Source organism: Podarcis liolepis (assembly GCF_965112155.1).
Source record: "Podarcis liolepis genome assembly, chromosome: 3".
NCBI classification, from domain to species: Eukaryota; Metazoa; Chordata; class Lepidosauria; order Squamata; family Lacertidae; genus Podarcis; species Podarcis liolepis.
The window spans coordinates 28,731,840-28,876,018 of record NC_139557.1 but is presented as its reverse complement, the minus strand read 5'-3'; the positions used below and the strand labels follow the sequence as shown (position 1 = coordinate 28,876,018).

Sequence of the window (144,179 nt, the reverse complement as noted above, 5' to 3'; positions counted from 1 at the left end):
ACTGATTTACTGCTGGCTTGTTCCTGTCAAATGGAATCGGCAGATCAATCCTGGACACCAAGAGGATCCTTTTCGAAGCCTAAGTGTCACCTTGTGTTGTAGAAATACAACTGGAGCTCACTCTGTTACAGGGTTCTTGATTAGTTTCCCCATTGTCTGTTTATTTTTATACTCTCCTCCTTTCTTTGTGTAGCTCTGTTCCCCTCCTTCTAGTAAAAAGAGACTAAAGACAACATTCATATGCCGTGCTACTTGTTGAGCAAATGCTATACTGATTACATGGTACGTAAGAAGCAGGATGAAGGCATGAATATCTTTGTCAGCGTCTGTGTGAAAAAGTGTCTCTCTTAAATGAAAGAAAGGTTATAATATTCTCTTCAATTACTGCTCACTGGAAAATTACTGGTTTTCTGGAACCCCAAGTCAACTGGGACTAATATTCCCCTCATTACCCCCCACCCTGACATCTCCAACATGCCATACACATCTTCTTTTCTTCTGGTTCATTCCAGGTTTTGACAAATTTGCTTCGCTTCTAATTTTCAATGGGGGCAGCATCTCTTAGCTACAAGTAACTGGCTGACAGCACATCGTGCATGCATTTTGTATCAATTGCAAGCAAAAGTGTATTAGAAACAAGTACTGTATTTTTCTGTGTATAAGATGATGCTTTTTGCGATAAAAAAATTAGGCAAAAATTGGGTGTCTTATACACGGATAGTAAATGCAGAGGAGGGGGGATATGCAATTAATGGCAGCAGCAAGCAGGAGATTGGCAGTGGCAATTGGGCGGGTGATTGGTGGCTGCGGCAAGGCCTGCTGGTGATTGGCTGTGGCTGTGGCCATTGGGCAGGCAATTGGTGGCTGTGGCGAGGCAGGCAGTCCATTGGTGGCTGCGGCAAGTGGGCGGGTGGCCTGTTGGTGGCCAGGCAGCAGGCAGACAATTGGCGGCTGTGGCGAGGTATGCGATCAGTAGTGGCTGTGGCAAGCGATCGACAGTGGTGGGCAGGCGGGTGAGCAATTGGCAGAAGTGACCTCCTCACCCCACCCCGCAAAAGCTAAGCAACTTAATTTCTTAATTTTGGGTTTTAAAAAAGTAAAGGTAAAGGTACCCCTGACCATTCGGTCCAGTCATGGACGACTCTGGGGTTGTGCGCTCATCTCGCTCTATAGGCCGAGGGAGCTGGCGTTTGTCCGCAGACAGTTTCTGTGTCATGTGGCCAGCATGACTAAGCCGCAGTGCACAGAAACGCCGTTTACCTTCCCGCCGGAGCGGTACCTATTTATCTACTTGCACTTTGATGTGCTTTCGAACTGCTAGGTTGGCAGGAGCAGGGAACCGAGCAACAGGAGTTCACCCCGTCGCGGTGATTCAAACCGCCGACCTTCTGATCGGCAAGTCCTAGGCTCTGTGATTTAGACCACAGCGCCACCCGCATCCTTTAAAAAAGTAGGGGTCGTCTTATACATGGGGGCACCTTATACACATAAAAATACAGCAGTTAAAAAGTTGGCACATTGACACATGTAGCTTGGTATCTGTGGCAGCTCTATGAGCAAGTTAAAAATTGCACACAGCTGTTTCCCATGCGTGCAGGTCAAAGCAGCGTAGGATGCTGCCCTATACAGAGTCAGCTCATTGGTCCTCTTAGTTCGGTATTGTCTACCTGACTGATATGGTTCTCCAGGGTATCAGATAGTGATCTTTCCCAGTACTTACCTGGAGACCCCGGGATTGAATCTAGGACCTTCTGCATACAAAGCAGATGCTCGGCTCTGTGATCTATGACCTGTCCCAAAGTATTTCACACAAGTATGCAGGAACAATGCATACGCCCCTGCCAGGCCAATTCTCTAGCTAGTCCTGTAAGAACTTCAGCTGCATCCCATCTCATCCAAATGCAATGCACACCCTGGGGGAAATTTCCTACATCAAATCCCCAAAGTAGAAACTCCAACAGATATACTGCCCTGCATCCCCAAACGCTTTGGGAGACCCCCCAGATCAGTGTGGGATGTGGGACTGGGGGCTGCAGAGGGGAAGGAACTGGCAAAAATAGTCGCCTCTTCTTTCACCAGTGGAAGCTTCCCACCTGCAAAGCTTATGAAAATTCACGTTTCCAAATACAAAAATAACTTTCCATTTGTGTGTATTCCATGTTATATTTCTATGAAATGGCAAGGCAGTGACATCAGGACAGCTAAAACTTCATATCTGGCAAACTGATTTATAGATGGTGCATGTTAAAAACAACTTGGCTAAAGAACAAATCTATTAGCAAGTATTTTTCAGGATGCCATCGCTGTCAAGCTCAACAGCAGAATTGTCAGTATTTCTAGGAAAAAAAATATTGAAATGCTTCATGAAGATGCTTATTGGTATCTGAAGCAGCACTGGAGAATTTTGAACACTTTTCTGCATAGTGTGCTTCCTGTGACTTCCAAAAGGCTTTGCCTTGATGGTACCGCATCAGATTCTGCTTGATTTAATATTTCTCTTTGTGCCCTTTTTGAAAAGTGAGCATTGGAAGGAAAAATAAATCTAACTTACCAAATGATAAATAAAAGGGTGTATTATGTTCTCATGGAGGATAAATGCCTAAATGCTTTGTTCAGGTGAAAGATGAATAATGCTGCTATCTTGCTGTGTACTTCTGATGCGAGGAGGAGGGTATTTGCTAACTTATAGGGGGGAAAATGTATCTCCAATTGTGTGAGCATCTTACCAGGGCAACTGCTTCCTCAAGATCACACCCCAAAAGCTCCCCTTAAGCATGATGTGTGAGACTTATACTTACGGGTAGTGGTAAAAGGTAAAGGTAAAGGGACCCCTGACCCCTTTACCTTTTAAGGTAAAGTAAGACATTCCAGGATCAAATCAGAAACTGGCATGGCTTCTGTAAATCCAGGCTGTCCCAGGAAAAATAGGGACACTTGGAGGGTCTGTGATTAGCATCATTGCTGCACCCAAACAGCACTTCCAGGTTTGACTGAGAAGCCTATACTCTCTAAGGCAGATGAACCCACAAAGCTCTGGAGGAAATGGCTTTCTCCCAGATGTCTCTGAAGTTACTACCGCCTTGCCAAGGACTTAACTGATCAGAAGCAGTATCATTAACTTTTATTCTTCCGTTTTCATATTTGATTTATTACACACCTTTCACTATAAGATCCCGTGTATGGCTAATAGCAAATTAGACAGCCAACTTATGGAGGTGGAAGGATAGACGACTGTGTGCTTCTCTAGGAATTTCTGGGGCAGATTGAAGTAAAATTACAACCATGGTTCATTTTCCTTTGCTCAGGTATGTAGTGCATACTTCAATGCAGCTGAACGAAGAGTTAAAGGATGACAGGATGAAAGTAAGAGATCAGGTGGCAGAGTTCAGCTCTGCAGCCAAGGAGGAGACCAAAGCGGAATCACTATTCTGAGAAAGTGAAACTACTGGAGGCCCAGTTCCAGGAAAAGATGAAAGAGATAGATGGGGAAACGCTGTTCTGCAGAGTATCTTCTATAGGAGTAGAATCATTTCGAAGGAGATTTTAAGGCTACTGGCCAGTTAGAGGCAACCCCCAGCAAAAGACTGCATTTTAGCAGCATGGCTTATCAGATTGAAAGTGGGGTCAAAAAGGAATAGAGGGAGGCAAAAGTCATATAAAAGGTATAATCAAGGCAACTTTATCCTGGACTCAATCTGAGGAGTTATCTGAAGATGAAAAGCAACCTTAAGAATACAAAGCCATATTTTGAGAACCTATCAATGGGGAAGGGGGCGGGGAGTGCAACTGAACTCTTAGAATTAACAACAGTTACAAGAACACCAAAAGATACCCCATGGCTTCTTAATTAGAACAAAAAAAACACCCAAACCCCTGTTTCCCTCACAAGAGTCTGACTTTGGCCTAAAGCATGAAGCCATCCTTTTTTTAAAAAAAAAAAGCTATTCCAATCTATCCTTACAGGACTACAGTATAATAATATGCACATTTGGGTGCAGTTTACTTAAGTGACAGACAGGTCACAGATGGTGTCTTATTTCAACATAGTTGTAAGAGAGAAACAGCAGAAAGTGGGAAATAAGATGCATGTCAAGGCAAGGAAAATTACAACAATACAACAGATGCCATTTATGTCGTTTATAAAGACATGATGATGAACCACAAGTGAGCACTCTTTGACTATCTGAACCCAAACAGTGATCACTAATGGTTCTTCATCATCCTAGAAAAAATGTGACAAGTAGGGCGCCACAGGGTTCTGTCCTGGGCCCGTTGTTGTTCAACGTTTTTATAAATGACTTGGATGAAGGAATTAAGGGGATGTTCATCAAATTTGCAGAGGACACCAATCTGGAAGGGGTAACACATTCCACACAAGATAGAATTGGGATTCAGTTTCAAGATGGCCTTGAACAGATTGGAGAAGTGCACCAAAACTAATAAAATAAATTTCAGTAGGCAAAAATGTAAGGCTCTGCACTTAGGCAGGAAGAACCAGCTGCACAAATATAAAATAAGGGACACCTGGCTTGCCAATAGTACATATGAAAATGATCTAGGGTTCTTGGTAGACCACAAGCATAACATGAGTCAACAGGGTAATGCAGCAGCTGCATTAACAGAAGTATAGTGTCTCGATCAAGAGAATTAATATTCTGCCTTGGTGAGACCACACCTGGAGTACTGTGTCCAGTTCTGGGCACCACAATTTAAGAAGGATGTTAACTAGCTGGAATGTGTGCAGAGGAGGGCAACCACAATGATCAAGGGTATGGAAACTAAGCCTTGTGAGGAAGACATTAAAATTCAATTTAAGAGGACTGGATTCAGCTTAAATAGAAGTACATTGGCTTGACTATTGGATTAATTTGGTCAATTACTTCTGGGAAGACATGCTTAGATGATCTCTTACTGGAAAATTCTCACAGAAACCCTAATTTTCCCAGCATCCCCAAACATGGCACAAACAGTATGCATAGAGCAATAATAAAAGCAGGATATGTGTGCACTAAAAATGGTAAAATGCTCCTATGATTCTCCTCCCCCCCCCCATTCTATAATTAGCAATAAAAAACAGCCATTTCCTAAACATTATGCATGTCATAAATTATGAAGCCTGCAGATTGGTGATTAAGAAAACAATTCTGAGCCCCGCAAAGAATATATTTAACTCTTATTTTAAAAATGTATGGGTAAACTCTTTAAAAGATTTACACCTCAAAGCAAGCTTTCCTTTGTTCCTTCCCTTTTGTATGAATCATAGATCAAGGCGTTGAATGGATTTCTACAGGATAACATGACTGTTTTATGTATAAGGGCTCAGAGAACATCTTGAGTTTTTGTATCCTGTGAGCCAGATTCCCAAATGGGTTTTCTCTTCTGCCACCACTAAAATAAATAGGAATTGCAACTACTAATGTTACACAGTTTGAACTAGCCATTTTTAAACTTTTCAGATCTAAGGACCATCTTTAATGCTAGTTGGAAACACAGGACCTGGTTTATATTTTTCATCAGATATATCCCTATCTTCTCCCTCTCTTTTCCCCTCCCCCCCCCCATCTTGTTCATGGAATGTCTACATTGGAGACATACAGGTTTAAGTATTCTTCCTATGAAACGTTAAAAGTGAATAAGGGGGGTCATCGCTACAGGAATTATCAACATCTTTTAAAGCCACATCTTTCAGGATATAGAGTGGGTATTAGCAGCTATACAGTGGTGGCCATACTTGGCCCTCCAGCTGTTTTTGGACTACAACTCCCATCATCCCTAGCTAAAAGGACCAGTGGTCAGGGATGATGGGAATTGTAGTCCCAAAACAGCTGGAGGGCCATGTTTGACCACCACTGAGCTATGGCAATGAAAATTAGTTCAGAAGTGGTATAAGTTTGTAGCACAGACCTACACTCTTTCTTTCTTCTGTTCTTGCCCACTTTCATGTGAGCGTGTGTGAGTTACAGTGCCTCTAGTGGGATCCATCTTAAGTCAAGTCATGGCCCACTTGTGGTTCCTGACCCACTTGTAGATGAAAAAAATATGTAAGCCACCTGAAAGCCAGCTCCATTTTATTTATTGACAGGGTACAGGCACACAAACTGTTAAACAGCTCCAACAATTTGGAGGCAGCCCTGTTCAACGAAGTTTTTAATGTCTGACAGATGGGCAAGGTATAAACAATAAAGTTGTTGTTGTTGTCCTCTTCCCTTACTAGCAGGCTATTATTGCATTAGTTTTGCCTAAAATATTATATTCAACTTATGTCTTTAATGGACACTTATGAAGAACAGTCAATAACAAAAAAAAAACCTTTTAATGATCCCTTCATTTTAATGGTCATCCCATAGTCTCAAATGCCATGCTATTTTTGCTATTGGTGGAGCAAATGAGACAAGTCACTTCCAGATGACTTGTTTATTGAACATACTGATTTATTTGCACAAAGTTTGCAGGGAAGTTAGAGGACACTGGCTATTTATTGAACATTCATTCTGATTTGTTTGTGGGGATATGATGCATTGTTGCATCAAACAATTGTTATCTCACACTTTCAAGTGCATTTTTCTGTTAATTCCTTTATTAGGAAAAGTCCAGTTATGGGGAAATGAGGTATGCTGCACAGAAGTGCCAAAATTGTGCAACCTGAATTTCCTGGTATGTGATTGAATCCCATCTAAAAATAGTGACAGTCTGGAAGTGGCCAAAGTGTTAGAAGTTTAGATAATGAAAAGGCAGGGGAATAACAGTGACACACTTGTGAATCTTTATGTGATGAGCTCTCCTTGATAAAAGTTATGCCTTATATCTTTTTGAAGTGTGCTGGAGTAGACATTGAAGTAGTAAGTTGGGCATCCCAGTCATATTCAAGCATAGAAAATTGTCAGCAGATTCCCATCATATAGGGAATCTTGAGTTCATGTATTTTCACAAATTGCAACATTTCTTGGTTTTCTATTCCCTGGGAGCAATGGTGACCAGTCCTCTTCCTCTGAGACATCCTCCAATGTGGTTGCTTTGAAAATATTCAGTCTTGATTCCTGGTGCAATTAGTGCTGCAGTCTAAAATGCTGACCTCTTAATCTGAGCCTTCTGAAAAACAGAAGCTGGATGGACTGAACCAGGCTAAAACTGGTCACAATTCACTATGATTTTCTTCTATACCAACAACATTCGGCAGTGGAATGTGCTTAACCTTGTTTGCTTGCAGACACAGGACCAATGAGAAACAGCAAAGGTGCCATTTTCATATCCTCAGAAGCTAATTCAGAAGCTGTATATTATGTTTTCAGGAGCAGAGGAGATTTCTGACCAAGTCTAGGCATTGGGAGAGTGTATTCCAGTCAGAGCTGGCAGTACTTCTTGCGATCCCCAAATCCAACAGGGATGCCAAATCACAGACTTCAGGGCCACTGGCTAAGGAGGTGGACCAGCTGCCAAGCTCTGAGACTGATCAGTATTCCATTGAACCCAAGGCCTGCAGGCAGGAGCCCACAAACCAAATTCTGCAGCACCACAGACCATAAAATCATAGCCAGGATCCTCATGGGCTCCTTCCCCAAGGGCCTGTGGAATGTAATGCCTCCCACATTACCTTGTCAACTGGTGCAGGTAGCATACCATGTGGAAGGCTATGAAAAGAAAGAAGTGCCTCTGTTCAAGAGAGAAGGTTGGCCCTTTAAGTGTCTGCAGTTATCCAACATTGAGGTGAGGCAGAGGCTCAAAGGTCACCCTTATTGGAGCAAGTTGTTCACTAGGAGCTCTCTATGGTGCTGAAAAAACCAACCTGCTTTTCTTTGCCCAGTGGGATCTCCTTTGAAACAAGAAGGGTATAGTACTACTTTGTCTATATAGGTCCATAGTACAATTCTACGAAAGCTAATGGATTGACTTCGTATATAAGGCAGTTTCACATATGTGTGCTTCGAAGCCATTTTGCACCTGGCACAGATGTCCCAATCATCTCCCCGCACCCTAGTAATGCTGATAACCCAAGAGCTGAAACGTTTGACACTGCCCTTCTTGGATAAGGCAAAATGCTCACCCCATTCATATTTTATATATGCAATACCAGATAAGTAGGTGGCATTATGGAAGTTGCATAATTTGCTGATAAACTCTGTGGTGCATGTTCGACTTAACACTGCAATTTTTAACATCTTGCCCAAGAATAGCTCTGTTTATCTGGTTTCACCTTCACTGCCACCCTGTCTCAATATCCCAACCCAATATCAGTATCAAAATGGACATCAAGCAGTAGACCTTAAAAAACAGTCCTTAAGATGCCAGAGGGATGGGGGGGGGAGAGAAGGAGAGAGGGGGAAGTAAAGCTAAACTATGACATATGAAGTATGCTACATTTAGGAAGGCTAATGAAAGTAGAGGCTCAACCATTAACCTTCAAAGGAAGAAAATTCAGCCTGGTGCTTTAAACATGACCAGAGCCAATATTTCACTATGACAAGCGTTAGTAATGAATAATTAAGCATTTAATATAACGTTGTTTGGTGGAAAATGATTATTTTGCCATTGACGGCTTTTAAACCTATTTGGCGTTATTATACTGCATTAAGAGGGCGGGGGGAGAAGTTGATGAAATAAATGTTTTTTTGATAGCCGGGCTGAAAACCATTAAGGATATTAGGCTCCCCTTCTTTCCAGAGCTTAAAGAGAGCCCCTGCTGAGAGAACTTCATGAAAAATTTAAAAAGGAACATTCAACCTGGAACAGGCTCGTGTCTCACACTCGCTTGCCTGAGGTCAAACAGTGTTTCCCCCTCTATAATACTCACTTAATGTCTTGGAAATAAATCATTCAGCAGATGCAGATGCCAGAACCTCCAAAATGAAACTTTTAACAGTTTCTCTCAGGAACCGATTTGGATTAAGTGGATGCTATTGTGTATGGAAATATAAGGCGCTCTTCTCCTGAGCTCACTGTATAAAATGGGTTCAATCCACTGGCATTTTTCTCCTGTTTAAAGTCTCACCGAAATGAACAGGAGCTGCATGAAAGCCGTTGCTATTTTTCTTTTACTGGGTGCCTCTCTATTCCTATTTCAACTGGAAGCACACCCACACCATACATATAAAGGACACTACTTCTCCTAAGAAATACAAGGGACTCTAGTTTACTCCTTGCAGAGCTACAGATCCTAGTAAGGTAAAGGTAAAGGGACCCCTGACCGTTAGGTCCAGTCATGACTGACTCTGGGGTTGCGGCGCTCATCTCGCTTTATTGGCCAAGGGAGCCAGAGTACAGCTTCCAGGTCATGTGGCCAGCATGACTAAGCCACTTCTGGCGAACCAGAGCAGCGCACGGAAACGCCATTTACCTTCCCGCCGGAGCGGTACCTATTTATCTACTTGCACTTTGATGTGCTTTCGAACTGCTAGGTTGGCAGGAGCAGGGACTGAACAACAGGAGCTCACCCCGTCGTGGGGATTCGAACCGCTGACCTTCTGATCAGCAAGTCCTAGGCTCTGTGGTTTAACCCACAGTGCCACCCACGTCCCACAGATCCCAGTAACCTCCCTATTAAGAAAACAACACATCCCAATGTGGACTGAATATGCCGAGTGGACACAGAATGCTGACTGGTTGCTTGTGAGGGGAATCAGAAAACCAGAAAATATGGGATGGAGTATGCTGGGAAGGAGCATAGCCGGTTGGCTGGAACACTGAATAGAAGGCCACCATTGGATAGCGATTTGCTGCAGCCCCCAATTGTACAAAATTATTTCTTGGAAAGTCTTGAACGCCAAATGAACAACTATAAATGAGGACAGAAGCAAATGGTACAAGGGAGGTGGTTACAACCTGGTTGTTTACACAACGCTTTCTTCTTAAGGGGGTTATCATCATCACCTCAGGCTAGAATATTTTTCATGACATTGCTCTGTAAGCCAAGACACTAAAATTACAGGAAGATTCACTCTTTACTTGTTACAGATAATGAGATGGATTCAGATTTAAGCCATTCATCAACATCTGTCTTTTCACCCATATATCTCTTAACTAGCTTGGTACAAGAAGTGTAGAAACACATTGTTGAACAGGAATGTAATACTTTAAAGGGGAACAAACCGGATTAGTATTATCTGGAGCGCAATTTGTTAAAGCCGTCAGTTTTATTTTTTTGTAAAAGTTTTTTATGTACTACAAAATGCTCTCGATGCATAAAGATGTAATCCAAAATGAATGACATGGCATAATGAAGGATTGCTCAACAGTGGAGCATCACATTTGAAAAAGGCTTCATGAATTAATCCTCTAACATAGATCTCTCTCCACCCTCTCTCTAGCACACACACACACACACAACACTTTTCATTTGTCTCAATTCCCTGCTTTAAACACTTGCATATTTTAGGATGATTCTTAAGAACCGGTACAAATTAGGAGGTAAACACTCATTGTCAGTCATGAAACTTACTCTTTCATTTTATTTTAGAAGCAGGAGAAGGTTCTATTTTATTGATGATTCTCTCTCTCTCTCTCTCTCTCTATATATATATACACACACAAACAAAACAACAACAACAACAACAACAACAACAATTCTGGAAGAGTGGATCTGATTTAGGGAATCACAATCACATACCCCCCACACACTCATATACACTCATTTAGGCAGTTTGCACAGTAGATTGATGGAATCCCCATGGAATGGATGGATCAGTCAAAGCTAGTCTCAAATCTGTAAAAAATTAAGTTGTTTTTTTAATTACTAATGAGGTGAGGTGAGCAAGGGCTTCCTTTATTTTAATTTTATTTTTTTTCCTTTAAAGAGGCAATGACCTCTTGGAGTGGTTAAAAAAGTGGGCAGCAGCTAGCCACACATGATACAAATAGGGCTGCAAATGCCCCTTTGGAAGTGATTGGACATGTTAAGTTCCTTGCATGAACACTGTATGGTTTATGTCACAGGTAGAAGGCCACACTCCAAGTTTGCATTCTGGGAAAGAAGCATACAGAGGCACCTTTGTCGAACAACTTTTATTGTAAGTGAGAGGATGAGTACTCTCTAGCATATACCGGTAATACCCTTACAAGGCTGTATCCTTTCTTAAACGGTGAACCAACACTGCAGTCATTTCCCCCAGTTGAATCCTATATAATGCCATGGTTTTTTTGCTGTGGGATGATGTTCTCATGCTTCTCCCATGGCTGGCATTGCACCTCTTACGCCTTACAGCAGTTCCTTCCCCCATTGCTTTTATGTTCTGTCGTTATCCTCCCCCAGCACTTGATCACAGCCTCCGAACACCAGATATACGTACTCTGCAAATTCATAATGCTTTCTTCTCATTCACTAGGCACCCATTCCTTCTTTTCCTTCCATCAGGCTTAACTCCCCCCTCTGCTGTGACTGCCACCACAATTGTCCTTTTCCCTGTCCTTACCCTGAAGGAGCGTCTCCACCTCCATTGTTCTGCCCAGACACTGAGGTCCAGCGCCGAGGGCCTTCTGGCGGATCCCTCGCTGCAAGAAGCCAAGTTACAGGGAACCAGGCAGAGGGCCTTCTTGGTAGTGGCGCCCGCCCTGTGGAACGCCCTCCCACCAGATGTCGAAGAGAATAATAACTACCAGACTTTTAGAAGACATCTGAAGGCAGCCCTGTTTAGGGAAGCTTTTAATGTTTAATAGGTTATTGTATTTTAGTGTTTTTTTGGAAGCGGCCCAGAGTGGCTGGGGAAACCCAGCCAGATGGGTGGGGTATTAATAATAATGATAACAACAACAACAACAACAACAACAACAGTAATAATAATTTATTCCCAACATTCTAAATTCCTTGGCAATAGATGCCAAGATGGCCCAGAACTATCTCACACTTAAATACTTGTATTTACATATCCCATGCTTTCCCCAGGCAAGAAACTTCATGAAACTGATCAAATCCTACACAGAAATGTTAAACAAGTTTCTTATCAGAAGCCTACATGGATAGATATGAATCATATGCCGCTAAAAAGACAGACCTGTGGTAGCAGCCTTTCGTTTTGTACAGAGTCCCTGAGAGTCTTGCAGGGACAGTGCATGAGGGGGGAAATGGCAGGCTATAGGCACTGGCAGAGGGATGGGGGTGCGGGGGGAGTGCACCGCCCCTGCACCATCAGAGATGTGGCCACTGGCTGTAGGTCAACTTTTATGCTTCCGCTCACAGAAAAAGTTGCATAATCTCTTGTATAACTGGAATAATTGCTCCAGGGTCCTTTGGGAGGAAGGATGGGGTCTATATTTAAATAATAATAGCTGTCCGTTCTTTCTGGGTGACCTCTAGTCCAAGTCTGACTACCTCACCACAAGACTCTGGTTATTAAGAGAGGAATCTTAGTTTAATGGTCGAGAAAACTAATGCAGTCTATGCAGAAGACTGCAGGTTTAATCCTGACACCTCCAGGTTTCAGAGACGAAGGAAAAGACCCCTGCCTAAAAAACTCGGAAAGCCACTTCCAGTCAGTATAGACAACAGACTTTGTTAGTCTGACCATATATATAGACTGGTTTGTTCTGCTTTGTTTATGTGAAAGGGCTGTTTCCAACAGAGGTTGTGTTATTTCACTTATACTATTCATACTGATCCAACCTGAACGTTTCCCTTCCATATTTCCACTTCTAAATTTCATATAAGGTTGTATCACATTTTCTAACACTTATGGCCAAACACACAAACAGAACAGATTTTCTAACCCACTCTTCCAGGGCATTTTCATATTAGTGTGTATGGAATGTGTTCTGTTCCAACAACAATACATTCTTACCTGAACACATCAACGTGGTACAATAAAAATAATAATGAAGGAATGGGTTTTTCATATATAAAGGACTCAAGAATGGTAACAAGACAGGCTGGCTTTAAGAACAAGCCCTTGAGAAAGAAAAGGAGCTCATATACAGAAGGCTTGTGGAAAAATGCACACTTGGCTTTTCAGGACAAAGGGTTCCTTCCTGCCTCAATACAAGCACTACCCAGCTCTGAGACCCCAATGGATGAATCAATACCTTGGAAGCGTAGCCATGACAACCATATGGAACAACTAATCTAAACATACATGGTGTACACACAATTGATTTTTTCAGTGTCGGACAATACAGCCCCCTTGGTGTCCAAACATGGACAAAGAGCATCTTATTGAAGGGCAATCCTGGAAACAGTGGGGTGATATTGGTGGTGATGGAGAAACACAAAAGAACTCGCCCCCACAACAGAACCACCCTCCAGCCACAGTTTGCACTCAGATAATTAAGACAATTGATAGCTGAATCCTTGTTCATTAGGACTCCTCGTTACTTTCCGACAGCCAATTAGCCATGGTCGGGAGAAATGCCTATTCCCTACCTTTGTATAGTTAGCATCCGATACAAGGTAGATGTAGTTGTGAGGCAGGTAACTGACTGTTATAATGAAGAAGAAGAGTTTGGATTTGATATCCCGCCTTTCACTCCCTTTAAGGAGTCTCAAAGCGGCTAACATTCTCCTTTCCCTTCCTCCCCCACAACAAACACTCTGTGAGGTGAGTGGGGCTAAGAGACTTCAAAGAAGTGTGACTGGCCCAAGGTCACCCAGCAGCTGCAGGTGGAGGAGCGGAGACACGAACCCGGTTCACCAGATTACAAGACTACCGCTCTTAACCACTACACCATCACTGCTTGGTGACCTCCAAGCCTCACTACTGTCTGAACCTCTGAGGGATGAAATTGCTTGATATACACCATGACAAGCTGAAGCAGGGGGTACCTGATCACCCGAGAACAGGTGTGGAGAACATGAGGAATCAACAATGGCTGGGGAAAGCACTTATTATTACACAGTTGCCCCCATAGCCTCAAAAACCTGGCTGCACAAGGCATGAAGCAAAGCAGAATGGTAGCAGCCAGGGCATCAGAGCAGCTCCTGGCTTGGTGGCATGGTGAACCTCAACAACCTAGGTCCAAGAGCAACAAACCAACACTAGGCTGGAACAAAGAGGTGGAACTCCATATGCTCAAAGTTATGGTAGCGGTCACCTGCTCAGAAATGCAGACCACCAAAAATCTTATCAAAGGAGATAAAGGCCTGTAGCTCAGCGGCAGAACATGTGGATTACATGCGGAAGGTCTCAGGTTAAATCCCCAGCATCTCTGGAGAGACAGATTCTTGTTAGAAATGGTAGAGAGCTCCTTGGAAAATACTGAGCTAGATGGACGAAAAGTCTGACTTGCTATAAAGCATCTTTTTGTGTTCCTCTATCCAGTTTGTTCATAAAAATGTAGGCATGTTTTAAACATATAATTCCAACTAGCTTTGAGGAAGTCAGGAAAACATGAGTCACCTTTTTGCAATTAGGGTTCTACACAGTTTTGCTGTTCTGTGGTCAGATCCTGTTTTAAAATGAAAGGTTCAGGGGGGGGGAATAATGTCAGAAAAACCCCGGGGGTTGAAATTCATCACAAGGAAGACTGGTCCCAGCACACTGTACAACATTGCACCTGCCAAACAAAAGAAACTGAAGTGCAAGACAGATGAAATTAAGAGAAATACACAACAGCGGAAAAAGTTGAAACAGTAGAAGTGTGTTTTTGTTGCTGCTGAACCAATGTTTGGTATTCTGTTGAAGAAACAGGGATGTAATTGTCTCGGAGGAAAAGGTGAGGGGTGAAAGAAGGAAAGGAAAAGTACCTGGAAAGCTTTTGAACATGAAGGCTCATTCACACTTCCACTTGTCCTCTGCCTAGAAATCTAGGCATGGCTTCAAGTGGTTTTGCCTTTGTCTCACTGCTTTCCCATGGAAAACCCACTCTTTAGTGATAAATTGGAATAAATAGCAATCCAATGAAAACCCAGGTGCTGTTTGCTCTGATTCAGCGCTAAAACACGGAAGTGTGGATATCATGGAAGAGGTCCAATGGTACCCTCTCTGCTGCTGGTCTCTCTCCCCCATGCTGGCCACAACTTTATGCAGCCACAGTGGTGTGAGAGTGCATTAGACTACAAATCAACACAGCACTTGCAGCCTGCCCATGTTCATTTCTGATCAGCCTGGCCATGGTGGAGCATGAAGGCGCAGCTTCCAATTCAGATGTAAATGAAAAGTATTATTTAAAGTAATTAGGATAGAAGTGCCATTGCTATCACACAGGCAGGCCCGTTGCTCATTCTCAGCCAAATAAACCATAGTTTATTAAGCAAAGTCATTACTTCAGAACAGACCCTCTGTAAATTTCTAATGAAAGCTACAGAACAAAATCTATATTTTATATCAAATCTATAATGGTTCTACCAGGCAGACTGAAAGTTTGTACAGCATGCAAGTGTGAGAAACATCAATGTTCATTTTCACCTTGCCATTGTCTGACTGCTGCAGGAACCACTGTGTAGCTATAGTGCCATTATGTGGTTTATCAACAAGTGGGTACATGCCGAGTAGCCTTGCCCTCAATGTCATACACTGAAGAGGTAACGCTCCGTGCAACAGTATGTCCAGGAGTGTTACTCCTGCTTTCCCTGACCTTTTGCCTTCTTGGCTTGAATATAGGGTTTTCCCCCCTGACCTTTTGTCCTTTCACAATTTGTTTGCTAGACATACAGCTTGGCTGGAGCATGACAGGGAACACAGACATGATCAAGTATCAGGGGAAACATTCGAGGGAAGCATCTGCTGACACCTGTATTTGCTAACGCTGGAAATGTGCGTAGATGAAAACACATTAAGTTCAGGGTGGTCTCACTACTGTTTCCAATTGTTGACTTCAGCTAATAAAAGGAGCCTTGGCAGAGCTAGCCGGCAGCTTGCTTGGAGCATGCTTGCCAGCGTGCTTCTGCACAGCTCACCTGCATTACCAACTCCTGTCTCATGCCATCACTTCAATACACTCCTTTCCCGACATCTGCACATACAGCTAGAACACATGTATAGCTGCACCCTCAATGTCATTCCTGGAATCTAGAACCCTAATCAGTAAGTGTTTCAGATAGTGGAGAATCCTTCACACCTACAGATATGCACAAATGTCGCCTCCACACAGGCATTCACAGTGTACAGCATGCACAGACTCCAGGGGAGGAGCATGTGTCATCAGGGGTGAGGCTACTCAATTCAGCCCTGCTCCTTGCTCCCAAGGGGAGGAAATAACACCCCCAAAAAGACTTACGTTGTATCTGGAGGGAGATGGGAGTTTTTTGCTGTTCTGCTCTTGTTTGAGAAAGGCAATCCTAGTTCTTTTCCCATTTCCTAACCAATGTGTCCTCTAAGCCTTCCATGACAACCATCATATGATTACACAACTATTAACAGCAAAAGCTAAGCTTGGATCCAGGTGGTATATATAGAATCCGTGAAGCTACGGCTGTTCAGTACTTTGTGACTATTTTCTCATGCTGACATAATGAGCCATAATTACTGTTACTGGTGAATGAACTCATCCAACTTTGCCACATGCTTCATAATGCACTGAAGATTAATGTTAATGACCCATGACACCTGGGCACCTGTTCTTCACTCTGTTCTGCTGTGAGTTGTGGTTGTTTTTTAGTTTAAAATGATGTGGTCTGTTTGTATAACACATTTATCTGCCCAAAGCAAAGAATCCATTCCCACACCCAAAAAATAACTGCAGGTGCAAACAGGGAAGATATTTTTACATGGTTTCTTCTTCCTTAGATAATTAAAAGTTTAATGGCTAAGATTTATATACTTGATCTTGATAATCCTACAGGATGCCTGCTAACAAGAGAAAATAACTTATTCTTGCAGTGCAATCCTTGAACCCATCAAATCCTGCACCCATTTTTCAAGCAGGACAGGAAAGATAAAAACACGCCTCAATTTCCTCTCTCCCCAGGATCTTTGTTAAATCTGGTGCATATATTCTCTACTTGAAGTTTGAACACTGCCTCCTTGAACCACTGTACCCATTGTTACTGTAATTTTGTTAGTATTATATTATTGGAAATATATTATTATCCTTCAAATTTTAATTACATCAGGCAGAAGTCTGATGTTCAGATATGTTAATGTCATGTCTAAGTTTCCCCTAAAACCTTATATGTCTTCAATTCAATTGATACATAACTCCCAAACCTTAAATGGGGGGTTTCTTCAAACCATAACACCCTTCCTAAGAATCACTCCTCCCATTGATATAGAGAGCTATCAATCTGATGGTCCTCCAAAATTTCTTTACATAAATGGGTATTTGATATGAGTAAAAAAAAAAAAAAAATCTGACACAGATATGTGTTCTGGTTGGCATCTTTCACAATCCTATGAGTGATGACCATTAGTGGCCATTAGCGGCCATTACTGATTCTGTATCTAATTAGTGATGTTTCCAGCTGTGTAGTGAAGTTTATTCACCTTTTTTAATTTGAAAAAAGGGGACAATACATGCTAATAACACTTTTCAGCTTCTGGGGCTTTCAAACCCAAGACTGCAATTAACTGAAGAGGATACAAGCAGAAACAAGTTAATAGTGAGAGAACTCAAAACTGTACTGCAATTACCAATTACAACAATTTCCTATATAAATTTTGCATAAATAGCAGTGTGTGTGTGTGTGTGTGTGTGTGTGTGAGAGAGAGAGAGAGAGAGAGAGAGAGAAGGAACCACAAAGAGGGACTATGGCCGTATAGCAACTTCTTTCTTTTCAAGAGCCCCCCGGTTGCATTTGGCCAATAATATCACAAATAAAAACCTGGCACACAGCCCAATCTTATGCACAGTTACTCCAAAACAAGCTGCACTCAGTTCAGTAGTGTTTTCTCTCAGGTACGTGTGCTGCCTAGAACTGCAGCCCAATAGTATTTCTGCATTGAAGTATTTTTGACCAAATGAAGAAATAAACTGGTGTCTGTGCAGACACACATATGGGGTAGCTAACCTGTCGTTCTTTAGATACTGATGGAGCTCAGCTCTGATCAGTCTCTACCCATATGGCCAACAGGATAATAGGAATTGTAGTCCAACAACATCTAGAGGGCCACAATTTAGCAATTCCTCATAAACACAGAGAGACATAGGGAGGGGTGAGTTTAAAACAAAGTTGCAGGGAGGGCACTGTGTCATTACAAATGTAATAATACAATGGACCCTCTGGTTACGAATTTAATTAATTTCGGGGGTCTGTGCACACACCAAAATATCCGTAACCAGAGGCACCGCTTCTGCGCATATGTGCCACGCGATAGAGCGCTTCTGTGCATGTGGAAGCGGCAAAACCTGGAAGAATACGCCTTCCAGGTTTGCTGCTTTCAGAACCTGAAGATTATGTATCCAAAGCGGTACATAACCCGAGGGTCCACTGTACAGTTAACTGGTGATTCAATTAATCCTAATCAAAATCCTTTTGGCATCTAGAAAGTTATCTTAACCATTGAAAGCATAACCATGGAAACCATTCAGTGTACCTTTAATTAACTAGCTGCTTCCAGATGTGTACACATTGCTACTGCAGAAAGCTCACCAGGAGAAGACAGATAAATAATATTGGGGAATGGAACACATATGAAGACGCTTTCTTCCAGATAACAACAACAACAAAATGCTGTATTTAATGTTGTATTGTGTTTTTAACATGGAAGCCGCTCAGAGTGGCTGGGAAACCCAGCCAGATGGGTAGGGTATAAATTATTATTATTATTACTACTACTACTACTACTACAACTTTATTATTTATACCCCTCCCATTTGACTGGGTTTCCCCACATTCCCCGGATCAGAATATTTGTAGATCTAGCCCCAGTACTCCTTGGCAGCAGCTCTCTAAAGTGTCAAGCAAAGATCTTCCCATATCTTGCTCCTTTGACCTTTCTGAAAGAATTCAACCTGGAATGTTCTGCTTTCCGCACACGTGCTCTGCCTCTTTCTCTCCTTCAACAATGCAATTGAAAACTGCTTCTTTCTGTTGGAATGAATGGGAAAGCACATTGCTGGATCAGAAATGTGTCATACTGTGGCATGAGTGACCCCCTAACACAAATTAATGTAGGGAATGATTTCTGAAAAACTTTTCCAAACACACATTCCGTCCAAATACAGTCAGCAAGGTTGTCGTATATATGCAAGACCCTTAAATGCAACCAGATACTCTAATTACAAAACTCAGACATGCTACATTAACATCCCTAATTTGTGTAATTTCCAGCAGGTACTTCATCTCTGCTCCTGCCAAGTACCAGAGGAAGGTCATCACACCTCACTGTTTTTCACTGTCAAAAGATGGAATGGTTGGGAGGAGGGGAAGAGTTTGTTACATCTGTCCTGCTTCACTTTTCCAAGAGTACAGAAATGCAACCTGAGGACTGGGCAAATTACACTGTCCCACCTTTTCTTTTCCAGTTCTTTCAACAGTGATGGGATTTTAGATCCCTTTCCAAATAATGTAAAAGTAGGAGTTTTGAGCATGAAGGAAGAAGCGGTTCAGTTTAATGTCTTGAGGTCTAAGAGTGTGAAAAAAGAATCACCTTAATTTAACACTGGTTGTTCTGATAGGTTAGGGACACAAGACTATTAGATGTCCAGTAACTGCTGCAATACCCTGTTTATGGCCCATTTATGCTTTTGTCTGTCATGAGCCTGACCTCTCAAACACATAAACACCCCAAGAAATCATTTCCCCTTATGACGCAAATAAAATTTTAGGGCCAAAGTCTGGTTTATAAATAAGAACTGGCTAACACTGCTTTCGGAAAGGATGCTTAAAAAAGTACTTTGCACTTATTTTTGAGTACTTTTCTATGACAGGAGAGAAGTCATAGTCTTCAGACACACAAAGATAGTTCTTCTTAATGTGGGAAGCTCCAGTTCCCAATTAATTGGTTTCCATATTTATATATCTAATTGAGTGCTTTGTTTGATAAGGGTTATACTTGAAGATCATGCATTAGACATTAGTATGTTGGTTATTGAAGGCTGGTTATCCCACACTGTAAACCTCACTCACTCACTCACAGAGCTTATACTACTGCATAGCTTCTTGCCACCTCTTTTGTGAGCTCTGATACTCTGGGAGGCAGTGACTTTAGGAAGCCTTAGCTAGCAACATAGCGCTTTTGAACTGTTTGCAGCAGCTCTGTGAATGGTAAAACATTATTTAATTACCTGGCTCTAAGTTTATTAATCATCCAGAAATCTGAATTTATTTTTAAAAAAAAGAGGTGGGAATGAACAAATGTCAATTTAATCCGGGAATAACTTTCTCAGCCAGTAATTAATCATATTTCTGTAGTTGTCAGATGAGGGCAGAGTTGTGGATTTTTGACTGCATTCTGACAGGACCGATCTGGGATTTTAACTACACACACACACACACACACACTCATCCAAAGCATAACATTTACTTTAAACAGTTGTGCTGGTCTATCTTTTTTTGATAGCAGGGATGAGGTGAGTTACATGTAGAAATCATGTTTCATGGAAGTCTTGTCTTTTTTAATCTAACAAAGCATCTGGGTTTCTCCTGCTGTCCTAAAATACAGCTCTCCATTGCAACGAAGACACTTCTAAACGAAGAAAATAAAGAGGTGTGATTACCTTGGGGATAGCTCTAAATCTGGCCCCTGCTCTGAGTGATGACAGTGTCTTGGGTGGTTGTGCAAAACTGCTATGCTACCTTAATGTCATAAACAGGGTACCACATTTATTATTTCAAACAGGGAACAGGTTCTGCAGTCTTGCTAAGCGTTGGCCATTAACTTTGCCCCATAGAACTTAATGGATTCATTGGAAATCCGCCCCCCCCCCCCGTTTAATCAACCTATCCCTTCCCTTCATTTTACTTCCTGTGCACATTAGAACGCAATGCTAGAGCAGGGGTTGGCAGCCTACAGCGCCAGGGACACATGTGGCCTTCAGCTTAATTCAATGTCTTCCTTGGCCTGGTTTTATGAGGCTCGCATGAGAGGCAAGAAAGGGTGAATGAGAATGGCAAGGAGAGAGCGGGGGGGGGGTGCCCTACCTACATCCACCTTTTTTGCAATGCCTTCACTCTCCACTGGCTTAAGTCTCCCCCACCGCTGGTAGGCAGCCCCAAACAGAGAAATCAGCCCTCAACGGAGGCCAGGAGGGAAAGGTTCACCACATCTGCACTAGAGTTACAATGCATTTTATTTATGTATCTATATTTATAAGGTCTCCTTTTTAATTTCCTCCTGGGTATGGGAAGAGACAGCATGTATTTATTTGCTAGCTATAAAATTAAATGAAATATGAGTTGTTCCAACAGAAGAAAATTCCTGTTTACTTGCAGGTCTGTTTACTGAGATCTGCTATGTCGTATGTGTGGGCTGGCCAACAGCTGAGTGTGCATACCCCTGCGAAATAATGCATTAATCTGGAAGCGGTGCACTTATTTTCCAACAGAGCTACCCAGGAGTAAAGTGTTCTTCTATGCAAGAAACAGTATCAGATTTGATTCTGGCATTTCAAAGCAAGCCAGTAACTAGGAACTGTGTCGGCAATCTTTTTTTCTTTCCTTTTTAAGGAATTGTGTCAAAAGAATAGGTGCACGTGGATACAAATATTTGCTTCTTCCAAGTGCGTTGCAAGCCAGTTTAATTAAAGGAAGAGGAGCCATGTGGGTATATTAAGAAGCCTTGTGCTGCATAGATTAACACTGTTTGAGAAACCTGCTGGGATTTTCCCGCTCTTAAATTTAGAAAAATATTCCTGTTCATGTATTTAACCCTCCAACTATACAACATTGCCAATGCTTCTAAGAAACGTGCTAAATAATCTACTAGAGCCAAGCCTCTGCTGTTGGGCTCCCAGGACAGCTGGTTTCCCAAGACACTTGGCTTACAAAACTGGGCACTTGGAGAAAACAAACTCTTTTGCCCATGCTTCAAAAACAAATACATTTTTCCTCTACACCGAGATTACCTTTATTCAGAAAAACAACAACCACTTATAGCTCTTGGTTAGAAAGGGGTTGGGGAATCACTGAAGCACATTTGTGGACTCAGAGTTACTATTCTGCATGCAAAAAGGAATAATCAGAAGTCACTCCAAAAAGTACCATAATGTTGGGGGATTTATATACGAAGCAGCCCTTGGGAGATCTACAGTTCCTGCTGGCTTTTGCACCCCAACACATTCAGGTGATGTCCCTGCTGCTGCTCACACTATCAACAATTGAAGAAAAAGGAGTTTGGGAGAGGGGGCCGGTGGGTAGGGCCTGTGGGGACTATGAACTCTGGGCAGCATGGGCAAGAAGGGTTTCTGAGTCCTTGGCTTGGTTCAGAAAAAATGATCCAAGGTATCCCGATTTCTTCACTACCCCTCAAAGATATTGGAACAAAAACATAAGATGCCCTTTTATATTAAGGCAAAACCAATGCTCCATCTAGCTCAGTATTGTCTACACGGACTGGCAGCAGCTCTCCAGGGTTTCCGGCCCTACCTGGAGACACTGGGGATGGAACCAGAGACCTTCTGAACGCAACTTAAATTTCTAATTTAACCTGTGATGTGCTTGCCAAGGTTTTACCCAGCTCTGATTACTTCCATCATAAGGGTGTCTCAAAAATGCATCCATATGAAGAGCACCCAGCACCCAGTATTTATTTGCACTCACTCGTTGGATCATCACCTTGTCGTGGTGAGTGGGCTTGCGTGTTCCTATGACCCTTGTGAGCGAAGCCATCGGGAGTCTCGTACTCCCAGCAGGGTCACCCAAGGCGGTAAGGTCAATGGGGAGGAGCTAGACAAATAATGATCCAAGAAGTCCTCAACAACAGAACAGGTGGAAGATAACAAGTGGTATGTTAGGTAAAGGTAAAGGTAAAGGGACCATTAGGGTCCAGTTGTGGCCAACTCTGGGGTTGTGGTCTCATCTCCCTTTATTGGCCTAGGGAGCCGGCGTACAGCTTCCGGGTCATGTGGCCAGCATGACTAAGCCGTTTCTGGCGAACCAGAGCAGCGCACGGAAATGCCGTTTACCTTCCCGCCGGAGCGGCACCTATTTATCTACTTGCACTTTGACGTGCTTTCGAACTGCTAGGTGGGCAGGAGAAGTGGTATGTTACAACGGCTGTGAAGGCAGATGAAGGCTGCACCAGATAAGAAACTACCGGTCATCGTGATACTCATACCATTGCAACAGAGCTTTACTGCAAAGACTGTGTGTTGGTCAGTGTGCACTGATCTACACACATAAAACAAATTCACGCACAGGCATCTTCCAAAAACCCATCCCAAACCTAAAAGCGTCCCATGGTGTTCGACAAATGATAATGGGGGCAGGACCGTGAAATCTGGAAGCCCCTAGTCATAAACTGGCACATGGGTGGTAGATACAGATTCAGTCGTTCTGTATGCCTGATTATCGTTTTCCAAAGCAAGTACTCTATTTCAAACTTAGAAATGGAAAGCAAAATGCTGGTGGTCAACAAAAGAGGTTTAAAGACTCTCTCAAGGCAAATCTTAAAAAAAAAATGTAGTATAAATTGGGGAAACACTAGCCTGCAAGCACTCCAATTGGAGAACAGCCTTTACCAAAGGTGTCATGGACTTTGAAGACGTTTGAACTCAGGATGAAGGGAGTTGGAAGAATTCAACTACACCTGTGGAGGTAATGTTCCTCTATCTATCTACTGATAGATCATAGAATCATAGAGTTGGAAGAGACCACAAGGGCCATCGAGTCCAACCCCCCGCCAAGCAGGAAACACCATCAGAGCACTCCTGACATATGGTTGTCAAGCCTCTGCTTAAAGACCTCCAAAGAAGGAGACTCCACCACACTCCTTGGCAGCAAATGCCACTGTCAAACAGCTCTTACTGTCAGGAAGTTCTTCCTAATGTTTAGGTGGAATCTTCTTTCTTGTAGTTTGGATCCATTGCTCCGTGTCCGCTTCTCTGGAGCAGCAGAAAACAACCTTTGTCCCTCCTCTATGTGACATCCTTTTATATATTTGAACATGGCTATCATATCACCCCTTAACCTCCTCTTCTCCAGGCTAAACATGCCCAGCTCCCTTAGCCGTTCCTCATAAGGCATCGTTTCCAGGCCTTTGACCATTTTGGTTGCCCTCCTCTGGACACGTTCCAGTTTGTCAGTGTCCTTCTTGAATTGTGGTGCCCAGAACTGGACACAGTACTCCAGGTGAGGTCTGACCACAGCAGAATACAGTGGCACTATTACTTCCCTTGATCTAGATGCTATACTCCTATTGATGCAGCCCAGAATTGCATTGGCTTTTTTAGCTGCCGCGTCACACTGTTGGCTCATGTCAAGTTTGTGGTCAACCAAGACTCCTAGATCCTTTTCACATGTACTGCTCTCAAGCCAGGTGTCACCCATCTTGTATTTGTGCCTCTCATTTTTTTTTTGCCCAAGTGCAATACTTTACATTTCTCCCTGTTAAAGTTCATCTTGTTTGTTTTGGCCCAGTTCTCTAATCTGTCAAGGTCGTTTTGAAGTGTGATCCTGTCCTCTGGGGTGTTAGCCACCCCTCCCAGTTTGGTGTCATCTGCAAATTTGATCAGGATGCCCTTGAGTCCATCATCCAAGTCGTTGATAAAGATGTTGAATAAGACCGGGCCCAAGACAGAACCCTGTGGCACCCCACTAGTCACTCTTCTCCAGGATGAAGAGGAACCATTGATGAGCACCCTTTGGGTTCGGTCAGTCAGCCAGTTACAAATCCACTGAGTGGTAGCACAGTCAAGACCGCATTTTACCAGCTTCTTTACAAGAATATCATGGGGCACCTTGTCAAATGCCTTGCTGAAATCAAGGTAGGCTACATCCACTGTGTTCCCTTCATCTACCAGGCTTGTAATTCTGTCAAAAAATGAGATCAGGTTAGTCTGACATGACTTATTTTTCAGAAATCCATGCTGACTATTGGTGATCACAGCATTCCTTTCTAGGTGCTCACAGACTGTTTGCTTAATGATCTGCTCCAGAATCTTCCCTGGTATTGATGTCAGACTGACTGGGCGGTAATTATTTGGGTCCTCTCTTTTCCCTTTTTTGAAAATAGGGACAACATTTGCCCTCCTCCAGTCTGCCGGGACTTCGCCTGTTCTCCAGGAATTCTCAAAGATGACTGCCAGTGGTTCTGAGATCACATCTGCCAGTTCTTTTAATACTCTTGGATGCAGTTCATCTGGCCCTGGAGACTTGAATACATCTAAACTAGCCAAGTATTCTTGTACTATCTCCTTAGTTATTCTGGGCTGTGTTTCCTTTGCTGAATCATTAGATGCTGGCCTTTTCAAAGTCTCGGAAAATATAGAAGCTCCACAGGGAAAATAGAAGATAACAATGACTGGGTTATGATGCCACATAGATGTGTGCAACTCACAAATGGTAACTGCACACTAAACACCTAGTGGTTAGGTGTTTAGACAGAGGGCCTTCTTGGTAGTGGTGCCCACCCTGTGAAACACCCTCCCATCAGATGTCAAGGAGATAAGTAACTATATAACCTTTGAAAGACATCTGAAGGCAGCCCTGCATAGGGAAGCTTTTTAACGTGTAACGTTTTACTATGTTTTTATATGTTGGAAACCACCCAGTGGCTAGGGCAGCCTAGTCTGATGAGCGGGGTACAAATAATAAAATTATTATATTATTATTATTTAGAAGCACCCTATAATGCATTTAATAAAGCAAACAGTTGCCAAAGGAATCTCAATCTGCAACCATTTTGTTCATCTTTTATAGTACCACAAGATTTTTTGTTGTTTGTGTTCTGGCTATGAAGTTGCATACTACAAAATATTTCAAAACAATGCGTCTGTAGTTTTATAGCACCAATTCTAAATCTGATTCAGCTATTACATCTTATGGATTCAGATTCAGAAAAATGTCAACCAATCAGCTTGAGCAGAATCTATAGCAAAGAATAACCACATGTCTTACTAGTAAAGAACACATTTTTAACATCTCATTTAAAAAAAAATTAAATAACAGTGTTGCCCTTGTATTATAGCCAGTGGGTACTGGTCTTGGAATATTTATGATGATTTATGGCTGAAAATTCGGTTTGGAGCTATACAACTTTGTCTGCCTCGGCAGAACTATAATTCAACTACCACTGGCTACTTTGCAAGCAAAACCCTATTATAAAATCCCTCAGGTGTCTGGCCCAAGAATGTAAACAAATAAAGCTGGAAGGAAGGAGGGTTTACGCCAATGCCCACTTCAAAGGTCAGCTGATCGGAGTATAACATCTAACCTTTGAGGCTACATGGCCACATTTTGGGGGAAATCTCAATGAAATGTGGCTTTTGCAACTCCTGGCTCTGTCACTTTCTCATCCAGTGAATGCTATCTACAATGGCTCCCTGTTTGGCTCTGTAACTTTGAATATTATCTTAGTGCTTACATTTCATACACTACAATATTTTGGGGGTTTCCTGGAAAGGTAAGGTAAAGGTAAAGGTACCCCTGACAGATAGGTCCAGTCGCAGACGACTCTGGGGTTGCACGCTCATCTTGCTCTATAGGCCGAGGGAGCTGGCGTTTGTCCACAGGCAGCTTCTGGGTCATGTGGCCAGCATGACTAAGCTGCTTCTGGCGAACCAGAGCAGTGCACGGAAATGCCGTTTACCTTCCCACCAGAGCGGTACCTATTTATCTACTTGCACTTTGATGTGCTTTCGAATGGCTAGGTGGGCAGGAGCTGGGACCGAAGAACGGGAGCTCACCCCGTCACGGGGATTCGAACCGCCGACCTTCTGATCAGCAAGCCTTAGGCTCTGTGGTTTAACCCACAGAGCCACCCGCGTCCACTGGAAAGGTACACCCCCTTTTTAATACAATGCTCCACTGTCAATTTAACATGGCAAGAACAGCTGCGGCAATCTATGCTTGGTCCCATGCAGCATCTCTAATTAAGGTTCCACTTCCATACTGCAGCCCAGAATGCTTGTACAAGTAGATCCTACTGAGTTGCCATCTGCCATTTCAAAGAACTTCCATCCACAACAAGATAATAGAATCATATGATTCTATAGAATTGTAGAGTTGGAAGAGACCCCAAGGGTAATCTAGTCCAATCTTCTACAATGCAGGGATCTCAACTTAAGCATCCATGATAAATGGATATTGAACCTCTGCTTAAAAGCCTCCAAGGAAGGAGAGTCCACAACCTTCTGTAGGTTCACTCACTGCAAGAAATAAAGTTACAGGGAACCAGGTAGGGGGCCTTCTCGGTAGTGGCACCTGCCCTGTGGAATGCCCTCCCATCAGTTGTCAAGGAAATAAACAACGATTTCACTTTTAGAAGATATCTGAAGGCAGCCCTGTATAGGGAAATTTTAATGTTTGGTGTTTTATTGTATTTTTAGTATTTTGTTGTGAGTCAGATGGGCAGCATGTGAATAAAACGGTCATTGATATTCAGTTATTTTTGGAAATTCCCCAAATATCTCAAGTTTGTTTTATATATTCCTTCATACAACCAGCAACGGACTGGCTCTACATTAGCCCAATTCAAGACCCCAAAAGAACCCACAAGAGCTTAAACTGGAGAGGGCAATTGGATGTGCCCACCCTGTCTTATCAGGGTTCCTGATAAGGAGATTTGTGTGTTCACTTTCAAGCTCCCTTCAGATATTCTAGGAAGGGTAAGATGGGGATGTGTCTGGCACACAAGGGGACACTAGGGTGGGTTCAGCAGTTTAAGCTCTCAGGCATCATTTTGAACACTTGAACAATTTTGCCATTTCTCCACAATGTACATTCATTAACTTTGAAACATGCTTGTGAACACCCTGAGATGTTCGGCTGAAGGGTGGTATATGAATTTCATAAATAAGGGCACATGCACACATATTAAAGCTCAGTGTCTATATACCTAGACTTGGTTGGTGTTAGGGTTGGAGGGAATTCAATTCCGTTTGCCTTTAAGGTGAACCTTCCTAACCTGCATTTTCTGAAACTATAAGAGAACCAAACCTTAGAAATTCACATTTCCCCGAATTTTGCAATGCAGTTCTCCAGCCAAGTAATGTGGCTTGAATTACTTGCCAACCTCAGAAAACCCCAGCCATCCCTCATTAACCCCACCCACCCCCTAGACCTTGCACCCCCAAACCCCCACTAACTGATTACACTTGGGGTGGGAAATCTTTCTGGCTTCCATTCCATGGGCCAACTCTGACAGGTGGGCATTGCAAACCATTGGTCAATCACATGACATAACTCTGATGCCACATGATTGACAGGTTGGCTTCACTGCCCACATGTCCAAATCTGGACAACAGTGTTGGAAATTTGGAGCTTGGGAAAGGTAGCAAAACCCGTCCCGTGCTCATCCTTTCAACCCTTCGCAATCCGCCCTGTGTCAGAGGTGCAAAGGAGTGTTGGAGAAGGAATCAGACACTTTGTCTAGAAGGTACTGAGTTGAAAGGAGGGGAAAATGTCCTTCTCAACTGAAGAAATTTGCACCAGAATTCTGATGAGCTTTTTTGCTTGTTAAACTGCGAAATGATACGGAAATGTGGGAATGTACTGAACTTCAGACTGGAAAAAGAAACAGAGAGAAGCCTAAATTGCCTGATTTTGCGCTTCCCTTGTTGGTGTGGGGGGTTTTCTCGCTTCAGTTTAGAAGAAAGGGATCATGATGTCTTTCTACACCCTGGCCACATCTCCCCTTCCGATAGTTGTGTAGGAGGAAAGAGCCGTCTATTTTTATGAAACACATAAGCTTCATATTTTTGTTGCAGTTGGCTTCGGCCTAACGCACTTTCAGCTTCACCTAGACATCATTGGTGCATATTAGCTGCTCCCATTTCGAAGACACCCTTGTTTAGAAGCCCCACCTTCATCACGCAAGCTGCCAAGGAAGAGAATTAAATGTAACCAGAGCCACCTTCCATTTGCAGCCACAGGGAGAAGTGATTAAATTTAATGGAAACTGCGGCTTCTAAATAAAGGCACCAAGAACTTCCACTCCTACACAGCAGGGAGGGAGGCTGCATACAGGGAGCTAAATTAATCCCTGGTATAACCACATTGCTATTGCAGGGCTTACACTACGGAAGCTTCTTGGCCTGTCGTATTCTTTCCTCCGGCTCTAATGAAACGGAAGAGCCACACACTCGCATTCAGTCACACACAAAATGGAATCCGGGGCAAAACGTCGCCAAGCAGCCTAATGATGGGCCCTGCAAAAGGTTGCATTTCCTTGCTGGTAGATTCTACCATGTCACCTGCTTAGGGTGGACAAATGAGGGGGCCAAGGAATTCACAGCTAGATTTCCTGACTAAGCTTAATGAGAGGAGAGAGAGAAAGCTGCTACCAGAGGAATTAAATCTTCTCATTTCCTAGCCGATACAATCAGGCAGAAGACATTTTCCATATGCTGGGAGAGCTGGGATGTGTTCCTCCAGGAAATTAAAACCTCCTATTTGGTTGGATCTCCAGCAGAAGATGCAATTAAAATTAGATTAAAACAAAACAAAACCCAAGGCATTCTCACCTCAGTAAGAGTACATGTCTGACTGCCAGAATAAAGCTGAAGGGGGAAACAGGCCCTCAGCTCCCACAAAAGATTATCTGCACCATGATTATTACTTAGCTATCTTTAGTAACACTGTACAAATAAAAAACTCCTTTGTACATGACATGGGAGTTGAGGAGGGGGTCAGGGAGAAATGGGTAAACTCTAAATAATTCTAGTGAATACTGACATATTGTACTGCTTTTAAAAAAATCCCCAGCTATCCAATGGAATTCCCCCATAAAGACTGCGTGTTTTTTAGGGGGGGGGGGCTATATACAGCTTCAAAATGTGAAATTTCAGCTTTTGGTAGCATTTTAGAATAAGGGGCACCTCTAATAATACACAATATCTGGCAATCCTAAATGACAGTGTGGTGATGCAGAGTCTTCGACAGCCTTTTCAGTCTCTAAATAATAAATAATAAATAATAAATAATAATAATAATAATAATAATAATAATATTTATACCCCGCACATGTGGCTGGGTTTCCCCAGCTACTCTGGGTGGCTTCCAGCACATATAAAAACATAAAACATTAAAAACATCCTGATACAGGGCTGCCTTCATAGGACTGATGTGCTAATAACTGCAGGAATCAGCAGATTATTCCCATGTGTATGTTGAGGGAGATTCAGCTGCAGCTTCCATGCAGAATTACCAGCCAGTGTTCTGTTAGGTAAAGGTAAAGGGACCCCTGACCATTAGGACCAGTTGTGGCCGACTCTGGGGTTGCGGCGCTCATCTCGCTTTATTGGCCAAGGGAGCCGGCGTACAGCTTCCGGGTCATGTGGCCAGCATGACTAAGCCGCTTCTGACAAACCACAGCAGCGGACGGAAACACCGTTTACCTTCCTGCCGGAGCGGTACCTATTTATCTACTTGCACTTTGATGTGCTTTCGAACTGCTAGGTTGGCAGGAGCTGCGACTGAGCAATGGGAGCTCACCCCGTTGTGGGGATTCGAACCGCCGACCTTCTGATTGGCAAGTCCTAGGCTCTGTGGTTTAACCCACAGCGCCACCCACGTCCCATGAGTGTTCTGTTAGGTAACCAATCTTCGTAGTGCTGATGCCAGGGGTTCAGCACTGCAGAGCTGGAGTCAAGATCCATACCCTGGTAGGAGCCCATTCCAGAACTCTCTTCTCCCACTGCCGCCACCATTTGTTCACTTGCCCCTTCTGAGCAAGTGACAAGAACAAGCAGTGACAGGAGCAAGGAAAATGAGTGTCGGTCTCTCACTGTATCTCTCTGGCTGTGCAGTAGTGCGGCTTGGCCCCAGTAGGAAAGGGCAAGCAATGAGCTGCTATGAGTTGATGGGACTCCTCAGAGAGGAAGACCCACCAAGGGCCAAATGATCCCCCAAACCTAGAGCTGGCACTTACTGCGGTCTGGAAAGCTAATTAAACCCAGATCCTGACACATTCCACCCATGACGCAACAGATCTAGCCCTGGCTTTTGCTGCTGTTTTTCCAAATTAAAATCTGCTCCTGCCTAGCTAGATTCCTCTAAGTTGTGCTCTCTGTCATGATTCTGCCCATAAGCCACCAGGCACTGCCCTTGTTCTGGCTTCCCTGACTATAACCACTGGAAATATTTTTGAAATTCAAATTTGGCAACCACTTGTACATCTGCAATCTGGGACTTACACTTCCTCATTGCACCCTCTACAGCTTCCTTAAATACGCTTCTCCAACATTAATACAATGGGTGATGGACTCACATGAGCAGAGATTGGCACATGTCAGAGGCGATTCATAACATTCGAACCAGGAGGGATGTCAGATAAAAAGTTCAAAATTATGTCTAACCTTCTCTCACTCTCTCCTGAAATCACAATCCTGAAATCTTCCTCTTGGTCTCTGTTAGTAAACACAGAATGTTTGAGATGCTGATGGTCAGGTAAGGCTTTCTTCCAGTCGGAACTCGCTTCTGGAACCTCTCAGGTGGGCACCATTGCCATTATAAGAGAACAAGAGGTGTTCATTGTGAGTTCCAGCACCTCTTTTTCTAGAAAAATAGCACCACTGATAATGTTGAAAGCACTCAGTGTAAGTACAGCATGCTGTAGAAGAGGGATAGGCAGACTTGTGAGAGCTTTTTATAAAACAAATAAATAAAAATAAAATAGAACTCTTGAGATACACCAACCAGAGCCTTCTGCAAAACATACATACATAGCAAATAATTATGAGCCCAGGAATTTGAGTACCAGAACTGGAAGGAGCCCATACTCCTTTTACACAATTTCTTCATTTCAGCACAATTATTTAGGGCAATAGGGGAGACATTTCATTGAGAGTTAGAAATCTTTGCCACTCAATTTTAAATCACCCAGTAGATCCAGATCTACCTTCTGCCCACCCCTGCAACAAAGATCAAATGAAAACCTTTTATTTTTGTACAAGATGATCTTTTTCTCTGAAGCATTCATATGCAAATTAATGGAATCTGGTTTTGATTTCACTTTCCCCCCTGCCTTTTAAGCTCCCCCACCCCACCCCCTACCTCATTACCATATATTTTCACAATTGCTGTAATTAGGTCTAATTACACAATTAGTGGAACCCATGCGTGATCATGTCACCAAAATGTGTAATGATGTGCAATTACATAATTACCACGCTTAACAGCACTAGGGTGCAAAGCTCCTAAAATATTACAAGAGAATGTTGTGTGGGTTCAGAAAAAGGGGTATTATTTTTTCCTGGTACGAATAAAATAAATCAGTCTGCAATGTCAACAAACTTTATTAAAGAGATGATGGGCCAACTCTCCTACAGGTAGAAATGGACTTCAAAGTGCCTAATTAACTCTCCATTAAATCAATCATTTGTGCAGTAAGAGGAGTAATGACCAGTGGCTCCTTACTGTTGTGCAGCTCTGTTTGTCCCGCTTCAAGGTTACATTTTTGTCGGTGGGATACTGAATGGCTCCAGCCTCCAAAGTGCTGTTCTATGAAAAATGTACTATTCCCACCCAATAAGCACGTTCTTTATTGTTGTGAATGTTGGGAAATTGGTTTGCATGTGTTTCACAGGCTAATGGGTGTCATCCTTGATGTACCGTATTTTTCGCTCCATAGGACACACCCGACCATAGGATGCACCTTGTTTTGGAGAGGGAGAACAAGAAGAAAAAAATCTCCCCCTCTCTGCTCAGCGCCCCTTCAGCGAAGCGGCAGGAGAAACGGAGCCCCTTCCATTTCTCCTCCCGCTTCGCTAAAGGGGCGCTGTGCAGCTCTCCCTCTCTGCTGAAGTCTTGCTCTCCCGGCTTCAGCAAAAGAACCCGAAGCCTTCGGAGTGCAGCGCAAGGTCCCGCTGCGCTCCAGAGGCTTCAGGCGGCTATCCTTGAAGCCTGGAGAGCAAGAGGGGTCAGTGCGCACCGACCCCTCTCGCTCTCCAGGCTTCAGCAAAAGCAACGCGAAGCCTCCAGAGCGCGGAGGGAGCGCTCCCTCTGCGCTTTGGAGGCTTCACATTGCTATCGCTGAAGCCAAGGGGCCTGTATTCGCTCCATAGGACGCACAGACATTTCCCCTTAATTTTTGGAGGGGGAAAAGTGCATCATATAGAGCGAAAAATACGGTAATTAGTGATTTTGTGAAGCCTTCACTTTAACACTGGATCAGAGACAGTCAAAAGTGAAGTGGGCCAGTTTCAAGGTGTTGACACCTCTTCGGTGCTGCAGAAAAGTTTCTAAGGTTTGTTTTCACGAGTTTGATGTTATTTTCATAACTTCCCTCAACTTCTCCATAAATGAAAAATGTCAGGCAGACAGCAGGTGGAGTTCAGGGCAGCAAACAACAAGTGATAAAACAATAGCTCAGTTGGCAATAGTTTAGTTGGTAGAGCATGAGAATCTCAGGGTCGAGGGTTCAATCCCCATGTTGGGTGAAAGATTCCTGTATTGCAGGGGGTTGGACTATTTTCATAGTCCCTTCCAACACTACAATTCTGTGATTCTGTAATAATTTTTTAAAAAAAAAAAACCATTGGGAAAGAACTCAAGTTAAAAGGCTACTTGAAAGAGGAAGGTCTTCAGCAGGTGCTGAAAAGAGAATAGATACCTGTCTTATAGTCAAGGGAAGGGAATTGCAAAGGGTAATCACCCCAACCTTAAAGTCCTGATTCCTATATGCAGTGGAAAAGACCTCCTGATAAGATGGTATGTGCAGGAGACCTGCAGAACACAGCTATTGATTGGGTATATAAGAGGTGATGTCTCCTGCTCCCAAGCTGTGTAGTGCTCTATACAACAAAACCAGCACTTTGTACTTAGTCTGCTGTTGTGCAAGTCAATTAAAAACCTTATCTTTTTTGGGGAGGCATGCATTATTTGTCTGACATTTGGCAGGCTTCATCATCACAGAGAGGGACACGGGTGGTGCTGTGGCCTAAACCACTGAGCCTCTTGGGCTTGCCAATCATAAGGTCAGTAGTTCGAATCCCCATGACAAGGTGAGCTCCCATTGCTCAGTCCCAGCTCCTACCAACCTAGCAGTCTGAAAGCACATCAACGTGCAAGGAGATAGGTACCACTCCGGCAGGAAGGTAAACAGCGTTTTCGTGTGCTGCTCTGGTTTTGCCAGAAGCGGCTTAGTCATGCTGGCCACATGACCCGGAAAAACTGTCTGTGGACAAATGTCAGCTCCCTCGGCCAGTAAAGTGAGATGAGCACCGCAACCCCAGAGTCGTTTGCGACTGGACTTAACTCTCAGGGGTCCTTTACCTTTTTTATCATCACAGAAGGAGCAGCTATGTCCGTAAATTTCATTCAACTCTGCCAATATATGAAGAAGTTATATGCAGCCCTCTGCCTCAATCCAAGCCACTGAGCCACACAACCCCTCTGCAAGCCAACAAAGTCAGTTCCACTGTGAGTATTTTGTTTCTGTGGACAGCCCTACAGAATGCTACCATCAGACAGGGAGGTTCCAGTTACCTGCCATAACTGTTGATAAACCTATTCACCATTAATTTGTCCAATTGCCTGATCATAATGAGTCTTGGATGAATTTATTGTCCAGAACTGCTACTTGCAGCTCCTTTTATCAGTGATGCCACAAATTGAACATGTGATCTATGGTACTGTTTTTGTTTGTTTGTTTTGTTTTATTAGACTTCGCCTTTTTGGCCTTTATAACACCTCAGCAACTAAGTTTAAATACAGCAATGCTTGAAGACATTCTCACCTTAAGCCCCTGAGAATAAGTGTCCTCCCGATTTAGAAACAATTGTTCTTTAAACAATATGCAATTACATCCCACTTCAAATTCATAGGTTAAAAAAAAGTCAGAGTGTAATATATAACCACTTTTCATGGTTGGAATTACATTTCAAAGGTAATTAGAGATCTTGAAGTGTACAAAGCAATTCGCAAATGCTTCATTTTCTCTCCCAACTTTCTTAAATATATGTATATTTAGAGGAAATGTTTACCTCCCTTCAATAACTTGAATGAAAAACCACGGAACTTCCTACATCTCATGACCCTGAAAAGGCCCAAATGACTTTTATTGTATATCATTTTAGTGGTAATTTTTTATGGGGGGTGGTGGTTTTCATTTTTATGTTATCTTAGATCATTCTGACAAGCCAGTCTCTCATTTAGGGAGGGGGAGGAAAGTGCCATTTATAACAACATTTGTTATAAAATGATGTGAACATTACAAATGATGCTTGCCCAGGAAATTTATTGGCAAATATAATTATGAGCTCAAATGCGATAGAGCCTTATAAATCACCAGCCTCAAACTCCAGTGCCGTAATCCTCAAATAGGCTATTGTGGACCTTTAGTGCACCTTTTCCATAAAACTGTATGATATTTCATCTCAGGTGATGTTTGTGGGATTTTAAAAGTATACAGTCATGAGAACACTTCGGGTGTGATGAGCTAAACGAAACAGTGTATAATATTGTTGCACACCATTCCAATATCTGAGCTGTGTGAGATGCCAGGAATTCACTCAGAGTTTGCATTTCCTTTTGGGAATGCACCACAGTAGAAACTGTGGTGTCTTTATGGTATATGGTTTATTTACACACATATAAAACCTGAGCCTACAATGGAGAGGTTCACAGCATTAACATCCCAAGAAGGTTCTGCTTCTCCCATGGCCACAGCCTTGGATTCAATCAGAGATCTGGCATGGTGCTCCCTCACTCCTCCTCTCTCTGCTTTGCTTCAAGTTCACATCAGAACCCCAAAACTCTGCCTTAAAACTCAGGCTTTGTCCTTCTAACTATCTAAGAATTGAAGGGGGTGCCCTTTTCCTTTGTTCTCATAATGGCCCATCACCCAGGTGATTACCTCATCAGGAAGCTAGCTTGATTTATATTTTAGCCTTTGTCATATCCAGGGATTAAGGCTCCTGGCACCCACAAACTCATAATATATCCAGTGTTACCTTAAATTCCTCATTGGGCTACCAGGAAGCCTTGAGGAAGAAACAGAAGAGGTGTGTTGCAAGTTTGTGTCACAGTCCGGTTCACGGGCGATCGAAGTCCCAGCAGGGGAAGTCAGTAACCAGGGCAAGATGGTGGGGTGGGAGCAGGAATGAGGGTCCATAAGCCAGAAGTCAGAAGCCAAGAGCCCAAGGGTCAGAGAACCAGGAGTCAAGAAGCTGAGGGTCCAAGGGTCAGGAAGCAAGAAGCCGAACACAGCAAGCGTGTTGCTGTGGCAAAGAGCCAAAGGGAATTGCTGACCTTATATCCCTTTCCAGCTCATGCCACCAAGTGCTGTGAGTTACCAATCGGCCTCACCTGTGCAGCTATGCCTTGCCTCTTCAGAACAAACTTAAGAAGGCCCCAGTCCTGCAAAGTCCTATTGGTCACCGGGCCTGGCTCCTGCGCGCACACCTGACAGATTGTAAACTCCTTTGTTAAAATAAGCACAAATTGGAGCAGAATTAAGCCCTGGTAGAGGAATCCAAACCCCTTTGCACTGGGCAGCAGAGGGTTGATTAGCAGGGGGAGCCTCCCTCCACTCAACCCGGCCAAACTCTGCTGGACTTTGCCTATCAGTGAGCTACAGTTTCCCCCTTCCTCTCTTAGTTATACAGAAAATGTCTAATCTAGCAATTAAAAATTCGTAGGTAGTTTCCTATGGATGTCAATGCAGTACAGATTGTTTTCAACATTTCTGGCAACGACAGCAATAAACCTGAAGGATTCCAAGCTGAGAGGCTCAAAGAAAACATTAAGTACCGTATCTGTTTAGGGATCTGGACAGCAGTAGTAATAAACAGGGTTATAACTACACATTTGCAACTTCTGCCTTTGCCAATAGCTAAAATTCATACAAAATCAAAGCTTGCAGTTAACTTAGTGAGCTTGTGTCCCCTTTTGCAAGTGGGATGTAGTGTGTATATTACAGGGATGTTTCTGTTATTTTAAGAGACAATTGGATAAAGTAATTGTTTTGCTTTGTTTTTTTGTAGAAACTTTTCCAGTGTGGCACCTCTGTGGCATATTAATTAAAGTCTTTGAAGTCTCGTTTTTTGGGGAGTGTTTAAAGATATTATTTCCTTCTTGTCAATAAAACTGACATTTAGTGGTGCCGTCTTCCTCTAGCTCCCCCTGTGCGAATGCCTGCTGGCATTCTAAAACCATTAACACAGCTGCATATTTTCTGCATTTTTATAGAAGGCTTGAGACCTGAACAATCAAGATTATCATTTTACACTCCTGTTTGTTTTACCACTGGGGTGATAACATGATTAAAACAGTAAATGTCAATTTGTTCCTCCAATATATTATGCCTATATTCTACAGGTCAATTCGTCACAGAGATGCTTAATTTTTATAGCTTGTGTTTTTGGGTTTCTTTCTTTCTTTTCGAAAAAAAAAGATTTAAATTACTACTCCTACAAACAGCAGAGAAAGCATTAAGGGACAAGACAAGCCGAGTTCTTCAGCATTTATTTCAAGTGGGTGGGGGTCTAGGAAGGCGATTCATATGGTACCAGTTGCTGTAATAACTAGTCACCTCATAAATTAATATTTATCCTCATGGGATTCCTGTAAGCTAAACACAGCAATCCTTATAACCCCACGCCAGACTTGGGTAAGTTATGTCCCATTCCAAGCCATCTAGGAAGGCCAACTAGTGGCTGAAAACTAGGGTGAATGTGTGTCCTACTTTACAGAGGACACTCCATTGTCTGAAGGTATATCAGAGGACAGTCTTCTGTTTGAAGGTGTCCTCCCTGTGAAAGGTTGTCTGGTCAAAGGATGAAGCAAGGATGGGGAACTGAGAGCCAGTGTGGTGTAGTGGTTAAGAGCGGTAGTCTCGTAATCTGGGGAACCGGGTTCGCATCTCCGCTCCTCCACATGCAGCTGCTGGGTGACCTTGGGCCAGTCATACTTCTTTGAAGTCTCTCAGCCCCACTCACCTCACAGAGTGTTTGTTGTGGGGGAGGAAGGGAAAGGAGAATGTTAGCCGCTTTGAGACTCCTTAAAGGGAGTGAAAGGTGGGATATCAAATCCAAACTCCTCCTCCTCCTCCTTTTCTTCTTTTTCAAAGATAACTTTCCAGGGGCCCATTGCCAGGCTATTTTGCACCACAGTCAAGGCTAACTACTTGTACACACACACACACACACACACACACACACACACACACTTCAATTTTCAAGAATAGATGTCATGTAGAAAAAAATGAAAAGAACGAAACTTGAAACTGCTAAATTTATTTTAAATTGCAAGAATAAGTAATACAACAATTTTTGATTGTTTTTCTCAAATGCAAAAGAAAATGTTTTAGTGCCCAAATCATGTGATATTAAATCAATTGTGATATTAAAATTTAAGTCTCTTAAAAGTTTCAATTTAATTTGCCCTTTGGTGCACTGAAACCAAATATACAACTCTTCCAAACATATGATATATGGAGTGAAGAAAATCCAAAAGATTTCAGTTTTATATTTCATTCAAGATTATATGGCCCCCAATCTGGATTTTAATTTTTACTGCTCACTCCACAGTTAATTCCCATCATAAAATTAGTGAAAATTGTTGAATGTTACCTGTTAATTTTGTTCTATCCTGTTTTTCCTTTTGTTTTGTTTTATTCAATTCATGAACCCAGAACCTATACAATGACCTCTAATGATGAACCATATGCTGTAGATATTATTGCAAATTTGGTATGCCATTTTCGGGACATGAGAAGACTTGGAATGTTTGTAGTATTTATTATTCAAATGATATTTGTTTATAAGACCCCAAAAAAGTTATTTAAAAAACCCAAATAGTAGAGAAACGTTTTCCAGAAAAATAAATATCTCTAGAATATGGGCTATGCCCAAAAGCTTTTTCTAAAAAGTCTTGTTACTGCTACTATATGTTCAAGCAAATAAAAAAATTTCTCAAAATCCTTCATGGCTGGCTTTACATTAATGAACCTAATAATTATTAAAAAGTATAGTCAGGCAAAAGAATAAAGAAAACCAAGCTACCACGTCTTGGGCTACTGTTCCCAGAGGCTAAAACCCCTGACAGTTATTTTTAATGAAGTTTTTATATATATATTACTGATTCATACTAACCATAGAATTTATGGAATTTCTTTTCTGTTGGGAATATAATGGCTTCAAAGCATCTGGAGATGCCAAGGATTTCTTAGTCCAAGCAAGTATAATTAAAAATAAGGCTCCTACACTGAAGAAAACATTGATGGACTGCAGTAAAAATCATATTTGATGAAGCAACCACTTCAGAATTTAAATTATTAAATCTCTTTCCACAAAGCTTTGATACAGGAAAACTGTATTGTTGTAATAGTATTCCATTGGTCATTTTTTCCCTCAAAGAAAAAGTAACCTTTGAGGAAGGGAAAAGCAGACGGGGTAGAATTTATAACTAGAAACTTTTTGAAGACCCTTCAGGGGGGCAAAGTAGCAGACAAGAAGAGAGATTAAACATAGCTTCATACCTAAGATCCAAACTAGACATGATATGGGTAAGGCAATGCTCAATCATCTGGTGTTTCCCCACACATTTATCTTAAAACAGCTGTGTTTCTACATGTGAAGGTCTATCTTATCACCATCCATCTTGTTCAGATATCCATTTGAACATATTTTTATCAGCATCGTTGTTGATAATTTGTTGTCAATACAGTGATGATTTCATTATAGGTGCCACTTATTATATTTGCTGGCCACGTTTCTCACATACTGACCCAAAGCAACTTACAATGAAAGCAGTTAAGAAAAACAATAGAAAGCTAAAAGCACAGCTATATAAATAAAAGGCAGGAGGACTACTGGTCCCACCTCACTGGAAGAGGCCACAATACCACCCTTCAGATTAAGAGCCAAAAGCCCAGGTCAGCCTATTCTCACTGATTATATTAATATGTACAGTGGTACCGATGGTTACGAACGCTTCAGGTTATGAGCTCCGCTAACCCGGAAGTAGCTGCTCCTGGTTGTGAACTTTGCCACAGGATGCAAATAGAAATCCACAGCGGGAAGCCCCATTAGCGAAAGCATGCCACAGGATAAGAATGGTTTCAGCTTAAGAACGGACCTCTGGAACGAATTCAGTTCGTAACCAGAGGTACCACTGTATGTTTAAATTAGGACTGATGGGTTATTCTTATTGCTGATGTGAGCCACTGTTTGTTTCTTTTTTCTTTCTATTTGCAGTTTTAAAAAGAAAACAGCGACGGGGGGAGCAACCTGCAGGGGGAGACCACATAGTAGTGGATTTTTTTTACTCCATACCTTTCAGGGAACTGACATCGGAGCCAGAGGCGGAGGGAAGGCTCTCAAGTGATGCTGGAAAGGGACCCAGCAGGGAGAGAGGCAGCTCAGCGGGGGAAGGAAATCAGCGCAACACCAGGGATAAAGGGGGGCAGATGGGGGAATCGGCGAGAGGGCTCCAGGACTCTTCGCCGGACACCAGCGGGGAGAGCACGGGTCCTTCGCTACCCACACCCTCCCTGCGCAGAAGACTTCCGCGAAGGGAGAGTAGGAGGAGACTTGGCGTCAAACAGCTTTTATGCTGGAAAAGGTTTAAGAAACACCCACTGACGGATTCTGCTAGCGACTGAGGCAGCCACGAAGTGAAGGGCTGTCCAGACAGAAAAGGTTTAACAAGGCAACATAGCCAGGATTGGCGGCAACTTACGCACGAGCAACCCCTATATTCATTATAATACCATTCCCCAATTATTAGCCACAGAGGAGAAAAGGACAGATATAATAATACAAGTAGCCTTTATGCTTCCCCTTTAGGAACGAATAACAGTCCGAGGAAGATTTTCATTGGGGAAATGGTACAGGGGGAAAGGGTTAAGCCTCACCTCCTCCCCACTGTGCTCCTGGTCCACTCCCCACACCACGGCTGCTTTTAAGCAAAGAAAAGATCTCAAGGGATTTGATTGTGGATTTCCCAGGTTACATCTAATTTGGTCCTAAAGCAAAAGGCATCAAAGGGAGCTTGGGAGGACTGGGATTTCTCTGCATCACACTGTGCTTTGGAAGGTTTTCCAAGCACTGCGGAAAGTGCAACAGCAGAAAGATAAATACCAGTCCTCCTCCAGAGCTCTGGAACTGGAAAGTGAGATTATCTCTGAACCATACTCTGAGCACCTTCAGTTGTTCAGCAGGGTGCCTTTACTCCTGTCTGTGTCTGTACTGGATTTGGAATTGCTTTTACATATGAAATTGTTTTTAATTGTTTCTACACGTGGGAGCAGTTTTCATTGTTTTCATTGCTATAATTGTTTTTATATGTGAAATCGTGTAATTCTGCTTGTTAAAAATTTGCAGATGACACAAAACTGGGAGTGGTCCCTAACGCCGCAGAAGACAGAACTGGGATTCAAAATGACCTTAACAGATTGGAGAACTGGGCTCAAACTAACAAAATGAATTTCAATGGGCACAAATGTAAGGTTCTGCACTTAGGCAGGAAAAACCACGTACACAAATATAAGACACCTGGCTTACTAGTCGTACCTATGAAAAGGTTCTAGGGAACTTAGTGGACCACAAGTTTAACATGAGTCAACAGTGTGGTGCAGCAGCAGAAATGCTAATTCTACTCCAGGCTGCATCAACAGAAGTATAATGTCCCAATTAAGGGAAGGAATAGTACAGTGGTACCTTGGGTTACATACGCTTCAGGTTACAGACGCTTCAGGCTACAGACTCCGCTAACCCAGAAATAGTACCTCGAGGTAAGAACTTTGCTTCAGGATGAGAACAGAAATTGTGCAGCAGCAGCAGGAGGCCCCATTAGCTAAAGTGGTGCTTCAGGTTAAGAACTGTTTCAGGTTAAGAACGGACCTCCAGAGCAAATTAAGTTCTTAACCCGAGGTACCACTGTATGCCACTCTGTTCTGCCATGGTCAGACCACACCTGGAGTGCTGTGTCCAGTTCTGGGCACCACAATTTAAGAAGGATATCGACAAGCTGGAATGTGTGCAGAGAAGGGCAACCAAGATGATCAAGGGTCTGGAAACCAAGCCTTATGAGGAACAGTTGAGGGAATTGGGTATGTTTGGCCTGGAAAAAAGGAGACAGAGAGGAGCTATGATAGGCATCTTCAAATATCTAAAAGGCTGTCACATGGGAAATGCAGCAAGCTTGTTTTCTCCTGCTCCAGAGGATAGGACTCAAACCACTGGCTTCCAGTTACAAGAAAGGAGATTCTGACTAAACATCAGGAAGAACTTTCTGACAGTAAGAGCTGTTTGACAGTGGAGTGGATTCCCCTGGGAGGTTGTGGACTCTGCTTCACTGGAGTTTTTAAAGCAGAGGCTGGACCACCATCTGTCATGGATGTAGTAGTTGAGTTTCCTGTATTGCAGGGGGTTGGACTAAATGACCGTTGGGGTCCCTTCCAACTCTATGATTATGATTGTCGCTACAGCCACAGCAGGCACTGTAACCTTCTAACAGTTTGACTTCACCCCCCAAGGCACACCCCTCTATTGTCTCCTGAGACAGACAGGTGCCAAAATTGCATTTATTGGTTATATATTTGTTGTCAAATCACTTTGAGAGTGAATTAGACATAGGGTTTAATTAAGGCAGGGGTAGCGCTGAACAAATCTGCTCTCAAAATGAAACTTATTGTTTAGTCGTTTAGTCATGTCCGCCTCTTCGTGACCCCATGGACCAGAGCACGCCAGGCACTCCTGTCTTCCACTACCTCCCACAATTTGGTCAAACTCATGCTGGTAGCTTTGAGAACACTATCCAACCATCTCGTCCTCTGTTGTCCCCTTCTCCTTGTGCCCTCCATCTTTCCCAACATCAGGGTCTTTTCCAGGGAGTCTTCTCTTCTCATGAGGTGGCCAAAGTACTGGAGTCTCAGCTTCAGGATCTGTCCTTCCAGTGAGCACTCAGGGCTGATTTCCTTCAGAATGGAGAGGTTTGATCTTCTTGCAGTCCATGGGACTCTCAAGAGTCTCCTCCAGCACCATAATTCAAAAGCACCAATTCTTCGGCGATCAGCCTTCTTTATGGTCCAGCTCTCATGAAACTAGTTTGTGAAAAAGCACTTTCCAGGAGCATAAAATATGCAGTGGGTCCTGGTTGCGAGCAGATTAGTAAGAAAAAACTACGGCTTCAATGTGCACCCAGCTCTGCATTTAGAACTGTTTTAATTTCCCCTTTGTAGATCCGTTAGCAACTCCTTAAGTCTTAATATCTGTTATCATGGTTGTTCCTACATAGAATATCTAATCCTGTTTAGACCAATCTTCCTCAGAAGAAAAGGCTTCTCCTCGCTGTGTTCTCTGCCAATCTGAGTCACAGCCTGGAGGGTCTGGTCTTTTTCTTTCCACCTCATCTATAACCATCTCTTTTATCTCAGTCAGATTCAGCCATCCGTTTATCCTCCTTCTCCAGCTAAGCATTTGATCATCTGCATTAATAAGTTGTTTACCGTTCAAGTTGTGTTCACATTTTTTTTTAAAAAAATGGGAGATTGGTTTGTACAAAAGTGCAGCTTGGATGTGAGTTTAGCTGACTGGAGAGGCACATGCCTTAATGTGTGACAGAGAGGCTAGAGGGGTTTTGGTGCAAGATTTCTTGCTATAAAACAGCATCAAAGTGAAATATAAACCAGCATGGATGTCATCAGAACATAAGAAGAACCTGCTGAATATGGCCAATGGCCCATCTAGTCCGCCATTTTGCTCCTACAATGGCCAAAGTGGTCACAGAAGTTTCTTATGTCTCCATAACTGAAGAGCCAGAATCAACAGCAGCTGTAAAGGGCAATATAGTGAAAGAAACAGGCAGAAAAGGCCTGGGATTCTGAACCAGCTATACCTAAGCTCAAGGCTGCCTTATTTACTAACCACTCACTTTCCCTTTCCCTGCTTTAAAAGAGCTCGCCCCCCCCCCATGGTTTCAATTCTCGTGAAGGACTACAGCGACAGTCGAGACACAGAGACTATCAGTGTTTGGCAGGTGCAAAACATTTCCATTAGTAGCTGATTGCCTCTCTTAACTGTAGAGAGATGGAGTCGTTTTCGTTTTTAATTTGCAATATAAAAATCAAAAGACCAAGAACCTAACATTGGTTTCCTGCCAAAGAGCTTCATGAAGCAATATGAGCTCCATGGGTGAAGTCTAAGCAGAATAATTATTGAAAAACCAGAAACAACAGCATATTCACATATCTGTATATGACATTTGTGTCTACACAAGCCATTGGACAGGAAAGCTGGATTTCCTGGTATACATTAACCAGTTGCAATGGAAGGGTCACATGTGATTGGTGCAGCAGCATGGGGGTGTGGCTTTAAACTCCTCCCCCTTTCCCATTTCCCTAATCTAAATCACACACGTGCATACACACTTCACGCTGTAGAAGAAAAGGTATTTCCACACCTGTACCCCCAAGAATCAGGAAAATGGAACCAATCGTATGTGGGAGACACACCCCAGCTGTTTAAAACAAACATCAACATTCAAGAAAAAACTATCACATATCTGCCACATAGGATGTAATTTAGTCTCAAGACTAGCATATGCCAGAGGTCTTCACAGGTACCTAGCTGGAAAGTAGACCAGAGTGTTATTGTTGCTAAAAATAATAATAGTAAATTATAACCAGCTGTTCTGGAAACGTTCAGTACACAAAGAAATAGTAGCTTTTAGAATAGGTGTATTTGGGTCCATTATGTTTTACCAAAGGGACGCGGGTGGTGCTGTGGTCTAAACCACTCAGCCTCTTGGGCTTGCTGATCAGAAGGTCGGCAGTTCGAATCCCCACGATGGGGTGAGCTCCCGTTGCTCGATCCCAGCTCCTGCCAACCTAGCAGTTCGAAAGCACGCCCAAAAGTGCAAGTAGATTAATAGGTACCACTCCGGCGGGAAGGTAAACGGCGTTTCCGTGCGCTGCTCTGGTTTCGGTGTTCTGTTGCGCCAGAAGCGGCTTAGTCATGCTGGCCACATGACCCGGAAAAACTGTTTGTGGAGCGGACAAACGCTGGCTCCCTCGGCCTGTAAAGCGAGATGAATGCCGCAACCCCAGGGTCGTCTGCGATGGGACTTAACCGTCAGGGGTCCTTTACCTTTTTTATGTTTTACCAGGACATTTTCAGGCTAGTCTGAGGCAGTATACACACTCCCATTTATACTGCTGCGCGCCCACCACTGGTTGCAAACAGGTGTACACACAATTTCAGTCACAGGGGGTGTTTAGGGGGGAAACTCTGGCAATCCCACTCACCATTGAACTCAATATGCTTTGACTACGTATTCACAATTTTGGCTTTACATGCTATCCCCAGAATGTAAGCCCTGAGAAAGTTGAGAGTCACATGTATTAGACGAAGCACAAATGATATGGGCATTATCTAACATTATGCAGAATACCACGTTGCATACATGCGTATTGGATTTTGCCTAGGGAGGTGTGCCAAATGTACCTGATAAATTTTTACACCCAATAAAGTATTTCAGCTTCTCTTAATCCTTCGACTGTTTCACCTGAAAAGAAATATCAGCATTCATTTCAAATTTTGTTTTAGGTAAAATATTGTGGGACAGGAGGGACTTTCCTGAGAAATTTTACTAGTCATTGAGATCCTTTAAGCTTTCCTCCAAATTCTTCAGCCATTTTGCCTCAAGAGGATCCCCAACAGTTTTGCTTTAGGTCAAATTTTGGTGGCAACTCTTGCCCAATTTGTACCTCTCTTCTTCCAGACTTCAGCTCATGATTCAGTCTGAAGTTTCAGTATCTCCACCCCATCTTCTTTTTTTAAAAAAGAGGACTTATTTAAACCCCAAATGGCAGTCATTTCTCATCCACAAGCAGATTTATCAGGCGAAAAGCTAAATAGTCTGTGATTCCAAACCATTAACACAGGTACCTGCCTGGTATATTATGCCTTCTCTTTTGTGTGGTTTGCTTGTTTGTTTTGCTTTTTAGAGTATTTATGAGGTCTCCAACCCACTTTTAATATTGGTGGAAACAGATCTCTCCCCAACCCGACACCCACATACAGTGAGCTTAAGGTTATTAGGTCCCAGTGCATTTCCGTAAAACTCTCAAATTGAGCAGATAAAAAGGCCATGCAATGCATATAAAAAGAATAATCTGAACTTCCTACCTGACTGGGGGTGGGGGGGAGAGATGGATAAAGGCTGGATTTTGTGGCTGTTGATTTCACAAATCATTAAACATTACAGCAAATAAAAAGAGAATGTTTCCTGCCCGTTTTTGAAATGTAATGTCATAGGGGTAACATTGTAATGTTCCCTGTGAGTGGTCATTAGATTGAGCATTACACAGGGGGCCAGTACATAATTGCTCCTGTGGTGTCATCCTGAAAAAGCAGATGCGGCTGGTTATAGCTCCAGGGGCAAAACTCACAAGTATTTACTTTGATTGCTGTCAGAGGTCTTATCTGTGTCCAGATTATTCATTTCTTTTCTTTCTTGCCCAAGAGTGAACTACAGTGAAGCAGCTCCGTGGAGGCAAAACCTCGTTCTTTTCTTTAAAGAGGCAGTGTGAACAATTCCTTCGCAATGGGGATAATACTCTTGCTCCAAAACTGCAGAACACAAGAGAACACCTGCACTCATTAGGACTGATGACGGCGATGTTACATCTGCCCAATTATCTGGAAAGGACAAAGTGAGTGATTGTGGAGCAGCCAACAGGAGCCTGTCTCTTTCTGTTGCCTGAAAGGACCAGGGCATGGCATCGCGGGAGAAAGAAGAAAGCAGGGGGTGGTTTTGTGGGTGCTAGGTAAAGGTAAAGGGACCCCTGACCATTAGGTCCAGTCGTGGCCGACTCTGGGGTTGCGGTGCTCATCTTGCTTTATTGGCCGAGGGAGCCGGCGTACAGCTTCCGGGTCATGTGGCCAGCATGACTAAGCCGCTTCTGGCGAACCAGAGCAGCTCACGGAAACACCGTTTACCTTCCTGCCGGAGTGGTACCCGACTGGCATGTTCTCTCTCTCCTGGTCAATCATTCAGGAGCTTCAAAAGCTTCCTTCAGCCCGAACATCACAGGAACCGATGCCAACACACCAGCACACTTAGGGACCCGCAGAGTTTGCGCATTTCGCGTAACAGACCTCAGCAACTCAGCATTTTGGCTAATCTACTTTATTTACATATAAACACACACAGAGCACTGCAACATGGCTCCTTCTCTCTATAGCATCAGACTGGCTCTGTCACAGTGCTGAACTCCACGCACCTCCCCATCTCAGGAACGAGCAGTGATGCTTGGTGTTCAGCAGGCAGGTGAACAACGTCACTCTACCTGCAACCCCACTGACTACTCCAGGTAAGTTCAAAACCCCACACCCACCAAAATTCCAAATAAATTCCTAAGTGCTCCAAGAGTGAGGCAGAAACATGCAAGCTTCATTCGCAACAGGAGAAAACTTGAGAGAAACTGGAGTGCCTGTTCCGGCACAGCGGTAGTTTCAACCTTCTCACGTACATTCACAATCCGTCATTTCTGCAGCACCCCTATACTCAGGCTTTCGTCTGGTGACAGTAATGAAGTGTCTTCTCTTGGACACTTCCCCTTCAAAGCGGCAGAGGAAATTGTAACATGCTGTCAACTGCCGTGTGTTTCTTCTACCCAGAAGCCTTTGGCACAACTTGAAGCCTCCACAGCACCTCACAACGCCTTGTTTGCATGTCTGCTGCCTCCTCCTACATTCCACCTTGAGGCTGTGACCAGATGCAGACTCTGTGGTTTCATCGCCAGCCAACCTTTTCCATTCCCTTCTCTCTTTGTTCTGTTAACCATTTAGCCTGATGAGGAGTTCTGGAGAGCTCAAAGGCTTGCAAAATATTTTGTGACACTTTGGTTGGCCTAATAAAGATATCCCCCCTGCCCCAATGGGTTATGGAATCTTTGAGAACTATCTCGGTGCATTGGTTTAATGTGTCTAATGGTACAAGCTGTATCTGGGTGAGTTAATGAACACTTTACTTTCCCAACCATTCCCCCAACACTTTCATTTGCTAGGTGGGCTCTCAGAGTGGGCTCAGGTAAACTGAGACTATCCAACATTTCTCAGGGTATGTCCAGTCCTGCCTATCTTCTTTCTTTCTTTTTTAAGCAGTGCGCCCTCCCACTGGAAAATGAAAAGACGTAATTAGTATCAATGTAAGAAACCAGCATGTCTTTCCTTTGCAACATTTTGTGCTTTTTCATTTTTGATTCCTGCTGTTCTTCCTCACTCCTCCAGGCAGTTTGAACCTCAACCCCACCATCTGAGTTTGAGGTTTTTCTGGAGCATATTCTGCTAAGAAGCAGGTTTTGGATAGCAGAATGAAGATCTGGCGCTCATTGTGCTGAGCTGTTTGTTTCTTTGCACTATGTACCACAGGTAATTTTGAAGAACTCAGAAATAACAATTGTTTACAATTATATTTTCTTGGGCACGGTATGCACTTTTGGCCAAATACAGCTTTTTCTGTCGATTTAAACTTAGTTTTATGAGATTATAGTTATTAATTTTTACAAAATCCTGGAGTAATAATGTCTAGCATTATGAATTATAAGCTGTTTATTTCATGAAGCAAGCATCTGGCAGGTACACCCTTGCCAACACGTGTTTTAATAAGAATGTTAGCTTTTAAATTTCAGTTTCATGTTGCAAAGTGTCATTCTGCCTATGCTGCAAGCTGCAAAGTTGGATCCAGCTCTGCCATTTTCCCCACAGCTGCAAGACTGTTCCTCACCACCACTCCAAGAAACCTTCCACCACAGATCAAGATCCCATCCAAAAAATAAATGAATTTAGCCCCTGTTGTATGCAAAGGGTTCCCCCAAAATTCATGACACAATCTCTTGGCTTTCCTTCAACCCTGCACATTGGCTAACCACTTTGGCCCTTCGCTAAAGTATATTTCATCTTCTAGAATTAATTTAAACAAGATCCAGCAGTACCTGCCACATGAAGGCTGGGATGCATTTGGGTAGAAGGCCTACATCTTCAAGATTATTTCCTTCTTGGATGTATGTCAAAGCTAATGCCATGGTTCCTTTTAATATGATGGCCAAACCACCTCTGCACTAACATGGCAGAGGGGTTGGGGCAAGAAATGTGGCTGGTGCTTGTGGAGTGGGGAGTTGTTGGCAGGAGGAACTGGCGATGAGTCAGAAGTCAGGCAATCAACTCAGATTTTTCAGCAGAACTGGAACATATTGGAACATAGAATTGGTGAAATGACTAATATGGATATATTGAGTATGACATAACGCTGTGCAGCTGATGAAACTGATTTAAGAATGGCATTGCAGAATTCAGTGAATAAACTACTTTCAAAAAGAATGTAAGGCACTGGAATCAGAAGATATAACACTGGATGTCTGGTGGGGAGCAAATTAGCTGCTTTTACTTATATAAAATGAGACACTTACCGTATTTTTTGCCCTATAGGACGCACTTTTCCCCCTCCAAAAATGAAGGGGAAATGTGTGTGCGTCCTATGGGGCGAATGCAGGCTTTCGCTGAAGCCTGGAGAGCGAGAGAGGTCGGGGTCCAGGCTTCAGGAGAGCCCCAGCGCCAGCCCCACAAGGTCGGGGGACAGCGGGGAGGCGGAACGCCGCCATCCCGCTGTCTCCCGATGTGGTTTGGAGGCTGACAAAGCTCCACTTGGTGGGTCACCTTTGTTAAAATACTTAAACCCACATGTCTTCAGCCTACAAGGTTTCAAAGAAGCCGTCACTATTTTTAACCAAAACCAAGATTATTTCTGCAATATTTTTTTCATGGGCTGATCAGATCTATTTTACAATTTAAGGATCTAATTCCTATAATGTAAGGCATCAGGGGTTTTGCACTGTATAATTATGCAGCTCATTATACAAAACTAGTACCACGTAGACTAATAAAGAGGTAGTTGTTTTAATCACTTTAACATTCCCAGCTTCCTTCTCAGTAAGTTTTTTTTCCCCTACTCATAAAATTAAGATGCTGAGTGCACAGTAGCCGATTCCCAGCAACCATGTGATACGAAGCCGGCTAGGTTATAAAGCACTGCTACCACTCTTTCTATTTTCCCAGAAATTTGCAGCTATTGTCCAAATCTCTTATCAAAAGAGATTTTGGGTAATGTCTTCTCGGTCATGTCGATGTGTACATCCTACCCACCATCACCTTTCGTATTATTACATTTACATCTCACTTTTTCCTCCACGGAGCTCAAGGTGGCATTTTATCCCCACAACAAACCTGTGAGGTGGGCTAGTTTGAGAGATAGTGACCGGCACAAACTTATTCAGTGGACTTCATGGGGACTTGAGATCTGGTCTCCCAGTCCTTATCTGACACTCTTAACTGCTACATTTAGCTGTATGTGTGTGTAAATTTCACGTCTTCCCTTGAAAAGCAAAGTGACCGGGAGATTGAGCATTTGAAAGTTCCTTTCTCCGGCCCAAAATGAATGCCATCGTAGATGTTGGAGAGCATGTGGCTATGAGATATAAGCAATATAAACACTGTATTTCTTGCTGTTGCTATATGGTTGGTAGTAGTTAGTAGTAGTATCCCTATCATCCTAATACAGGCATAGGCAAACTCAGCCCTGCAGATGTTTTGGGACTACTACTCCCATCATCCCTGACCACTGGTCCTGTTAGCTAAGGATGATGGGAGTTGTAGTCCCAAAACATCCAGAGGGCTGAGTTTGCCCATGCCTGTCCTAATACGTAGGGTCCTGGGGTTGAACTACAGATGTCAAAGCAGCATCCTGTCACTGGCATGCCAACACCCATGCAGAGCAATTGACCCTTATTCCTGCATCACAGGGGGTTGGACTAGATGACCCTTGGGTCCCTTTCCAACTCTACAATTCTATGATTCCGTGGGTGTTAGCTTGCCTCACAGGGCCTTCTAAAACGGCAGCATCATGAGTCACAAGGAAAGCCTTATTGGCTGCATTGATTTTAAGAAGTGACCAAAGGGGCCATAATAAGCTAACTGGGACTAGATTTCAGCAAAGCGTAGTATATTGGAAGCCATAGGATATATTGGCTAAATTAGATTGAAATGGATCTTAGAGTGGCTGGCAGACCCATTAACAGCCAGTAAACACAGAAGAGCTATAAATAGCGGTACGTTTCATTGGAATGAGGTGCCCAAGCGAGAAGCGGCAAGGTAAAATGTTGGGCTCTCTCTTTACTACTTCCAGCAATGTTCCTGGAAAAGGAAAGAAAAAGGCCAGAAGTAAATGGATTAAAAATGCAGTGTATTGGTTTGTATGCATGGGAGGATGTTATCAAAGGTGGAAGACGAAACTGCCCTTTGTGCAAGGTTACCGAGAACTGCACTCGCTCACATTTATGCTATTTCATGATGCCAATGATATTCCTCCAATTTGTGGGGTAGTAAAACTCTGAAGCATCTGCTCTGTATAATAATTTATACAGTACTTTTAAATGTGTTTTCCAGCTTTCCTTTTATTTATTACCATAGCAAATTAAGTCACTATTATTCCCATTTCACAGATCGCAAGCTAAAGAGTTCAGATTACAAAATGCCCCTCAGGCTCATAATGAGTTTATAACTAAGGAAAGGCTTGACCTTGCGATCTCCCCAGATTTAAGGGCCAAATTTTATGCCGGGGCTCGACAAACTGCTGCCTAATTTCATGCGAGTGGCAAGGGGAGGGGGGAATGGGGGTGGCAGAGAGAGGAAGAAAAAGGAAAGTCTCATCCACGTTTGGTTCCAGCCTCTCTCTCACTGGTGGCATGGGGCTGCTAAGAAATTGCACATGTGGAAATGATGTCCTCAGAAGAAATAAGTTGCTCACTACTGCTCTGTGCCCTGGACCACATTCCAGAGACGCATACTGATCGGCAAGCCTTATGATAACAAGGTAAACCTGCAGAAAGCTCTTGGCTAGGGGTAAGCAAGCTGTGGGGATTCCAACAGAGAAGTAACAGGGGGAAGAGTTAAGCAAGCCCCATCAGTTTCTCCACTGAAAGTCACCTTCCTTTCCAAACAACTATTCCCCAGACAGACACAACTGTGCTGGGCCCGGGGCTAACCCGAGAACCGCGGTCCAGGTCCAGTCCAGAATCTGTAGGTTCCACTAGGAGTCAGTCCGACAGGGTCAAGACAGGGCACGAGGCAGGAAACCAGGCAAGGACAGGTACAGGATCTCAGGCAGGGTCTGGCATACAGCAATGTTGCTCCCGCAACCTGGGGCGGGGTCTGACAGCCTTTTATCTTTGTCGGGGTAACGGCCGGTCCTGATCCCCCAGCAACTCACCCCCGTTTTGCCTGAAGGCGAGCACTCCTCCTGCAAGTACTCAGGTCTCTCCTTCTCTCAGACCTTAGTCTCTGCAGCTCAGGAGACGTTGGTGGGTTACTAGACCCAGGGGCCGCCTCAGCCTCAGCCTCCCCTGACCCAACCGGTAGTGGAGCAGCTGTAAGTGATGGCCCAGCTGAAGGCAGCGAGGTAATCCCCGCATCTGGAGCCAGGGCAGGCTCAGGCCCCTGACTCGGCCCAGCTGGTGTTTGTTGCAGGGGAACCTGTGCAGACTGGGACTCTTCAGGATCAGGCCCCAGACTTGGTTCAGATGATGCCTGAGGCAAAGGATCTGGTGCAGACTGAGACACTTCTGGTTCCAAGTCCAAGCCCGAGTCCCAGGCCACCACAACATCATAGAGGATCTGGGCAATAACACATCCTGCCAGTGCAAGGCCCAAGACTCCCACCCCCACAGCCCCATTCCCCGTTTGCACACCCCCTATGCCATCCCCTAGAGCCCCATAACAGATTTTGGAGAGCCTCTGGAGCAGATTTAGGGGGTATGCGGAGAGATGAAAGGGGGAGTCCTTATGCTGATGGAACGCTCACATAGCTCACATAGTTGGATACGGACTTTGTTGCAAGTCACCTATTATGGTTTAGGTTTGTATCCTGAAACCAAGTCGTTCACTTGCCCTTTCCTATCCAGACATTGTGCAGAGCTACGACAACTTGAACAGTGCTATTCATTGGCTCCTAGCATAGCAGGGATAGGCTAGGGCAAAAAGCTATACTGAAATTTATTTGCTTCATAATAAATAGTCGAGTCTGAAACACCCTGCTCGGGCTGAATGATTTGAGGTCACACGACAATAAACACATCTTTGATTCCGTCCACAACCTATAGAAACAACATCTGAACTTGTCTTTTCTCACTGTAAACCTGATAAAAATGGGCATAATAAGTATTATATTATCTTGGGTTTGGCCTTTTTATTATCCTCGAAACTTAAAAAATAAAACAAATATCAAAATAACTGCGGGGGAGGGGGAGTTCCCTACCCTAAAATTCTACAGTGGCACCTCAGGTTAAAGACGCTTCAGGTTACAGACTCCGCTAACCCAGAAATAGGACCTCGGGTTAAGAACTTTGCTTCAGGATGAGAACAGAAATCGTGCAGCGGCAGCACAGCGGCAGCAGGAGGCCCCATTAGCTAAAGTGGTACCTCAGGTTAAGAACAGTTTCAGGTTAAGAACGGACCTCCGGAACGAATTAAATACTTAACCCGAGGTACCACTGTATTTGCACCTCAATTTGCTTTTGTCAGGGGCTGACAGAGGGCCATTTCCAGTGGAAAAATGGCACAGGGGGTGTTAACCCCCTGCTTCCATACACTGCAGTCCCTAGTGGCTCCCCCATGGCTATTGTAAGTGAAAAAGAGAGAAGGGGGAAATCCCAACCATGGGATTCAAAGAGGATGCATTTAGTGCCGCATTATAATTTGACCCTTGCATTCTGCTTTTTCCACCACTGTAACATTCCCATTTATCCTTGTTGTCAAAAGCTCTTCACTTCCACTGAAGTGCGCTGCACAAAAATCAGAGTACTGTAAGTAAGCACTGGGTGAGCGGCTGGGAGCCTGCCTTTCGCTCGGTAATGCACATTTGCTGAATTAATCAAACTTTAGGAGTCAGTAACCATAACCCTTTGGGAAATCACGGGGAGAGAATTTCTTTCACTGGTTGAACCTACTAGTCCTAATGTTTTCCCCATTAACCACAGAAACTTTAGACACAAGTTTGGAAGAAAGTTAACAATCTATAGGCTGTCACAGTAAATTTCTTCATTGAGTTATAGCCACAATTGTCATGGGACGTCGTAGGAAATCTGAGTTAACTTTCGACAGAAAAGGTTGACATTTGAGGCGGTAGCCCTTGTTCAATTTATATATTTTTTTTGACTCCCCAATATATGCATTATGTTAGACTGTAAAAATGCATATCACCTCTGTTCTTTTTCATCCTCGGTTTAGGTTTGTTTGTTTGTTGTTTTTAAAAGATGTGCTACACATTGTGGCAAATTAGCTTCATTGGTTGGATTGTTTTTAGCTGAAAAAGAGTTTTTCTAATACAAAAATAAATACTGTTCATGTATGTCAACCTCTTAAAACAATTCTGACTTTAAGAAGGGCACCATTCTGATCCACACTGAGACTTCACTTCCTAATTAAATGATTGTAAGACATGTTTTGACATAAATCTACAGATTTACTGTATGAACTTTCTTGGGAAGTAGGCTAGGCAAAGGCTGATATGTATGTGGAGAAACACTGACACCTTGTGACCATAACAGGTACAGCACACCTCTACCCCCTCCCCTTTGGCTATTTAAAATATCAAGCATGCTAGATACCCCAACTCTCCAGAAAACAAAACCACATGCCTAGAGGGAAAATTGTAGAGATGCTTCCCTGTTGGGCTGTATTCTTATACAATCCTTTCTTTCTCTTACCAGCTCATGACTGCGTAAAGACAGAAACGGGAAGCAGAGTAGTTAATTAAAAGTGATGGATGAAAGGGACTTGCAAAATTTAGATACACGCAAAAGGTAAAGGTAAAGGGACCCCTGACCATTAGGTCCAGTCGTGGCTGACTCTGGGGTTGCGGCGCTCATCTTGCCTTATTGGCTGAGGGAGCCGGCGTACAGCTTCCGGGTCATGTGGCCAGCATCACTAAGCCGCTTCTGGTGAACCAGAGCAGCGCACGGAAATGCTGTTTACCTTCCTGCTGGAGCAGTACCTATTTATCTACTTGCACTTTGATGTGCTTTCGAACTGCTAGGTTGGCAGGAGCAGGGACCGAGCAACGGGAGCTCACCCCGTTGCGGGGATTCAAACTGCCAACCTTCTGATCAGCAAGTCCTAGGCTCTGTGGTTTAACCCACAGCGCCACCTGCGTCCCTGGTACACGAGATACACGAGGCCTCACTAATTCATAGAAGGATGTAAATCTTCCTCTAGGTCAGGGGGGGAAATCAAATTTGTTGTCTCACGTAACCAGTTCCATAGCGATTCATGCATACGATATATTGCAAAGGATTCTGGGACACATTCTGAGGCCTACTGTCTGTCTGTGTTACAATAATAAGTCCTGTTAGGCTTAGTTATCAGCCAACATGAAATGAAGGAAAATTAATACTTCTGGAAAACGGTACACACAACACCTTCAAAGCATGGTACAACTGAAGCACATCATTTCCTTCCAAGAATTCTGGACAAAAATGGCAAAACCTTATGCTTCAGGATATGGTTTGGATGCAGGAGAGAGACTCTGATCATGACACAATCTGATTTGCAGTAAATACATCCATCAAGCAGACCTTACTAAATAGTGCAATATCTTAAATGCTTAATCACACCTGTACGTCTTTTTCTATATAATAGTGGATATGTGACTGCTGGGAGAAAGGTAAGCACCACATTTCTAACGACAAAAAAAACACATTATTGGGTGGACTGTGGTTGCGGCTGCTTTTTAAAAATCTTATGTTTTGTTGGCTCACATTGGTTCTTATTTTTGGGCAGCTGATAGCATTGGATGGTTTACACTTTTCTATCACCATTTTCCTCTTTTGTTTGTTTTGTATTGTTCTAAAACAGCTTGGGTGGGCATTGCCCAGAAAGGCAGCCTATAAAATAAAATAATTGCACATGTGGTGGGTTTGCCCCCAAAGCCAACCTTTTTGGACATCTGTCTTACAAGAAATATGCAAAATAACAAAGCAGGTATTAGAAGCAGGTATTGGAATATCTTCCAAGACAATAATACACACTCACACTACAAAGAACTCATAAGCCACCTACTCTCAGGACTCAGCTACATTAGTGTAAAAAAAAAAAGTTTTAGATTTATTATAACACTGGGACACCAGATGGCGCTGTGGAGTTCTGTCTTTCGGCAAAGTGATTTCCCATTATGTTTACAATGCATTTTCATGAATTTTTTTTTGATGTGTGTAGATCCAACCTCAGCAGCCAGGAGCATCAAAACTGGAGGGACCTGCCAGGAGTGAACATGGACCACTGGTACCATATCGTATGGGAAACAGCCCTACTAGAAAAGCTAAGCAACTAACTGAAACTAGCATGGGGGCAAACAAAAGAGGACGCCTTCATGCCAGTGTGGCTCCCCTTTATTACACACACAGCCCAAAAAGACAACAAGAACCCACCAACAGCATACGAATCAATATCGCTAACTTGACCTAACAACCACCTCCCTCTCTCTCTCTCTCTCTCACACACACACACACAAAATCCTCACTGCAGTCAGCTGAAGGCATCCAACCATGCTCTGCACCCCCAATATTTCCCACCACCAACAAAAACTAATAAATGAATAGAAATCTACCCACGTGAAGCTGACACAAATATCTTGCACATACACTATGCAAAAGAACAAAAGTTTCCTACCTCCCCTCTCCTCCAACACCCCCTCTTTTCTCCCCCAACCTTATACCATCTATAACATTAGAGTGTCACATCAACTATAACTGATCTGTATAACGGGCCCTATGAACTGAAAGCAGGGATGCAGTGTGTACTTTTAGATTCCGGTAGGTAGCCGTGTTGATCTGACGCAGTCAAAATATATATATTTTTTAAAAAATTAAAAATGTCCAGTAGCACCTTAGAGACCAACTAAGTTTGTTTCTTGTAATCCAAGAAAATATTTAATAAAAACGTTTTTTTAAAAAATATAAATAAATAAAGGCAATGCCTGCCAAAGCTGTCATGTTAAATTGCTATTTGCACCCATGACCCTTCCCTTTCAAGCTCAAATAGCAGCTTCGGGGAGGGGAAGAGATAATTTTCATAGTGAGAATAGTGCAAGGGGAAAGGATTAAACTCCCACCAGTGCGATGGTCCAGATGCAAACTGGGTCCCCTTGCAGCTGTTATTTTAATAATCCTATAACAACAGTAATACATACATACAACAATTTGATCCCACATTTAACATGTTCTGTGTCTCCAAGTGCAACCTTTATTTCCCAAACAGATGATACTGGGACATAATCTAGCATTCTGTCTCTCACTATGGCAGTACCTGATGCTCCAGGGAAAATGGATAGAAAACTCAAGATCAACATTGCAGAAACACAGGGGACTTTCTGACCCAGTAAGATGACATCAGAACAAAAAATTATCCTTTACAAAGCACTCTCTCTCGCTCTCTTTGCATGTAATGACTGGTATGGTGTAAATTCCATAGCAATGACCCAAGTTAGTCATATTTTGAAAAGTCACATGATGTAACACATGGTGGGGTTTTTTGTTGAGGTTTCAAATGCACATTAATCTGAAGCAGAATTCCAGAGCCAGCATATTCTGAACTCTTACCTTAGGGGAAGCTTGGTACATTGGGAGATCTCAAGTTCAAATTGCAGTCTGCTGTATATTGCAATGTGCTGTCACTCACAGTACCGCTGGTTTGTTTCAGACAACTGCAAAAGGAGGAGATGAAGAGTTTCAGTAGCGGTGCTCATAAAATAATGGTTCTCCCCTGGGAATTCCCACAGACATTTTTAATATGGAACTGGGAGTGATATCTACCTTGGATTCCATTTCTGAAGCTAAGCAGGCCTGGACCTGACAACCCCAGAGACCCCCAGAAGGAAGAAGGGAATGCAAATGTAATGAACATTACAAAATAAAATGCTAGTGGTTTAGGGTTAGTTTCTTTGTTTGGCATAGCCTCCACTACAGAAGTTCATCTCAAGTACCAGTCATTTCCTGAAATTTATTTTTGTTTTGTTTTTCCAGAAAAAGGGCTAGTGTGTTTTTTTATGGGAAAATTGGACTTCTGATCAAAACAACCCTGGGAGCAGCAATAAATGGATGCACAACCTGCCTGCCCCTCCACTTTTTCTGCTTCCAAGGAAGAACTTTCATGCAGCAGGTGTTCACGATCTGAAATTGACATACAGCTAGGCTGACGTGACACCTCCAAGTAGCAGGGTTCTTTAAAAAAAGAAATGCAGCTGGACATAAAATGTGCAGTTATTTTTTTAAGAAAAAAATTATGCAGTTGCAAAGCAGATAATGTGCCCCGGGGGGGGGGGAATCGGGGAGGGGAACTAAACACATTGCATGAATGTGTTTAAAAAGTGCTTAAATGACAGATAATATGTACACAAAGTATATAAGGATATGTCCCGAACCACAGGGTACCTGGTGGCAAGTCTCGCAGGACTGCACAATCCCACAGCAGATGCTAGTGCATATTCTGGCAGGCCACCAAGTCCCAAGTGCTGTCAGGCCAGGTTCCCGCCTCTGCAGCCGATCCAGGGGTCAGGGGACCTGGAGGTCAGTCCCACACAAGCACAGTCCCACAGAGATCCTGGAGTATCCAAGCCGAGGTCCATCAACACAGGCAGTTAAGTAGACCCACCATCTCAGGTCTGCTTCCCTTTCAAACTTTGCATGTTGACTGCAGCATCTGGGCTTGATGAGGCAGGTGACCCTCACCTGTTCCAAACCTTCTCCAGCTGAGGAATCATACACCTTCCTCCCAGAGCTAGCGAGCCTCACCTGGCCAGCTAGGGAGCTGGGCTGTGGGCCCTTGCCCGCCTCAGCCTCCTAGAGCACCCCAAAAAATAATATCATATAACATCAAGAGTTACCCTGTTTCTTCTGTAAGGTCACAGCAATCAGTACTGAAAAGTCCACACTGCAGGCCCCGTTGACTGCAATGCAAAACTTTGCATTTTAAGCATAGAGTTGCCACCTTTGTTCTGGTGAAATACAGGACAGGACTGGTGAGGGGAGTTGGGGTGGGGAACAAACTTTTTTCTTCACTCGCTGCTGGAAATGACGTCAAAGCGATCCACTGCACTGGGTTGTTCCCTGTATTGGCCTTGCTCATACAGCAGAGCCAAAGAAATGCATGGATCTACGTTAGTAATGTGCATTGATTTGAATGACTCCCATCCTCCCCACCTGCTGAATTTCTGCCTGTTGGAAGACTGAAAAATGCAGGCAGGCAGGCAGGCAGGCAGGCAGGCAGGAAGGAAGGAAGGAAGGGGGGGGCAACAAATCCAGTGTGGTGTAGTGGTTAAGTGCGGTAGTCTCGTAATCTGGTGAACCGGGTTCATGTCTCTGCTCCTCCACATGCAGCTGCTGGGTGACCTTGGGTTAGTCACACTTCTTTGAAGTCTGTCAGCCTCACTCACCTCACAGAGTGTTTGTTGTGGGGGAGGAAGGGAAAGGAGATTGTTAGCCGCTTTGAGACTCCTTAAAGGGAGTGAAAGGCGGGATATCAAATCCAAACTCCTCTTCTTCTTCTTCTTCTTCTTCTTCTTCTCCTCCTCCTCCTCCTCCCTCACAGAGTTTTGCCTTCAGCATCCTGACAAGAGTTCACATAACCCCTCATCCCTCTGAGAGCTCTGATATATGAAGTTCATGTTGTTTATTTATTTTCAAAACTACAGAACCACACATTTATATACCTTGCTATAACATTCCAAGTTGCAGCGGCTGTCTCAAGTCCATCTACCAAGCAGCCCAAACCCACTGAGATTACTGGGAGTTACTCCTGAGGTAGCAAGCTCTAGGATTTCCACAGTCCCTACATTTCCCACCTTTACACACACACACAATCTGCCACCCAATTAACAGGTGCTAGGCAGGACGTGGGTGGCGCTGTGGGTTAAACCACAGAGCCTAGGACTTGCCGATTGGAAGGTCGGCGGTTCGAATCCCCGCGATGGGGTGAGCTCCCATTGCTCGGCCCCTGCTCCTGCCAACCTAGCAGTTCGAAAGCACGTCAAAGTGCAAGTAGATAAATAGGTACCGCTCCGGTGGGAAGGTAAACAGCGTTTCCGTGCGCTGCTCTGGCTTGCCAGAAGTGGCTTAGTCATGCTGGCCACATGACCCGGAAGCTGTACTTCGGCTCCCTCGGCCAGTAAAGCGAGATGAGCGCCGCAACCCCAGAGTCGTCCACAACTGGACCTAATGGTCAGGGGTCCCTTTACCTTAGGCAGGACTTAAGCCCTCAAAAATGATAAATGTTGTGTTCAGTAAAGCAAGGCCTGCTGCCATGGGGGTCCCAGCGAGGCCTGTCACCACGAGGCCCGGCCTCTCAAGATTGGTGTCAGCCCTATGGAGTTGTATGTTAGTATATCATTTTTGTCTCCTTCATTTCTAGGGTCTCTGTGCCCCTGAAAGTAGGGAGCCGCTTAAACTTTTAACTGCTGATCATAGCATGACGGCTCAAGTAAACAGAAGGAGGTGGCTGGCCGAGGAATCAAAGCACCCACAGAGAGGGCTTAGGCCTTTGCTTTGCTTTGCTAAAAAACCGACGCGTTTAAAATTGTGCATCCGTGGATGAATAAATTCTCAGGGTTGTATGGTGAGCTCCTGGCAGACTAAGTCAATATTAATTAGGATTGATATACAGCAGGTGCAAGAGGACGGGGTGCAATATGGATCACATCGATACCTGCGGATACTATCTGCAACACTGAGGAAATGAAGAACCTTATTACTCTAGCAGGACAAAATGAGAAAGAAAAAAAAGTAATTGCTCTGAAGGCAAAAGTGTGCATCTCCTCCTCTGTCAGGTTGGGTGCTGAGTTCCCGGAGGCCCATTCTGAACTTATATATGACAGAGTGTTTATTGTGTTGTGTGCATTTGAGCTGAAGAGAATGTCCGGAGGGAAGGCTCCTGAAACTTTACTCCACATTTTAAGTCGGGTGGCTTGCCTTGCTAGTAAAAGAAAGACAAATAAGGGGGTTGGGAACATATCACTGAATTACCGGCCCCCAAGAATATGCCAGATGTCTCTTCAATATATCTTTCCTCATAAATAAACCCATTAACTTCAATGAGATTGTTACACGTCAATTCACACTAGGACACATCTACACTGCAGACTAGTTTAACAACCAGTCCCTCTACCCAAGAAACTCTTGGAATTGTAGTTCTGTGGGGGGGGGGGGGATATGTCCTTAATGAACTACTGGCCTCAGGATTCTTTGGGGGAAGCTATGACAGTTAAAGTGGTATAAAATCAATATAAATGTAAAAGTGGATGAGGCGTATGCTTAATCCCAATGGTGAAGCCGCATGAAACAATCCAGGGTTATCACTTGGATAATTCACGGGGAGCACAGACAAAATTTAGCTTTGCACTCTATCAGATCAGAGGGGGAAATGTGGAAAGGAATGGGGCTCCCTGTTTTCCAGTATTACATGCAAAAGGGTAGAGGCATACATGCAAAAGGGTAGGGGCCCACCCTACCCCTTCATGTGATTGATGTAAGAGTTCCTGGGGCAAAAGACCTGCTGGGGAAGAGCTTACAAAAATCTGCAATGATGCCCTACACAAATAGTGCCATTTCCTTCAAACTACCTGCAGCTCTCCAGGGAGGGATGTGGTTGTCTTTCTGTAGCCTCAGTTTCGGCATCATGAACTTGGATGTTGCAATGGAAATGTTTGCTAAAAACTGCATCCATGAAACCACTATGCTTTAATTCAAGTTTCACCATGAAATTTGGCTGTCTGGTAGTTGCCAGAAAGAGACACTTGATCACCACCCACCAAGATTCACATTTTGTTGCCCAGATTTGGGCTTTGCATGCAATGTAATCATTTTACTGGATAATCAGCGGGTGTGAGCAGAATTGCCTGAAGTATACCGGGAGAGGGGACATGGCTTGCTGGCTTCCTGGACAAGAGCACTCTGTATTGCCATATTCTGCTGCAGTTCCCGCTTGTTTGCTATAAGATTCAACCCGTAATTCTATGACAAATGAGAAGCATCTAGTTTGTAGTATCACACAAAACCAATGCTCTGAGGTCTGCAAGCCAAACTCCACTCATGCAGGAGGACGTCCCCTTCTTCTTCCTCCCCTGTGTACCTACAAAATCTCCTTCGGAGGGTCCCCCAACCCCCTGGGGCTGATTTTGAGGGTGTGCAGGTGTGCTGCAGGGGAGAGGAAAGTTCCATTCCACAAGTGAAATCCTCTTGCACTAGTGGAACAGGAACATTGGCTACCACCCAATGATTTTACAATGTGTCATATTCCGAATTCAGGAGCTCGTTGTGTTCAAACATAGTAGGAAAAAGAGCATGTTCCTGTGTGGCCTAATAGCCTTTTCATCCTCGCTATCAGTTGTCCTAGGTACTGACTTCTGCCTTCCCTGGGTTACACTTTGAAAACAAAATAAATGCCTCCAGTGCTTCCATGTAGCTTTTCCATATTTAATCAAAAGCATTCATGTGTCTGCTTTCAACACGTTGAGTGGAGAATTTCCATGGCTCCAACCTGCGAGCCCTTCAAATAGTCTTTGTGATCTCACCTGAGCAGCACACGAAGTGCTGAGAAACAGAGAAAGCTTCTGGCGACGTGAGCTGAATTTTGTAGAACCAGCTGCTGTTTGATTGCTGCTGTGTGAAAGTTGGCAAGAGGCCATCTGGTCACCTTCCATGATTTCCACAATGAAAACACCATGTAAAGAAAAGATTCATAGATAGATCTTGTGCATGTTCAACCACTGGTACCAGGTCAGAGTGTTGGTCCAGGAAAGCTCAGTATTGAGTCCTCTGGCTTGTAACAGGTCCCCAGGAAACGAGGCAGAGGTCCTCCTTTATCACTGGCTATAACCTGATCCTTTTAAACTGCAACTGTATCCCAGGATAGTTAGTGGATCATTTAAGGATGACCTAGAGACATCACCTTGCCAACAAAGGTCCGTATAGTAAAAGCTATGGTTTTCCCAGTAGTGATGTATGGAAGTGAGAGCTGGACCATAAGGAAGGCAGGTCGCCGAAGAATTGATGCTTTTGAACTATGGTGCTGGAGATTCTTGAGAGTCCCATGGACTGCAAGTTCAAACCTATCCATTCTTAAGGAAATCAGCCCTGAGTGCTCACTGGAAGGACAGATCGTGAAGCTGAGGCTCCAATACTTTGGCCACCTCATGAGAAGAGAAGACTCCCTGGAAAAGACCCTGATGTTGGGAAAGATGGAGAGCACAAGGAGAAGGGGACGACAGAGGACGAGATGGTTGGACAGTGTTCTCGAAGCTACCAGCATGAGTTTGACCAAACTGCGGGAGGCAGTAGAAGACAGGAGTGCCTGGCGTGCTCTGGTCCATGGGGTCACAAAGAGTCGGACAGGACTAAACGACTAAACAACAACAAGGATGAGCTGGGTGTTGTTCCAGCCACCTTCTAATTTCTGTAAAAGGAGGGAATCTCAATTGTTAGTAACCCTCTCCTACACTGCCCCTTCCTCTCCTATGTAGACATTCTGAATGTTCACATGGGGATCTTTATCAGCCCAAGGGATACACTCCCTTCTGGGCAACCTTCCAGATGCCCATGGTGCCAGTGCCAGAGGTAAAAGTGGGTTGAGAAACAAGTTTTGTTTTACGCATTTCTTTTTTAATGTAGCACCTGATAGTAGTAAAACCTCCAAGCGCTTTACAAGAAATATTAAAATTCCCAATAAAAGCAAAAACAAATTAAAACTTTTAAAGATAATTAAAATTAAGAGATTACATTAATCTCTTAAGTAATATTGAAACACATCAACAACCACGTGTCTGGACAGGCTTGCTAAAACAAAATAAAGTATTTTAAGATTTAGGCAGGCATTGAAAAAATTACAATGGAGGTGTCCACGTGATGTCAGTAAGCAGCGAGTTTCCAAAGTGTTGGTGCTGCCAAAGTGAAAAATTGATCCCTTACAACTGTGGAATAAGTATAACGTGGCACTGAAAACTGTGCCGGTTCTGAAGGTCAAAGTGGGCACACATGAAGTAAGGCAACCCTGCAAGATGAGAGTCTTATCTTAGTAAAGGTAAAGGGACCCCTGACCATTAGGTCCAGTCATGGCCGACTCTGGGGTTACAGCGCTCATCTCACTTTATTGGCCGAGGGAGCCGGCGTACAGCTTCCGGGTCATGTGGCCAGCATGACTAAGCCGCTTCTGGAGAACCAAAGCAGCACATGGAAATGTTGTTTACCTTCCTGCCGGAGCGGTACCTATTTACCTACTTGCACTTTGACGTGCTTTCGAACTGCTAGGTTGACCGGAGCAGGGACTGAGCAACAGGAGCTCACCCCGTCGCGGGGATATGAACCGCCGACCTTCTGATCGACAAGCCCTAGGCTCTGTGGTTTAACCCACAGCGCCACCCGCGCCCCACTTACCTTAGTACAGTAGGCTATATTCCACCCATGCAAAAATCAAACGTTTCTGATCTTCGAGAGTCTTCTGTAGCTGTGAACTGTCCCAACACACATACTTCCCAAAATCAATGCCACACAACCATCCACTAAGTTCACTGCCACAACAGTGATCTGATGAAGAATGTCCAAGAGTTGCTGCACAATGTGATATTTCTAAACAACTTATAGCAGGATTGTCTGTGGCAAGAGGGTTCTTCTCTTAAATCATCTCAACCTTGAATAAACCATAAGTGTCTCCAAGGCAGCAATGTCTGCCTGAAGTTAAATACAAATAATGTGCAACACTGTCAAGTACCATTCACCTCAAGCTGACTGAAGAGAGAGAAACCAGAGCTGTGCATGGGAAATCAGCAATCAATGAGGATAATGAAGGAATGTACTCAAGTGCCAAGACTCCAAGAGGATAACTCCAGGCAAATTATTTGTCAAAAATCTAAGTTCATCTTCAACTCACCGAAAAGATCTTTTGACATAGCAATCTATTGTGTGTAGAAGGGAATAACTGTTGTTAGGAACAGTTACGGCAAATACAGTGGTACCTCGCAAGACGAACACCTCGCAAGACGGAAAACCCGCTAGACGAAAGGGTTTTCCGTTTTGGAGGCGCTTCGCAAGACGAATTTCCCTATGGGCTTGCTTCTCAAGACAACAGCCCATAGGGAAATATCCGGGACAGCGGGGAAGCGCAGCGCGTCTTCCCCACTGTCCTCGGACCTCCTCCGAAGCCGGGCGGTGGGGCGGGAACGCCTCCTCCCGCCACCGCCGGGCTTCGGAACGCTTCTCCGAAGCCGGGCGGGGGGGGCGGGAACACCTGCCCCCGCCGCCGGGCTTCGGAACGCTGCTCCGAAGCCGGGCGGGGGGCGAAAGTCTTTGTCCCCCCTGCCTGCCTTCCCAGGGGCTTTTAAATCGCCCCGGACAGCGGAGAAGTCCTCCGCTGTCCCGGGGCGATTTTAAAATGCCGCCCGCCAGCATTTTAAGATCGCCCGGACAGCGGAGAAGTCCTCCGCTGTCCCAGGGTTTTTTAAAATGTTGGGGGTGGGAAGAAAAGCCCTTGTCCCGTCCCCCCAGCCTTCAGAAGAGGTCCGGGGACAGACTGTCCCCGGACCTGGTCTGAAGGCGGTTTCCCTAGGAACGCATTAATTGATTTTCAATTCATTCCTATGGGAAACCGTGCATCGCAAGACGAAAAACTCGCAAGACGAAGAGACTTGCGGAACGAATTAATTTCGTCTTGCGAGGCACCACTGTAACTATAATGGGAATGAATGACAGAAAGTTCTTCATGTCTATCATGTTTGTGAATTTATTGGATAGTTTTGTTGGCTAGTACATCATGCAAACATATCTGCAGCTTCTCTCATATAATGTAACTGAAATATATGTACTATATATGCCCTGCAGTACTTCTCAGAAATATGAGTGAAATGCATACATAACATGCTGCTTGTGGCAAAGGGCACATTCACATGCCAATTCTCCCATCAAATATATAGGGTACCATGGTTCCCTGCATGCCATGAACAAGCTATGAAATACCTGTGACAGCATTCCCAGCATCGGGGGCCAAGGGAAATGTAATTTTCCCAGGGCACCTGGCTTCCTAGGTGTCCTAGGAAAATAATATGCTCATGGCGCCTATTTTTCCTGGCAACTTACTTCCAGTTAAATGTCCATAGGACTGCAGCCTTCGTTAGGATTGGATGGTAGAAATCTGTTCGTATATATGCTGTGGCAAACAAGGTAGTGTTTCTAAGCCTATGGGAGAAGTACAGTCGTACAGCTACTTACGTATCCCTCTGGATATGGAATCTTCGGGTTATGGCCATGGCAAACCTGGAAGTGTATACTTCTGGGTTTCGCCGCGCGCACATGTGCAGAAGCGCTCAATCTTGCCTCGCGCGTGCGCAGAAGCATGCCTCTATTTACATAATTTTCAGGATACGAACGGACCCCCAGAACGAATTAAGGTCGTATCCGGAGGGTCCACTATGTTCCATAGCCATAACGTTCATTACTACTTCTTTCTTTTCAGTATCTTCCTTCCTCTCTTATCCTCTCACCCCAGGATCCCAAGGCCTAGTAATCTTCAGGATATATTTTTTGTCAAAACTAAGGTGTTTTGTACATTCTACTCTAAACTGGTATGCTGTGGGGGAGGGGAGACAAGATTGATGCTATCCTCGAAAACAGGATAGGTTTCTAGGAAAGTTGCCCTAACTATGGAAAGTAATGTATCCAGACATGTAGCATTCCTAAGGGAAATAAGCTTTCCCCCCCCCCCTCTTTTTTTAAAGGGCATCGGGGTGGATCTATGAGCAGTGTAATGGAAAAGCTCCAGAGATCCTCTAAAAAGAAAATCTCAACATGCTTCAAGTGTTTTAAAAATTAGGATGTCAGTAGCTCAGTGGAACTCCCTGAAGATATGCACATGAGCACAGAGACATGTAGGAGAGAAGAAATATCATGGCCCTTGCTACAGAAACAAGAGCAAACTGAAACACAGCTTGCTCCATCTGGAAAGAAAAAGAGAAAGAAATGTGAGCCTCATTGCTCAAATTGCCAAACTGCTACACTGGAAAATAAGCAGCCTCTGGGAGACCCAAGATGTTTTAAACGGCAAATGCTACTTGCATAACTTTCTGTAAACCTGTATCAGCCATCAATGTTCCTAAACTGTGTTTCATCACAAATCAATAAAGGATATCACAAAATGCATCCCACCACCACGGCATGGAACAAAAATGTTGCAATCCAAACCCACACCTAGCTGTCCCATTTATTTGCCTGTAATGGATAAGTAAGGTTTTTGCAGTTTCAGGAGCTGTACAGTGGTGTAGCGTGGGTTGTCAGCACCCGGGGCAAGGCAAGTAATTTGTGCCCCCTAACCCCCCACGCTACGCCACTGGGGCAGAGAGCTGCGAGTGCAATCGCCCCCCCCCCCCGATGTTGCGCCCGGTGCAGCTGCCCCCCCCCCTGCAACCCCCACTGGAGCTGTATTTGGACTTTTAATGCTTTCTTGGCAGAATGGTCCCTGAGCCCCACCCCAAAGTATTTGTTTTCTGCAGAGCAGACAATATTTTTGCATCAGGACATAGTTTCATGATGTAACATTATGCAGGCTGTATGGACACACTGAAGCATATTTATAGGTAACTCGTTTTCTTCCCATCTCTCAAAAACCATTAGGATTTTGCTTGGCAATGTAAATATATATATATATATGTTCTCTGGCGTTTCAAAATGGATCATGGTCAGCTTTAAGCGGGATGAGGCAGGTGGGTGGGGGGAAAGCCTATCTTTCTCTAAGCCAGTTAATTTTGTATGTATGTTTGCCATTATGAAAACACAAGTGACATTCATTTCTGATTCCTTTATATTAAACTATTGCCTTCCCTAAATACCTGCCTGCATCAAACAAGCACGCAACTCCTGCATATTACGTAGCCACTTGTAAAAATGTCAGAGCAAATTATACAGATTCTTTCAGTTCCCCGAGGCTAGCTTGTTATTAACATTTAACACTGACTTCTCCTGGAAATACTTACAAAGGGTGTACAGGTGCCTCGCTGGAAGTGTGCACAGATGTCTTGTGTGCTTTGGAAATCACTGTTGTATATTATTATTATTATTATTATTATTATTATTATTTATTTATACCCCGCCCATCTGGCTGGGCTTCCGCAGCCACTCTGGGCGGCTTCCAAAAAAATATTAAAATACTGTAATACATCAAACATTAAAAGCTTCCCTAAACAGGGCTGCCTTCAGATGTCTTCTAAAAGTCTGGTAGTTATTGTTCTCTTTGACATCTGGTGGGAGGGCGTTCCACAGGGAGGGCGCCACCACCAAGAAGGCCCTCTGCCTGGTTCCCTGTAACTTGGCTTCTTGCAGTGAGGGAACCACCAGAAGGCCCTTGATGCTGGATCTCAGTGTCCGGGGTGAACGATGGGGGTGGAAAAGCTCCTTCAGGTATACAAGTCTCCCAAATGTTAATTTAGCTTTTTGGCTTCACCTCTTCATTTTTGTACAAATTCTGGACTTTCTTTTCCCATTAATAATTTTTTTAATGGTGTATTTATGAGGAGTGCCTTGTTGGATTTTGTTCATCCATTCAGTATTGCGTTTTCAAGTTTCAAAGGTTGCTCCTGATCTTCTTAAGCAATCTGACAAAAATGTCCAATTTCAGCATACTTAATACAGAAGAAAGCAGAGCGGTCTAAAATACAACGAAGATGAGCACCACCTGGTGAATATGTCACAGAATACAAGTTCTCTCCATAAGGATGGTGCAAATAATGGTGCTTTTTAGATAAACTTTCAGCCACCAGTACAGTCTTCACTTCAGATGCAGCTCTGCACACAGAATGCTGCCCTTTCTTCTCCAAACAGGCTTTTGGAAAATGTATCCTATTGGGATTGGTGGTGATTGGCACTTAGCCAGCACAAAATATCAAGCATGTGAGGATTAATTAGTATTGCAAAGACACCTTGAAGATAAAGTGAGCACAGTGTACATGCTCAAAGGCTACTGTTATATTTTTTAAAAAAACAACAACACACACACCACGATTAATAACTATTGGAAATTTCAACTGCACTCTCAGCAAATATTAAAGTACGGGTTTTCTTTGTGTTAAATAAGATTTTTAATGGAGGTTGCTAGTACTTCGAAGAGGGCTTGAGGCACGCAGAAATTTTTTCAAACAGAATCCAAATCTGAAATGCAGAAAATTCATCAGTAGTGCTTTCTATAAAATAATAATAATATATAAGCACCCATTATTAGCTTAACCCTACACTAGGGGTCAGCAAACTTTTTCAGCAGCAGGCCGGTCCACTGCCCCTCAGATCTTGTGGTTGGGTGGGCTATATTTTGAAGGGAAAAAATGAACGAATTCCTATCCCCCACAAATAACCCAGAGATGAATTTTAAATAAAAGGACACATTCTACTCATGTAAAAACACACTGATTCCCGGACCATCTGCAAGCCGGATTTAGAAGGCAATTGGGCCAGATCCAGCCCCCGGGCCTTAGTTTGCCTACCCATGCCCTAAACACTGAAAAACAACTCTTGCTGAGCAAAGACATGAGAGATTGATGGTCACATCAGGGTTTCAGTTCTCTTGGCTGTAGTGCACCACCGTGGCATCACTTCAGTGCCAAGTTCTCCATCTTGTGCTGGTGGCCCCAGGATAGGGGGTCACATCTGGCAGCCTAGAGCAGGGGTGAGCAACCTGCAGGCCATCTGGATGTTGCTGAACCATAGCTTCCATCTTATTTGGAAAGAAACCCTGGGTTATGCAGTTTGGGTAAGAGCAAAGGGAGAATATGAGAGCATTAGCAAAGGTATCTGCAGGAATGTCAGCAGCATAACAAATGATCAAATGTAACACTTGGGCTAAAAAGGTTTGTTATGGGGAAGAATGCCCTCACAATCCAAGTGTGACTTCCAAACGAGTTGGAAATTTATCACTAATGATAATAATAATACAACCAGGCACTGGTAAACAGTTGCAGAGAGATTTGTGCAAGGCTATCACTGGCAGAAAAGAATGGGAAGGGACAAGAATGTGGGCCCAGGTCACATGCTATGCCCAGTGGACCTGACTGGTTCTCATGCTTGATTGTTCAAGATAACAAGGAATTCATTGCAACCTGCATCTTAGTTGAGCTGATAGGTAAAGCACAGCTGCCTTGAGCTACTCTACTTGCATGTAAGGAAAATGTGTGATAAAATAGTGGGTAAAATAAGTGGTAAAATAAGCCTTTAAAGGCATACTTTAAATACACTGGTCATATAAGGTAAAGGTAAAGGACCCCTGGATGGTTAAGTCCATTCAAAGGCAACTCTGGGGTGCTGCGCTCACCTCACTTTAGGCTGAGGGAGCCAGCGTTTGTCTGCAGACAGCCTTTCCGAGTCATGTGGTCAGCATGACTAAACTGCTTCTGGCACAAGACACCATGACTAGTGCCAGAGTGCATGGAAACATCGTTTACCTTCCCGCTAAAATGATACCTATGTATCTACTTGCACTGGTGTGCTTTTGAACTGCTAGGTTAGCAGAAGCTGGTACAGAGCAACAGGAGCTCACCACCATCAAGCAGATTCGATTATATATAACCAGTGTTTCCCAAACTTGGGTCTCCAGCTGTTTTTGAACTACAGTTCCCATCATCCCTGACCACTGGTACTGCTATCTAGGGATGATAGGTGCTGTACTCCAAAAACAGTTGGAGACCTAAGTTTGGGAAACACTTCTATATACTGTGACACTGGTTCCCAAACTGCCTCCCCCCCCCCAACGTGTTAGATGTTGTATGGCTTTCCACTCTTATTTTCACAGACACACAGCTGACCAGTTTGGGAACTCTGGTCCTATAATGTTCAATTCGCAGATGCCGAAATGGATGATTGCACATTCTAAAAATGCTGAAGCCAGCGCAGAAATTGTGACTCATAACATAATCTAATTGCCTGACCTTACTCCTTTTACAGTCACACACACCAGTGAGGTAACCAATTAGCCTCTTCCTGCAACATGATCTGACCATACTTCTCAAAGGTAAGCTGAATGTATGTTGGGCAACTGATCGGATTTCACAATTCCACAGTTTCTGTGTGCTTGGCATGGATGTGAAAGGGTGCAGAGATACACTAGAGAAAACAGAAAACCTCCTATTTCTTATGCAGGGGGAGGCCTACTGACTACAGTAAGTCTGTCCTGGAGTAAGTACCTTGTGGATTATAAAGCTCTTTGCGGAAGGGGGAAATGAAGAGAAAATGATCCCTGGGAAACCGTGGGACCGAATAGCATGTTAATGAGCATCTGTCATTTCTCAGTGAAACAAAATAATGTGAAAGTATTTGTGTGCATTGTGAAGGTAAGCTGTGGGAAAGAAAACCAGTTAACTTCAGAAATGACCCTTAGAAAAACGAGCTCTTCCTCCTCTGGTTGAACAAGCACCCAATCCAAAATAAGAGAGCAAACACTTTGGTCCATTAGGTCCGTTTTGCCCTAAGCTACTATATGAGAGAAATATATTGCTTTCCCAATTTTGCTCGTATTTAATTCTATTAATATCTAAGAAATGGTAATAGGCTATCTCATCTCATACTGCATTTCCTCTTGATTTCTGAAGGTACACTTTTCTTCTCAGAGCCACCTGGTAGAGGATGAACTCTAAAATGCTAAAATGCTTTTTCAAAGGCAGGTGGCATCTCATTTCTTTTTCTCTTTAACTTATCTTGGTAGAATCTTGCTTTCTGACCTAGGGACTGAGTGGGATTGTGGTCCCCCTCTAGGGTACATTTTCAGGAAAATGTTCAGATCATAACCAAAAGAGCTACCTGGCAGCTTAAGCATCCCAAAGTCATTATTATTATTTTCCTGTCACCAGAATCCACATGCTCAGCTTTAGCAATGTTTGGTTCAGGCTGGGATATTTGGAAACTGACTGCTGGTAGCTGTTACACCATTCTTCCTTCTTTATCTTAGAATGCAGCATGTAAAAAGTAGCTACTCGGTGAATAAAATGCCTGATACGAATCTATTAACCAAACAGCAACTAGCGCTGTTCAAATCTAGTTCTGTATGGCAGAATATAGCTCCTCTCTGTTCCATCTTACTTGCTTCTGGATGCAAGAGATTATCTGTCAGAGTCTGTGCATGCTGATTTTGCTTCATATTTAAACAGTGTGTGAAAGCACGATCAAACAGCAGCATCAAGAGCGAAAACAAATGCAGCTCATTGCAGATGAGAGACTAAAGCTGAATTAACACAGCAATTTCATCAGAATAATTTAACTGGCAGAGGTATGTACACGCATGCACACACACACAACCCAACAGACTCTTCCCCAAAACTATGCACAAATTGCCTTCTCTGTTTGTGAAAGCTGCACAAATAATGTGGGCAAGTCTCAGAACAGGGCATCCTAAAAAATACCTGAAGCTAGGCTCCCCATCGGACTGCACCACATCTTAATGCAAGCGGAGGTTTCTATGCTTCAAGCTCCTCACATACTAGAAATATCCTGCCCATGGAAAGTTAGCATATCAGAGAGAAGAGCCTGGTGTGCCAGATTTCTATGTGCAGGAAATGTATTTATGGACCCACCCACCCCCATTTCTAAAGAAGGGTGCAACCTATTTAGCACAGTTATACATGACAGCTTGTTGGCATCCGTCAGTCTCAACGGACAGTGGAGTGCGCCTTTTGGGGGGGGGGTGAAGTCAAACCACTGCATTAGACTTACCCACCAGAGTGTAAGCCTAGTCAGTGTGTACAGAGGTCCTGGGCTGCCCAGATGACAAGATCTCCCCCTCCCTCCCAAATGTGGTCCAAAGGAAAGCAGAGCAATGCATTTGGCACCAGCTTGGCTGTAGGACTTGCCAGAAGGAGGCGTACAAGGCGCCATCCAACCATCTTAGGGACTCCACTCTGGATTTATGTAGGGTTTACTCCTTAGCCTTTTCTTCTCCCGAAGATATCCCACAAGGTTTAAGGTCAGAGTTTTCCTTCTCCTAGATGGGCTACCTTCCCAAGTTGATGGCAGCACATTTTCTATAACTCTAGAAAATAAATGTCATTTACGATAATTTATCTGGAGGGCCCCCAGTGAATTGCTACTGCATTGTGCAATAAACAGGACACAACTGGATAACTCTTTTCCAAAATTCTCAGGATTTTATTTTTAAATAGCTTATAGCTTCCTTGTGTTAATTTTTTGGGATAGGATTCTTGTTTAAACTAATCTAAAAGATTTGTTGTGTCTGCGACTGAGCTAGATATTTCGTCATTAACGACGTGGTGATGTATCTGGCTCTGATCACAAAACTGACGGTTATCAGTCAGTAGAGAGCCTGTGTTTGAACTAGGTTGGAGTGAAATGCATACATCATTGAGCAAGGACTCTTATGCCGTTACACTTTAGCAGTTTTATCATCATCAAGATTAATTGACCGTTCACTGGAGGGACTATAAAAAATGAAAATATATCCTCATTTCCTTTTATACCCACACCAGTAAGGGGTCTTTAATCTAACTGGCTAATTGGTGACTCATATGTTTATTTCACACACACACACACACACACACACACACACTAATTTAATATTATCAGAATGTGACCTACATAATGGATATGAAGAATGCTATTTTTTCACACACATTCTCTAGGGAAGTTCCAGAGGCGATCAAAACAGTTTGCAGCATGTTATTCAAAGTTTGCATCTTGGAATGGTGTTCCTGTACCATGTGTAAGGTAAAGGTAAAGGGACCCCTGACCATTAGGTCCAGTCGTGACCAACTCTGGGGTTACGGCGCTCATCTCACTTTATTGGCCGAGGGAGCCGGCGTACAGCTTCCAGGTCGTGGCCAGCATGACTAAGCCGCTTCTGGCGAACCAGAGCAGCGCATGAAAACGCCGTTTACCTTCCCGCTGGAAGCTATTTATCTACTTGCACTTTGACGTGCTTTCAAACTGCTAGGTTGGCAGGGACTGAGCAACGGGAGCTCACCCCGTCGCGGGGATTCGAACCGCCGACCTTCTGATCAGCAAGTTCTAGGCTCTGTGGTTTAGACCACAGCAGATAGCTGTAAAACCCCATGGGAAAAGATTTTGGGCATCACGTGGCAGGACAGTCTCTCAAAGATGTGCTCTCCCAAGCCCACACTCACAGTATGTTCACACTCTTGTCTCAGGTCACATCCACAGAATGGAAGATAGCAGGATCAATGCCCCAGGATGTGCTTTACAGGGAGCTGGCTTCAGGCACCAAACCAACTCTGCATTACAAATATTTCTGCAAACATGACATGAAGGCTGGCAACCTCAACTCCACCATGTGGGAATCCCTTGCAGATGACCGCAGTGCATGGAGACAGTCAGGTTCATCATCCATAGCAGTGACCAGAGGGGGAATGACCACTGGGAGGAGCGCAGAGAGAGAAAAACGTCACGGTGCATCTGCAGCAGCTCAACCAGACACCTTAATCTGCCCCAGCTGCAACAAAACATTCTCTCCTGTATCGGTCTCTGCGGCCACAGCAGGCGCTGTAAGCTTCCAACAGGGCACACTGGTAATTATGGCATCCTTTTCAAAATGATTGTGGCATCCTTTTCAAAGTGCTCACAGACTGTCTGTTTAATTATCTGTTCTGGGACCTTTCCTGGTATTAATGTCGAGCTGACTGGTTGGTAGTTATCTAGGTCTTCTCCCCCACCCCCTTGAAGATGTAGTCTGTCTACAGATTAAATACACAAGCTCATTAAGTACCCTAAAGCGCAGCTCATCAGGCCCTGGAGATTTGAATTCATTTAACATAGCTAGGTGTTCCCTTGCTACCTCTTTTCCTATCGTGGGCTGCAGCTCCCTCCTTGCATCATTTATTCTGTTATCACCAGGTTGTGCACTGCTCTCCTTTTGGATGACAGCAGAAGAATATCTACCATTGCATTACTTGGGGGTGGGGGGAAGGCATTCCGAACTTCCCGCTGGAACTCAATTTCACAGCTAACAATACTTCAAAACAGTTTAATATGCCACTGTGAGCCCTCTTTTCAAAATCAATTTCAGAAATCACTTGGAGCTGTTCTGATAAATTATTTCTCCTGGGAACCAAAACTTCTTGTCCTGTTTCCCTAGATCTGTAGTAATGACTGGAGAAAGGTAGTAAGCATTAATGCTTCACCAGAAGTATTTGTCTTCTCAATGAATTGCTAAAAGGAATTTCAGGTGACATGGCAACATATTTAATATATTTAAGAAAATTTACATACCACGTGATTGTAATAAATTCTCCAACTGGTTTACAATAAATATTAAAATCGGCAATAAAAACTGCTACCCAATAAAGGCATTTTGAAATAATTAAAATTAACATTAAAATATATTAAAGAAGAAGAAGAAAAGGAGTTTGGATTTGATATCCCGCCTTTCACTCCCTTTAAGGAGTCTCAAAGCAGCTAACATTCTCCTTTTCCCTTCCTCCCCCACACAAACACTCTGTGAGGTGAGCGGGGCTGAGAGACTTCAAAGAAGTGTGACTAGCCCAAGGTCACCCAGCAGCTGCATGTGGAGGAGCAGAGACGCGAACCGGTTCCCCAGATTACGAGACTACCGCTCTTAACCACTACACCACACTGGCTCTCAGCATATGTCTTAATGGACTTACCTAACAAAAATGCTTCAAGCAGGTACAGTGAGGACAGCAGTGTTGCCAGCCAATGGAACTCCCTATCGACATCAGGCTGGCACCTTTGCTGCCATACTCAAAGTTCAATTTCTTACAACTGCAGAACAAGACTTGCGTGGCACCTGTAATACTGCCAGCACCACAGATACACCAACCAATCACCTAGGACAGCAGTTCTTAACCTGTGTGTCCCTAGATGTTGTTGGACTACAACTCCCATCATCCCTAGCTAGCAAGGCCAGAGCTCAGGGATGATGGGAGTTGTAGTCCAACATCTGGGGACCCACAGGTTGAGAACCGCTGACCTAGGAGGAGCTAGCCAGACTGTACTTCTTAAGGCACATTATGACACAAGGCAAGTTGGTAAACCCTTTGTAATTTATCTGAACATGTCAGGGAGAATGCTTGGCACCCCAGAATAGGACTGCTTTGCTGGAAACTTGTTTTCCTGAGAGCACATGGAAGTTAAGTTTTATTAAAAGCTCATCTGATACAAAATGTTTCCATAACGAAATATCCCCAAGGCTTAATCACCACTATACTTAAATCATTTGAACTGAGCCAACCCCAACTCCTGAAAAAAATTCTGTAAATCTGTATAAAGGTGTTAGTTTGATGCGTCTGTTTACCTTATTTGGTGGGCGGCATTGCAGCCAGGCCCTGGGTCCTGTGTCATCTGGCCAAGGGATGGAGACTGGCGGGCTTCCTGCTGTTGCCTCCCTGTGCTGTTGGCGCTTCTCCAACATTCTCCAACCGAGCTTCTCCAACCATTCAGCGCCGAAGGGGGGCATGTCCACAGGGAATTTAAACTCCAGCACAGCAAGGTCAGCTGGCCTCTTTTATTGTGAACCAATCAGTACACTAATTTTGGCAGCTGATGGCAAGCAAAAAGGTTTGGGTAAAGCAGGGATCACGAGATCAGGCAAGCTCCTGCTTTTGAGTGGGTTCCAGCAGCAGGTGGAAACATTTTAGTCTTGCCAAGATGATGCCAATGCTTCAAGATACGCAAGGTATTTTGAAATGGTTTATTTTAAGTTTCGTCAAGCTAGGTATGTTGGTATTTCCTATTGTATACAGTGGTACCTCGGGTTACATACGCTTCAGGTTACATACGCTTGAGGTTACAGACTCCGCTAACCCAGAAATAGTACCTCAGGTTAAGAACTTTGCTTCAGGAGAAGAATAGAAATCGTGCTCCGGCGGCGCGGCGGCAGCAGGAGGCCCCATTAGCTAAAGTGGTGCTTCAGTTTAAGAACAGTTTCAGGTTAAGAACGGAGCTCCGGAACGAATTAAGTATTTAACCCGAGGTACCACTGTACTTTGTGTTAAGCTGTAACCCACCCTGTGACATTGTGCTGAAGGGAAGGATACAAATACAGCGGTACCTCGGTTTACGAACTTAATCCGTTCCGGAAGTCCGTTCTTAAACCTAAACCGTTCTGAAACCGAGGTGCACTTTCCCTAATGAGGTCTCCCACCACTGCTGCCCTTCTACTGTTCGGATTCCGTTCTTAGACCGAGGTAAAGTTCTCAAACCGGGACACTATTTCCGGTTTTGTGGAGTTTGTAAACCAAATCATTCTTAAACCGGACTGTTCTTAAACCAAGGTACCACTGTACTGAAAAGAAATATATCAGATAATAAAACAAACAGGTGACTGCTGACTGACAAAGAAACAGATGCAGGACATGGAACACCAGAGGTAAGGAAATGTTGCTACAGGTTGTTCATTATGTGCAACTCTAAACTATTTTTGCCAAATTAATCACCTTCATATGCTCAGGCCGTTTTTAGCCTCAAACACACCAAGGTCAATCAGTGATAATATATATATATAGTCCTTGCATTCCACTTCAGTTTTCCCATTCAGATTCCATCCCAGAATGTAGGTGCTAATGTCAGGTGAGCCTGCTTTTGAGCCAACTGAGCTCTATAGATAATTCATAATCCTGTTTATCTCTGCTACCTTGTCAGAAAGTCCTTCTTCACCTACAATGACTCCCAACAGCATTATCTAGCTGCAAGGACTACTCCACTGATGTGTCAATAGCTTTCCCACATTTACTTTGCCAATAAATTGATATTTAAAAAGAGCAGCTGCATGCTCAGCTTTTTCATACGTGCTGTTAAAGGATATCCAGAATGCACACAAAAGGGTATCCTTCTTACAGCATGGAAGCGTTTTCACTTCATTACTGTTTAATTATTGTAAGACTTTTTTATAGTTTTAATAAACACGTCACTAAGTGTGAGACGACCTTATAAATTAGAGACCCTGCTACATTATCTGTTTCTCATGAGTGTGTGTATGTGTTTGATTTGAGAAGTTCAAACTTGTCTGAAGGGTGGAAAATAAAAATGTAAGTGCTTCTACAGGCCTACTGTTGTAACTGTTATCAGATTAGCTTTTAACTTGTAGGTTTTAATTATGCTTTATATTGATTTTTAATTCCTTTATGAAAAACCACACCAATAGTTACGATTTTTCAAAATGTTTAAAAGACTGGAATTAAATAGAACATCTGCAGAACTAGTTACAAAATGTCTGCAAAATTAAATGCAAAATTGCATTCTATTCCAAAGGGAATCTACAAAATCAAAAATTAAGGGGGCGGGGCGGGGGGGAGAAGTCCTTGCTATACAGTCGTACCTTGATTGTCAAATGCCTTGGTACTCGGATGTTTTGGCTCCAGAACGCTGCAAACCTGGAAGTGAGTGTTCCGGGTTGCAAACGTTTTTTGGAAGCTGAATGTCCGACACGGCTTCTGATTGCGTGCAGGAAGCTCCCGCAGCCAACTGGAGGCCGTGCCTTGCTTTCCGAACTGTTTCGGGAGTCGAACGGACTCCCGGAACAGCTTAAGTTCTACAAGTAAGGTATGACTTGCCAATTTGTTCTAAATTTATATTGTTTTTATTTTTATATCTCACACAATGAGCTAAGCTGGCTATTGATCTGGTCTGTGTTCTTCCCTGAGACTGCAAAGTGTAGAAATATAAAATAAATTAATAATATGTTTTATTTACAAATGAGGAAACAAAACAGAAGATGCCAATCAGCATGTGTTATACCAAAAGCATCACTTTGCTTGGTCAGTAAGGCAATGTTTTTCATCTCCTGGCTTACTCCCTGACACAAGCTTTCACTGATTCATATTTTACTGCCAAGCTAACCCTGACATTGGACCTCATACACAAAAGCAGTCTAAGAAACCCTGAAAACATTGTTCAACACAGAAAACAATATTGTGAAGGCAGGTCCAGAAGGGGAAAGTGCATTTTGGAAATAGAGAAGCTTTGTCCCAAACATTAGATTTCTGTAAGAGCCAAGGTAGAATACTTATATATTTTCACATTCATAATCTGAAGCAGGGGTGCCAACTTGAATAAAATATTGGCGGGACGACCCAAGTATGTCCCACCTCTCATAATTGATAGCAACATGTGGTGCGTGCACACCCTTTGAATGGTAATGTCCATTAACTTTGGGGGGCGTGCCTCAGATATTTTATTGGGGGGATGCGAAGGGATCTCAGCTCCAAGGAGTTGGCTTCTATGATCTGAAGCCATATACAAGATAAAAATGAGATAAAACATACACACATACACAAAACCAACTTCTAAAAATAACAAGACCATTTCTACAGACGTCCAAAACACGACTGGGCCACAATTCACGAAAAATGCCTTCTGAAACAAAAGTGTGTTTCATAGGTACCTAAACAACACTATGTTAGGCGCCTGTCTAAATTTTGCTGGTAACTGGTTTCAAACTTGAAGTTACTAATGCTAGGGCCCAAAGAAGCCAAGCTATCTCGGCATAGGAATGGCTCTGATTGTCCTACACCCAAATCTGTTAAAAGGCACTCCTGAGTAACCCATCTCCTGGGTATGCAAACCACCCACCCACACGTTTTCCCTGAAGTCTACTCGATTCTGATGGAGTTAACTAGAAAAGTAAGAAGCATCTTGGGACCGCAACAGTCTTATTCCTGATTCAGTCACAATTTTTATGTGAAAATGATGCCCTCCAAGTAAAAAGAGCAGCTACTAGCTTGTCTCACCCTCCTTCCTTCTGGCACTGCTCTTAGATATTCTCCTTTCAGGGGGAATAATCAGCAAGAAAGAGCTAGATTGTGTGAAGTATTGAGTCTGGCTCTGTCTCCTAGGCATTATCTAATGAAACATGGTGGCCACTCGCTTTATTCTGTAGATACCAAGGACATTTTGACAGACAAGCTTGAGAAATAAATAGTTTCAAAAGCTGTTCACATCTGTAGTCTTGAGCCTGTTGTTTCTCATCTAGGATTTGGTTAGCTCTGCATCAAATATTTGTATTTCATTTGTGGACGGGGGGGGGGGAGAGAGCTACAAGTTCAAAAATAATGAACTTCGTTAAAAAATGACAAGGAGAAAAAACACTAGGGCTTATCATTCGGGAAAATATGGGTAGAAAACTGTATCTGCTCTCTGTGGATAAAACAACAGATAATTCACGTTATTTGAACAGAAGTCTGTCTCCTACTGATACGAATGCCAGGCTGCTACTGTACTTCAGATGCAGTTTAGTAATTGCATATACCAGCAAATATGTTTTGTTATCAGACTTGAGAGATTTTGGTTTTGGTTTTTTTGAAAAAAAACACCCTTGGTGAGCTATATTTGGATGACCACAAATCAAGGCTGGTATTTTTTTTATTTAACAGAGGTGAAGTTCTTTTGTTTTCCAAGAGATTGTGGCTTACTTTAAAATTTCTCTGCTCTGTTGTGAGTCAAACTGAATTGTTCCTAAAACATATTCTGTTCTTTTAGAAATGCCATCAAACTGCGGCAAAGGGATCAGCATGCCATTCTACTTTAGTGTTTGAATGTTATTACTTCATTCTACCAAATTTAATCATCACACTCGTTCATCTCATGAGATGGTAATTTTCGTGCAAGTGCAATTATATTTCACAGCAGGACAGCTGATTAGGCAGACAGAAAAAAATAATTCATCAGGAAATTATAAAAAGAATTAATCGTCAACAACTTGGATAGTGAAAATCACTGCATGCTGCAGTTTTGCTAAATATTTTAAGACCTTCATTCTCACCATACCTTAATGGGGAGCAGTATATATTCACCAACAAATAAGGAAAACATAACCCATAATTAAAGTTTACATTTCTATTTGTGCTGGAAAGATGGCACTCTTTAAATATATTTAAATGCTAGTGATGGTACCTCCAGTGATAAACAAGTTGTTTCATGAGCTCCAACATTAAAATCCTTAAAAAAAGGGAAAAAATGGCATTACACAAAACACCGCTACTAATTCATATTTTACTGTCATATTTCATACAGATTTAACTGCCATACAGTGTACCCTCACTACTTAAAATACAAATGACAGTGTTTCAGTGACTAGGGCTAGACTAGTGCCATCTTAAAATACACCCATAATTGTTTTAAGAATAAGAAAACACTTATGAAAATCAGTTCTATGGGCCATTCCCTACATCTTTATACTAAATCACTAACAATAATTAAGCAATATCTGTATCTATAGTTAAAAGTTAGGTTTAGTAACTGGAATGTAGGAAATTTCTACAAATTGTGTGCGAGACACAATGAGTATATACTGTACCTTTGTAACAGATGGCAAGGTGTTCAAAATAGCCCCCTCAGTTGTAATCATATGCATCAAAATCTTCGTTTTTCTTATCGTAAGACAGTATTTTTGTATCTAATTTTCTCGAATCTTCGTTTGCTTCTTCATTTTGATCTAAAAATTAGATAAGTGTTTATTCAAATATGAAAGCCAGCTTCACATTGGTCTTGCAGTTAACAGTGTCTCTCCTCTGAACTCGGTGCTTCCGAGTATTGACTAAACTGTATATCTCGATAACTGTAAATGCAATAAATTAACATGAAGATTATTTCACAACACAAGTACCTCTATAAGTAAAAGGTGCATCAGTTGGTTTCAGGCAATAGGAGCCTTGCTTGCTACCATCCAAAACTATATTTTTTCTATGAGAACAGCACCAGACTTTGTGAGTTTCTTTGGAAACTTTTTGCAGCCAATATCCACTTTATGTATGTTGCTTGTAAGTACAACTGGGCAGGGTGGGGGGCACAAACAGCCTTACATGAATGGAAAGTTCTCAGACTCCAAGCCACACCCTTGCTTCAGAGTAGTGCCAGTTAGTTCCTACCACTGACTTGAGACTTCAGAGACCCTCATCATCACTGTGACCCTCTGTACAGCATAAATACCACATTGGTGTTAGGATTCCTTAGCCTGTCTTCCCTACCTTTCTTACCCATCTTTCCTCTAATGTTAGAACTGTTGTCCCAGACTCTCCTGACCACTCTTGTACAGCATTCCTATTACTGCTATACAGTGGTGCCCCGCAAGACGAATGCCTCGCAAGACGAAAAACTCTCTAGACGAAAGGGTTTTGCGGTTTTTGAGCTGCTTCGCAAGACAAATTTCCCTATGGGCTTGCTTCGCAAGACGAAAACGTCTTGCATTTTTTGCAAGTTTGTTTCCTTTTTCTTAACACCGTTAATACAGTTGCGACTTGACTTCGAGGAGCAACTCATAGAACGCGGTGTGGTAGCCTTTTTTGTGGTTTTTGGTGATTTTTGAAGCTTTTCCAAAACTTTCCCGACACCGCGCTTCGCAAGACGAAAAATTCGCTAGACGAAAAAACTCGCGGAACGAATTAATTTCGTCTTGCGAGGCACCACTGTACCTCCATTCCCAAACTCCCAACTAGTACCTCACTCTAAACTCCTATTTTCTCCCACTGGACACCTTCTTTCTCCATGTGGCTGTGGTGAGAGCACTGGGAGGCCAGCTGCTTTTGCCCAGTCCTGCATGCTCCCACCCCTCTCCGTCCATGTACTGCTGGTTGGCTAGGAAGCTTTACAGTGCAGAGTTTGACATCACTGGAAGGACAGATCCTGAAGCTGAGGCTCCAATACTTTGGCCACCTCATGAGAAGAGAAGACTCCCTGGAAAAGACCCTGATGTTGGGAAAGATGGAGGGCACAAGGAGAAGGGGACGGCAGAGGACGAGATGGCTGGATAGTGTTCTCGAAGCTACCAGCATGAGTTTGACCAAACTGCAGGAGGCAGTGGAAGACAGGAGTGCCTGGCAGCTCTGGTCCATGGGGTCACAAAGAGTCGGACACGACTAAACGATTAAACACCCACAGACTCCTTGAAGGATCAAGGGAGCCCTGATGAGACTTCCACAGAGGTTAAAACCCCATTACCTTAGCTAATAGCTAATGTAGCTAATGGCTGCAGAAGACATCAGCCCACCTAACTGGCTAGAAGTCATCATTGGGGAAGGGCTCCAGTCAGTAACTACCTAGCCCTGCTGTAAAACCCAGTTACTTCAAGGCCTTGCTGATGCAATGTGGCCTCAGCTGTTAAGAGCACTGTCTGTGGTCCTGAACTGACACACATTCATTCCAAGGAACTTCTGACCTTCCCTTGCTTGGGTTACCATCCCAAGAAGAGGGGACAGATCAAAAGGGCAAGAAATGCAAGACAGTACTTACAAAGTAGATCAAAGGCCACCAGAAGAAGGAAAGTAGTAATTCACAAGAAAACGAAGGCCCTATTTCAGCCTTTCTCAACCTGTGGGTCCCCAGATGTTGTTGAACTACAACTCCCATCACCCCTAGCTAGCAAGGCCAGAGCTCAGGGATGATGGGAGTTGTAGTCCAACAACATCTGGGGACTCACAGATTGAGAACCGCTGCCCTATATGCTCCTCTCATAAAAATAACCCTCTGGGTAGACAAAAGCATTTGGATTTAACTATTGTATATATCTACACAGCAATTCTCATCCTTTAATACTATAGATTTGGAATGGGTAGAGTCTTACGTTACGAATCATTTCACTCATTCCGTGAGAAAATATTTTGGATGAATATTTTGAAAAATGGCGGACAAAAAATACCTCCTTCCCCCAACTTTACATGTCTAGTTGTAAACAAAACTTCAGGGGGGGAAAGTCCCACATTATATTTAGGCATCCCGGAGGACGTGAGGAAGAGACAAGGAAAAGCCGAATTAAATAAATTTCCCTGTTGTACTCAAGCTTAGCAATATTTTTAATTCTTTTATTATTTAAACAATTTATATACTACTTAATTATAGTCGTCTCTAAGTGGTGTTCAAGAAACTCAATACAATGCAAATAAATATCAGTTAAAATTAGAAATTGAGTTATTGATTTGTTCCTTTGTATTCTGCCTTTGCTCCAGACAACCTAATGGTGGTATAGATGGTGTGTTAATCAATTTTAACTCTTAGGATTGTTGTGAGGATAATTTTGGTTGGGAGACAGCTGCTGACTCAAGATCACCAGAGACAAGAGAATTAATGATCCTGTTAACAGTGTGTCTACAGTGTGATGTCAGCTTCATGCAATGCCTAGTAAAAATTACCCTACGCCCTGACAACACTGTGGATTTCCTTGATTCCAATCACTGGCCATTTTTTGGCAGAGAAAAACAGCATAACAATATGAATACATGGGATAAGTTGTGTTGCATGCCATAGCAGGGCACTGATTTTCAGTTGTTGTTTTTTTAAAGAAGTCTGCTTCTACCTAGAAATTCATGACTGAACAACCTAGGTCTCTGTAGGTTGGTTGTCAATGGGACTGGGGATTTTAATACAGTACTACATTATTCCGTTCACATCTCTAACCTACAAACAGCCACTACCCGTCGGCCTATGCGGTCTCCTATTTCATTTGCTACACACCTTCCAGCATGTTCAACAAATGAAGCAGAATCCTTCAACTGACGGATCATTCATTATAAAATGCTAATTCATTCCCAGATTATTGTTAATACCTTAGAGGGGGAAATGTAATCCCATAATCAAAATCATTATAGCAGCACACATAAGCAAGAATGGTTGATACCCTCTCCCATCTATGCTTAAAAATTAGCAAACTTGCATGCTAGTGTATAAGTATATGTAATTTGTAGTTAAGCCCCATGCCTTTTAAGTGGACTTTGAAGTACACACAGAATGCAGCCTTGGAAACATCTACGCACAACACCCTGGGTGTGGCAAAGCTTTCTTTTCTTTTTATTTAGCTGTGATTTGCCCCAAGGCCTGGGGATGAAAGAAGCTAGAAAGTGAGATGAAATAAATAATAAATCCATGATCCAATGGGTGGAAGCGTGAGAGCTCAGCGAAAGAAGGCATATGCCTATCAGGAGGAAGGTTTGGGGTTTTTTACGCATAATCACATTCCTGGAAATGACATAATCATTATTGCTGAAGTTTGCAGCCTGAGGCAGACCTGAAATGTTTCTACAACATTGTGATGGAAATGAAAATAGGATGTTCTGATGGAAAGCGTTAGGCCGCTCTAATGGAAAACACAGTACTGCAGCTTCATCTGCAATATAAACAAAATAATACAGAGGACTTACCCTCCTAGCTTCTATAATTATACCTTTTCACTATTGGAAGTAATTGAAAGCACAATGGATTTTTTCTTCTTCTCATTACATTCATAATACTCAGTTATCTACCTAAAGTTAATCAACCAAGAAATGAAAACTATGTGTGAGAGGAAGAGTAAATAGGCTGTTGTCATTATTACACGGATTCTAACATAGTGAGGGTTCGTGCATTACAAAATTCACTTTAGGGTATTTTAGCATCTCTGCCTAAGCCAGCAGACCAAACGTGCCGATTACCAACACTAGAGATATTTCAAGGAATGGAATGAATTTTGGGGGTAGGGAGCAGGAGGAAGAAAATGGAGACTTCTACTCAGAAAAGTAAACTTTATGCACTACAATATATTCTGAGCTGATCTATTTATTATACCCGTATTTAATTCGACACACTAGAAGCAAAAAAAAATCAAACGAAATAAGAGGGGAGAAGCTGTTGTGTACCATTATTAGTCAGAAGTCCAGAGTGCTAGCTAGGTGCCCAATCTGCCTGGCACCCTTCTCGACAAATCAGCCCCTTTTCCATAGTCCACACTGAACTCCATGTGGTATTTAAGAACCTGTTTCAAAGTCCCTCCAAAATTAAGAGCCCCCACAACCGCAAACATCTCACGGCCCATTACCAGACTTGAAAAGTCCAAACATCCCTGCATAGGGGGTCTATCCAACCCCCCATTTCCAAGCCAAACCAAACTTTAGCTTTCCAAATCTGGCTTTTTCCAAGCTCATTTGTCAAATCCAAAAGCTCATGTTCTGAGAGTTCCAAATGAATGCTAATTCCTAACTCCGAACCAGATCGATTTGCCAACTCCCATAGTTTGATTTGGCCATCAGTGAGAGCAGTGTCATTTTTTTCTAGGAAAAGAGGTGCCAGAACTCACCCTTGTTCTCTTATAATGGCAATGGCGCCCACCTGAGAGGTGCTGGAGCTGAGTTTCCAGCAAGTTTCGGCTGAAACAAAACCCATGAGAGAGGGAACAAAGCAACTTCCCCAACGAGCACAGTCTTCACTTGAAAGTTATCAATAACAGTTAGAATCACAGAGTTGCAGAGTTGGGTGGGACCAAGGTTGTAGCATATGCATAGCGGCATCCTATTTCTGCTCTGGCAGACAGCACAGCGCATTCTCCCTGTATGTGGCAACTCACCATCCTGGCTGATGGCTTTTACATCTCCAGTTGCATCATTCTGCATCAGCTGTTGTTCTGGCATGTTGACAGAGTCCGCTTGGTCCTCTGGCTGATCACTATGTCCTGTCTTCTCATTGGGTACAAGGTGTGATGGTTCATCTTCTTCCTGCATCTCCCTACTCTTAGGTACAAGTTGTGCTGGTGCGTCTTGTCCCTCCATTTCTGGGGAACCAATGCTGTCTGTATCTCCCTCATTTTCTTCACTGTCCATTCTGGTAGAGGGACTCAGTGGCACTTCAGCTACAGGGGGTGGTTGAGTGGTGCCATAGACATTACTTGTGTGGCTGTCAGTTCCTACCACAGACCCAGCACTTCCAGCTAATGAGGTCTCCTCACCTGTGAACAAAAAATGTAACTGTAAATGAAATGGAGTCCAGGTAATGAGGAATTAAGAGCTAAGTGGTGCAGTGATGCAAGGTTCTGGAGCCCTCATCTCACTAGGTCATGATGATCAAGGACTGATGTTACCCAGTAGCCCTACTGATGTTCTTTATGTGCGTGCCAAATTTTTATTAAACTTTAAAATCTTTAACATATAAATTCCAGATTTCAAATTTCTTATGCATTTCTCTTTAAACTTTGACTTCCCACCTTTCCCTGCATGCTGTTCTTAATCCCATCCTATTTGAATACTGCATTCTAATAAAAGTTTCTCCTAAGACATATCTTCTATTTCATGTTATCATTTTTCTTCTGCTGCTCGTATTGCAAATCCTGCTCGCCATTTCATCCATGTATGCTATCTTTTTCAGATACTCATCCTTCCATGAATAGTCCATTATGTTGGTTTCCTATTTTTTGCTGATTGTTCCACCAGTTCTGCAAGGTCTATTAGTCTTTCTGATGTTCTTGATCCTCCTGTAATATTGAGGTACGGAATTCTAGATGAATCAAACAAAGCTTTCTTGAGCCAGTTCCAAGTGCCCCTACTATGCAATGGTGCCCAGACTCATCCAGGAAAAAATGACAAATAGGTAACTAATGATCCAGTGTGCCACTGCTCTCAAACAGAGCATATTTTGAGCTCTTTGGATTTCTCTAAGCATGGTACTCTTTTTGGTATGAAACTAATGGATGGGCTGGAGAGCAATGTCTGAAGTGGAGAGCTTGTGCTGGTTTTTGTTTCTTTTGCTAAGGCAGGATATACCACCTCTTGGGCATATTTATAGTTCGGAAGACCAGGAGACACAATGGCTGCTTGCTGGCACTGAAATCCAACAGCCGTATGCTCTTCATCTTCAGCAGTTTCAAGTCCAGGCATTCAGTAAGACAAGCAACTTTCATGCATGAAGGTTTGCAAAGTTGTAACTGCACAGAGAAGTATGATCAAGCGTGTTGAGACGGCACAAGCGTAGGTCAGAGACCACCCCTGAAAGACCACATGACTATTTTCTAAACTGGCACATGGATTGAATAACATCCATTCCAAAATCATCCATCATCAGGTGGTGTAGTTGCATCCAATAGCTAATCCACTGCTGCTCTGAGATGTGTTCATTTGAATGGTAAGGAGATAACTATATCGGCTGATCCACTCCACAGTGTCCCATAATAAGAAATGTATCACACATGCTATATTTTCCACAAGGATGTAATCTCTGCAGTAGTGCAGGTACTAGACCCATAGCTTCAAATTGCCAAGTGTTGCACGTTCTGGATTACACAATGCTGTAACATGGACTCGGCTTCCCTCTGCTGTTGAATAAAGGATGTCAGTGAAGTCCTTGAGTATATTTGTCCAATCAGCAATAACATTGCCCATGTTTCACACTTCATTTTATCTATTTTTTATATTTATCTATTCGGTTAGTTTTGACATTGTCTTCTCATTGCATTGTAGCATTACAAGTCCTGGCACATCTTGACTTCATCAGCAGCATCAACCAATTCTAAACCACTTATATCTGGGATGTGAGAATACAGTCTCCCTATAAGGTGATGCCCTAATGCAGTGATGGCCAAACTTGGTCCTCCAGCTGTTTTAGGACTACAACTCCCATCATCCCTAGCTAACAGTCCAGTGGTCAGGGATGATGGGAATTGTAGTCCCAAAACAGGTGGAGGGTGTAGGAATGATCGCTGGGTGCGGAGCACACTCCCCGCCCGCAGGCAGCCTCAGCTGCCTGCACGCGTGACCTTGGGGTGTGGGGCACACTCCCCCTCACAGATAAAGCCGCAGCTGTCTGAACATCTTGCCCTCTGTCTAACCTTTTGCGGTTTCAGTGGTCTGCGGTGTCCTGTCTGTGACCTTTGTCTCTGAGATCTTTGTCTCCTTCGTTATACACTGAAAATGACACGGTGGAAAATGACATGGGGAAATGACACGGTGGAAACAGGTGCCAGAATAGCTTTGTACTACCCCACGATCTCGGGACTGGAAGATGTGTAAAGCCCAAAATGTATCTGCCTGGGTTTGCATATTGTGTCAATAAAAGGAGCCTCCATAGAGCTGGCCGGCAGCTTGCTTGCAGCTCACCTGTGCGCAGCTCACCTGCATTATCAACTCCTGCCTCATGTCCTTCACTTCAGAAGGGCCAAGTTTGGCCATCACTGCCCTAATGCATCAATAACTATTGTTGGTTTGGCACAGCTTTTTGCAGGGAGAATGCTGGCTGAGCAATGCGCTGCTGGTTGTGAGCTCACCACTATGCAATGCATGTTGATACCATGTTGTATATTCCTGACTGATGGTGAAGCAAATAACTGGTTAAAAACCACCGAGCATTTACAGTCGCAATGCTTTGTCATGGGAATCCTGACTTCTTACCTATGCATCTTTCATATTTGATGCGCTAGCTCATCAGGAGCTGAATATGACAATGGATATACAACATTGCTTCTTACGCAGGCAATTTGGTAATCAAAGAAATATCACCATATGTCAAAGACGGGACATAGAGACAGTGAGCAAATTTCCGTGACTCAACTTCTACAGTGGTGGTACTCTGTGCCATGGCTGTGTGCTTGCAGGCCAAGGCTTCGTGCTTCCCTCTGTCCCCACTGTTCAGGGAGGGCAGAAGCAAGGTAACAAAATGCAAAAGGAATGCCAGAGGTCTGGCTGAGTCTCCAGTGACTACTATCAAGGGAATGCATTGCCAGGATAGACTAAGCCTTGGGTTTTTAAGTTTCCTTTCAGCCACTTGCTTTCAGTGAACTGCATTATTATTCAGCCTGACTTCTTATATATGTGTTTCCCCCTGCAAGTATATATGACAGCTTTCTCTCACACAAAAAAGACACCAAAGGTACCTCACGCAAAGGGGAAAGTAACTGCATTAGACCATATACTTAAAACCAAGACATTTGCGAAAATGTAGACTTCTAGCCATCTAGCATTACCCAAATGAATTTCTCAGGCTTTTGTAGTTCAGAAGCTACAGCAGCTTTTCAATGAAAAGCCAGTTAATGAATATAACTTCACCAAAAAAGACAGCATTCATGTGTAAGAAGAAAATGCATAACTCTGTAGCTTCCCAGCTGACAAAACGAGTCTATGACAGGACAAAGATAATAGTTCTCAAGAATGAATGAATTGGCTGGCGTTAAGACTCATGTTGAATAAGTTATCATACTTTGCTAGAAAATATTTCGGAAGAAACAACCAACATTTAATGCTGTCAGAATATGGATTCACTCACAAGTGCAAATCTTTCTTTCTTTCTTTTTTTAAGCTGTAATGATGAACTGCTGAGACAGCTTGTTTAAATCAAGAGGCTGTAAGTATTTTCCTGGCTGACTGTTGCAAATATGAGAAGCACTCTCTCGGGAGTTTACCTAAATTATCTGGTTATTTAATGTTAGTTACTGACTTTTCCTTTATCAAAACTTTAGGCGGAATGCGAGCAAGCCCTGTACTGGAAAGCATTACAAACCTATAGTTTTGTGTTGTATAAAGGGCCCATAGACCTATCTGAAGCAGCCCCCACCTCCACGCATGACATTTCACGGTGCCATGCACATACTATGAGCTACCACCTCCAATTTTTAGTTTTGACTTGCTGTAGCTAAGCATGGCAAAGATCCACACACAGCTGGTCAGAGGGATTAAAGCCTGCCTCCCTCCTGTTAGCATTTGTACTTTATTTGTTAGGAAATGTATTTTACAAAGAATAAATTGTTAAAGGGGGAAAGGAAACATATGTAATGTAACAGCTGCAAAGCTTTTTGACTGGCCGGCTAAACCAGGTGAGAGTAGCTAATGGGTCTCAAACCCTCAGGGACGAATGCAAAGACGAGATCCAGCAGATTGAGTGGACAAGACCAGTAGTAGGTCCAATGGTCAATGGTTTCTGAACGTGCTTTAAAGCAAAGTGAGGGGCAGATAGGGCTTGTCAACCTGGGAAGGTAGGAGAAGGAAAACCCTGATCCTAAACCTCCACTGCCTATCTTCAGGAGAAGAAAATGCTCAGGAGTAAGCCCTACACCATGGGTAGGCAACCTAAGGCCTGGGAGCCGGTGCCAGCCTAATCACTTTCTAAATCCAGACTGTGGACAGTCTGGTAATCAGTGTGTTTTTCCATGAGTAGAATGTGTCCTTTTATTTAAAATGCATCTCTGGGTTATTTGTGGGTCACAGGAATTCATTCTTCTTTTTTTCAAAATATAGTCCGGCCCCCCACAAGGTCCGAGAGACAGTGAGCCAGCCCCCTGCTGAAAAAGTTTGCTGACCCCTGCCCTACACAAATCTGGCATGGAGTCCCAAGACAGTTGGATGGCATATTGCACGCCTCCTTCCGGCAACTTCTGCAGCCAAGCTGGTGCCAAACGTATTGCTTTCCTTTCCTTTGGACCACATCTGCGAGACCAGGGGGCATGGAGGTCTTGCGGTCTGGGCAGTCCAGGACTGCTACACACTGCTTGCTAACACAGCAGCTTGCTTTCACCCCCAGAAGCGCACTCCATTGTCTCTTGAAACAGATGCCAATATACAAATATAAATTACAATATGAGATGCAGGCAGCCCCCTGTGTACATGAAGGTTACCGTATTTTTCGCCCTATAGGACGCACTTTTTCCCCTCCAAAAATGAAGGGGAAATGTGTGTGCGTCCTATGGGGTGAATGCAGGCTTTCGCTGAAGCCTGGAGAGCGAGAGGGGTAGGTGCGCACCAACCCCTCTCGCTCTCCAGGCTTCAAGAAGCTCTCCGCAAGCTGTGGGAGAGCTGCGTGAAGTTGCGCAGATAGCAGCCTGTTCTGGGGCTTCCCCCACCCCAGCCCCACGCCTGGGGGGGAATATTTTTTCCCCCTTTATTTCCCCCCAAAAAACCTAGGTGTGCCCTATGGGCCGGTGCGCCCTATGGGGCAAAAAATACGGTACATTTCAAGGTACCGCATGCATTGGCGGAATCGTGTATAAGTGAAAAATTAAGCAAACATCCCATCCCACCTCTGCCCAGCTTTTAGTGATGTCTCATTGGTATCGTTATGATGTTTCTGGGTCACTTCCAGGTTTGGCGCGATACACGTATACACGATTGTGCACATATCAAATGCGTGTAAAAGGGGGGTTGCCTGTATATTCTAGGCATATTGATTTATCAGCCAAAAAATGAAGAGAGGAAAGGAAAGGAAAGGAAAATAACAGTGAGATTTAAGGCACAAGGCCACAGCCAAGATCCACCAGCTACGGGGTTTTTTGATTTGGTGGAAGCCTTGCTAGTGCTAATTCAGCACAAAGGGAACCATGTTTTCAAGCTCCAAACACCAGCTGCAAATAGTTGTGCATGAAAATTCAGAGGCCAAATTTTAAGTCTCCTTCCTGATCAATGACAGTGAGAGTGTTGTTTTGAGGTTTCTAGCCTCGGCAGCTAAACATGTTGAGTATCACTAGTTTCAACAGCTGGTCTGACTTTCGAAAAAGACAACTTAGGGCCACACCACACAATTCACTTTTAGATGCACCTCTGTTTTGAAATACCCACGCAAACAATTAAAGAGTTAAAGTGACAAATGCATGTATGCTTATCAGGAAATCATGAATGGCTGTAGCTGTGCTGAGCATGCAATTCAATGGCAGATCTGGGTTTGCCTTTATGAGGCATCAAAAACTGCCCTAAGGACAGAGGTTAATAAATCATGAATGATGTGCAGAGTGTAAAAGTATTCGCTTTCAAAACATTTCTGATGAAACTGACAGGCAGTGAATCTAGGGCAAACAATGGAGGGTGGTTGGTTGGTTAGTTTTTACACACACACACACACACACACACACACACATATTCACCAGTGGAGCCTACTACCAAAGAATGTTGTGACAATCATTAGTACAGTGGTACTTCAGGTTACAGACACTTCAGGTTACAGATGATTCAGGTTACAGACTCTGCTAATCCAAAAATAGTACCTCTGGTTAATAACTTTGCTTCAGGATGAGAACAGAAATTGTGTGGCAGCGGGAGGCCCCACTAGCTAAAGTGGTATCTCAGGTTAAGAACAGTTTCATGTTAAGAACCACAAGCATAATTTTCATATTAAGAAATAGTCAAATTCTGTAGATGATGGGGAGTAACCAAGAAAGGGGGACTAGCGGAACTACATCTTGCTTGAAGAATTATGCTTAGCATATATCTGGTTGTCCAATGTCAGCAGAAAGAATGCTGAGCTCGGCAGAATTAGATCTAGCCAAGCATGGTAATTCTTACATTGTTGGCTTTCAAAAACACACACACAAAAGAAATACTGTAATCCCAGCATAATGGTACCGTAGAATAGATTAGCCATGGAGTATATTTGCTATTTCTTATTTGTATTGTAAATAAATTTATGACATACCTTTCTTCTTTGATCTGAAGAAGAATCCAAACATTTTTTTGAAAACGCCCTTTCTTTCCTGAAACAAAAATCAACATCAGTTAAGGTTCTAAAATACTCTAGATCATCAATACAGTATAATCATCAGTATGGAATAGCAATATTAATTATACATGTGTGTGTGTGCAGAAAGGCTCATTCCTGCTGGAAGCAACTGCTGTGGGCCCAGCTGTTGGCTGGAGAGGGCGCTTCTGTCTCCTCTTGTTGCACTGACTGCTGGGGAACATGCCTGTCGGGGCTGCGGACGCCACTCCGAGGGGCTGGGGAGGGAGAACCTTTTCCTTCTGGTCCACTCTCTGATAAGGCCAGCACTGCCGTGGCTTCGGCAGCCAGTCAGGCAGGCTGGATTTCCTATTCTCCTTCCACATTTCTCAAGGAGAGGTGGCATTTGGAAAAGACTGTCTTAACCGTCTACTCATGATAGAATGTTCCTCAAGATGCCTCAGCAGGGAGTACTGCTCCAACCGGTGGTTTCAGAGGAAGAAACACGCAGATGTTGAAGTCATTCTGACAGAAAAGAAAGGCTGGGGGGGCGGGCGTTGTGGAGAGCAGCAAAAGACCTACCCTCCAACACCTTTGAACAGGAATACTCTGGTGAAGCGCTCGAGCACAAAGAGTTCAAAGCCCAAGTGAAGGAGTATGCCCGAGGCAAGAATATCCATCATTATTTCATGTCATTCAAAAAATGATGAGGTAATAGATGCCACCCAGAAAGGAAACTGCTCTCCTTTTACGAACCACAGCTGCGAGCCAAACTGTGAGACGAAGAAATGGACAATGAACGGGCAGCTGTGGGTTGGCTTCTTCACCACAAAACTTGTTCCGTCAGGCTCAGAGCTAAACCTTTTGACTACCAGTTCCAGAGATACGGCAAAGAGGCGCAGAAGTGTTTCTGTGGCTCTGCCAACTGCCAGGGTTACCATTTCTGTGGTTTACGAGCCGCCTAAAGCTGTTGCTGGACCTTGCTATGGACTACACTGGTCACTGTATTAAGAGGCCAGGGAGGAATTCTTCTTGCAGACTAACCTCTGCAGGTTTTGCCTACTACTTCATCACAATCACCACAACTAGTTGGCAGAGAAGGCATTGGAATAGAAAAGTCATTGGCTGCCCCCAACCTCCTGCTTTGCTGTCATGGGATATTCCCTTAAGGCGGCCTGTGGGGTGCTTCATGTCCAGATGCCAAACTCGGGGGCTGACGGTCCTTAGCACTCCCTCCCAGTGATCTTGTGGGCCACCCAGAGGTGATGCGTGTTGAAGAACAACCTTAAGCCTGGTCAGCCCTATTCAACCACCAAGCAGCAGTCAGGCGGCTGATTTCAGGATACACACTCAACGTCTACATCAAACCATCTGACATCTGTAACCAATTAATTCAATCATCTGAGAAAGTTTTGGTGAGGAAGCGGAACATATTCTGCACTTTGTACGGAATTTCTTTAGAATTCCACACAGCTCAAGCCATGACAACCGTTATCACGTGACAGAGTGAAGCAACAGTAGCTGTTTTCTCTCTATATACCATAGTATTATGTATATCACCTGTGATGGAAACTGCACAGCATGAGAATAGGAGGGGCATGGATGCATAGATAGTTAGAGATGATAGATAGATAGATAGATAGATAGATAGATAGATAGATAGATAGATAGATATAGATAGATAGATAGATGATAGATAGACGATAGATAGAGATAGATAGATAGATAGATAGATAGATAGACAGACAGACAGATATGAGCTAGCAGTCATTCATAGGATACAGATTTTAAGTCCAACTTATTCAAATGTGATAAAAGGTGACAGACTGCACCACAGGGTAGAACAATCTAGCAATTCAAATCCCTATGAAATTTTAGTATATTTCATAGACACCAGCATAATAATTGCCGTAATAAATCCACTTTTGTAATGTCTTAAACAAGGTGCACCTGCAGTTAAAAACTGGTAAGATTTATTATAGCACTGAGGCATTCTCTGCTAGAAAATGACAAATTGCTAATGTATGCTTGTTATGTAATAGTTAAGACTCCGTTCTTCAAAGCCCAATGAATGGACTGATAAAAGGAAGTGAAGATTTGTTGAACGGGGGTGCAAGAGACTGATTCAGCTTTGGCTGCGTGAGAGAACTGACTTTTTTTTAACGTAGTAGCATTTAAAATATTGTGTGAGGCATCCTGAATTCCAGACAAACTAGTAACTTTTAAAATTAATGACATGTTTTGAGCTAACATGGGGGATAAATCCAGTAATCCTTTGGTCATGTGTACCAGAACTCCTACCCTAAAATATTTGGGAGCAGATATATCTGGACACACTGCATTTCAGAGTAAAAACACATTTATCCACCTTTTATCAACCTTTCCTGACGTAAAGTCATCAGATATAATAAATACAGTTCTAATCATTTTCCATGGTTATAAAGCAAAGTATTCAGATATAGCCCTAGGCTGCAGTCCTGCTACACACTGGCTAAATTCCTTTTTTTTCTCTGCATACTTACACTACTATAAGGCTGCTATGCTATACACCAGGCATAGGCAATCTCAGCCCTCCAGATGTTTTGGGACTACAGCGCCCATCATCCCTAGCTAACAGAACCCGTGGTCAGGGATGATGGGAGTTGTAGTCCCAAGACATCTGGAGGGCCGAATTTGCCTCTGCCTGCTATACACATCTACTTAGGCACTGGAAACAAGCTCCGTTGAACAGAGCTTATTTCTGAGTAGATAAGCATAGGATTCTACTATAAATCCCACTGTTTGTAAAGTTGCAGCCCTGGACCAAAAATCTTAACACTGAGGATTCTCCCCAATGCATTCCTGTTCGACAGCATTTAATACTTCTGGTTCGGTCAATATCAATCCTATTTTCAAGCGAAGTTCTAAAATACTTCAACCGTAGCCACAAAACAGTATCAAGAAAGTAAGAAGAGATATTAACTTAAATATATTTTGTGAGCAATGCATAAGAAAGCCAATTATAAAATCAATGCGTATTTTATTTTACAAAATTTCACTGGCGGAGAAAATACTTAATATACACTTTATTGGCAGTTCGGGCATTATTAATTAAAGAAAACTCTTTTGCTGGTAGTTGATTGCTAAAGAAATCAATAGCACTAAATTATTACTATAAATCTTTGCATATATTAAAACCCACAGCTTGTTTAATCTAATGTTAGCAGTTTATACTTCGCAACTGCTTCCAGAGCAAATCTGTAACATATTTTACCAATATTGCCCACTGCTCTTCACTGTCTTTCAGCCAAGAACTCATGATTTTTCAACTTTAACAATGTGCTTAATTTTCTAAGTCTGATATTAATGTGGCGTGCTTAACTACACGGATATGTTGAAGTGATTCCATTTCAGCTGCGTGAACCAGTATTTCCCTCTTCCTTCTCATCTCTTAGTATACTAACTAGTGTTGTCTCACATGACCAAGGTGGAAAGAAATGAACTGGATCCCATGTCCCCATGATCGGAACTCTGTTCAGGGATGCTGCCACTGGAGGAGGCAATTTCCACCAAACTTTTCTTCCCCCTGCAGCCCCAAGAAACTCTTGTTCAGGAGGGTTGGAAAAACAGCGTGAGAGATGACATGGGAGGCCACAAGAGAAATGGGAAATTGAAGGACAACTCAGGCCCCATAGGAGCCAACTTCTAAGGGCTGTGGGGGCTTCAGACCCCACAATAAAATATTTGAGGGGGTCGTGCCCCCACAAAGTTGATGGGTATTCCCATTGAAATGGTGTGGATGCACTGCGTCATGTGACCAGTTATGTGGGGCGGGCTTACCTGGGCCCCCCATGATATTTTATTCAAGTTAGCACCCCTGTCAGGCCCCAAGCCAAGTCCAAAATATAATACAGAGAAAGTCAGTGGCTTAGATAAATGGGAATACTGAGCTCAGTTCAGATCAGTGTAAAGAAGCTGTGCTCCTAAGCAATTTCTATCCCAAGTGCTTCCCCCAAGTCTGCATAAGTATTACAAATGATCAGACCACACTATAAGCACTTTCCTATTTTGTTATTATCTGAGCCTGAATAGATGGGAGAAATATATATTTTATATAAAGGGCTCCATCATTTCTGTATAGTAGGGGAGACATGAAAGATGGTCTTGTACCTCCTGAATTGATAAACTACCGTATTTTTTGCACCATAACACTCACTTTTTTCCTCCTAAAAAGTAAGAGGAAATGTCTGTGCGTGTTATGGAGGGAATGCCTAGGGGTGGCATGCCTACGGATTTTCCTCCTCTAAAAACTACGTGCATTTTATGGTCGGGTGCGTGTTATAGAGCGAAAAATACAGTAATTCACTTGAGCAAATGCTTGTTGTGAAGAAAGGGGGCAACCCAATTTCCCCTGCTCAGTACTTCAGCTCTTGCTGTTTCATAATTTTTATACACTGAAATATTTGGGTATTTAAAACAGACCTTTTTCTCAGGTTTCACGTCTTGATAATATTCTTCAGCCTACATGATAACAATCACAAGCAATCATTAATCCTTCATTCTACTGTTATCTAAACATACAACTAAAATGTACAATTTTGCTAAGCTATACAATATATACCAGATTATAAAAAGGGAAGAATGGTATAAAGAGGTGTGGGGTGTAGCTATTAATGATAAATTAACATGTGACATTAAGGTAAGGCAGGGAATATGCAGGAGAAATGATTCTGAGGAGATATGGAGGGTGTTTGAAGAATCTGTACTGTTAAAACAGAAAGGGGTCAAACCATCGCAGGAGGTGTTGAAATTTTGGGAGGATGGATAGTTACAATGGAATGGTCTTGGTTTTGGGGTGCACATTTTTATTCTTATTTATTTATGATTATTAGTTTGTCAAAATAAAATAATTGTGTGTGTGTGTGTGTGTGTGTACAAATTTTTATTTTAATACAGGTTCTTTTTATGAACAAGCTTCTTAGCTACATCTGGAAAGTACTACTATTAAAGTACCACTTTTAAAAGTACTTTAATAATCGAAAGGTAACGGAGAATGAAGCAAAATTCTCAAAAAGTAAGTTATGCATATGCTTAAAATGGAACCTCCATGATAGTGAAAGAGAAGGACAGCACTAAATTGTGCCCTCCCCCCCCCCAAAAAAAACCCCAGCAGGTCTCTTACCATCTCAAATTCAGTTTCAAATTAACTGTAAATTGCACTATAACAAAATGGGGCTCTTACCCTATTTGCCCTCTAACCATCTGAATGGTATGCTAGCAATGCTTATGGCCAGGACATCATGGCCTGGCAGTTACTTAAAATTAAGCAAAGGCTTAATATTTGTGTTTACACATTGTGTTTACAAACATATTACAAACAGGTAGTAAAGGACTCCAACAAAACCTAAATGTAGTTGCAGCCTGTCATAATGAGAATGGACATTATATCTTAGGAACTTTACACAATTCTGAGTGACAGAAACAGGAGCTCAGCCATTCCAGCTATATATGTACTTAGGGGTGGAGAAGTTTCATCTGATTATTAAAGTTGCATAAAGGAGAATTCCCTTATTTCATTCCCTGACATGAAAGCATACTTAGTAGTTACAGATGTTTTTATTGTCTACGTTAAATAATACAACTACACCTCTAAATAAAAGTATTGATCTCAGCAGGTCTGAACTAATGCAGTTTCTGGGGCTATACTAACCCATCTCAAATGCCACAATATGAATGGCTTTGGGTGTTAAGAAGTTAATTTGTTTGACTGATGTAAAAATCGGCAAGGAACACCCCAGGATCAAGATTCCATTTTAACTGTATAAAATAGTTCTCAAATACTGCAAAAACAAAACTAACCTCTTCTTCTGTACTCCAATTTGCATAAATGTCTTCATCGTGGACAACCTCAGCAGGAGCCTTGAGTATGATGCATTCCAATAAAGATTTGCATGAACACAAGAAAAGAAAAATGCTCTTATGTAATTTTATCACAAATCAGAAAAAAATCAAGCAATCGACTTGTTTCCCATGTCCCCACTCTTGAAAACAAACTAGTGATGCCTTACTGAAAGCTTGCCATCCTAAACTGGTGTTACAATATTAATGCTGGCTCCCTCGGCCTGTAAAGTGAGATGAGTGTGGCAACCTCAGAGTCGTCTGCGACTGGACTTAACTGTCCTTTACCTTTATTTTAATGTGACAGCCTGGAAATGGATAAAGTCCTCTCAAACAGTAAAGTGAACCTAAGGTCCCGTTTTTGCAAATGGTAAATGAGGTGGTAAACTTCTAACTAGACTGCTTCACTTCAGAGTACAGGTGAGAGTTCACGACTGAATGCTTCTTCTGCCCTGGACACAGCAAGTCAGCAGGGCTTTGGATGAGATGGTGGCTCCACAAAGGCATCTTCCATCACCTGCTCTGTAATGGTACATTGGCTTTCAATAAGTGGGTCATAAGGAGTGCTTCATCCGTGGCATCATAAAATCTGCTTTTCCTTTTAGAAAAAGAGTAGAAGGACTGAGTATATGTGGGTTGGGGGGTAAGTATACGTTTATACAGCAGGGATGTTAAACAACTTTTGAAGGGAATTCTACTTCCTTCCCTCTTGATGCACACACAAGTAACAAGTGCCATTCCCCAGTTTTGTTAAAAGGAAGGAATGACTTTTAAGGTAAAGCTAAAAGGTAAATGACCCCTGTATGGTTAAGTCCAGACAAAGGTGACTATGGGGTGCAGTGTTCATCTCACTTTTCAGGGCGAGGGAGCTGGCGTTTGTCCACAGACAGCTTTCCAGGTCATGTGGTGAGCATGACCAAACCGCTTCTGGTGCAGTGGGAAATGCTATCTACCTTCCTGCTGCAGCAGTACCTATTTATCTACTTGCACTGGTGTGCTTTCAAACTGCTAGGTTGGCAGAAGCTGGGACAGAGCAACGGGAGCTCACCCCGCTCTTCAGATTCAAACTGCCAACCTTCTGATTGGCAAGCCCAAGAGGCTCAGTGGTTTAGACCACAGCGCCACCCACGTCCCTTACTGACTTTAAAACCAGTATATCCACAGTGCAGATCTGTTCTGAGAAAGACAGTGAGTGAAGGGGGAAATACAGAAAGAGAAAAAAGGGACACAAACATTTATTTAATGTAAAATTAAAACTTCGCCTGACGTTTCAGGTTGGGGCTAAAGGTGCTTCCAGAATCTGGAAAGACTGAAAACAAATGGTTTAACAGAACAGGAAATAGTGGTATACTTTTGACAGAAAACAAAAACACACATTCAAATATCCAGAACTACAATCTAGCCAGATTTGAGCAATTCTGTCTTACCAATTGCAATAAGCTTTAAGTATACACATAAGATTTCCATTGAAATGAACAGCTGAAATCTAATAGCTGAAATCTAAAGGGCACTTCTAAAGGGGACGCAGGTGGCGCTGTGGGTTAAATCACAGGGCCTAGGACTTGCTGATCAGGTCGGCGGTTCGAATCCCCGTGACAGGGTGAGCTCCCGTTGCTCGGTCCCTGCTCCTGCCAACCTAGCAATTCAAAAGCACGTCAAAGTGCAAGTAGATAAATAGGTACCGCTCCGGCGGGAAGGTAAACGGCGTTTCTGTGCGCTGCTCTAGTTCGCCAGAAGCAGCTTAGTCATGCTGGCCACATGACCCGGAAGCTGTACGCTGGCTCCCTCGGCCAATAAAGCGAGATGAGCGCCACAACCCCAGAGTTGGCCACGACTGGACCTAATGGTCAGGGGTCCCTTTACCTTTAAAGGGCACTTCTGCATATCACCAGGCCTATTCTATTCTTCCTCCTTCCTATTGCGGCCCCTTGCTCTACCCAAAACCCAACACTAGATGCTGGAGGACCCCTGAGAGATGAATTCAACATAGTAGATGGGGAAGCAGTCAGAAGGTAAAATTGCAGTCACCATCCTTTTGTGTATGCAGAACTGCTTTCTGCCTTTACACAGGGCAGACTCCATCCATCCTAGTCAATGGGATTTAAATGCACTGAAATTTGCTGCATTGCGGCCAGTCAATCATAACCAATATTTGTTTCTATGCACAGGCAGATGAAAGAGAGAGAGAAGTGTTATAATCAATTCATTCAGAAAGAAGAAATGTACTTTAAATGTACCTGGTCAACAGGTACTTCCACTTGCAAATTTTTATCTTCTTGTATTTGCTGAGCCTCTTTAATTTCTTCTGGGGGTGTACGAGCTTTATAGACCCCACGTCCTGAAAATAAACAGGATTAAAATATATCTGTATTAATCACTATCTACCCCACACTGTGAAAACTACCAGCATAAATAAATTATAACAATATTTAGGCGTAGCTAAAAAGCAATTACTTCTTTAAGGGCAATGTTTGTATACAATAAATATTTTTGAATAACAGCAGTCTGATAAATTTCATCATTTTGAAATGTTTTACTTCTGTATTAAGTAATAATAAAAAGGAGGCAGAAGACGATATGATGCAAAGTTGCAAGAGTCGTGTTATAAATAAGACATTAACAGTTACTAAATATTGAGCTTTTATCTAGTAAAAGAATATGGAAATTATGCTGTAATTGTAAATTTAAAAACTTTTTCAGTGAGAACATTGAAAAATACCTGTAATGTCTGCAAATATGCATTGGTTTGCATTTGATTCTTAATAAGCTTCTTTTTTTAAGGCTTTGTTTCTCTGGTGCACATGTTACACTGAATACAAGTATTTTGGCTTAAGCGACTATGTACATTTTACAACTGGAGAAAGATAAGCATAATATATGTAAACCAGGACATCAATACCAAATCTGCCTGCATTTAACTATGGGGTCTTAGGTACCAGATACAATATTTTGTGTTACCATCATCGGATGTCAGGTGCTTATTAGCCTCAGCGTCACGACTTGCCTTCTTGGGTTCTGCGTAATAAACTGAAGACCTATCTCCTGCTCCTCGTTTGGATGGTGTTATGGCAGGCTGCATGCCGGCTCCCCGTTTTGCTCGTTCTGTAGGAGGCTGAAGGTAACACACTCAATAAACATCCAAAGAACATCTATTCCTTTAGATCTGCAGCAAACGACTACTCTAACAACATTGCTAAAAGATTCAGAAACTAATACAGTTCAGTATTCATGGGCAGCAAAATATCTCAAGCTGCAGCTGCCTCTGGCTATTCCGGAAGGCAAATGCCCTTTCCCCAACACTCTGTTTTCCTTTTGAGTCGGGGGCTTGTTTCAATAAGTACTCGGCTTTCAGCAACACTGCATAGATCAGGCATAGGCAACCTTCGGCCCTCCAGATGTTTTGGACTACAATTCCCATCACCCCTGACCACTGGTCCTGTTAGCTAGGGATCATGGGAGTTTTAGTCCCAAAACAGCTGGAGGGCCAAAGGTTGCCTATGCCTGGCATAGATCCTCGAACCTACCGAACACAAGTCCTTAGTGAGTTGCCTGGTACAGTTTTTTTCTCTCTTATAAACTAACATTTTATGGAACAATGGACTGATCCAGAAGCTGCTATGTGAAAATTCATAGCTTTGCAGTTGACGGAGACATTGTACTTCAGTGTTTGAAACTCCCATTGTTCTAGGCACATTTTGCGACAAGGAGTTTCGCCCATAACCTAGGTTTAAGGTGCCATTTAGCTCCTAGCTTTCATATCTCTGTTTTTAATACTGCTTCAAATAAAGCACAGTTGTTATACAGACCTACAGTGGTACCTTGGGTTACAGATGCTTCAGGTTACAGACTCCGCTAACCCAGAAATAGTACCTCGGGTTAAGAACTTTACCTCAGGATGAGAACAGAAATCATGTGGTAGTGGCATGGCAGCAGCAGGAGGCCCCATTAACTAACGTGGTGCTTCAGGTTAAGAACAGTTTCAGGTTAAGAACGGACCTCCAGAACGAATTAAGTTCTTAACCCAAGGTACCACTGTACTGCAATAATCTCAATACATTTTAAAATTATCAATCAGTCAATCAACCATTTTATTTGTATGCTGCCTATCCAAAGTTAAGACCATGCTCAAGATGGCTTACAACACATTTAACAAATGCATAATGACAAGCATAACAAAAGTAGCCATAAACAATTCAAAACATCAAAAAGTACACAAAGGTTGTATGAGATACCAAAGTTGTACAAGATAGCAAAAAAAAGTAGCTTTTCAAGGGCCAAGTGACTGGGGTATTCAGCAAACCTACATGAAGGAAAGTGTCAGCCTATTCTAAAAATCAATCTCTCTCTCTCACCATAACAAAGTGGAAGGCAAACCAGAAGACATTTGGCTGTTTTCCCAAGTGAATCTCATCATTTGAGTGGGAGCCTACATACTTCATCATACAGCACACATTTAATCTGAGCATTTATTAAAATGGAAGACTGGCTAACATTTGAACTCTAGCGCAGCCTCTTCATGATCTTGACTGATGACAGGGAATGTTTCACATTTATTGTGAGATACAGCCCTGTCCCTGGAATTACTAATCTGAAATGTCAGCTCTGAAGCAAACATTCTTCTCTGGACTTTACGTATCTGGCATAATGCATTAAACTGCTGGGTTTTATTGGTTAAGTTCCTATGATATAGCTCTCTTCCCTTAATGTTATTTTTTTCACCTGCTACAGTTTCTCTTTAGTACTTATGTTATGTATGTATGTATGTATGTATATGTGTTTGTGTACAAACACACACATATACTTATACTGAGAGAGGCAGGCAGGCAGGCAAATGTTCAAATTAGGTCTAGTATTTAATGTAAAAACACATGCATTCAATAAATCAACAAAAGTGTTAAAATATATGCAAACACCACTATTTGCATTTTTATTACAGGTTTTAATATTAACAGGGACATTTTGCAGCATCAGAAGACATGTAAACAAATTATTCCCTGTTGCTGTTTCCTAAAGCCTTTTTTTAACTACTGTTTTATTACTTTTCATGACTCTAATACCTAATACAAAACTGAAATAAGCAGGTAAACAAATTAGATTTCAATTCGCAAAGACAATGTGCTGCATTTATGTTACCCTCTTCTCAACCTCACAGGCATACAATTCAAAGAATGCATGAGAGCCCAATACCACTTTATGCAACTACCAACACATTACAGTCCAAAGCCAGGAGTCGCCGATTGAGTCTATAACAGATTCACTGCCTGTGAGCTGAATGATATCTGTCTCTTACATATGCCTGGGATTTGCTTAGGCTTGGCTACCTGCACTGGCATGAGGGAGGGTACAGTAGTATCAGTGCTGTGGCACATAATACATCACACCATGCGGAGAGAGAAAATTAAAGGGCCCCCTGATACACAATATAAATCACCACCATCTTTATTACATAGTTTGGAAATTCTTCTCATGACTCAACTTCAAGACAGAAGATAAATTTACTTGTAAGAGATCTTTTGCATTAAAAACACACACACACACACACACACACACACACACAACCTTAACACATTTATTGTGGCATGAACTACGACCGACATATTCTGCAACATGAGCTACAGCCTGCTTTATCCATTGCAAAACCTGATGAAGATCTCTATCATTTTCACGATCTGTGACAATGCGGGCCACATTCCAGTGGTGAGCAGGGCAAAACAAAATGAATCCTTAAAAAAAGAAAAATGCACACACACACACGCACAGAGCACATTTCCAGCTCTTTCTCCACTATAGCACATGTCTGCAGGTGGCTACAAAGATCTTTCTGCCAGGGGAATTTTCTCTCCAGATCTTAGCACTATGTTCCCACCACTCTCATTCTAGCGCTTATCTCTCTTATCTTAGTGCTGTGCTGTGGTGCTTAGTGCTAAGATCAGAGATAACATTATTACTTTGCCAGCTCTTTAAGGGCTTGTTTTCAATCTAATGATTAAAACATGGTAGATGCACCAAATGATCCATTAGTCATGGCAAGATGACTAATGGTAAAAGCCATAAAATGACCCCCCCCAAAAAAAAGCCATAAAATCACATGGGATGATTAATAGGTGGGTGAGGCTCTGGGACAGGCCTGGCAGAGCAGCTTGAAGGATGTGGCTGGCTGGATTAGGCCTGCAGGCCAGAAGTTCCCCACTGCTGCTCTGAATTTAATTATATAACTTTTAAAACCTAATACGTTACTATCCATCTTAAGCCCATATGATAAGAGGGCTATATATCTGAACACACAAACAAGCAAACAAGTTGTAACTCTCTACTTCCTTTCCAAGAAAATGACAAAGTGTTATATTACTACATTATGTTACTATTTTAGTTAAATGTTGCTTTTTGGTGAAAAGCAGTATACAAAGTTTAAAACAAAATGTGAAAACAAGGAAATATTGGGTGAGAAGACCTATAACTCGCCTTCCTTTCAGTCAATAAAAAGCAATATTGATAAGGATGTCTTTTATAGGACAAATAGGGTTTCACATGCAAGTCTGACCCAACGAAGCAAGCAAACCTATATATCAAGTCAAAAATAAGCCCCACTGAAGTTAGCAGGGCTTGATCCAAGGTATGTGGATACAGGATTGCAACTACCGACTGTTTAGTCATAGCATTTTCAGAATGAGGTGGGTGTTTTTGCTTTGGTGGCTGGGAAAACATATCCCAAATAGAAGACTACAGGTGTATGATTGACTGCTAAGGGCTGACCGCTGGCTAGTGCCTTTATGACATCACTAGAACCAAATACCCTCATCACTCTGAAGGCACTTTAAAAGTGAGGCCTTTAAACGCCAGGCAATACGAATGGCAAATGTGATTCACTTTGCAGAGAGCTTTAGGCAGCTAAAGACCAAGCACTCATTAAGTATTCGCTGTACAGTTAAGTTACAGTCCAATGGTATCCAGGTCTACTCAGAAGTAAGTTCACATTTTATGGGGATTCCTCCCAGTTAAGTGGCAGTCTGGACTTTGGTTCAGAGTTGGCATTGGAGAAAAGAGGATTTGCCTTTAGCAGCTGTACAGGCAGACAGAAATCCAACAGGTTAAGCCTCTTCTGGTATAGAAATGCAATTAGGGGAAAGCTTTACCATGACTGTCCCCTCTCTAATTTTGTGTGAGACACCATGCCTCCCACCAGCATCCATACTGAGTTATTCCCCCCTGCCGCCGCCATTTTGTGACTGGAGCCCACAGCAGTCTCTCAAAACTCAGAATGTGCTCGCTGGTCCAAAAAGTTGGTGACCCCCTAGTCTAGTGGCTGAGCATGATTAGGACTGAGAAAAAATACCTCGTGCAAACTCAGTTCAACCCAAAACTTTGTGGCTTTAGGCAACTCACATTCTTTAATAAAAGTTGCTTCTTTTTACTGTTTGCCGTCTCACATTAAGAACATTTATTCTTCATGTTTTACTTCTTCTTATTACAGATAATTCCAAACGCAGGTAATTCTGATAACTATAAGATTCACCCACATGAAAAAAAAATGGCCTAAAGCCTATAATAATATAAAGAACAAGACTATACACAATCGAAGGTATTTTAAATAGATTTTTTCCTTCTTATTTGTGTATTAGCTATTAAAAGGAGACAATTTTGAAATAAAGTATTATTGTAGCGCAAAGAAATTTTGCAGGGAAACAGACTGTGATAAATGTATTGCAAATCACACATTACAAAGAAAATGAAACAACAAGGTGGGAAGGCAGACCCCCCACCACCACGTGCCAGTAGAGTATGCGTAAGCCAGCTCTGCCCCTGTCCCACCCCTTTTCTGGCCACTTCCAGGTTGTGGTGATGTGCATTTGAATGGTTGCACACATATTGGACGACCGTGAAATGGCCATTGCCTTTCTTGCTAATGGCAATGGATAGGATTCAAAGAGGTAACGTATTTTTCCATCTATACGACGCCCCCATGCATAAGACACCCTCTATTTTGGGGGACTCTGATTAAAAAAATGGGGGGAAGATACTATCCGTGTATAAGACGAGCCCAGATTTTGAACATTTATAATAAATAATAATAATAATAATAATTTATTATTTATACCCCGCCTATCTGGCTGGGCTTCCCCAGCCACTCTGGGCGGCTTCCAAACTTCCAAAAGAATATTAAAATACTGTAATACATCAAACATTAAAAGCTTCCCGAAACAGGGCTGCCTTCAGATGTCTTCTAAAAGCCTGGTAGTTGTTGTTCTCTTTGACATCTGGTGGGAGGGTGTTCCACAGGGAAGGCGCCACTACCGAGAAGGCCCTCTGCCTAGTCTTATACATGGAAAAGGATGGTACTTTAACCACACTTAACAGTTTAAGCATGCCCTAGGATTTTTGATTCCACGTATACACACACACACACACACACACACCCCTACCTTTGAAGATGAGATCTCTGGCATATCACAATCTGCTGTTCAAAGCTATCTCAGTAATGAACGCAGTTGGAACTGTGGCCGGGGAGCCAGGAGGCAATATCTCCTTCACAGCACAGACTGAGCCATGCTGTTCATTGGATCCCAACTACAGTGGTACCTCGGGTTACAAACACCTTGGGTTACAAACACTTTGGGTTACAGATTCTGCTAACCCGGAAGCAGTACCTTGGGTTAAGAACTTTACCTCAGGATGAGAACAGAAATCGTGTGGTGGCCCCATTAGCTAAAGTGGTACCTCAGGATAAGAACGGTTTCAGGTTAAGAATGGACCTCCGGAATGAATTAAGTTCGTAACCAGAGGTACCACTGTATCGTAATTCACACACATTGTCCACGCAGAGCTCCATGTAGACTGCAGAGCCTTGCAAATCCTTGAAGTTGGGCCAGAGATTGAAATCCATTTGGATGTGCCCAACTTGAATTCATCCGAAACTTGTCCGTTCGACAGTGAGCAGCTGTTGATGCAGCGTTTTTAAATGCGAGGAGAGGAGAGAATATACGAATGTTTAAAAGCTATTATAGATAATCTTACCTTTTTCGGAGGGGGTCTTTCTAGAGGTCCAGGTGTGTTAGAATAATACCTAAAAATATAAAGTGTAATGTACTTAATGTGAATATTTATAAGTGTAAAGCTCAATATTGTTAGTACAACCACCTTGTTTTAAAATGCCGTTATCCTGAAAGGTAGTACAAACTTAAGTATTGCCCATATGGATTCTGACTCTCATCAGCCCTAGCCAGCATGACCAATGGTCAGGGATGATGGGAGCTGTAGATCAACAGCATCCAAAGAATCACAGGTTAGCCATCCCTAGTCTACATGATAATGGCAGGTCTATCTCAGGCAATAACCAATTGCCCACAGACAAACCAGGACATATTGCTTGGTTTGATGTTTTGCACTGGTCTGAAAACAGTCAATATACCGGTAGTTCTCTGTATTGGTCCAGGATGGTGGACCAATAAGGTGGGCTGCCCCTAAAGACTCAGGAATCAAGTGAATTCAAAACTCTGCAGGCTGTAAGCACCTGCAGCTCACTCACTCTTAGTGATAACAACTAAGGAACTATTGCACAGTCTCTAACACTCCTGGTTCAAATCCTTTGGTGCTTGGTGCTTAACTTAGATAGTCCACAAACAATGTGATGAGTAGTTATGGGTAGAAGCTTCCTTCCTACAACTTCCCCTAGGCATGTTCTTTCTGCTTAGAAAACCGTTTATCGATATCTAGAAGCATGTAAATGCTTCCACCGTCATTTATTCTTCTAAGAGGCACCAAAATCCAGTTGGCTTCTTGAAGTTACAAATGTCACTGAATTCTCAATGGATGTATACTACTTTTTTAAGGGTGCAAACTTTTTGCTTCTGAAGGGAGTGATTATTAGAGACCATGCCAGGTAATGTTTAGACACTTCTTAGGCAGCAACAATTAAAAAAACAAAAAACAAAACCATCTTCTAACATTTTCTTTATTCCTGAAACTGAACACAAAAGTAGGGATGCAATAATTTAGGGCAGGCAACCATAGTTTCTGGCTTCAAACTGATAAGACAAGTGAGACAAATGTCTGCGCAGATAGGTACAGCATTACAATTTATTTATCATATGCAGTGCCAAAAGCAGGGAGTGACTACACACAGTCAGCCTATGTATTCTGTGCCTCAAATTTTGTGAATTCTGCGAGAAAGGACCCCAGATTCTGCAGTTGAAATAAACTGTGCAAATTAAGAATATTTCATACCATCTATTGATCAGGCATAATTGATTTTATATCCATGATTCTTTTTTTTTTTTAATAAAAAAAATGGGGCAGGGAAGCTGGGAAACAGGAAAAAGGAAGGTTGAAGGAAGACATATTCAAAAGCTTCTCTATAAAGTATGTATGCTATATATTTTTAAACATGAAAACAAATTTACTCAGGATATTGGAATAGATAACAGACCAAACTTTCTGTCTAATGCAGCAAACCTGTGTTGTAAAGAAGGAATACGGCTCTATTTTATAAGAGAAAGAGAAAGCTGTTGACCTCTATGTCAGAAGCATTTGCTAAGTGAAGCAGATCTGCTGTCAATAATTCTGCCATAAGTTTTAAACAAAATAAAAATAAAAATGCAGCTCTTATTTACAGAAACAAGGCTTCTGCCTGCCTGGATCCTGTACTGTCGCTCACTACTGCAGTTTCTAGGAAGAGTTTACACTCAGCTGAAGCAATAAGCTTAATTGGTGGGACAGACTGCCTTTCTATTTATAACCATGGCTGAAAATAGTAAGGCTGTAATCTGCATAACTGTGCAACTCGGCCCCTTTGTAGCTTTCTACAAAGTCCAGAGCTTATGCACAAAAGTTGTGCCCACACCAAAAAAAACAAGAAACAAAACAAAAACAAAAACACACTGGGCATAATCCTGAGTACAAAACGAATGAATAACCATTACAGTGGATGCTCGGGTTGCAAACGTGATCTGTGCGGGATGCATGTTCATGTAGTGGTTGGGAGTTACTCATGCGTAATCCTGCTCCGTTTGAGCATCGGATTGCCTGGTTAAACCCTCCGGACTGCGCAGCCCATCTTAGTGTGGCTGCTCTTAGTCACTTGTAGAATCTGACTGTGGGCGTTTCTTAAAGCGTTGCCAACATAAGAGTTGTTTGACGCCCAATCGTTTCCGCCTCTCACTGCGCGGGAGTCTCCTGCGCAGGGTGGGCGTGGGCAATGGGGTGCTTGGGCTCTCCTCGCTAACTTCCAATGAAGAGTCCTGGAGCCCCTGCACCTCCCTGTCCCGTTGCTCTCCCTGATCCCCTGTGTTACACTCATTCTCTTCCCCTTCTTCCCAGCTGAGTCTCCCTCTAGCGCTTGGACCTTCCCCTGCAGAATCAGAGACCCTCTCCTTCTCCCGTGCCTCTGATGGCAGTTCCCTGACAGTTCACAACCCGCAGCATTCGCAACCCGCAGCGGTGCATCTGTGCACGCACGGGTTGCGATTTGGCACTCATGCGCAAAGCACAATTTAGCGCTTCTGTGCATGTGCAACCGCCAAAACCTGGAAGTAACCCATTCCAGTACTACGGGTTTTGGCGCATCCGTAACCCGAAAAAATGCAACCTGAAGCGTCTGTAACCTGAGGTATGACTGTATTTAAGTAGAGAGTGAGAGAATGTGAATAACTTTTACAAAGAAGGATCTAAGTCATGGCCTATATCAAGATAAGGAGGCTTAATGAAAGTGTGGGCAGAGCTCCAAGAAGTCAGTCACCTGATGTCTCTCAGCTAAAGGAATCTGATAGAGAGTGACTGGGGCAAAATAAAAAGCAGCATTCTAACAAGATGGTCTGACTGACCTTCAGGAATGGACCTTCAGGATTTAGCTCTTGAGCTAAATCAGAGCAAATGGAAATACATTAAAGAATGCTCTATGACAAGTGTTTCCTGAAAACGAGCTGCCCTCAACCATAACCTCATAAGCAAAGAGATGAAGGCATTTAGGTTGGGGAACAAACACTAAGAATATCTGTTTTATTTTACACAAGCCTAATTGGATCAGTATGAAAGCTGGGGGGGAAACCTGAACCACAGACCAAGAAAACTCTCCCAACATTGTGGGAGAGTTATTGACATATGATGCAAGGATGCCTAATCGCTTCAAAACCAGCTTCAGACACAGAAAGTAAACTGTGGTGAGATAACAAACATTACTGTGGGATGGAATAAAAACAATGGGAAAATACCTGGCCATCTGAACTACTGTAATTCAAGTCAACATGGCTAGATAACAGTTGCTCAGGGGCAAAAGAGCAAAGAAGAGCTCCCACCAGGTGCCAAAGGTGTGCTGAACCAAAGGTGGACTGTTCCAGGTGCTCTGCTTACGCCATGTTGGTACTCAAGATGACCCCATCCTTAATTGGTAGTAAGCTGTAGCATGGAGCTCATACACAGCTTGCTTTGATCTCCACTAATTGGCCTGCTTGGGTGGTACCCTTATCTGTGGGCCTGGGAGGTTGGGCACAGAGAGGAGAAACCTTGGCAATGTTTGGGCATTTGCCACCTGTTTTCCCGTGTGACAAATGCTATTCCATTGTATAATGAATGTATGCATCTTAGCTTGGGTGCGGACAGTCCATCTCTGGACTAAGCCATCTCTTGCTGTGTAGTCCGTCTTCAATAAAAGCACCAGAAGTGGTCACTCTGGCGTTTTAGACTTTTTCCTTGGTTCTTCTGCGAAATCAAGCTCCTGTGAGCCCTCTGGCTCTGCAGGGCGCAACACTATAGACACTAAGGCATAGAGGCTTCTAGAACATGCCTTCAGTGTGCCTGCAAAGGATGCTGGCCAAGTTGAAAGAAGCCTACAAATCTCTTGCACATTTCTGTTGACTTAGGTCAGGCATCCCCACACTCGGCCCTCCAGCTGTTTTGGGACTACAACTCCCACCATCCCTAGCTAACAGTACCAGTGGTGGAATTGGAATTGTAGTCCCAAAACATCTAGAGGGCCAAGTTTGGGGATGCCTGACTTAGGTGGTACTTTCATAAGCAGAGGCTGAATGGTCATCTGTTATGGATGCTTTAGTTGAGATTACTGCACTGCAGCGAGTTGGACTCAACAACCCTTGGGATCCCCTTTCCAACTGTTCTGTGAATCCTATGTTCCTCAAGCAAGTTCACTCAGAGAGGCGGCCAGGCCAGAGCAGTGAACACAAGAGTTGTGCTATGCTTTCAACACATCCAGCTCCCTTTCTGTGTCCTGTCAGAGCAAATGCTCTGAAAAGGGGGGAGGAGCAGCCGCAATGGCTCAGACTCACTGCTTGATTCTTCCACAAAGGGGAAAAAAGGAGGGTAGCACTGAAAAGAAAACAGAGAAGAGATCCTAACAGCTGCTGGCTAGTAGACAAATCCACTGAAATGAATCCAACGTTCTCCAATTCTTTCACAAAGTAGTATCTCTTGTGCTGCACTGTCTGCAAAATCAAGTTCCCTCTAGTTTTCTGGGTTTGTTTTGCGCCCCCTACCCTGTTACTTTGATGGTAGTTAGTGGTTTCCACTAACTATGCTCAGTTTAAAAACTTTTAACAGTTTAAAAACTTCTTCCCGCAAAAATAAAAAGGGGGAGGAATCAAACCATGATGCACTTTATTCATTGAAGATTTGCACTGAAGTAGATCTATAATTTACTCCTCATCGATTTTACTACCATGCAGGATCTATCACCTCTATGATATAAATCAGGCTTCCTCAGCCTCGGCCCTCCAGATGTTTTTGGCCTACAACTCCCATGATCCCTAGCTAGCAGGACCAGTGGTCAGGGATGATAGGAATTGTAGTCTCAAAACATCTGGAGGCCAAGGTTGAGGAAGCTTGATATAAATAGTAAAATGTAAGTTCTCTGTAAGAACAAGCCAGCTTCAGAACCACAGAGGTTAGTGGTAAACCACAGAGGTTAGTGGTAAAACCACGATCCTGGGTTTGAATGCAATGACTAAATTTAAATGCACCCAGAGCTGCCAAAGTGCTCCTACTAGGAGTGTGTACACACTATGCCTTTAAAGCACATTCAAAGCACATTCTCTCTCAAAGAATTCTGGGCATTGTAGTTTTCTCTTCACAGTTACAATTCCCAGAAATCCTTAACAGACTACAGTGGCTGGATTCGTGTGTGTGTGTTTTTTTACGGGTGGATTCAAGGAGTGCAGGAAAGGCAGGGGTAGGGCGGAAGCCCAAGCAGTGTGTGCAGTGCTAAGAAATGGTTTAGCATGAAATGTAAACATATCCATAAATGGGCTAAGGATTTTGGTTATAATATTCAGTTAGAGTCATGGGGAAAGTTATGGAACGAAGGAATTCAATTTATTGCCTGTAGTGCTTTAAAAGAAAAGGTTATGATAATGATGTATAGATGGTATATAACACCAACTAAACTTGCTAAAATGTGTAAGACTAGAAATAAGGAAATGTAAAGAAATGGATGGAAATTTCTATCATATCTGGTGGACATGCAGTAAAGTAAAACTTACTGGGAAATGATATATAATGAGTTAAAGAAAATTTACTAAAGTACATTTGTTTTAAAAAAACAACCAGAAGCATTTTTATTGGGTATAGTAGGTAAAGAAATCCCCCCAAAAAGATCAGAAATTATTTATGTATGTGTCAGAGCTGCCCTAGGTCCCAGGTCACAAAGGACCAACGCCAGTTCGTTGTTATATACAAAAGTCTTTATTGAAGTTCATTTTCGCTTTCACAGCCGCAGCGTGCAGCTCTACGTCTGAAACTCTAGACCGCTGAAGCTCCGTCTGAATCTCCTCCCCCCAGACACCAGTTTAAGACTCTAGCCTTGCTCCACCTCTTCCTTTGCTCTTTCCTCCTCTGGGTCCGCCTGTCAGCTGGGGTCTCCCTTCCTAGACTCTTCTGACACTGAGTCCCCTGAGTCTTCCCCCTGCCTCCGGCGGGCTTTAGGACCTGGTTCCCAATCCGGGCTTTCTGCTGTCCCGCGCGCCTGTACATTCGAACTTGGCGCGCGCGCCCAGCCGGCAACCTTCCTCCTGACCATTACACTGCTCCTGTCACTGCTTCCCCCTTCGGGGAGGCTAGCTGGACCTGACCTCCCCTCCGTTCCCCCACTCTCCGATAGAGGCGTGGTCAGTCCCGACTCATCTTCTCTCCCTGCTGGAGGAGACGCTGGCCCTGACACATGGGACTCTTCCCCCCCACTACGCTCTGGTGGGGAAGCTGGTCCTGATCTCCAGCTGCTGCTTTGGGAGTCCCCGCTGGCCCCCCTTGCCCTGACCATCGGCGCCTCCTTCTGGGAATCTTCTGATTCGCTGGAGAAGCTCATGGAATCTCTCGGGTCACTGCCATACTCCCCTACGCTGCCCTCCGATTCTTCCCCTTCGCTCTCCATTTCCTCTCTCCCCTGTGCCTCTGTTCCTGAGCCCCTGACAGTATGCAACAATGGCAACAAGGATTCTTTTAGCCCAAAAATGGAAGCAGCAGGAATTACCAACAATAGAAGAGGGGCAGATAAAGATGGTGGAATATGCAGAACTGGCGGAACTGACCGGGAAAATCCAAAACCAGCACGAACAAGCCTTCCCAAAAGATTGGAGTAAATTCGTACAATATTTGAAGGAAATTTGTAAACAATTAACAACAGTTAGGGTATTAGGGAAACCATTAGACGGGAGGGAGGGAAGTCGATTAGCTCATATGAGTAAAAACATATGTGAATAACAAGGATGTATTTAAATGTTATGAAATGGAAATGGAAAATTAATAAAAATAAAAATAAAATAAATAAATAAATACCACTGGTGCAAAATAGAAGTGCTATGAACCAATCATTTGAGGCAATGGGATTGCTGTGGGCTCAAGCTACTGCTTTCAATATATGTAAACCTTTCCAAACCATTTCATATTTCCTGTGCTTCTCAACTATTATGAAGTCACTTGTCCTGTAGCGTTTGCCCTTTCCCATTAAAAGAAACCCCAAAAAATGTTTAGCACTTAAATCCCAAGTGACATGAATCTGAAAGTGAATCTATCGAATGCCTAAGAAAACAAGAGTTCGTCCTGTCCCTAAAAACTCCCTACAATAAAGAAAGCAACATTCTAAGATGGTTTCACAGGACTCAGGTGCTTAATGTTTACAGATTTCAATAGAATTTGGAACAATTTAGCAACACTAACTTCTACTAAAAGGGCTGAAATCCAAATTAGCAAAATACTTATACTAAACCCAGCAAAGGGGGGGCGGGGTTTGGGGGGGTGACAGGAGGTATAATGTCAGTTTTTAACATCCCAGCAATGTAACATCAATTAAGTTAAATTATTAATATTCTGCTCACCGCCGAATATCTTCTGGAACTCTAGGATGCTGCCAGTACGGCAAAGGCTGAAATTTTTCTTTGCCGCATGCAACGTAGAAAAGGTTATGTTCTAGCTCATCAGACCCATGTACAGACTGGCCATTTAATGTAAACAGTCTGTAAGAAATGAATATTGAAAAAGTAAGTATATTATACCTATCAACAGAATACAGTCCCTCCAGTGTGCATAATTATCAGCCCCACTAGCAGCGTGTTTAATTATAACTTTGGAAAAACCAAGAAAATCGGTTCCATTTTTCTGAAGCAATTTTCTAAGACTACCAGGGCGTAGCCAAGGGGGAGGCAGGTAAAGGCAGCTGCTCCTCCTGAATCAATACAAATAAATAAAAATACATAACTGAGGTTCTGCCCCGTCCCAAACAAGAGTCCTGCCCTCAATAATCAGCTCCCAACTGATTAAAAACAGAATAAACATTAAAAAAATCCCTAAACAGGGCTGCCTTCAGATGTCTTCTAAAAGTCAAGATAGTTGTTTATTTCCTTGATATCTGATGGGAGGGCATTCCACAGGGCAGGCGCCACCACCGAGAAGGCCCTCTGCCTAACAAAAGGCTTCCCCCCCAAAATCTTGGCTACACCCATGAAGACTACACTGGCCCAGTGCAGACACAATGCTGGCCACCCAAATAACTACAGAAAGCCCACAAGTAGGGCATGTGGGCAATATAACTCTCTTGCTGTTGCTCCTCAGGAGTTGGCATTCAGATACTTGCTGTCTTGCTTCAATAGCCAGTAGCCACTATGAATGTGACTCAGCTGCTTTTAAAGTAATCTAAGGCTGTGTATACAATCCCATCTACTCTGCATCTGGTGTACTCCCACCACTGTCTTCAGAAGTTGTGTACACATGACATTAGCCACATAAGCACTGCTTACCTGTGGATACCCCCAGAGCGAGAAGATACTTTTTCATTTATCAATCCAAGGACACCGTTCCAATTTTTCAGTGTGAACTTGGGGAGGAGAATTTTCACAGGCGGTATCAACATGTCTCCGTTTGTGAAAACACTATCAAAAAGACATATGAACAAGCTATTTTAAGTAAGGAAACTTCTGGGGGGGAAATATTGTATTTAGAAAATTACTTTGATAAGGATATGTTTCATTAGGAATCCAGCTAGTTACATTTCAGGGACAAGCTTCAAATCGCAACCTCTCTGAGAAAACATTTTAACTCATCAGATAGTGTTGTATATTTTCACCCATTTCCATCTGACATGATAGGGGAAACAAAAGTGAAATACGTTCAGTTGGAGAACCCAAGGAAGATACAGCCTTTGAAAATTCAATTACTTTCTCCTATACCGACAAAAGATGTCCTCAACAATTCCCAGAGGAAATAAACCACAATCCTTTTAAAGAGATAATAGAATCAATTGATTTCTTCAGTGAAGCTCACATTAGAAAATGGCTCTTCCTCTACCTGCAAAGATCCATGGAACCACTTTGAGACTAAAGCTGTAATCTTAAGTATACTGACCTGGAAGTTAAGTATAAATGAAATCAATGGGACTTACTTCTGAGTAAATATGATTAGGAACTGGGCTGCAAAAGCTTTGAAAAGAAGCAAAAGTTTGGATAAATCACAGACAGACACTAAGCCAGTTGAAGTACCTATATATTTTTGGAGAATGGCTATTCCAAATCTCCACTTCTCTATTTTCCCCTGCTTAAAGTGTGTCTGTCTAGTGGGGCATCATTCCTCCTACAGTAATAGTGTAATCAAACGAAGAGCCAACACACACAATACAGCAACAAGATTTGCTGAAAGGATTTTTCTTAAACACCGCTGTTAACTTCCTTAAAGCATGTTACTATGAAAGGGCAACACAAAAGGGGTAGTAGTTCTACTCTCTCATATGAGAAGGTAAACAACACATCTGATATATAAGGCTGGGTTAACTATGACTACAATAATATAAGCAGTGCTAAAGATCTGTATACTTGACCCCAACCTACTTTCACATCCTGCTTTAGCATCACAGAGTGTATCAATAAAACTACATTATGGCAGTGGTTCTCAAACTTTTCCCCACAGATCACTTCAGAATTGCTGAGGGTCTTGGTGGACCACTTAATTATATGCTGTTGTAGCAAAAGTAACATGTTGTGCTAGATTCTGCCTGGTTTTTAATTGTATCTTTACAGACACAGTGTTGATCGTCACCTGGATGAAGCTCCTCTTTAAGTCTGTCAAGTGCTATGGTTCATTACTTTTGGGGTGAGAGACTGACTCAGAGGTGTTCTTTCCAGTCTACAGTATTCCCATTACAGCCGACCCTGCTCCAGGAGTCTTTTATGCATAAACTGGCTTTTCTTGACGGAAACTAAGAGAGCTGCAAAGCTCAAGCTTTTAAGATTCTGCTAACCATTCAGCTGGTTAATTTGGCTTCTAATAGAGTATTTCATACTTGCTTCTAACCTGTTACCCCCTGGCCTAAAGACTGCAGAGAGATAAGACAGAAAATGAGAAGGTTCATTCTGGGGCAGCAAAGATCACAATCTGGCTAGTTAGCAGTATATTTGAGGATTTGATATTACAGCTCTCTGCTTCATCCCAAAGAATAGCGCTGCATGATTTTCTAAGCTAATAATTTATCACAATTATATTCCACCTTTTCCTCTAAAGAAATTAAGTCAGCATAAACGCCCCTGCCTCTCCCATTTTATCCTATTTACTAAATCCACTGAAGTTAACAGACATGATGATTTTACTCTGGTTCTTTTGTGCCACAACCACTCATTTTTGAATCCGTGTACACATAAATTTGCCCAGAATTATCCTGTAGTTTCTAGCGAAATACTGTGTATTGGTGTTCTTTCTCCCAAGCCACCTTAAAGGCAACTTGAACACATTGAAACCTGGGTCTGTACATTTGAGGTTTCCTTATGAATTTCCAGGGGTGGAAACTGTGTGGGGAAACAGTTCGGCAATTTCATAAGGTGAAGACATCACTACCCAGTTTCCACTTACTGGTATGGGCACACAGCACGTGGCTTCAATACACATCAAGCCATGCTAATTTGCACAGCAACAGGCAAACTGAACTTGAAAAACACAGAGAGAAAGCAACCTCGATGTGTTTTAAGCCACTAATGTGTGCACAGACTTAAGTTCATTAATTTCAATGAGTCTACTCTGATTAAGGTAACAACTTAGTTGAATACTGTTCCTAAACATCACAAGTAACAGGACCTCAACAGATATTTAATTCACATTACAAGAACTGTTATTGTGTGTGTGTGTGTGGTTACAAGTGCATTTTTATCTTATAAATATTCAAATATCATCCACAGTACAGCTATGTACCCAAAATTGCAAGGTACAAACCTCCATGATCTGATATACAATTCTGGTCTCAAAACAAATAGGTTTATTGTTCAAGCAAAAGGCAATGAGAGACTTGTAGCAATAGTATTAACAAAATAATACAGAACATCCATCCATAAATATGAACCGCCATCTATTATGTAAGAGAGAGACGTTACCAGAGACACCAACAAACTCAAATCCAGCTTGATTTCAGATTAACTCTCAAGTCAAATATTTATGGCTGCTTATATTTAAAACAAAATTCTACAAGCCACAGAGGTTGCTATCAGAGGATATTTGGGGCCATCTAGTGGAATTCTCAGGGCATAGATACAAACCATGGACCCTAAATTAAAATGAATTTTATTTACAAATATATTGGGCCAATAATAAATATGAATAGTCTAAAGAAAGTATTTGTTAGTCCTTCTGGTCAAGGATATCCCAACCCATTTTCAAGTACTTTTAAACACACCCATCCCTGCCATTTTTCTTTACATAACTCAGAAGTTTGAAAAAGTGAGAATTAGATCGTCTTTACATGATCCTCGTCAATCCAGATAAGCAATACAAATTGTTCAAATACTAGTTGCTGTGAATGCTGAAACTCTGCTTACTTTCCTTGTCCTACAAAAGAACTAAAGACAGCAGCTTGCTCTGCAAAACTTCTCTCACATGGAGACAAACTTAAGTTCTGTAATTTATTCTGTGTGTTTTTATCCCACCCATTCTCCAAGGAGCCCATGATTCTCTCTCCACAACCAGTGCTTTGATTTTAAGGGGCACTCAAGGGTACGCAGTACTGGAACCTCTGTTTTGCTGTTGTTAAAAAGAGTAGAACTTACTGTAACATCATGGTGAGTTAGGTTTCTAGAAAAAAAGCACTGTCCACAGCAATCCTATGCCATCCTTGGCTGAGAGGTAGCAGCTCCATCTGCATACCATGGTAAACCACAGTTAATCGTTTACCATGAATGTGCCCAATAGTTTTGCTCCTTCCCACTAGCACACAAAGGGAGCAAAGATTGTCGTGCCCATTTGCAGCCCTTGTTCTGAGGCAAGTGTGGGAAACTTCAGGCCCTCGGATGTTACTGAACTACAACTCCCATAAGACCAGTGCACATGGTCAACAGCCAAGGATGATGCGAATTGCTCAGGGACATCTAGATGGCCCAAGATTGCCTGCACCTGTTCATAGGTAACATTAAGCTGGGGGTTGTTGTTTATTTGTCCCCAGTCTTTGTGCATGGCGAGCCATGGTTTATGCCACGCAGTGGGTGTCTAAACTTTTTTCAAAGAGGGCCAGATTTGATGAAGTGAAGGGCCGTGAGGGCCAACACAAATTGTTGAGGATTTAAGTTGTTGAGGTTTTTTTTAGGATTTTACCCCAGGAAATAAACTGCCACAGGGGCCAGATTAAACCAACCGGCTGGCTGAATTAGGCCCCCGAAGCGGACTTTGGATGTGCCTAGCGGTGATGTTTCGGACACAGGCAATGACTAGCCAAAGGTCACCTGGTTAACTTCATGCCTAACTAAGGATTTGAACACAGATCCTAGTCAAACACTCTAGCCATCTTTATAGTTATTTTTTATTTCAGAAGAACATTGATAACATCTGAGGATTTGTTAATAATATATGCACTACTTTTAAACAACAACAACAATAACCATATACTTACCTAATATTTAGTGGCTTATTATAGTTTGATTGCCATTTGGAAGGTACTTTTATATTACTGTGGACCACGGGTCGAATCTGCAAAAACAGTGAAACTCAAATTGTATGATGCAACATGTTTCTAAAATTTAATAATTAAAGCAGGCAGTATATATAAGTAAAATGATATAATTTAAGCTGCTACACTTGGTCAGAAGTTGGAGAAATCTACCAGGATCCTAAAGTCCCAATTTATATATGATTTGCACTTCGTAACACACTGTGTCACAACCACTGCCTTTTCAGCAACCTTTGAAAGTTGCTGTTTGCCACAGAAGGAGAGTCACTATCAGGCAGAATGAGGAAGGCAAAACAGATGTTCCATGTATGTATGTGAACTATCTGGACTCGGACCACAGGTATGCGGGAGGAGAGAGGTTAGCCTTTCCACCCCAATGCTGTCTTCCTGATTAAAATCTCCCTAAAACAGCTATCTATTTACTCCATGGCCAAATTTACAGGTCTCTCTATGGGCAAACAACAGCATCAAAAGGGAGTGGGGGTTATTTTCTTTGCTTTCACTTTTAATTTACCCACTGTTTGCAGTTTTGCATAAACAAATCATGGTTAGTCTAAACCAGGAGTAGTCAACCTGGTCCCTAGTGCCCACTAGTGGGCGTTTCAGGATTCCAGGTGGGCGGTAGGGGGTTCTACACCACATGTTACTGCAGCACTAGTGGGCGGTAAGGAAATTTTACCATCAAGAAAAAAGAATTAGTGGGCGGTAAGTATAAAAAGGTTGACTAAAGGTAAAGGTAAAGGGACCCCTGACCATTAGGTCCAGTCGCAGACGACTCTGGGGTTGTGGCGCTCATCTTGCTTTATTGGCCGAGGGAGCCGGCGTACAGCTTCCGGGTCATGTGGCCAGCATGACTAAGCCACTTCTGGCGAACCAGAGCAGCGCACGGAAACGCCGTTTACCTTCCCACCGGAGCGGTACCTATTTATCCACTTGCACTTTGACATGCTTTCGAACTGCTAGGTTGGCAGGAGCAGGGACTGAGCAACAGGAGCTCACCCCGTCGCAGGGATATGAACAGCCGACCTTCTGATTGGCAAGTCCTAGGGTCTGTGGTTTAACCCACAGCACAACCCACGAAAAAGGTTGACTACCCCTGGTCTAAAGGAAGGGTGGGGAACCTGCGGTCCTCCAGGGATTTAAAAATCACTGGTCATTGGGGCAATGCTGGCTGGGGCTTATGGAAGTTGAGCATGACTTTAGCATAACTTCAAAGGTGCCTTGAACTTCTCTATTTAAATGAGTTGGTGTTAGGAAGACTGAGCAAACGTTTCCTGCTGCCAAATAAATGAAAACGCCACTGATCAAATACTCACCACCTCATCCCTCTTCTTTCTTTGAGGTTTCTTTGCCCCTATACTGAAATAACTTAAAAGGGAAAATATAATCAGAATAAACAAAATGTTATTCAACAGCTTGCAAATTCAGTTAAACATTTTGGCCTCGCGGAATACAGGACCTTGATTTATCTGAATCTTCTTAGTCCAAATTAATACCAGAAAAAGAGGCTGCTGTACCACCAGATACAGGCATCTGACTTTGAAAGAGCAACTCGTTTTGAAGTCTCAGAGCAGGAGAGAAAGGGTTTAAGCTTTCACTGACTTAGATGAAGTAGGGATAAGTCCACAAAAGTTTATGCCATTATATGCCATCCATATGCACCTACCCAGACCCTGAGATCATCTTATGAGGCCCTTCTTCGTGTGCCTCCTCCAGGAGAGGTCCAGAGGGTGGCAACACGAGAATGGGCCTTCTCTGCAGTGGCTCCCCATCTGTGGAATGCTCTCCCCAGGGAAGTTTGCCTGGCGCCTTCATTATACACCTTTAGGCACCAGTCAAAAACATTCCTTTGACATCTTATGCCCTTTTGAAATGTGTTGAGGGGGAGGGTTCCTGGGTGGTTTTGTTTTTATTTTGATTATGTATTTTGTGGTATTTATATTCTGATTTTATTCTGTGAACTGCCCTGAGACTTGGGAGTATAGAGTGGTATATAAATTCAATAAATAAAGTAAAGTAAATAATAAACTTGTTACTGTTTAAGGTTCCACAAGACTGTTGTTTTAGAAACATTCAAGTTTTCCACAAATGACTGCCTCATAGAAAATGCTTAAGCATAAATAATAATAAAAATGACGCTGTAAAGTTACTGTACTTTACCATACCCATAAACAGAATGTGCTTGGGATCTTTCAGTTTATTTTAAATCTACTGTGGTGTGGTGTCATTTTCAATTCTTCAAATGTATAAGAAGAGTCATTTCACAGGCATCCAAGTTCACAAATTTATAGGCACTTTACAAACTTGTAACCTACAGTGAAACCTCTGCATTCCATGTTTACTCCAAATGTATTGAACTCTGAGAAGAGCAAGGAAATGGATTTTATTTCCTCTGCCCTGAAACACTAATAAACAAATGCAAACAGCAGTCATCCTGCATTTGTGAGGGCATAAGTAGGTTCAAACAAAAATCTGATCAAACGGGTTTGCACTTACAACACAGAGAGGAATGTAAACACAGCCTACTCAAAACCGCTGCTCAGAATTAAAATAAATGGCCTTGAAAGCTGCATTTCAGTATTCAAAGAATTGTTATCTGTGAGTGATTCCAATTTCTGCCTGCACTTCTCTCCATTAAATTCACCAAGCAAGAACAATGTCAGGAACACGTTGGTATAATGCTTTTTACTGTTGTATTCCAGACAGGAGATTCACATTTAAGTTGGAAATCTTAGATGTTTTTACTCAATCACCCTTTAGTGAAATAGTAAGTAATCATAAGAGTCTGCAGACTTGTTTTGGGCTCGTAACCAAGGGAATGAAGGAGGGAAGGATAGAGGATTGGCAACGGAGAGCATAATAGTGAACACCATCAAAGAGCACTGGAAAGGGAGAAGACACAAAGCAGAAAAAGAAGTTGTTTGCGTTAAGAGTAATGAACAGGGAGTCCTTCAGATGTTATTGGACTACATTCAACTCCGATCAGCCCTAGCCTGGCAAACAATCAGGAGTGAAGGAAGTAGCAGTCCTGCAACATCTGAAGCGCCACAGGTTCCTCAGTCCTGTATTAAGAGGCCAGTCCCTATTTGCGTATGTCTACACAGGTAGGGTTTGGATGCATTCGGTCTCTGTAAAGAGTGTAAGCTATCTGAAAGGCCAGAATTGCAAAATCAAAGCAAGGTGGCAAAGTCCACATGATGGAAGGGGGACACGAAACCTTTTGCAACACAGGCACTTTTTTCTGGTGTAGTACATTCATGTGTCAAGCCTAGGTAATGGAATATGGCTGTGCTGCCAACCTCAGAGATTCCTTAGCTGTGATTCCTGACCTTCCAGGCTCTACAATTCTATCTTCTTAGGAAATACAGGGACAACCCTTTCACATGCAAGGCTAACATTTTAAAATTCTCTACAATGTGCATGTCTTGGCAAGCCACTCCGGTTTCCGATGGAAGAGAAATCTCAAGTTCCTGCGCATTTTGATACACTAGACTACAGGATCTGCAACACCCAAATTGTTCCTGATCGCCTCCGTTCAAACCTCTTCATACTTACTTCAGTTTCCTAAACCTTTCCCTTCCAGCAACCACGTATCTGCCTCCTTGCTCAATGTCGGTCAGGTCCATAACCGAATGCCCTTGGCGGGGTGTGTATATCTTCCTCACCCCAAAGGGTGTGGCCACGCCTTCGTTGAGTTGTATCATGAAGGCTTCGAAGTTAGGCACGTAGCGGTGGTGGATCACAAACTTCCTTCCCAAATAGAAGGGGTCGCCATTACGGTACACCCAAATCGTCCGGGCAGGGGTGACATCTGTCAAGCTATAGACGGCTCGAGGCCGAGTCGCTCCCACCATACTGAAGTCACCAGTTCAGACAGACAGTGAGGGCTGGGGTGGAGTGGCGTTTGGGGAAGAACACAAAATATACAGCAGTGCATTTAAAAAAGAAAGGAAACCCCAATAAACAAATCCAGGACCCCTCCCATACACCCCAAAGCAAAGGGAACTGGGGCAGAGGAGGTGGCTGCAGATCTCCTGTTCAGACCTCTAACCACCTACTTCATAGTGGCATCAAAGTGGGGACACCCCCCACCCCCACCCCAAAGTCTTCCAGGGGGCAACTTTGTCTCTCTCTCTTTCTTTCTCTCTCCCACCTGAGCCTCACACCCCCAATACATAAAAGCCTGACATCACGCCATGTGTGTGGCAGGATTGTGACTGCAGCCCTCAGCAAACAAAATAGGTCTCCACAAGGGTTTCCCTGGAAACGCATTGGGAGAGGGAGAGGGAGGTGGCTCAGGCTGCAAAGGGATTCCCAGGCGCGCCCTGAGGGCTGCGCGCGATCCCGAAGCCTTGGAAGGCGGGAAGCGCGAGACTTGTGCGGGCGCGCGCCTCCTCGCACGGCGACTTTCCTTTGGAGCCAACCGAGTGACCCGCCTGCCCCACTTATGGGTCAAGGAAAATGGCCACATGCAGCTCCCCTCAAACCAAGAACTCTCCCTTTCCTCGGGAGTTTCTCCATTATCTAGAAGTCCTCACTCACCGCGCGCTTCATTTCCAGTTTAAAATAAAAGGGTGAAAACCCCGCAGCGCCTTCCTCTTGCTCCCCATTACTGTCTCCTCAGAGAGTTGCAACTACGCACCCCCCCCCTATTCTGGGGGTGCAAATTTATCCCCTCTCTCCTGATTCTTTTCCCCACACAACACAGATCGACTACAGCCTCGCGCCCCGCCTAGGCTTATTGCTATGCCCTCTCCTTGATGCAAACAAAACCAAACCCAGGTTGTGTGTTTCCCTCCTTCGTCGAAAGAACCGACGAGCCAGCCCTGTTGAATCTGCACAACCTTCAGCAGATCTCTCGCAGCAACGCAAATGCACTTGTGGGAAAGGGAGGGCATTTCAAAATAAGGAGGAAACAGATCTTCCGCCCTTTTCTTTCTTTTGCAAGAATCAGCTGGGACCTGATGGTTTGGAAAGCAAGATATTGGAAGGGGAGGCCGGCTCAGGGCGTGACTTTGTGAGAGAGAGGGATACAAGCAAGCAAACGTTTTTTAAACCTCCCAGTGCAATGCCAAATCGTGTTCATTGCGGCTGACTCCTAGGTAAACGAGCATAGCCGTATCTGAAGAAGTGTGCATGCACATGAAAGCTCATACCAATAACAAACTTAGTTGGTCTCTAAGGTGCTACTGGAAGGAATTGTTTGATTGTTTGTTTGTTTGTTTGTTTGTTTGTTTCCATAACCGCATAGGCTAAGCATATAGCTAAACAAGCCAAAGTTTAGGGCCCCACTCTCTTGGGGGACCCCAAAAAAATTTAAAGGAAAAAAAATCTGGATGTACATTTCCAAAATATAAGATAAAAAACAAATAAAATAAAACCTACATACAGCAACAGTGGCAAATGGCTTTAGATACCTATTAGGTCCATAAATTATCATACAGCATATATTCAACACAAAAAACAGCAACAATTTGTTGTTGGCAAAGGACAGCTGGACGTATAAAGGGCCCCATTACCTTCAGTAGCTTATCAAACCTAAATCCAGCCCTGACTGCATCTTCCAATAACTCTGGGAGAAGCCCCATTGGAGATACGCTTCTGTGTAAACATGCATAGGATTTCACCGTGGGTGGGATTCAACTCTGTTTTACTCAGAGCGGGCCAAGCTTAGTCCTATTTATTAATTTCAGTGGGTCTACTCTTAAATCAAATCCAGTTCAATACAACCCTATCTAACCATGTTTTTTTTTTTTTTACTATATTAATTTTATTATTACATGTGACTTGGCTCTAAAAATGGGCGTTGTTCTCCCATTCATGGAACACTCAGAGAAGCAGGCCTATTTATTTTCATCAAATCTTTTCGTTTATTCTTACTAGAAATGGGCCAGGGGTGTTATACATCCGTTTTCCAACCCCCAACGTTTTAGCTCAGGTCAGCAAACTTTTTCTGCAGGGGGCCAGTCCACAGTCCCTCAGACCTTGTGGGGGGCCGGACTATATTTTTTTTGGGGGGAATGAACGAATTCCTATGCCCCACAAATAACCCAGAGATGCATTTTAAATAAAATGACACATTCTACTCATGTAAAAACACGCTGATTCCCAGACCGTCCACAGGCTGGATTTAGAAGGTGATTGGGCCGGATCTGGTCCCAGGGCCTTAGTTTGCCTACCCATGTCTGAGGCAAAGTTAATCACAAAGAAAGGTGATTGAGTAGGAGATCTGCTAGCTTGGTAGTATGTCCCAACACCTGAAAAGCACACACTATCCAAAACAAAACAAACAACCCGAAGTACCAACAAAAGTTAAATAAATTTGGGTCAATAGGAAAAGATGGAAGCACAGAATATAAAGTATGCAATGTACAAACCAGGAAGGGTAAGTATTCTTTTATTATAACATAATTCAATTTTAGATGGCAAAAGGAAAAGATAGGCACAACTATCTAAGCAAAAAATAATAATAATGCAAGATTTATTCTTAGCACACAAACCTCAAACATACTGAAGCATATTATTGCACAGATGTTCAATACAGTTTTGCTCTCTGTTTTGATAATTAATAGTTCCAGAATCTCTCAGCTATTTGTGATCAGCACCACTTAACGTTGCACTCCTAAGCACACTTGCTCAAATTCTTCAATCAAATCAAGCAGGATTGACTTCCAAGTTAACATAGAATAAGGCTGTGATAAACGGCATCATATATGAGGACATATTTTGGATATTCCGGACTAATGTAAGCAAAACTGAAAATTAGATTACACATAGGATTTGATTTTATTTTTAATGAATAGGGCTGGTCCTCACACAAGGCAGAATGAGGGGGAAACCTCAGGGAGCTGATTTTGGGTGCCATTAAATTCTTAGTTTTTTAAATTTTATTCTTATTGCCAGGGAGGGGAGAAGTGTGATTTTCTGCTTTGGGTACTATTGACATTGACAGGGCAGGGGATGCCTTTTGCAGCGCCACACATCAGGCAGCAAACTGCCTTGGGTCAGTCCTGGTTATTTATTATTGCATTAATATCCCACCTTTCACCTAAGGAGCTCAAGGTGGCAAATGCAGTTCTGCCGCTTCCCTGTTTTATCCTCACAACAACCCTGTGAGGCAAGAAACTAAGAGTATGTGACTGGCCCAGGGTCAACCTGTAGGCTTCATGGCTGTGTGGGGATTTGAATCCGGGTCTCACAAATCCTAGTCCAACGCTCTAAACAATATAACCGGCTTGATATGTAACTGCGCTTTTAAAAAAAACCAAACCTTTCTACCTTATGTGCTCTATCTGTTCGACAGCTGCATTCATTGCCTCTTAACATTGTTTAATAAATAATACTATTTTCCAAATCCGATAACCTGTTAGCAAATATATATGTAAATTATTCATTCAGCTAGAGAAATGATGTTATTGTACAACCGTAATAAATTGTTGCATTTGAACCAATGATGTGGAAAACTGTATAATTCAATGAATGCAGATAGATGAATTGTATTCCGTCTTGTATTAACCATGAGTGAAATTCTGCAGAGCCTTTTTCCTGAGAACATTTTTACTTCCTCATGTCTGGCAAGGCCCGTGGAAATCCCCAGAGACGCATCCTACTTACACCTCCATCAGGAGCAAAAGTAAGTTTCACATGAGTAAACACATCCAGCATCTTTATGGCAGTACCATCAAAAAAATGTCTCGTATGAGGTTTAAGCTGGGGGGAAAGAACACAATAAATTTGGTAATAGTAGTTGCAGACAAGATTCTCATTCCAATCTTATATTTTTTGTCTAGTTGCGTGTCAAGGTCCCCAAGCCACCCCCTAAATAAATCACAATTCACACAGAATTTTTGTTTAAGGTTTTTGGCATAATTTTGGCCACAACTTTATTAAAATACATAAATGTGAGTGGTTGCGTAGGCATTGGTTCCAACTATCTGTCCCCGTCCAGGGACAGAACTGACTTCCGGATTTTGCAGTAGGCAAAAACCAAATGGCACCAGCCAATCTGCCAAATGGACAAAATTCCTACCAGGCCCCTGCCCCAAAAGCAGATGACCCCATGACAGGCATAGCAATGTCAAACGCAACAGCCCTAAATTAGAGAGGGTGAGCGGGCGATCCGATGCATGCAGCAAAAGAGACTGAAAAAGGCTACATGCCAAGAATATATAACCTTCAGGCCCACCCTCTAAATGGTAACATCAAAATCCCCCCAACAACCCAAATTGGCCCAGTCACAGTCATGGCCATCCAAATGGTCCCGCCCAATAACCAAGAGGGGGTGTCCTGTTAGACCCTACCACAACACGTGCTCTCCATGAAGGAGAACATGCTTTGTGGATGTTGTATGTTTGTGGCTTTTGTTTTTCTGGAACTCATAATTGCTTTTTGTAAAGTGCTTCCCACCCATAATATAGATATATTCATATTCAGTTGATCTAGAGATTCAAAGCTGACCTTTGTTGCAGGTACCAGTGTGTTCCATTTTGGACCTTGCTTCAAAGCCCACTTTTGTGCATTATATTCATTTTCTTCTTCTGTATTCAAAATACAGGCCTCAAGTTTAAATGTATCTGGAAAGTTTCCTAGTAGTAAAATAAAATAATTGAATGTGATATACTAATAGTTCCTTCCAAATAAATTAGGGCTGCAATCTTATATACACTTACCCAGGAAGAAGTCCCATTCAACTCAGTAAGTATTACTTCTGAGTAAAGAGATATATGGTTGCATTTTAAGATTGGAACCCTTTCCACACTTGCTGAGGTAAAACTCCACTGAATTCAGTGATAAGAGCCCCCCCCCAAAAAAAAATAAACATGATTAGGATCATACTGCACAGATTATATAGTAGTACCCTGTGGCATTTTCAAAGGTGAAATATGAATATTACCCACTACAGCCTGCTTCTTAAAACATCTGCCTGACTCTTACAGCTTGAAAGGAGGGGCAAAATTTTAAAACATTCATTATGCTCGATTTAGTATAACAAAATCTGCTGAATTTTAACAAAATCTTCCATATCTATCTATCTATCTGTTTGGACCAAAATCTTTGGAAACACATTGAACAGTAGTAAACTTTTCATAGAGTTATCTAGGTAAAGAGGGTTTGACATAAGACTAACATAACAAGAAATTTGTACCTTTAAAGTGACTGGTGTCCATTTCTATGTGCGTTATAACACCTGAATGTCCCAATCGAAAGACTGCCCATTCACTTCCTGGTACAAGTAAGATCCCTTTGTCACCAAGCTGGAATTAAAAGGAAGACTCTTTTTTTTTAAGTGGTTGATTCCCCCTCGTAATCCACTCATATATTAATATCCATTTGTGGGAGATTCCAATACGCAGCAGTTTCCATGTTAGCTCCTTCGCTCAAAAAACTGCATTTTGTCTGGAAACGTATTGTTTCAATATACTGTTGTTTGTGTTTGTTGTTGTGGGAGGCATCATAAAGATCAATAAAACACTTTAGTGACAAGAAATAGCTGAGGAATACTGAAAATAATACATTCATTGCAGCTTCTAAAGATCAGTGTTCTTCTGTATATGAATTATGTTTAGGAATTGGATAGGAGTTGTTTTAAATAATTTGTTTCTTACCTTTAAAATAGGTGGCCTTTGCAGACTTCTGCCTGTTTCCCATCCATCTTTCATGGACTTTGCTCTACCTGGTCCTAACCCATCACCAAAACAAAAGAATAGAGACACTATATAGAGAGAATAACCCAAAAGTCTTAACTATGAATCACCTTATTCCTTAATTTTATATGTTCTAAAGTGATTTTTTTCTGAACTTAGTAGGGCTATCTGTTGATGAGAAAAACCTCAGCTAATTAACTGTAAATATTGTAATTGGTCATTTAATGATGATTTTTTAATTAAAATTCTGTAACAATAAAACAACCATTTCCAAGGGGGGAAATGCTTTAGCCAGGTTCCAAAGAACCACACAATTAGTTCTGCATACCCAATAGGGATTTGGACTTGTGCATATTAAACATTAATTCGAGTGAAGTTTCAAAATGAGTTTCTGATATGGCATATCGACCTGCTGTTCAAATACAAGGGTGTCAAAATTTTCACTAAGCACATTCCTGTGCTTATGGGTTCCCTAATTAATAAGTGGTATGTTTGTAGATGACAAAACCGTTTTCAATTTATTAATCAAACTAATTCAATAACTAAATATTGCAACCCAGAATTTAGTGTTCGTGGCAGATCACATTTGATTTTCATCCATATTGCAGATAGATATTAATACCTTATTTAGCTGGGTCTTTCTAATACAAATCCTTCATCTAGACATGATTTTTACACTCTCTCTCTCTCTCTATATATATATATATACCCCTTCATTTTCCATGACCATGTGTTTGGAATTCTGCTATAAATAGCAAAGGAGTCTGAAGATTTATAACTGCCAGGCAAAAAGCAGTCTTGGGAAACAAGAGGAATCCAAGAACGGGCTGTTTAGGGGAACCAATACTGTGCTAAAGACTAGTGGTTCTCTGTTCCCCTGTTTTGTAATAAGTCTTGGAAAAAAGAAATACCACAAATTACATTCTCCTCAGAAGGAGAATGTGCGAACCACTATGCACTGCAATTTCCTAATGCTAGGGGAAATGAGGAGTGTGAAAAAATATATCTGAAAAATTATATCCAAAATTCTCTGCCTTGCTCTGCCCATTCATCTACTGTATCTATAAACTGGAGAAACTATTTTCAGCTGGGCAGAACATCATGCTTAACCAATGTCATTGGACTCTCAGCTAAAACAGAATGGAATTCACCAAACACTACTGCTTGCACCATGCCTGTTTATTTCGCTTGGGTTTACTGAGCATAAGTGCTATTAATGGACATAGTATTTCATGGATTATTCCCACAAACAACAATTGTGAGGGATTGTTTAGCAGTTCACTAAAAAGTTGACAGCTTAATTTCACGAAAACATCACACTCAAACTGCATTACATGAAACCAAATCAATGGCTATAAACAAAGCCTGGTGTGATTCTTACCTAAAATATTCCCAGGATGGCCTAACTGAGCATCACTGTATCCAACACAGACACCTCCGTTCACCATTGCCACCAAATCACTCAAGTGGTTCAGGCCAGAGAGTGGCCATTCTCTCTGCATTGTACCATACACTTTTAAACGTGCAATTCCACCATCTGGGAGGGGGAAAGGGTTTTAATTCTGGTTTCATGCCAGAAGAAAAGGATGCACATATTTTGATTAGAGAAAACAATGCATATGCACATTTCTATATTTTTTAGTAGTTAACATTTTACAATAACATACGACGGATATAACTTAATATATGCTATGATGATAATTAAGGGAGAGACAGAAATAACAAAGAAAGAATGTGAGCAAATGGTGTTACATATACAGCTGTGGTACAGCTTCATCGCTGTGGTTCTCCAGATGTTCATCGTTTCCCAGCTCCCATCAGTACCAGCCAGCATGGCCAATAGTCAGGGATAACTGGACTTATCACTCAGCAACATCTAGAGGGTCACAGGTTCTTTTCCTCTGATACGGATCTTACCTGGATATATGTTGAGTCTTAGATGTGTCCATTTTTGCTTCGAAGCTGCAACAAAATAGTTGTGGGCAGCATCAAGGTTTCCTGATTTTATCTTTGAGATGGGAACTAAGGAAGTCCATTCATCTGACCTCATCTAAAAATAAATATTCATTAGCTGGTTAACTTTCAAGGAAATGATAACTTTACTTAGATTTCTTTTTAATACACCTGAGCTGGTATAGAGGTGGCCCCACACCCATAACAAGACTACCTTTAAAATATTTAGGGTGCTTACGTAACTCAGGTGTAAAACTTTTGAAATGTGCAGTGCTGCTAAAACTGGCCTCTTTAATGCAAGCTTGTTGTTTAGTCGTTTAGTCATGTCCGACTCTTCGTGACCCCATGGACCAGAGCACGCCTGGCACTTCTGTCTTCCACTGCCTTCCGCAGTTTTGTCAAACTCATGCTGGTAGCTTCGAGAACACTATCCAACCATCTCGTCCTCTGTCGTCCCCTTCTCCTTGTGCCCTTCATCTTTCCCAACATCAGGGTCTTTTCCAGGGAGTCTTCTCTTTTCATGAGGTGGCCAAAGTATTGGAGCCTCAGCTTCACGATCTGTCCTTCCAGTGAGCACTCAGGCAAGCTTAGTAGGTGACTAATGTAACAAACTTGTAGATAGGTGCGCTCTGGTAAACCAGCCATTCATAGCACAGCCCCGTAGGCCACTTGTTGTCCCCATCCTGTTTACTTGTTTACTCCTGGGAAATTCCAGATACCCACTGTTTATAGCCCTTTTTCAAGTATAGAAATATCTAAGGTCTACCTGAGCGCATCAAAAGCAGGAATGGTGATAGGAGAATGTTTTCATCACGATTCACATTCTCTCTTTTATGTATTCTGTTCATAGTGAGAAATGTTGCTGGACTCCCCTGCATTGCTCTCTCTGTTAGCCGCAACTCTGATATCCACAGATTGAAGCAGAGCCTTTGCACATACAACAATTGTATGCACATAGGCTTATACCCTATCACAAACTCTTGTATATTCTCCTTTACAAATGTTGCATTAATTAAAAAAATGGCATAGTGTTATGTGTGTACCCAGGCCAGCAGCTTTAACAATGGTTTGTTTACGGCCAACAAAGCACATTCTGAATCTATGGTTTGCTGGTGGCTTACTAACCTTGGTTTGTTTTAACTATGGCTTGGTGATATGTATGAACCCATCACCCTTCCTTAACCTTGGCTTGTTTGGCACGCCAGGCACTCATTGAATTATAAAAGCCATGAGGCAAGAGCAGCTAGAAAACAACCCAAACTTTGGAGAAACAAGCCATGAAGAAGAAGAAGAGGAGGAGGAGGAGGAGGAGGAGGAGGAGTTTGGATTTGATATCCCATTTTATCACTACCTGAAGGAGTCTCAAAGCGGCTAACTTTGAGCCAGTGTGGTGTAGTGGTTAAGAGCGGTAGTCTCGTAATCTGGGGAACCGGGTTCGCGTCTCCGCTCCTCCACATGCAGCTGCTGGGTGACCTTGGGCTAGTCACACTTCTTTGAAGTCTCTCAGCCCCACTCACCTCACAGAGTGTTTGTTGTGGGGGAGGAAGGGAAAGGAGAATGTTAGCCGCTTTGCGACTCCATAAAGGGAGTGAAAGGCGGGGTATCAAATCCAAACTCCTCCTCCTCTTCTTCTTCTTCTTCTTCTTACATTCTCCTTTCTCTTCCTCCCCCACAACAAACACTCTGTGAGGTGAATGGGGCTGAGAGACTTCAGAGAAGTGTGACTTAACCACTACACCACACTGGCTCTCTTTGGAGAAACAAGCCGTGGCTTTTTTGGTGGTCTGGGATAACTCATAGTTAACTTGTGGTTTAACAACTCATTCCTTATCATTATTTGTAAAGTAGGCTTTAGTGATTAGGGCTGCAGAGACAGCTGTGGGTAAATAAATTGAGAAAGAGGGGATATGTGGGAGATGGTTCAGAGAAGCAGAAGATAGTATAGAGTTCAGAAGCATAATAGGCCTTTATCCCCATTGGTTGCTGCTAGTCACTCCCTATATGTGGCACCTACATGGTGCAGCCTATCCCCTTTCCCCACCTTCATATTTTGCAGATGCCAAGAGGCAATTTCATTGGGAAGCAGGTAGCGCTGTGGTCTAAACCACTGAGCCTAGGGCTTGCCGATCAGAAGGTCGGCGGTTTGAATTCCTGTGACAGGGTGAGCTCCCGTTGCTCGGTCCCTGCTCCTGCCAACCTAGCTGTTCGAAAGCACGCCAGTGCAAGTAGATAAATAGGTACCGCTCCACACTAATAGGTGGTGAAGTTAGTCTAAAATAATGTGCCTTAACATTTTGATAAAACACAGTAATTTTAGCGCAATAAGTCAGTGTTATCTGGTGCTTTTCCTACACAGGCATCCCAGTTACCTCCTTGACAACCCTCAGCTCTTCATCCGAAGCGGCTGTTCCTATTCTGTTCCCTCTTGCTGGCAGCGCTGGTACCTCCTCTGCAAAGACAATACGCCCAACAGAAATTTAAGTAGGCAATGTGGGCATAATCAAAACCTCTTCCACATCCACTTCCGAAAAGCTAATTGTTTAGATTCACTATATTGTTTAGATTCGCTATATTAGCAAAAGGATATCTACGGGTTAGTGATGCTGGCCACATGACCCAGAAGCTGTACGCCAGCTCCCTCAGCCAATAAAGCGAGATGAGCACCGCAACCCCAGAGTCGGTCACGACTGGACCTAATGGTCAGGGGTCCCTTTACCTTTACCTTATCTACTGTAGGGCTAAGGGGGCAGGGGTCCTTTGGGGAGACGAAAGAGCAAACTAAACATGACTTTGAACACCATGCGCAGAAACATGAAAAAATGAAAAACTGCTGATATGTGAGAGTCAACACCCGCTTCCATCATTGCCAACACGACCATTGCCGTTTACTAAATTGATACTGTTGGGGTAAAGAAAGCTTCTGTCAGGATGTCCCTGTGATGCAGATCAGGTTGGGATTAGCACAATGTAGCAGCATGTGGGATGAATGCATCATAATCAGTGCACACTCTCCTAATCACATTTGTGCCATTTCAGATATTGAATCATAGAATTGTATTGTGGGAAGAGACCATCTAGTCCAGCCCTCTGCAAGGTAGAAATCTTTTTGCCCGACGTGGGGCTTGAACCCACAACTCTGAGATTAAGAATCGCATGCTCTACTAACTGAGGCATCTGGATACCCTTGCTGTTCATTTATAGTCAGCATAGCTCTGTGCCGGTAACTATCCACATAGAAGATTAGAAACAAGCAGTCATGAATGGTGAAACATTACTATGGCTTTTTTTATCTCCAGTGCCTGTATTAGTCCCTAGATATCCTGTGCGTGGTAGCTAAACCTGAAAAAGTCTCTCCTTCACACTTTCCCAATAGCCAGTCCCTCCTGCTGAGGGTCCATATTTGGCTTCCCTTGCCCCCTCCATGACATTTCGTAACCTCTAGCCCAGGCATAGGCAAACTCGGCCCTCCAGATGTTTTGGGGCTACATTTCCCATCATCCCTGACCACTGGTCCTGTCAGCTAGGGATCATGGGAATTGTAGTCCCAAAACATCTGGAGGGCCGAGTTTGCCTATGCCTGCTCTAGCCCTAGGCATATCTGTCAGCCTCCCCCTTTTTTGCGGGAAATTCCCTTATTCCAGCACTGTTTCCCATTGCTTCCCACTGCTATCCTGGATTGTTAGATATCCCGTAGACTGTCCCCGGGAAAGGTGAGGCTGCTGATCCCTTATTTTCAAATCTGAAAGTTGACAGCTATGGCCCTAGGCCTTGAAGAAAAGTTTCTCTCAATGATGCTCATCTCCCACTGGGTTTCAGGCAACGTGACTGTTCTCCTGATGTTGCTCCCATGAGGATCCCTTTCCTGTCACCTTTCCGTGTTCTGATACAGCGTAATCAGAACCTCTACAAAGTTCTTGAGATCTTAACTTACCTGGCTTCAAGCAAGCAGCTTGGATTGATATCTGAGGAGCGCAGTTTCCAGCAAAGTAAGATGTGTCTGCCTCAAACCCATAAATCGTACCTGGCACCCCCAGCTGAATGATGCACCAATCATGACCTAAGACGCAAAGGAAGAACTTTTAAAATGCAACACCCAACCAACGTTAATATATGTAGATTTAGGAAATTTTCCATCCTATTTATTTATAAGATTCCTTACCCACCTTTCGCCATAATCTCAGAAATTCTCTCAGAAAAGAAAAGTCTTCTAAAAATAAATAAATGTCGGTTCAGCTGTTTTACCTGGAATGCGCTTCCTCCTGGTTTCCCATCCATCCCTCCACTTTCCAAACTCAGTGAATAGGTCTGCATGATATGCTGGTCTTTGTTTCTAAGCAAACAAATATAAAAAAGATCAAGGTAGTGCTTGCATTATGCCCTTCATTTTAATAAGGTTTAAAGCTGACAGAATGTTTATATGTTTATAGTAGGTGCTTCAGAATGCCTTGATTCGGGGGTTTTGTGTTCGTTATGTGAAATGAACCCAATTAAAAGTGAACTGGGCAAGGGGAGGGCTAGTGGGCTGGCTAGCCGCCTATGGCCATTCCCTTGAGATTGGTGTCAGTCTGAAAAAGGCCTAGAACATGAACAGCAGCTATCATATAGTGGTGCCATTGAGGATGGAATTCAATTCAGAAATCCAGTGGGCTACGACCCCAAATGAAGCAGAGCTAGTTTATAAGGGGAGCCCTTGTAATGTAAGGCCATTTGAAATAAGTGAAGTTGCACACCATTACCACCTAAAGAGACGCTCTTCCATGTACAGTGGTACCTCAGGTTACATACGCTTCCCAGAAATAGTGCTTCAGGTTAAGAACTTTGCTTCAGGATGAGAAAAGAAATCGTTCTCCGGCGGCACGGTGGCAGCGTGAGGCCCCATTAGCTGAAGTGGTACCTCAGGTTAAGAAAAGTTTCAGGTTAATAACAGACCTCCGGAACGAATTAAGTACTTAACCTGAGGTACCAATGTACAGTCATTAAGGCCAGAGTCTGAAAATACCTAACTTCTGTATATTATCACTACCACAATTGGCCAAATGCTTATTCTTATACAAAGGAAACGAAACTCTGTAGTGTATGCCCCCCCCCAACTTTTCACAGCTTCGAAAAGGCAACTGTGCAGCAATACCTTAAGCATTAGACTGTTAACTGGCCTTTATTTATCTATTAAATTTATATACCACCCTTCATCAGAGGATCGCAGTGGCCTTTATCACCGGAATACATCTGGAATCCAAAGAAGAGCCATATAGATATTGCATACCTACCTTTAAGAGATTTTCTGCAGGAGCAAAAAAGTCATCCGTTGCAAATAAAACCTTTACAAAATAAAAAAGAAGCATGAATTACAGCTGCAATTTACATGTAACTACAAATTTTATTTTACATGCGACATTGGAAATCTCTCTTTGAGATTAGGCAGGCTGGTATGAGGGACAGGGCCTTCTCAGTGATGGCCCCCCAAGTTATGGAATTCCTTTCCCTGAGACATACTATCAGCCCTCACCTTGGTTTTTTATGTGAGCTCTAAAACTGCATTTGTTCACAATGACTTTTAGTGCGGGGGGGGGGGGTTCAATGAGTAGTGAATTCTGTTTTTTAATCTTTACCAGAATGGCTTGCTGGATACATTGGATATCTTGAAATGAATCAAATGCTACAGATGAATTATTATTATTATCATTATTATTATTATTATTGCTATTATACTTATCGTGTTCTATATTTGATATGGTTTTAAATTGCTTCAGGTGCTGTAGGATGATATCCAATTGCACCAGCTTGCTCACGCCACATAACACAAAAGGCAAAAAATCCAATGGGTGTCTTGTATCTGAGAAAGAGGCTACACAAATCCTAGTTCAACTGCTATTATTATTGCCTCAATAACACTTAAACTTGTGCACCTGTGATACCATTTGCACAAGAACATCAACATTACACTTGAAAGTGTGCAATTGTGTTTGTAGCCCTGCAGGAAGGAGCTGCTTTTGATTTAATATTTTATGCAGCACTTTTATTTGAAAATGTTATCAAAATTAATTATGGAAATCTATTGATTTTTACCAAAATATTTTCAAAAAGACAAACACATCTTAGCATCATAATAATTAGGATAACAACTTTATAGAGTGGTGCCTCTCAAGACGAAATTAATTCGTTCTGCGAGTTTTTTCGTCTTGCGAATTTTTCGAGTTGCAAAGCACGGTTTCCCATAGGAATACATGTATTAATGATTTTAAGAAAAAGGAAACAAACTTGCAAGACCTTTTCGTCTTGCGAAGCAAGCCCATAGGGAAATTCGTCTTGCGAAGCAACTCAAAAAACGAAAAACTCTTTCGTCTTGCGAGGCATTCATCTTGCGAGGCATTCGTCTTGCGAGGTACCACTGTATCTCTAGAAGTTAGATTTTTAAAAAAATAAATTTTCAAAATCCCTGCACAAAAGCTAAACATCATCTACTTTTATGAACCTCTCTTGTTTCGGGGAATTTCTTTGAATTTACCTTCCCTCCTACAGATTCACATCCCAAGTCATTCAGATGCAGGAAGTCAGGTAAAACATTGCCCTTCTTTTCAGAGAGATGAACGGTCATCTTTCTTCAAAAGATCACACTGAAATTTTTTGTTGTTGTTAAAAAGATATTACTCTTCTAAAAGGGAAGAGAAATAAAGTAAATCAAAAAAACCCACCTTATCACATTAAGCTCCCCCTTTCTTAAAAGCAAACTTGTAATTTGATTAAATAAATAATAGTGATCAAATAAATAACTCCAGAATTTACCGGCTGGAGGAACACAAGGCTAATACAGGTACGGATATTTTCTCAGTACAGGCACAACCTACAATTTGTGTGGAAAGGAAAGCATCATACTCACTCGTTAATAACAGCGATATGTGACCAAAAGGAGCAGGCAAACGCTGGATCAAACAACAACTACACCACTATAAATGGTAAATGCAGAATGGCCCCATGTGGCTGGCGTTCTGGAGTTCCCTTTTAGCTGTGGCCATTAGAACTGAAGTATCATTTCACCTCATGGATTTAAATCCTCTTTGAACCCCATTTAAGCCAGTGGGCTGTGTCGCCATATCTTGTGGTAGCAAATTCTGTACATTTATTGTAATTTAACAGCAGTTCTGAATCTATGGTGAACTGGTTTAACAGGGTGACCTCCACTTTCTAGGTTTAAAAGAGAGGGAAAATAGTATTTTCTCTACCTGCTTCGTCAAAACCGTGCCTAATGTTCTAAGACTTTATTCACTATCATCTATTTGTTGCCTTTTAAGAAAAAGAGCCCCAAGCACTTTAGGCTTTCCTTCTATGAAAGAAATTCTAACATTTGCTCATTGGGTTTGCCCTTTTCTGCACCGTTTCCAGTCTCCGCTCCTCCACCTGCAGCTGCTGGGTGACCTTGGGCTAGTCACACTCCTCTGAAGTCTCTCAGCCTCACTCACCTCACAGAGTGTTTGTTGTAGGGGAGGAAGGGAAAGGAGAATGTTAGCCGCTTTGAGACTCCTTAAAGGGAGTGAAAGGCGGGATATGAAATCCAAACTACTCCTCCTCCTCTTCCTCTTCTTCTTCTTCTTCTTCTTCTTTTTCTTCTTCTGTTATATTTAATTTAAGCATGCCCAGCATTCCACAATTTGGCAACTCAATAGATTTATATCAAAGTCTTCCGATGCTGGCAGTTTTATTTCTAATCCCTTTCCTAACGATCCCAAGTATGGAATTTCCCTTTTTCACAGCTTTCTTACATCCCATCAGTTTATATATGAAGTTGGTAATCGTTCCCCCTAATGAGCATTACGTACTTACTTGCACTGACTCTTGTTTGCCATTTTGTTGCCCAATTATTCAGTTTGGATAAATTATGTTGGAGCTCTTTCCTTGAATATTCACCTGAATAATCAAGTGTCAGCTGCAAATTGGCTACCTCACTGTTCACTCTTTACCCCCAGCTCATTTATGGATGATAAATTAAAAACACTGGTCCACATCCACAATACAGATCCTTGTACAGTTCATTGCCTACTTGCCTCCATTTTGAAACAAGTTTATTCCTTCCATCTGCTTTATGTTTAGCCAGTTACTGAACTAAAACGGACCAGCCCTATTTACCACATTTGCTAGGTTTAGCCTGCAACCCAACCCCACTTACCTGGGAGTAAGCGCCTCAGAATTCAATAGGACTTACTTCTGAGAAGATATTATTACCGTTGCAGAGTTACTCATGAGTCTTTTGTCAGTATCTTTTTTCGAAGTCCAAGCATATTATGTTTATATACTTGGACGTCCTCCTGACCAAGTGGGACTGCTGAAAGGTTGCCATTTCTTTTTTGTAAAAACAGTTAAAAGATTACTTTTCTTCAGTTATTAATATAAAACCATGCTGATTTTTGTTTTTAATTACAAGGTTGCAAATAAGACGTGATTAATTGTGCTACCATAATTATTTCAATGCAGAGCAATGGCAGTTCAGTTGTAAAAGCTAGTGCTATATATTCTAATAACTATAAGCTAATCAATTACAGGCAAAATAGCCAAGTTGTGTCGTCTAGGCACACCATCAAAATTGGGAACAAAATTGTTAAATTATACTGAATTGAAACTTTTCACAGTTCACTGGAAAACATGAAATATGGACATTCCTATGGATATTTTTAAATCATTCAGTCTAAAATATATTTGCCATAACATCTTAAGAGAAATGAATAAAAATCAATTAGTCTTACTCTATTAGTAGTTTTGGTCCACGACAGCCGTAAATAATCTGCACTGTGAAGAGACTAGTGTTTCAAACGGATTGGTGGACAATCCCCAATAAGCAGGTTACACAACCAGTAGACAATCATTAGACTATATTGATTCTGTAAAGGATCTATGTAAACACCCACCCCCTTCCTCAAACAAACATACAAAAAGAATGTGCAGTCTCTTTATGAATCTAAAATATTTTTTTTACTTAAGCAGCGTATTTTAAATTAACCTTGCAAATTGCACAAAGCACGGTGTTTTTGACACATTTTAAACTCATATTTTCTACCACGATCCTGGCCTTCACACACTTTGCTCCTGGAACCATTCCTGGAATGGAAGGTCTCTTTTGCAGCATTAGCAGCACAACAGCCAGAGGATGATCATTCTCATGTAGCGTGGACTTACCTTGGCAGAAAGCCTGTAGTAATACTGCGTGAGTGTATATATGCACAACATATCCCATCTGCTGAAACAGGAGGCTTGGGTGGTTTTTCTCCTAATAGCAAATTGACAGCATCAGAAGCTGGTCAGCTGCCAGGGCCCTAAGACCATCAGCACTGCAAATGGTTCCCCGCATGCTCCCCTTCAGTTTGCAACGAGCAATCCCTCTTGATTTGCTGCGCTCTTCCTTATTTCTTCCAAGATTTGTCCAAGGTTCTTTGAATTTATTAATGTTATATTATATATTTTTTTATTTATTCCGGGTTTGCCTCTAAAGCGAACAGCTTTTTTAAAAAAAAGGCTGGGGCGGGGGGGGAGAGACTTACGTTTTACTGACATAAAACCAAAAATTGTCCAGGAGCTATGAAAAGAGAAATCTTCATACTTCTATTTTCTCTTCTCTATTCACATGTGCCTATAAAATTTAATTGCATGTTTAAAAAAAATCCGGAAATAAATAAAATGAAAAATTTAACACAAACAAAATTCCATCAGAAGCTAGCTAAGAGCCATTAAAGGTAAAATCCAACCACTTGATGAAATACGAAATATTAAGTCAATTATATCCTCCACTGCCTGTTTGAAATGAAAAATGGCTAAACTAAACAGCTTATCATATTGCATTTCTTTTTCATTCCTCTTTTCAAGGCAACACCTATGCATAATAATGGGCTTATTTAATCCTGCTCCTTCCAGCTGAGTGTTTGCCTTTAATTCATCCTTATTTTTATGGCATCCTCCTCAGTAATAAGCCATGCATAGGTACTCTCTATCGTGCGCCAACAGATCTCCTGAACTGCCGCAACGAGTACAAATGGGCTCCTAAATCTATTTTATATTATATTAAAACTAATTTCCAAATATTAGTTTAGTGTTAACTGTGATTTTTTTTGGAGGTGATTCTTGGCTTTACTTCAGTTCTTTAAACCTGCCAAAGGTCTTCCAGAACTGTTTTAGGGTGACATCTTGCAAAGGAAACTTAAGGAAATCTTGCAAAGGAAACATTACCAAACTTAAAACCATGAAGACACCTGGTCTCAACAGAGACATTGGATTCTTATCTCATTATACATGACTAGCTATTTTTCACCTTCTCACCCCTTGCCTTTTCCTGCAAGACCTATTACAGTCGTTAAGAGTCGTCAACAGGCTCATCTCAGCTATCTGCCAATCACCTATTCCCACCACCCTTCTGAGTAATACCCCTCCCCACCTTCTCACCATATAGAAGGATCTGGCAACTTCTGTTTCAGTGTATCTGAAGAAGTGTGCATGCACACGAAAGCTCATACCTAGAACTAACTTAGTTGGTCTTTAAGGTGCTACTGGAAGGAATTTTTTTATTTTGACTATGGCAGACCAACACGGCTACCTATCTGTATCTTGCAAAGGAGTCAGTGTGGTGAATCCAGAGACGAATAAGCTCTCACGAAAAAGGGTTTTCCTGACTCCCTCTGACCATTATATCCTCTGCCACTCGAATGGTGTGGAATGAGGTGGAGTAGGAGCCTATGCTGAACGAATTCAGAGGGACCAGGCTTGCGCAAGTGGAAGTGCTTTTCTGCCAACGGAGGACATCTCTGAATCCAAGCCCGTTACCTGAATTTGGTTATTCTGCCTGCACCCAGAAGCTTGGGGCGCGCTGAGCTCAGCACACCCCAAGCTTCGGGCTTCGGGCAGCTCTCCGCTAGCCGTGGGAGAGCTGCGCGACTTCACGCAGCTCTCCCACAGCTAGCGGATAGCAGCCTGTTCTGGGGGCTGGGGTCGGGGGAAGCTCAGGCTTCCCCCGCCCCAGCCCTGCACCTGGGGGGAATAATTTTTTTTCTTTATTCCCCCCCCCAAAAAAAAACTAGGTGCATCCTATGGGCCGGTGCACCCTATGGGGCGAAAAATACGGTACTGGCCAGAGAGACAGCATAATGCATTAGCAGCCAGTCCAAGCGGCACTTACAATGAGAAAAACAGTGACACAAGGCTAACACCACATTTCAGATCAGTGTTCCGGCTGCCTTGCCTGCAAAATAGCAAACTCAAAGCAACTGTTTCCAGTACGGCACTAGAGGGCAGCATGGTAACGCAGAGATGATTAAACTGCGCGCTGGACAAAAATGATTAAGTCAGGGCTGGCACTGCTGACATGTTTGTAGCATATAAGACAGATGTGTTGTGACAACATTATAGTCTCTATGGGGGCGGGAGCAGTTACCTGCCAACACACAGGGACACATAGTACTGGTGTGCTGGGAAGATGCAATTGGCTACAGAGACGTGGTGCGTGTCCACCACCATGTATCCACATCTCACTTTGAAACACGGTGGTTTGCATTGCACAGGCATTGCTAGAAAACCCTCTGCCATATAACTTCTAAAGGAACGTTTTTTCAGTAGTGCATTATCTCTTGGAATGTTATTAAAGCTCTTCTAGACCAATGGTTCTCAAAAGCGTGTTGCAAGCTGCATTGGTGTGGCAGAGGAGGGTGGCAAACGTTCAGGGGCAATCAAAGAAACTTTTGCTGTATTTTTCGCTCCATAAGACGCACCTGACCATAAGGCGCACCTAGTTTTTAAAGGGGGAATGCAAGAAAAAAATTATTATTTAAAGGGAGCATGGAGCAGACCTGTATGCATCCCAGGCTCTGCTCAGCGCTCCCTTTCACAAGCTGCATGGAGCGTGTGTGCGGCGCTTGCAGGCTTTTCCCCGAGGAGGGAGAAGCCCCCAAGAGCCATACATACACTCTGTGCTGCTCTTTAAAGGGAGCGCGGCTCTTGGGGGCTTTTGCAGGAGGTGGGGGAAGTGAGAGAGCCGCGCTCTGTCCCTTCCCCCACCTCCCGCAAAAGCCACAGATAGCCCCACGAAGCCTCCGCAGGGCAGCGGAGGCTTCATGTGGCTAAGCCAGAAGCTAGACCAGCGAGAGGGAGCGCTGCGCAGCGCTCCCTCTCGCTGTTCTGGCTTCTGGCTTAGCCCACAAAGCCTGCATTCGCTCCATAAGACGCACACACATTTCCATTTACTTTTTA

The 144,179-nt window shown here is 42.8% G+C and overlaps 2 protein-coding genes across 7 annotated transcripts; both read right to left on the bottom strand.

The window, feature by feature from the left end:
• Window positions 1–68,106: 68,106 nt before the first annotated feature.
• Window positions 68,107–125,378, bottom strand: DCDC2C (doublecortin domain containing 2C). 5 transcript variants are annotated; one of them, XR_014524075.1, is made up of 16 exons: window positions 123,919–125,378; window positions 121,680–121,731; window positions 120,307–120,383; window positions 116,189–116,320; window positions 115,271–115,408; window positions 107,970–108,018; window positions 101,916–102,069; window positions 101,195–101,295; window positions 98,919–98,978; window positions 97,542–97,580; window positions 93,060–93,117; window positions 86,248–86,625; window positions 81,238–81,375; window positions 80,835–80,879; window positions 76,240–76,484; window positions 68,107–69,125 (listed from the first exon to the last, which is right to left on the bottom strand). XR_014524075.1 is itself a non-coding variant. In XM_083495621.1 (14 exons), exons 1-13 carry the CDS (start codon window positions 124,215–124,217, stop codon window positions 81,275–81,277), a joined length of 1,638 nt encoding a protein of 545 aa, XP_083351747.1. In that variant the 5' UTR covers window positions 124,218–125,378; the 3' UTR covers window positions 68,109–69,125; window positions 81,238–81,274. The 5 variants fall into 5 exon arrangements, 3 of the variants coding, with proteins under 3 accessions (XP_083351747.1, XP_083351746.1, XP_083351748.1); XR_014524076.1 differs by lacking the exon at window positions 76,240–76,484 and having other exon boundaries at window positions 68,110–69,125; XM_083495621.1 differs by lacking the exons at window positions 76,240–76,484; window positions 80,835–80,879 and having other exon boundaries at window positions 68,109–69,125.
• A 1,365-nt stretch (window positions 125,379–126,743) lies between these two features.
• ALLC (allantoicase) lies at window positions 126,744–140,784 on the bottom strand. 2 transcript variants are annotated; one of them, XM_083495950.1, is made up of 12 exons: window positions 140,696–140,784; window positions 138,466–138,612; window positions 137,228–137,278; window positions 136,203–136,290; window positions 135,892–136,017; window positions 134,330–134,409; window positions 131,925–132,057; window positions 131,389–131,544; window positions 129,969–130,042; window positions 129,509–129,617; window positions 128,821–128,948; window positions 126,744–128,073 (listed from the first exon to the last, which is right to left on the bottom strand). In XM_083495950.1, exons 2-12 carry the CDS (start codon window positions 138,553–138,555, stop codon window positions 127,921–127,923), a joined length of 1,188 nt encoding a protein of 395 aa, XP_083352076.1. In that variant the 5' UTR covers window positions 138,556–138,612; window positions 140,696–140,784; the 3' UTR covers window positions 126,744–127,920. The 2 variants fall into 2 exon arrangements, with proteins under 2 accessions (XP_083352076.1, XP_083352077.1); XM_083495951.1 differs by lacking the exon at window positions 140,696–140,784 and adding an exon at window positions 140,122–140,277.
• Window positions 140,785–144,179: the final 3,395 nt, after the last annotated feature.

Bases quoted from the DNA above. Each gene is read 5' to 3' on its own strand.
- DCDC2C (XM_083495621.1), bottom strand. From the start codon at position 124,217: ATGGTGGGAGCGACTCGGCCTCGAGCCGTCTATAGCTTGACAGATGTC. The intron at 102,070-107,969 runs GTAAGATTATCT...TGTTACCTTCAG, and splicing joins AAAGACCCCCTCCGAAAAAG to CCTCCTACAGAACGAGCAAA. The intron at 81,376-86,247 runs GTGAGTTGCCAC...TCTAATTTTTAG, and splicing joins AAAAGCCATCAGCCAGGATG to ATCAAAATGAAGAAGCAAAC.
- ALLC (XM_083495950.1), bottom strand. From the start codon at position 138,555: ATGACCGTTCATCTCTCTGAAAAGAAGGGCAATGTTTTACCTGACTTC. The intron at 131,545-131,924 runs GTAAGATCCGTA...TCCCCCTCCCAG, and splicing joins AAGACTCAACATATATCCAG to ATGGTGGAATTGCACGTTTA. The intron at 130,043-131,388 runs GTAAGAATCACA...GTGATGGGTTAG, and splicing joins CCATCCTGGGAATATTTTAG to GACCAGGTAGAGCAAAGTCC.